The 144,179-nt window shown below is 45.3% G+C and overlaps 1 pseudogene; it reads left to right on the forward strand.

Annotated features, from left to right (window-relative positions):
- Positions 1-13,674: 13,674 nt before the first annotated feature.
- Positions 13,675-77,203, forward strand: LOC146854001 (glycine N-phenylacetyltransferase-like; annotated as a pseudogene).
- The last annotated feature ends 66,976 nt before the right edge of the window (positions 77,204-144,179 follow it).

Genomic DNA, 144,179 nt, shown 5'->3' on the forward strand with positions numbered 1-144,179 from the left:
TAGTAGAGAATAGTTGAGAGTGAGTAGTAGAGAGTAGTAGAGTGAGTAGTAGAGAATTAGTAGTAGAGAGAGAGTAGTAGAGAGTAGTAGAGAGTGAGTAGTAGAGTAGTAGAGAGTGAGTGGTAGAGAGTAGTAGAGTGAGTAGTATAGAGTGTAGTAGTGAAGAGAGTAGTAGAGAGTAGTAGAGTAGCAGAGAGTGAGTAGTAGAGAGTGAGTAGTAGAGTAGTAGAGAGTAGTAGCGTAGTAGAGAGTGAGTAGTAGAGAGTGAGTAGTAGAGAGAGTAGTAGAGAGTAGTAGAGAGTGAGTAGTAGAGAGTAGTAGAGTTAATAGTAGAGAATTAGTAGTAGAGAGAGAGTAGTAGAGAGTAGTAGAGAGTGAGTAGTAGAGTAGTAGAGAGTGAGTGGTAGAGAGTAGTAGAGTGAGTAGTATAGAGTGTAGTAGTGAAGAGAGTAGTAGAGAGTAGTAGAGTAGCAGAGAGTGAGTAGTAGAGAGTGAGTAGTAGAGTAGTAGAGAGTAGTAGCGTAGTAGAGAGGGAGTAGTAGAGAGTGAGTAGTAGAGAGAGTAGTAGAGAGTAGTAGAGAGTGAGTAGTAGAGAGCTAGTAGTGGAGAGTGAGTAGTAGAGAGTAGTAGAGAGTGAGCAGTAGAGAGTGAGCAGTAGAGAGTGAGTAGTAGAGAGTAGTAGAGAGTGAGTAGTAGAGAGAGAGTAGTAGAGAGTGAGTAGTAGAGAGTAGTAGAGTGAGCAGTAGAGAGTGAGTAGTAGAGAGTGAGTAGTAGAGAGTAGTACAGAGTGAGTAGTAGAGAGTAGTAGAGTGAGCAGTAGATAGTGAGTAGTAGAGAATGAGTAGTACGGGCTGCGCAGGGGCGATTCCTAGCATGCGCAGTCCAGGAGCAGCTACAAAGGGAATGGTGTGGCAGGACCTATGCAGTATTGGGTGGTGACATGGAATAGGCTTTATACACTGGAAAGAAACATGCCAGGGAAAGTCAGTGTGTCTTACTGTTTTTTCACTTCATTATTCCCCTATGGGGATGTGGGGCCCATGGCTAGATTAACTTCCATTAGGCCTACAGATTCCAGACACGCACTTTAGTCCAATGTAGCTAATGTGAACATAAGTATTCTGCAGAGTCCAAAGTCATATTTGTACTGCTTTTGGGTCATCCAGAACTGTCATATTTCTCTGAGCCAGCCATGACCAGACCCAGGCTTAGGGCTGACCTCAGCTGGATGGATTGATAACCTTTCTTCCACAAGCGAGGGCCTCCTCTCCATGAAGAGATGATGGGTGGGGCTACAGGCTCATCCATCACTAGGTGCCAGGCACCAGGGTGCACCAAGGAGGGAAGACAGTGTGGGGGGATGGGGCTTCTGAGACATGTGGCCCGAGACTCTGGACGACACCATTTTGAACAAACCCAGAGGCTGGACAAGAAGGAGGGAGCAGGGGCAGGAAAGTGATGTGTCACTGTTTGATAGGACCAACAGGGACTTCCTGCCAGCCCCCTACTCAACTTTTAAAAAGTGCTTGCACAGCAGGAAGAGAAGCTCTCTCTGGGGTGTGGTTTGCTGAGGCTGAAGGTGCTGGAGCCTGGCGAAATGGGCAGTTGGAAGGAGAGACCCCCTGACTGCCCCCAGGACCCTAACAGCACCAGAAGAAGAGCTCAGGACCGGCGCGCAGGAGCAGTGGCCTCTGCGCAGGGAGAAGAGAGGCCAAGGAGGAGAGCCAGGCGTAAGGCTGGCGCAGGAAGCCAGTGAAGACAGCTCCCTGCTGAATCCACCCTCTCAGAAAAGAGACCCCCTGACTGCCCCCAGGACCTTAACAGCACCACAAGAAGAGCCCAGGACCGGTGCGCAGGAGCAGTGGCCTCTGCGCAGGGAGAAGAGAGGCCAAGGAGAAGAGCCAGGCGAAAGGCTGGCACAGGGAGCCAGTGAAGACAGCACCCTGCTGAATCTACCCTCTCAGAGACCCCGAGGGCGGAGGAGAGTGTTCCCAGTTGCTGGGGCTAGTAAAGAGGTGCATGAAGCGCCCCATAATGCCTCGTCAGGCATTTGGAAATCTGCCATTTTGGTGCTTTGTGGCCCCCAGAGGAGGGGGGTCACCCTCACTTGTGAAAAGGTGCTGGGGGAGCTGCTGGAGAAGCGCAGTCTCCCCCCCCCCCCCCCAGCACGAAGAAATCTGCAGTTTTGGTGCTTTGTGGCCCCCAGAGGAGGGGGGTCACCCTCACTTGTGAAAAGGTGCTGGGAGGGCTGCTGGAGAAGCACAGTCTTCCCCCCCCCCCCCCAGCACGAAGAAAAGTCCCACCCTCAGTGTCATGGGGACCTAAAGGAAACTACCCCTCAAGGGCTCAGCTAGCATTCAAACGCATTCTAGGCTGGAACTTTTGTTCTACAGCTGAGGGTGTGTGGAGAAGTGCATCATGAAGTGAAGGGCTGAGTTGGGGATGTGTGAAAAAGTGTATCCCCTGGAGGTGAAGTGGTGTAATTGCACCGAAATGCATTTACTAGTGGTTATTTCTTTTGAGGTGGACTGAAAGTCACATGTGTAAAGTGAAGTACCTGTGTAAGGTGATGTTAAGCTAAATCGAGTTTTGTTGCTGGACCTTCCTGCTAGGGGGTATGGCTGTATTTACGTAATCCCATGCTTTTACCTGTGATTCCTTTTAAAGTGAAGAGGCGCACTGCAGGAGAAGTGTAGTTGCCAGGAGCACTTCGTATGAAGGGACTGTAAGTCACATGTGTAAGGATATGTCATAAGCCAAGTGGGATTATGTGTCCAGACAGTCCTGCTAGGGTGTCTGGCTGTATATGCGAAATCCTGTGATTTCATCTGTGATGCCTTTAGAGGCTGTAATTGCAATGCATTCAAATGATCAACCAAGGTGATGAGTACTGTCATTCTAAAGTGTGCGTAAACATGGATTCTTGCTGCTGCGCTTAGGGGAAGACCCCAGACTGCTAGCACTTAAGATATAGAGGTGCATGCTGTATGGACAGCAGGAGATGCTCAGTCAGGGTCATGTGTCACCAAGGCAGGTTTACCCCTTTTTAATGCTTGTTGAGGTAATGGGGTGGGTCGCCACTAGGATGGTGCCAGTGCGCAGGGCCCTCGCTCCAGGTTATGTTCAACTATGTGCATTGGGGGCAAGTTGATGTGCATACATGGGAGTGGTGGTACTAGACCCCACCCCCCCTGCGGGAGCGGTGGAGATGTTCTGCAATGTCACAAAGTAATTCCAACAGCTTATGTATATTTGTAAATTGGTGCATAGTATTGAATAGTGTGTGTGTTTAATAAATATACTCTTACTTTTATAAAGCAAAGTACAGATTGGACAATCAATTATTGAGCGTTATTTTTGTGCACCTGCAAATGGCGATTACTAGCCCACACCACCTCCCTTGAGTAAGCCTCAGACTGCTCTGCAACGCTACCCTCTGAGAGTCAGGCGCTACAATTGGGTGTTTGGTTCTCAGTGAAGGACAAATGTAGTCATGTTATTTGTGCAGGCCTCACAGATGCTGCCTCGTTTTCCAACAACGGGTGGCTTGTAACTTATGAGCAATCTAGAAGCTAAATAATAAATAAAAACACGTTGTCACCTCTAAAAGCCTTAATTGCAGGAAACTTGATTTACAGCTCAAAAGCAAACCTTCTCAACTGGAATCCAAAATAAGAGTAGAATGGGAAGAGGATGCCCACTGTCCTTTCCTGTGACACCACATATCAAATCTTTGACACAGCCTAAAATAAAGTTTAAGAGTCTCTGGCCTGCTAGGTAGCTTTGGAACAAGGCAACCTCCTAGGAGCATCCTCTGGCTTTTAATGCTTTGGTTGGACACTAAAGGGGATATATTTACTATTCCTACTTCAATCTAAGCCATTTCGGAGAAGGTGTTGGACAATAAAGGGGTTATAATTTCTATTGCCACTCCAATCTAAACCACTTTAGGGAAGGTGTTAGATAGTAAAATGTTAACATTTAACATTGCCACTTTAATCTGAACCATTTTCAAGAAGATGTAGGATATAAAAGGGGTTTCATCTACTATTGTGATTCCAATCTGAACTATTTTAGGTAAGGTTTTGGACACTAAAGTGGTTATATTTATTATTCCTACTCCAATCAAAAACCATTGTGGGGAAGGTAATGAATACTAAAAAGGCTAGATTTACTATTTCCACTTCAATTTAAACAATTTTAGTAAGGTGTTGGATACAAAGGGGTTAGGTTTACCAATACCACTCCAATCTAATCCATTCTGGGGAAGATGTTTGACACTAAAAGAGTTACATTTAATATGTATGGAAATTATTTATGGAAAAGCTTTAATGATAGTAACATTATTATATAAAAATACTAATTACTAAAACCATGTACAAAAAAATCATAATTCAGGAATAATTCATACATAGAAGGAAATCATTGCTAAAATATTATATACAAATACAAATCAAATAAACCTGACTTAAAATTCAGTTTAAGTATTGAGGTAAATGTTGTAAAATAGTAATACAATATAACAAAAGACATTTAAAACAAGCATTTGCAATGCAATGGTCTCGCCTTTAGGATCTTAAAAGTATTTAGCCATGCAACACATTATCCTGGGTGTTATATTAACTCTTCTCATTTAGCCTTACAAAACTGCTGTAACCAGATGAAAAGAGCATTTGTTCTCAGTGGGGCGCCAAGGAAAGGTGTTAAGGTAACTTAGTCCCAAACAATTAAGTTTTACAAAAACCAACATGCATTGACAAAGCTAATGCATTGACAAAGTCAAAAGGCTGGCAGCATAAGTTGGACCACCTAGCTTTTTAAATGCTTGTGTTGCTTTGTCAGGGACGTGGAGCAGCAGAGGAATGTGGAGGTAAAGAACAGTGTGGTATGAAACTGATCATGAGCAATAGCTAGACTGAAACAGAAGGGCGTTCTGTACTCCAGAAAGACACGAGCCGAACTTGAAATATGATCTGCGAAACAATTATGATCTGCGAAACTTGTTATGGTTTGAGATCGGGCTAACCTTCGCTGGAATGTCAAGGTTGAACAAGCACTGGCAATGACATTAGGTATGGCTTTAACTTTAAAAGAATGTTGTATTGTATTGTGATATACAAAAACCACAGGAGTACAACCCATAAACCAGGCCGAGATCTGGGTGAACACAATGTAAATGCAACAATATCTCAGCTGGATTCATTGAAACTGATTAGATTTTGTATATACAAAATATTACAACAAGAAAAAGAACGAGAGGCTTCAAAATATTTGTTGAATGTGCCCTTGAGCATCATATATTTCAAGAAGACAAAAAATTCTATACACAACAGTTATAACAGCACTGTTTTAGGCATAAATGCCAAGGCAACCCCAAAGAACAGTGTACATAGTGCTTGTGATAAGAAAGTGACGGCGCATGTGACAACGTGAAAGAAAACCACAGCTTGTGGCGCAGAGAATAATACCAAATATATGTACAAGATTAAAAGGTTCACACAAAAGTTACTTTCAATACATCAATTATTATTTGCAATATTTTAGAACCAAGACTCAAAAGGCGCCTAAAGCGTATGTAAGCTGATGGGTGACAGCGCTCCGGCCAACTTGTGACCTCTCCTTATACATAGAGCTCTGCTTTCAGCACATTAACCCCGTGACCTCAAATACCTTACTAGCGTTGGTACAAGTGACTGGAAGTTTCACACAGATTTGTGCATCGGGCACTTTAACCCCCTCAGCGACGTTACAGGGAGCGCGCCCTGGACAGGAAAGATATGTAAACATGCATGCCAATAGTTTACAACAGAAAAGTGGTACATGTTAAACGTAATTGGGACAAAGTGGCTGCCTTTGGGGCAACTCCGCTCTGAATAAACCCCCCAAAATAAACATTACTGCGCGTGGGTTCTACCACGTCAGCCAAAATCCACTTATTGTTTGCAAAGCGCCGTTTTGCTTTTAGGGGGAAGCTGTGCTTTCATTCCGAGAATGGAGCAAATGTTCAGAATTTTGCTCACACCCATGTGTCAACACTCCGCACGCGAAACTATGCATAAAAAGAATACCACGTATTCTTATTATAAAACAAGGTACAGGGGGAGTCAGTGACCGCTTTAGGGCCCAGAGGGACAAACCTTAGTGTAGTGATCCTCCGATCAGCAGTCTAATGTTCCAGCATGCTGTAAGACACACTGAACATCCACCCACCACAGGTGTCACCAGTCAGGTGACCCTGGCAATAAAAGGGTCCGAGCGCATGTGCTCTGGGCCAGTGATCCAACCATACTACTTGTGTCTGCGTCCATCCTTTTAGCAGCATGTGGGACTAAGGCCCAAATACTACAATAGCGACGAGCGGGCGAATCCTGCGTGCGTAGCCGTCTTTTGGAAGGTGGTGAGGGGGAGAGCTGCCCATGCGAGGGACACCCCCCATGTGAATCAGCGATGGCTAATCGCCTGCAGTGCAGGTGAAGAGCCCAGGCGTGAAGACGGTGACCGGCAGCCCACCCCGCACCGCCACAAAGACCCGCAGGGCGGGCAATGCGCCCTGGGGTGAAGGCGAGGAAGTCGGGTGCCCACCCCGACCCCGTAGTGCCTGCCGCTGACTGCACCCCGCCTCAACGACCGAGCGCCGGACGCGCCACTCTGTCTGGCATGTGGAGAGCCCAGAGAAGTGGAAGCGCCGAATCGGTCGCGAAGACACCCCCCCCCGGGCAAGAGGCGAGCACATGAATGGGGAAGGTATCGTGGGGCCGAGACAAGCTGAGAGGAGTGGCCCGGATGGCAGGAGATCCACGGGAGCCCATCCCGCATCTGAAGACGAAGTTGAGCCCCCCGCGTGGGAGAGTGAATAGTGCCTGGGAGAGGACTGGCCACTCCCGGCGCCAGCCCATGCCCCAGCGAGGCGAGCGAGAAAGGCTGCAGTGACTGCCTCGGGTGCGGGCACAAGCGGAGCCCACCCGCGACGAAGAACAAACTGTGCCCACCGCCCCCACGGAAGAAGCAAGCACGGGAGCAAATCCAGCCCCTCCCCCACCCCGCGCAGCGTGTGAGGAGCGAGCCGGCGGAGGTGGGGTGAGACCAGATATGGACACGGAGCACGTGGCCCAGAGTGAAAGCAGAGCGGCGCCAGCAACCCTCTGCGCAGCCTGAGACAGAAGCGGGCCTGTGGCCAGGGGCAGCGCAGAAGCAGAGAAAGGGGTGCGGGAGCAGGAATAGTATTTACTGTGCCAGCCCCGGCAGCCCTCGAGGAACTGAAAAGACGGGCTGCCGGCGGCCGTTCAAGAGCAGGACTGTCAGCCTGCTCGAGTCTTCTTCCCCGCCTGCAGGTGGGAGGGAGACGTAGCGTGAGGGCCGCGAGAGGCCTGCAGCCGGTCAGAAAAGCCAGGGTGAACTGCGGCCAGCCCCTCCCTTCCGCGCGACATGTGAGCGGTGAGGCGGCGGGGCGGAAGAGAGAGAGCCGGAGGTGTTAGTGCCCAGCCCGAGGGGAAGTGGACAGAAGGAGAAAAGGGCAAACGGCTGCATGTGTGTTCCAGTAAACACCACTAACATTGGCAAGGAAACAGAGCAACAGTAGGCAAAGTATGCAAAACGCCTATCTGGCTGCGAGTGCCTGTGCCCTGCGGGGGAGTCCCAAGAAGGTGTGGCAACCGGTGACGACGTTCCACTGTGTGAAGACAGCGCGAGGCCTTAGAGTCTTTAAAACCAGCCGGGATCACGTATCATACAAGGTAACACTGCCATCGTGTGGCTGGTCCGAGCATTGCACCCACAAAGTGAAAATGATGGCAGGAGTGATGTGCCCAGATCATGTAGGTGTGCCAGCAAGAGACTGATGCCAGCTGACACAAGCAGAGGACAAAAATAAAACAAAGTGCCACAGAACTGGGACACTGGGAAAGTGTGACTAGGGAGCACAGAGGTTGATCAGGGAGAGGCAGCTCCAGCTTGACTAAGAGAAGGAAGGCTCCAGAAGGCAAAGTTGCTAAGTGGAATGTACAGCGGCGATGAGAAAGCTGCTACACCGCAAAGCAGAGAGGCGACATGCCCAATGGCCTACGCTGAGGTGGCAGACATCTACAAGCGTGCTTACCAGGAATCTTCAAAAAAGAACCTGCTGCTAAGGTTTTAAAAGGACAAGCTGACAAAATGCGAGTGAAGGAATGAGGTGACACCCGCTGGCGGGAGATGATCACTGCAGCAGGAAGGAGGACAGTGGAACACTGCACGAGGACACCTGGCAGAAGCCAGGACAACAGTCCAATGCAGCAAGTCTCAGAAGGGACTGAAGGGCGCAGTTTGAAGTGTGCCAAAGCAATGCCACTGCGGAAAGAAGAAGTGGTTGCGCAGACCACGAGAAGCACGAAGACCGAGAAGATGGTCGCCAGGAGGGAGAAGCCGACCAGCCAGATGGTCGCAAGGGAGAAGCCGACCTGACAGACGGTCGCAAGGAGGACGGAGCTGGCCAACCAGATGGTCGCAAGGAAGAAGCAGACCCACCTGATGGTCGCAAGAAGGATGCCGACCGACAAGAGGTCAGAGCGGGAGCGAAGAGGAAGACTGAGGGGACGTCAATGAAGAGGACCCCAGGAGAGGTCCGCGAAGAGGACCAGAAACAGACGGACGAGAGGTCCAACAACATCACTTTGAAATCAGAAGCAATCGTGAGAAAGAAGGTCTCGACGACCGGTCCAGTCACAGAGTGAAAGGAAGACAGTGTCCTACTGTTGGGACAAGACCAGAGGGAAACGTGTAGAGTGCACGCTACACAGAGAAGCCTGGTAAGGACGAGCAAGAAGGCGAGAAGACTGGACTGCGTGGCAATGAAGGGAAAAGAAAGACAGATCCTGAGTGGCACGACGCCGCAGCGAAGGAAGAAGAGAAGGAGAGGAGAAGAGCAAAGAGGTGTACGTGACAGACCAACACAACACGCACCGGAAGGGGAACACCCGAAGAGGAAAGGAGAAGAGCAAAGAGGTGTGCATGACAAATCAACACAACACACACCGGAAGGGAAACACCTGAAGAGGAAAGTGAGAAGGTGCATGGACATCCGAACACAGTACCTGGAAAACATCAGCACCACTGGGAGTACACGTCTATGTGCAAACCCGAAGGTCACCTGGGAATGATAGAGGCGAGCAGGCCGGTTCGTTGGTAACAACCACCTCTGGGATGGAACGGACATAGGACCGTGGATATCCAAGGGGCAGAGGCCTCAGGGATACCGGTGGCAGTGGGTCCCGAAAAGAGAGATGGACTGTTGAAGCTTGCTCTGGAGATCCTGGGAGAACAGAGGTAGCGCGCGAAGGACCAAGTGCCAACAACACCCTTTTCAGGTGGAGCTTCAGACACGGAGAGAGGACCCGTAGCGACTCCTCCAACGCGGTTGGAGCGACAAGGCGGCAGTCCACCGGTCCAGTGGAAGCCTGGCAACAAAGGGCCTCTGGGTCGTCCAGTGAGAGGGGACACCCACGAGAGAGGGGTATCCGTGAGAGGGATATCCTGCAACTGCAAATCCTGTTGGAGACAACCACCAGTTGGAGAAAACACCTCAACCAGGACCATACAGTGGAAAGTAACACACCAATGATCCACCATCAGTCCATCCACACCTTTCAAAAGACTGTAAAGCACACTTCCACGGTGCAAGTCCAAAAGAGCACATCCACAGAGCATCCGGACATCATGCCAAGGAGACAGAGTAGTCCTGGCCGCAAGGATACCCACGCCGGCAGTTGACCATCAGCGAAAAGACTACGTGGAAGTCATTATCACTGACTTCTATTTTGTTTATAATTTGTGTTCTCTCCCACAGGTTCGGACTTTTTTGTGTTTTGACCTTTATTAAAGTTTGGGAGGGATGTAGTGATCCTCCTATCAGCAGTCTAGTGTTCCAGCATGCTGTAAGACACACTGAACACCCACCCACCACAGGTGTCACCAGTCAGGTGACCCTGGCAATAAAAGGGGCCGAGCGCATGTGCTCTGGGCCAGTGATCCAACCATACTACTTGTGTCTGCGTCCATCCTTTTAGCAGCATGTGGGCCTAAGGCCCAAATACAACACTTAGTTAGTACATGTGAAGCCAAAGGTGTAAACTGTGGCCAGTGAGTTTGAAACAATGAGCATCTGATAACGGCAGGGCGTGATTTCTGGTGTGGTTGGGGACATATGGAAGGATAAAAGGAGATGGTTATTTAAGAGGTGCTGGTTTAAGTTAATTCTTTGATACAACGGGAGAGCAAACAGTGAAGACGCGGTATACAGCACCCCCTACAGCCCTGCAGAATAGAAAAAACCGCAGCGCCTAGATGCCACTTTGGCAACTGTGGGAAATGAATATACCTACACTCTCAGAGTTGAATTCGCCGCGTTTCATGACACTGGTAAAGCTGTCTTAAGAGCCCAATTTCCCTCTCATGAGACAGGAGTTTTGAAAGGAAGTCATCACCTTGGGCAAATCAAGTAAGAGAATGTCAACGCTGTCCTAGACAACCTGGGTGCAGTGTTTAGAAAGTGGTAGCACACCACCCCTCCCCATCAGCCTGCGCTATGAACAACACATACCATAATATTCAAGGAGGTCTCGTGATATGGTGGTTACTCACTCACTGAGCATGTCCACAACAATAATTAAAAGCCAGTTTGAGAGGAAGAGTATTAAATGGAAAGCAGAGTTAAAGAAGGTTTAAGAAAGTACTGACCATGAGCAGCAGGAAGTTTACAGCGGGGCGATGAATGTGATGTAAAACATATACAACAGACTGCACTCGAGCCCTCCCGTCCAAGAGACTATGTCTCACCAGGCCAGGCGAACCTCTATAACACATGTGCGCGCCCATGCAACAAAGCTTCCAGGCAATATTGAGAGGCGCAAGCACGAGTTAAACAAGAATTGCTCATTTTCCAGACATAGCAAGCAACTGCCAGATACTATGAGAAACCATTAAATATAATTAGATTCCTTATCCACTTAACCGCCGTATATTCACACCAGTATACGAATGCATGTGAATTCTCCTCTTCCTACTTCCTGAATCCGCCGCCTGAAATGTGTTGTGACCTTACTTGTGAGTGAAACAACTACCACGTTTATAAAGCCTTGAGGTTTTAAACAACTTTATTTAAAAAACAGAAGAAACCACATTGACTGAAACGTAGCTTTTATACTAAAGCCCGCAATTGCGATAACAAAGATGACTTATCGCATGTATTTAAACACATATACACATGCAAATAGCATTATATGAAATGTGTTGGGTCATACAACTTAATCCAACAACACTCCTCTACCTCAAAGTACTGGGCATGCGCACACATGCGGGGAGGGGGGGAGAGCTTACAGACGGGGAGCTGGAAACGACGGAACACCAGCCACGAAGAGATCACGTCATTGCGTGCGCGCCGTGACTTATTGCATGTCTTAAACACATATACACATGTAAATAGCATTATATGAAACGCGTTGGGTCAAACATCTTAATGCAACAACGCTCCTCTACCTCAAAGTACTGGGCATGCGCACACATGCGGGGGGAGCGCTTACAGACGGGGAGCTGGAAACGACGGAACATCGGCCAGGAGGAGAGCACGTCATCGCGTGCGCTCAATTGTGATTATGCCCTGGCCAGAAGAAAGTGTGCGAGTAAAGGGGCCAGTAGCCTTGGAAGGTTACAAATGACGACATAATCATCATGAGGAGGGACTAGCAAGCCTTAAACAAATCGGAAGGCAGCATTTACTGACCTAAGCCAATGAAATAGATGGGCAGCGAGTGGGCGGAGCTTCCACGAAGCTTCCACACTAAAGTGTATACTGCATGTCTCAGAGACAGTGCAAGCACTGTCTAGGCGAGACCTAAAAATGATTTAATTGAAAACAATTAAAACCCATGAAAGTAAAAGTTGACATCTAATAATGTTTTAATTAAACAGTAGAAATGTGTATTTCACTACAGCAAATTTAAAAACAAAATATATATCAAAACCATAAAAAGCAATAAGCTCAAATTGAAATCTAAATGTTTTTGGAAATCAATAATTAAATTTTGTATTATGTTATAAATTTTAATTATAGATACACTTAATAATCATACATAATATTACAGTTTTATATTGATAACGTATTTTAATTATTTTTGGAATATTATAAAAAATTATAATTCTAAACATGTAGAGTCAGAAATAAACTTAAAGCCATTACTTCTCAAAATATAACATGATTAACATAAATGTTACACATATAAAAACAACATTTTAAAAGAATTGAATGGCATAAAAAAAATAACAATTAAACAGAAATAACAACCTGTTCCCAGATAACAACAACAGAATTTTTTTTAAACAATTTTATATGAAATAAAGCAAATTATTAAAATAAAACACTAAAAACAAACACATTGAAAACATACAGAAAAACAAATACAATTGAATGCAAAACAAATCATATATTTTTGTATATTTTAATGAAGTAAAATAAATTACAATTTTAGAAAAGGACCTACAGTTTTAAAAAGAAAAGATTAAATAAATGTTATCATTTTCACTGCTTATTATCATGAACACACAAAATCATCTAAACGTACAAATGAATAATGAATATTTACTTTTAAAAAAATGTAAAAAATGAATCTAAATTACAATGAAAGCAATAAAAAATGTCTTAACATGAAAATATATTTGATTGTAATTTTAAATTCATTAATAAAAACTATAATTGCATTAATTTACATAAATGAAACAATATTTGACAAACAGACATTAAAAATGTTCCCATCCTTTAGCTCTATACACTCTGCTACTTAAAATTGTTACATACATTTATATGAAAATATAACAACAAATATAATGTTAAGGTTAATAGAAAAGCAAATCAACAACTGTTTCTATTAAATATTCATATCATAAAAAAAATGTTTAAAAAAAAGCACATAAAAAAATTCAAAACTACCACAGCTATCACACTAAATTAACCTAAAAATGATGTTAGCAACAATATATTTTTGTTAGTGATATATTTGACAATGATATTAAAAAAAATATTTTTACCTTCGATATTTAGGTCCACATTATTTTTGACATCACTATATTCCTGCAACAATAAGTTTGCATCACAATATTTTTCTCTCCAATATTTTGTTCAAACACTACTGGATGAGTGGGGGAGTGAGTGAAAACATTAATCACTATTTTCCATGATGAGTATACACACTCTGGTCCAAACCGGCTACACTGTTTTAAAATGAGACCTAGACCATTAGAGGATGCCAAAAAGAGACCAAAGTGACAGCAAGAAGAAGATGACATCCCTCTATGCCCTGTCAATATAGAGGAACACTTTCAGAATATGATGATTTTTTTTGTATTCTCCTCTGTTTTAACAAAAAGAATAGCAAGACTAAATCCCCAATGGACCATAATTAAAACGTTCAGCCTTGCAGTCTCAATATTGTAACAAAACCATTTTGTTTCCAAATTTTAAAACCGCACACACTTAACCTGCACATGATGGATAAAGGCACACCTTTGGATACAAATGTCATGGAAGCCTGTATACTATGTTGAACTTAGAGTATATAGGGTCTGAATCTCACATATTTACCTTGTCCTCTAGTAATCTGTACAATCTTTTTTCAGAAACCTTAATTCTGCTGCATCAGTTCCTGATTCATGATGCTAACTGTATAGCGCTCTGAGGACCGAAAGAAGCTAGAGGACCTTCTTGCCCAGAGTGTCCCTGGTTCTATGAGGGTAAGGCAAGAAATGATTTGTTCTTTATTTCTGCTTAACCATCTAACCAGCACTGATTAGTCAAGATAAGTAACAGATAAGAGCTAGTAGAGTGCAAGAAGTCCATGAAGAAGACTGCAGGAAGATAAAAACAATCTAGTTTGAGGTGGCTGGACGGAAAAAATGTCTTGTAGAAAAACACAGCAAGCTGAAAACATGGTCATAGAGGTGTACAGGAGAGCCAGGAGGAGATGGCGTAGCTGGAAGAAGTGACACAGACAAGAATGAGGCATTTATGTTGGCACACTCAAATAAAATGGGTTAGCAGGAGTGACTTCTATGACTTTTGACCCCCAGATGTGAAGATAGGTTGATCACTTGTCCCATACATGGGCCCTCAAAGCACCTTATTTTACCTGCTGAGGGTCTAAAGAAAGAGTAAAAAGTGGATAGTAAAGAAATACATCCCTATTTGCTTTCTCTTAAGGTCACTCTTCGAGTCACTGAGATGTGTGGTAGAAATGGCAGTGCCGGGGATCCCATAAGGTATACCCGGCAATTATAAATATCAGTCATGAAATAAGGTTTGATGGACAGAAGAATTGAGATATACTGTTTACTAGCGAATGAAGTAAATGGAGAAAAAATATAATTTAGAGAAAAGTACAGACATAAATAGCAACTGAATGAAAATGAAATATATCTTATATTCCATTTGGATGTAGGCAGACACATTGCAGACACTACAGTAGGTTGTCAGTTAAATCAGTCAGAGATTTCTGTACCTCAAATAAGTCCTTTTTTTTGTGAAGCAACACAATGCTATTGTTAAATAAACCTAATTTGCATTTACAGCAGACAATCATCTACTAGAAAGTTATACTTTCTGTTAGGGAATTAAAACTGAGGGACATCATGCATTACCCAGGGGTGAATGGGACCACCTTTATCCACTTTCAAGAATGCCCTGGAGAAAGGGTAAGGCCCCACTGACTGCACGCCACCTAAATGTTGCATATGGTCAGTGCTCCTTTGCTTCTCTGCTTTGAGATAGTGCTGGCACACATGTAGCACCTGCATGATCTGCATTATAGACGCAGCCAGTTAAGCAATTACTGCCACTTAATACCAAAGTATCCATGGGACATATGACATTAAGTGCCAGGCATAGGGGTGCATAGGGCATATGCACCATCTTTCTGCATCCCTGTGGCAGTCTGATATTAAAGGGGCAGCAGAAGCCTTGTGTGATGCCTTCTGTAATGCAGACTGTGGCAACAGGGTCTCAAGGGGGCATTCCCTCATTAGCATGGTAGTGTCATGCCATGCAAATGAGAAAATACTGCTTCCCTCTGCAGTATTAGACACACAGGCGCAGAGACACACCTGTGCTGTATTCACACGTAACCACAGAGGCAAAGGAGTTATCAGGAGGAACACTAGCTGTGTGACACATGGAGGGGGGGGGGGCGCAGTGACCGAGTTGGAGCACAGTCACTGCGCCCCCTCTGGGGATCCATCTGAAAGGGGAAAGTGGGTTTTAGACACACCTTAGACATGTCCCCGCAGGGAGATGCAGTCACACACTGAAGCTGCCTGCAGGGGTATCGTTGTCATCCTACAAATGCTGACTGTGTTTTCACCAACACAGTGAAAGGCAGACCAGTGGCTTTAAACAGACAGTCCACTTTTCAATGATGTGTTTTCTCAAGTTCAATGAGCCCACGGCAGCACTGCAGACAGCGCAGTTGTTATGATATAGTGCAATGTCCCTCTCTGCTCCCAGCGCATAGGCTTAAGTGTGAAATAATTTTCAAGAATATGATCACATGTAAATATTTACTGTGAATTTTGTTTTTCCATTCCTCCAATGTCTATGAGATAACATCAAGGTCCAACCTGTTTTATTTAACACTTTCCTCTTAATCCCAGGTCTATGGCACAGTTTTCTTCATAAACCGTGGAAATCCTTTAAATATGGAGGTTCTAGTGGATTCCTGGCCTGAATTTAAAACTGTGATTTGCAAGAAACGACCAATGGTGAGTGTAAAGATTGAGCTTATTATGAGCAGAACTTGCAGTGCCTATCACTGTTTTGAACAATTATTTAATATGAATAGAAACTCTCAGAGCTGGATAGCTTTTCATACTTAGGGCCTGATTCTGATCTCGTTAGGCAAGCCCTCCACACAACTCGGTTCTAGAGAGCTTTCCGAACGTATAGTGATATATAGCAATTTTTCTCGTCAAGCCGCACTTTGATTCCAGTGCATACGACCTGGTGGATAATCCCCACCACGGAGTGCCAGTTTGATTTGGACTTGCACGTCTGCCTTCAATATTTGGTTGCAATACCACTGGTATGATTGATACTTATCTACTGCCTATCGGAGATGCTATTTGATTTGCTTCCTTGCTTAGACTGGTTTCTCAGTTCTATACAGAGGCCAATAATTGGCATACGAAGTGGAAAGTGCCCTTAACCAAGGTGCGCTCTTGTGACTGGCACAGATGCTTTAGAAACATGCTGCCCTGAAAAAGTCCAATCTTTTGGACGAAACACGTTGGCTGATGGTTTTTACTAATGGAATAGACATCAATAAAAGAAGATATTAACATATGGACCGCATTAACACTGTTATTTAAAGAGGAGTGTCATATTTGATTGCCCGTTTCTTATTCTATATATATGTTTGTTTGTTTGTGGTGCACCTCAGACTCTGCTTTTTTGTTCTATATCCCCTTGTGAAGGGAGGCACCCTTGCAAGGAGAAGTGCACACAATGTTGTCTAATTTTTTTAAATATAAAATGCTTTGGTGATCACTGGTACGGTTGCTGCACATGTGCTTTGGTCCACTGTCCACATCATAAGTATCCTGCATGCAGATACTCCAGCTCGCAGTGGCCTGACATTCCTTGTGGGGTGTCCATCTCGAGACCAAGACGGGGTCCCACAGTCTCTCACTTCAGGTAATGGGGTTGGCTTCAGCCTAGGTGGATGCTTGGCTCTACACCCACATACATGCTAGGTACACTTAGGTACGTCTAGGTAGGGTTGCATCGTAGGAGTACACATTATTATTGCCATGTATTTTTATACCTGCCTGCATTCATTTTTTTAGCACTATGGTAGGAATATACCATCCATTTACTCTATTGGTGCTTATAATCATTGATATCTGTTTCTGTCTTAAGGTTGTTTCAGCACACTAATTTTACACTACAATGACGCTGGTTCAATAAATGGTTATTGTAAAATGTACCAACCGTTTATTCTGTGTATCTCACTGAGACAAAGTGAGCACGAGTGACTGAGCGAAAAGTACTGTACTGTTTCCATGATCCCTGATGGGGCAGAGTTGTCATGTTCGATAGTTGCCACAAACTATTCTCTCCTTGGTAAGAGAAGTTTAAAGTGGCACTGTGAGCTAGTTGGTATACAGGCGCACATACCCGATGGGGGTGTCTGGAATCAGTCTGGATACTAATCCCACAGACTGTGTTGTCTAAACACGCAGATCCTATATAGGTTTATAGGAACTACTCGACACCTTAGTACAATCAGCGTATTATGATAACACTCTTTTTGGGTCCAGGTGATAGAGTCTCTCCTCCTCTTTGGAAGAATCAGGTGGCAAAAAAACAGATAGGCATATTGATGGTCTGGTCTAAGTGGAAAGTTGTCACCGCTTTCTGAAGAGAATAGGCACGTGTTTTCAAAACCATGTTGTCGGAACATAAGTTGTGCAAGGAGGCCACACAGAGAGTGCTTACAGTTCACTAATCTACCTGGCGGATGTATTGGCTGCTAAAAAGGCAGTTTTAATAGTCCAAAGATATAGAGGGTTTCGATGCAAGATCTCAAAGGGTGAACATATTACAATAGGAAAAGCAAAGCTCCCACTGGGACATGATGAAGGGTTTTGGTGGGAAAATATGCTGTAGGCCTTTTAGGAAATGAGTCACAAAAGGTGACATAAACAGGAAGGGTTGATGTAGCAACTGTAAAAATGCTGATATGGCTGAAATGTACCCTATAAGAGTGCCCAAAGCAAAGCCTTGCAGAGCTAGTGAGAGAACAAACAACTAAACCTCATAGGAAGGTGCAGAAAGGGGATCAATATTTCTGGAAGCACACCAACCCACATATTTGTCTTAATGCTAGGCGTATGCAGCCTTGGTTGAGGGATGCCTGGCTGCCAGAATGATATCACAGACTTCAGCAGGGAGGTCGAAAACTGTCAATTGCCGATGCTCAATCTTCGAGCATGAAAGAGGAGGATGCACAGGTCTGGGTGTGGAAAGCTACTCATTTGCTGTGACAGAACATCCTCCTGAGTGAGCAGCCTGATCGAAAGATTGATGCCCATGCTCAGGATATCGGTATACCACAAGAACGACTTGGGCCCAATCGTTCCTGATCTTCTTGAGAACTCTAGGCAGGAGTGGTGTGGACGGAAGGGCATACAGGATCCCTCAGCTCCACTCAAGATGAAAAGCTTATTCAAGTGAGAGACTCCTTAGAAAGTCAAGTGCACAGAAGTGCTGACATTGCTTGTTTTTGGCAGTGTCAAATTGACCTAACAAAGGTTCTCCCCAATCTCTGAAGAGAGCTTGCGCCACCTCCGGATGGAGATCCCATTTGTGATCCGTTGGGCATCGATGGCTGACTCTGTCCCCTCTGGCGTTCAGAGAGCTCACCAGATGGTGAACCACCAGGAAGATGTCCTGATGTTCCAGCCATGTCTAGAGATGCAGGACCTCTTGAGACAGGGTCCATGAGCCAACTCCAACCCACCTAGTATGTTGCAATACCACATAGTAGTGGTTGTCCATGAACACCTGAACAAGCCTTACTTTGATGGAAAAAAGAAAGGCTGTCAATGCCTATCGGACATCTATCAGCTCCAACAGGTTGATGTGGAACTGAGACTCCGCCACAAACCAGAATCCTCTGATCTCCATCTCTCCCAGATGGCCAACCAAACCCAGGAGACTCCTCTAGAGATCAGAATCCTTTGACCTCCACCTCTCCCAAATGGCTAACCCAACCCAGATGTGATTTGTCACCACAGTCGGCTCTGATTGAGGAAGGGAGAGGAGTCTTCCCTTGATGCAATCATGGTTTGTCAGTCACCACAGCAGATCTTTTGCAGTCTCTTCCAATATCTATACATGGTCAGAGAGATTTCCCTGATGCTGTGTCCACTGGGATTGCAGGTTCAACTGCAAAGTCTGCATACCCCAGCAAGCATGTGCTACCAGCAGGATTCAGGAGGTGAGGAGGCCCAGCAGCTTCTGAGTCAGTCTCACTGAAATCAACTATACGGTCAAAACATCGGAATCATAGCCTGAACTTGATAAACACCCGAGTGGGCTGGTGAGGTCAAAAGGGAGAACATGGAACTGATAATGCTCATGGCCCACCGTGAACCACAGATAATGCCTGTGGGTAGGCAGTACAGTAATGTAGAAGTAGGTGTCCTGCAAGCCCAGCGCGACACCCAGTCTCCAGAGTCCCATAAGACTTGTGGAAGCCACATTTCCAGCCATAAAAGCCAGTAGACATCAGCCAGGTATGACGTCTGTGTGCCACTGACAACACAATCTCTCTTCCTAGTGAGTGGGTTGGATCCAGTCCACAGTGAATGATAAACTTCCATTGTCAATATCCAGTAGCAAAATGGCCTGGGCTTCTTCTTAGACCATAAGCAGCACTTGCACAACCAAATCACAAACCATTTGGTTGTATCAGCCCAAAAGCATGTCATGTTCACCAACCGCTGTGCACTGCTGGCTGAATTGAACCTCCTTTTGCCAAAGGTTTCAAGCCTCTTGGAACCCCTATCCAGTAGTGTAGTAGGGAATATGCCAGGGTTGACCTTGGAAGTGGAGGCCTGTATAACTAGACTCTACTGGCTGGGTTGCTAGATGAGGAAAACTGGGTCCCCAGGAGAAGGGCATGTCAGCGGCTAATTGTTCAGTGCACAGGCGATCGTGCGCAGTGCTTGACCCAGGCCAGAGGAGGCTATAAGTGAGGTCTTTATTAAAAGGGTGGAAAGGTTCTTAGGGGGCATCTCCTGGCTGAAGCTTGTGTGCCAAGACATTCATCTTAACTGCCATCAGGAGCCGCATAAGATGCAGAACCTCAGCCCCCATTCTTACCACCACAGTAAATGAGGCCCCTTCCTTTGTAACCACACTAGTCGGACAGACCAGGCCAGTGTCTGGGAGGGAAATCACCAGTTCGTCATACTTGTTGTCTTCATCCTCATCAAGGGGGTTGGCATATCCATAAGGATCCTCTGTACCTCCTCAAACATACTCCTCCCCAGGACTATCAAAAGAGCAGGACATGGCGCCGACTTGGAAGGTTGGGTTATGCCCGAAGTTATCATCAGGCAATGCTGATCTGACTTCGTATCGGAGTTGGGTAAGATTATTAGACCTGGGAGGTGAACTCCACTCCGTTCGTGGAGTTTGCAGACTTATCTGCACTACGCACTCTGCAGAGATCAAGTAGTGCAGAAAACTCTGCCACCATATCGCAGGGAAGTTTTTTCCCAGCTTGCGCTCGCCAACAGTAAATTGGAGAGCTCGAGAAGCAGCTCTGGTATAATTCCTACCCAAATGGCAGAAAGATCAGCGTGAATGGACGTTCACGCCGCACTCCACCACTTGTGGAACTCCACTAAGTTTTTATGTCACTTTGCAATGTTCTGCATAGCAGAATTCCGCAAACTCCGCCCAGGCCTGAAGATTAAGGGGTCGGCGTTACTGTAGGGAATCAGTGGCGATGGGAATTATGTCATTGTAACAGGCTCCAGGAAAGGTTTTGGTCTCACAATCTGAGTCATTCTGCATCTAGAACTGGATGTAGGGAGCCTGATTGGAGCCAAGGACTGGCACAACAGCGGAAACTTAGTGGGGCACCCACCAAACCTATGGGGCCTGAAGGCATTCCAGAGGAGTCAGCTCACCCAAAGATGAGGTGCATTGCCTAACAAAATTATCGGATATGGCCGGGTGTCACTCCTTGTCCAGGAAAGTCAGGGATTTACAAGCGGATGTATAGGCAGGCTACGTGTTGGACGGGGCCTAGAGTGACGACAGACAAGTGCTTTGTCTGATAACTTGGACCAGCACAGCAAAGTCGAAAAATGTTTATTTTCTTAGACTTCTTTGACTTCTTGTGCGACTTATCTAATGTCTTTGTGCTTGATGATGAACACCTGGAATGACTGCATGAATGGGCCGTGGACCTTCCACATGGCCAGGGCCCAGAATGTTGTGGAGGTGACGGGCGTCGGCTACCAGGAGCTTCAAGTAGTGCCCCCCCTAATGCCTTGGGGTTCGTGGCGCAGCAGTCCTCACAAATGTTGAAGTTTTGGTCCAGCTTCAAGCCCCAAAGAACAAACCAGGTGGGGGATTGTAAGAAATTAGATGGCTTTTTGATGGGGGGGTGACCCCTTTTCAAACAAAAGCCACAATCCTTGTCAGGGTTGAACCACAAAAGTCACTAAATTAACCTGTGCTTTACCCTCTTGTAGCTTGGCACAAAGCAGTTAGAGTTAACTCTTTATTTATTTATTTATTTACATTACTCTCGTTGGCCGTGAGCCGGAGTTTGCTACCTCCCACCCTGCCCCTCCCCCACCCCACTGCCCCGCAGCACTCCCTCCAGGAGCCGCTACTGAAAGCATGTATGCAGCACATAAACAGTAATAAAATACAACACAACACAAGAAAAATCCCACACTAATGTAGAAACATGGAGTAAAATATGATAAACAATTTGACACCAAAATGAAAAAAATCTAACTAATAGAACCAGAGATATGCAATCTTGCAGATTTCAGGGAAGCACAGCGCTTAAAAGCACACAGCAGCACTCACATATATCTGGTTGTGAAAGACCAGGTGAAAGTCACAAGTTCAGTCCCATGAGGCACAGGGTCAAAACTGATTTGGTATAGCTAGGTCTGAACTGAGGTGGCGAAGTGAGCTAAAGAAAGATGATGGATTCAACCCAGATCTGTTCCTTAGGACGTGTTTCAGCACTCCCTCCATCATCTGCTTGTGTTTATGATGACACACAGCTCAGCATCTCCGTAACGGACAAGATATCCAGCACCCAAATCAAGTTAATAACTGCATGACTGAAATTTTACACTGGATGAAGGCCAAATGTCTGAATCTGAACACCAACAGGACCGAAATTGCAATCTTTGGGTAGATCATTTCATTGTAGGACTTCATCTGGAGGTCAACAGAGCTAGATCCGAAACCTGACTCACCGATCATGCCACTAACCTCTGCATCGGCAACTAATTCAACATGACCGCCCAGGACAACACTGTCATCGCCTCCGGCTCTCATACCCTGAAGATGCTGATGCAGATTTACAAATAGTCCGACCAAAACCCAGAAAACTGTTGTGCACACCCTAATCAGAAGTAAGCTGGACTACAGAAACATTCTATATTGGGTGCAACAAAAACTCACCAGAAGGCTACAGACCATGCATAACTCAGCAGTCATAATCACTCTTAACCTGCCACACCGCACTCACATCATACCATTCCTGAAGGTGCTCCACTGGCACCCCATACACAAACAAGCACAATTCAAACTCCTCACCCATAATTTCAAGGCACTACATAACACTGGCCCAACATAACTCAACCATCACATCAGCTTTTACAAACCTTCCAGACACATGTGTTCGTCCAGACTCATACTTGCATACATGCCACTCACATGGAAAACTAAATCCAGCGGTTGAGCTCCTAATGCGTGGAATGGCCTATCACTACATATAAGAGCCTCCTTCTCACTTCTTCAGTTCTGCAGGCAGCTGAAGACCTGTTTTTGTTCATAGAACCACTAGGCCATAGGTTTAGCTAGACTCTGCGCTTGGTTGACTCCCTGTTGATAGTGTGGTCGACTAATCTCCATAATGTGGAACAGCAAAATACTATTTCTCCTAGGTGGGCCCAACATGAATTACCACAGTGCAAATCTTTTTTACAAATGGGTTGTCGGGGGTAAACAGCACCCAAACCTTGTCTACCATAGTAATCTCTGAGATTCCAAGTTTCCCACAAAGCAAAAAGTGCAATACCAGCACTCTTTTTTCAGTGAAAGCACACAGCTCCTGCCCAATCAAAAGCTGTACTGAAGCAAAGAGACATGTGGGTGTAGCATACCACGTGGGCTAATTTATACTGCTGAAAGCTCTTTTTCTGTTGACCACATAAGCTCTGGTGATCGAGGAGTTGTACAGACCTAAAATCCATGAACCTGCTCCTGAAGAAGCCTTTCATAACTGTGAGAAGTTGGCCTGGCATATGATGGTCACTAGTTATAGTGGCCACCTTGCACCAGTCCAATTCGACTCTTATGGTAGATAGGTTTAAGACAACCTTTTAAAGAAAGCTATCCTAGTGGTAGCTGTGGAGAGCAGCCTTCAGGCTAAGTTTCAGAGGAATGTAAAGCAGCTTGTTTTACCTTATAATCTCTTGAATTACCAAATGAAAGGACACCACACAGGTATATATATCAAATATATATGTATTTATTTCTAGACACACTCTACTAATCTCTTTATGAAATTAGAAGCCAGGAACACATTCAAATATCAACGTTTCACAATAAGTTAAGCACAAATATGGCTGGGGCCCTAGGGGCGTACCAGACCATATACTAAAAAACAGGTTTAGGATAGTGGACTTGCAGAATGACAAGGCCTAGGGCCTGTAGAATCGCTGGGGCTTCACGACTGCAGTAATAGCAGGTAAGTAACAGACCCACGGGAGACGCATGCAGTGTGAGAACACAGCCGCGGGTTCCCTATTGATTACAATGGAGCAAGTCGCGGTTTGATTTTTAAAGTTTTAGGGTACTCCGAGGAAGTCTATAAGCAAGCCACTTACAAGGTAAGTAATTCGAGGGCCAACACACACTAGGGCACCGGAGTGCACGAGTTACCTCACCCAGGGAAGCCGGGTGCATAGGTGTCTTTTGGTGTCGGGTCGCGTCGCTGTTTTCTATGGAAGCCAAAGAAGACTTGCTGCTTGCGGTGACTGAAGGAGTGTCCGGTGGAATCCAAGGCTGGATTCAAGATGTAGAAGACCTGAAAATTGAAGGGACAGTGTTCACAGTCACTTGCCTGTGACCCGGGGCCAGGAAGATGGATGCCCACAGATGTTGGGTGATTTCAGGTGACCAAGGGTGTTTTGACTCTTCGCTCACGAGGTCCAGGAAGGATCAACGATGACCAGCAGCTGGATTCAGAGTGTCCCACGATGTCTGCAGCTGACTGCGGTGTCAGCAACCGGATTAGAGCCAACAAGCCTTGGCAACAGCAAGTCTTGTGTGGAGTGAAGAAAGTCGATGGTGCAGACCAGCAAGGTACTGAGGGACTCACCCAGCATGGGTGAGTGAGGACAGGCCTGGAGCAACCAGGGGAGCCCTTTTAGTTGATAAGAAAGTCTTCGGGGACCCACAAGCCAATGGGCAAGGGATTGCAAAGGCGCCTTTTGAGGAAATGCTTCACAGGAGCCCACGGTCACTCGGGACGGGGTAGGCCTCTGATTTTCACTGCAAAACCTGCTGGGGGCTTGGGCCATAAATGGTCCAAAGCACAAGTTTGTAGAACATCGTGAAGGGGTCTTCCAAAGGTAGTGGAACGTCGAAGGGCCAGGATTCTTCTTGTAAAGCGTCGTCCAGGGTTATCTCACTTGCAATGGCAAGGTGTTCCTATCTTATAGTAAAAGAAAGGGAGGGACTAGCTCTATGACCACTCCTCTAGGAGGGTCAGGGGAGGTGGGTGGTTACACCCACTTCTCTTTGTCCAGTTTCATGCCAGAGCAGGGGCTGGTAGCCCCTGAACCGGTTTGACCTGGCATATGCACAGAGGAGCCTACTGCTCCCCCAGTGCAGGACTTCAAAGCACTCTAAGAGTGCACCCACGCAGCTCCAATACACTAAATCCTGTTTGGAAGGTGGTGACACCTCCCTGTGACAGGATGCCTATTGTTGGGCCTCCTCCACTACGAGTTTCAGTCAGCAGCAGGAGGGCAGCCCAGTGTCTGTGCTGGTGGCATCCATTTTGTGATGCCAGGGCTCTTTCAGATTTCTACCGTGTTTCCACAGTGGGTACATGTCATCCCCTCTAGAAGGGTGGGATCATACTCCCACACCAGTTACTGGTGTGGGGGTATGATTCCAAGTTGTTTGACACCAAACACGACATGTTTTGATGCAGTCATTCCAAAGTTAGCATTAACCGGGAGGTTAGAATGCACTTAAGAGTATATGGTTTAACCGCATCCACAAACAGCCACAGGGAATAGACCCTGCCAGCTGCAGAGGGGTCCTGCTCAGGCAGAGGCACCCCATCACATTGTAAACCAAGCACCCTGCCCTCAGGATTGATAGGGCCTGCCATAGGGGTGGCTGATAGGTTTATATGTGTGTGTATGGTGAGATATAGGAACCTATACCTCTGTGAGGAGTGCTAACACTACCTCACCCAGGCTGCAGTAGCAGGCCTGAGGTGTCAGATTTAGTCTGCTTCCCAGGGGTGGCATAATACATGCTTCAGCCCCTGGTAGGCCTGTAAAGTACCTATGCCCTTGGTACCTAAGGTACCATATACTAGGGGCTCATAAGGCACCACAGTAACCAATCACTAGTGCATCTAATATGCACTTCAAGTCGTTTAGAGAGAAGAAAGAGACTGGGGCCCTGATTAGCAGGGACCCAGCCTGACTACAGTTAGAAACCAGTGTATACATCAGAAAAAAAATGGGGGCAATATAAGTGCAGCTCCTACTCTCCTACAATAACGTTTCGAAACCCTGGGAAACATCACCCATTATTGAATATAACCATTAGCCATGTTGCTGTAGAGAATGATGAATGAGTGACTCCACTCATTCATTGAGGGTCACGGATCTTTTCAATGTTTCAGTTATGCTGGCATAGTCTCTGTATATTTTTGTTACACGAAGTTCCTTAAATTATGATATTACACCAGAGCTTATGCGCATTGAGGCACCAGGAACAATCAGACTGCGAGTGGCTGCTGTGTGTGGACCTTGAGTTTTTTGTGCTCTTTGTATTAGCTGTAATAGGGTGCATTTCAAGTCAAAATATAACGCCAAATGCAATTTTGAGTAATCACCTGTAATTTCCCTAAAATTACGTGTAATTATGCGAATCCAAATGATGTGAATTTTGCACACCGCGAATCATGGACTGATGCATACTTCCCAGACTGGATGTCACACAGGGAGGTCAGCAAAGACATCCTTCATTTTGTATTGTGAAGGATGCAAAAACCATCAAGCATGCACACTAACTACCGCAGGTACAAGAAATAGGCATCCCCTTTTTGAGCTTTCATGTAACGCATTATAATTCATAGGCAGGAAAACATTTATTACCTTTTCATTATTTTATTGACTGCAGGAGTGAGCAGGATTCTTTCTTCAAGTTAGCAAGCCCTGGCAGATTTCTGTCTTATAGCTGGAAATGCAAGCCAAACTGTCCAATTTGCCAGTGCTTATCCATTATGGGTGCTCCTTATGAAAAATGGTATGTACTGTGCATCTGTGCTATGTCATAACAATGTCTAATTTTCTGTTTGAAAGCATTGTCTTCGAGCAGCACTAGTCCTTTCTTCAACATTTGCAATCCCTGTTTCATTCATGTAATTTTAACTTTGCATTGCAAATATTGTTTATATGTGTTATTAGTTGTCTTATTTAACTCTGACAATGTACAATGCCATGCTGTCTGAATGTCAACCTGTACCATGCGTCTACACACATGTGGACACATTGTAATACACCATCTCCCCTTCACATCGCAGGGGCACCGTCGACACCTCCTGCAGAGCAGTCCCAGCCACTTTTCACGGATGACGAGGAGGACAACGCCAGCATCGACACCCAAACCATCCAAGACATCATTGACCTCATCCGCCACTCACCTCCAGGCTCAGGGCAGCCCAGCTATATCGATGAGACCCCACCCACCACCCAAATCACCCAGCAGGAGGCACCCACAGCCCCAGCACCCTCCCAAGACCTCCAGGAACAACACATGGCCTTCCAACGCCTTGTGCTGGAGTGCTAAATGGAGACGACTGAGCAGGTGCGGGTGGGCTTCGGCATCATGGCTGCCAAACTGGATGCCATCCTTGGGTGTCTATGCCTGCCCCATGGTCTCCAACGAGCCCTGACTGACATCGCTGGAGTCATGACGCAGAGAGTAGAACACCTATCCACTCAGAGTAGCTCCAGCGATACCAGCCGTGAGCTGGCACACATACGGAGGCTCATGGAGGACATGGTGCGTATGGAGGTGGAAAGAATGGCAGACACCGCTGCACAGCATCGAAATGTAGCTGGGATCTATCATGCCCTACTGACCTCCACCATGGCATTGCTGCCACAAGGGTGGCGCAGATGAATGTTGCTGCCCCCACACCATCCACATCCCCGCCCCCTGGGGTATCAGTGCCACCCAGTGCGGCAGCCAGATCCACTCAGGCCCCTGATGTGTCAGTGGCACACAGTGCTGCAGCTGGTTCTGCAACACCCACAGGTGGGACAGGGCACACACCCGGGGATGAGGACGCGGATGGGACTGTGGTCAGAAGGACCAGGCACTAGCATTCATTACTGCCACCTGGCCTGTTTCTGCTTGGTCCCGCACATGGCCTCATGGCCTTACACTGACCCACCACACACTCCGCTGCACTCACCTTGGACAGCGACATGGACTGCCACTTCTGGACTGTTGACCAATGGCACATCGACCAGGCTGCGGACTGTACCCTTCCCTTCAGCAGGACTTGTCATCTCCGGATGGACTCTGGCTGGCCCTCCACGGGCCCATATTGTGTAGTATGCTGGGAATTGCCCTGAATCGCTCCATCTGTATAACTGCACTGGATGTGCAATAAACTGCTGTGTCACGTCTTTCATCAGTCATGTATGCATGTGTGGATGTATGTAGGGGCAGCGATTACGCTTGCGTCAATGATGCTCATTCTGTGGGATGCCAGTCAGAGGGTGCTACATTGCATTTTGTGTACCGTTTCCCGTGGACACTACAACAGGGACACACGCATCACTCACTTCCATGTCCGGACATGGACTGAACCACACCCAGAGCCCATGTGTCATGGTGGCAAGCCCTGCGCTTGTCTGACATACGGCAGGCCAGACCACTCCGCTTACGCTCAGAGGGGGAGCCCTCATTGCTACCCATCGCAGTAGTACTCGCAGGTGGTGTGCAGGTCACTGGTCTAGTTGTCAGCATGTCACAGCCACTCCCTGAGGGCAGGTTTGCAAGCACACCACACCCATCCGGCACAGGTGTCACAGGCCATGTGACTCCGCCAACATAAGGGGTGGACGACGTCACATTCTCCTCTGCCCGTGGCAACTGGATGATGGACGCCACGGTTCCCAATCATAAAGGGCCCAAGAGTTTTGTTGCGCACAGGGTTAGTGGGAACCCAAGCCTGCATACCGCACGGGCCGACCACCACGTGGCGCTGACTGGGGTTGCACAGGGTTAGTGGCAACCCAGGCCTGCGTAAGGCATGGGCCGACCACCACGCGGTGATGACTGGGGTTGCACAGGGTTAGACGCACCTGGCGCATTGCGGCAGGCACAGGCACCCTGCCACGGGACGGTGACTTTGGGTGCACTGAGTCCGTAGCACCTTAGGCTGCTGAGCGGGTGGGCACCCTGCGATGATGCCCCGTCCCTGCGGTCTGGGCAACTCAGGTTTCGTGTGCCCTGTTGGACCGCAGTGTAGGCCAGAGCCTGCGGGCAGTGCGGGCCTACCACCACGTGGCCTTGCTTCCGGGTCACAGACTTAGTGGCACCCATTGGACTGATCGGGTGTGCAAAAGACACACAATTGATGTACGTAATGCAGAACAAATCAAGACTGGGAGGGTGTGCAGCCTGCGATGTTGCCGGGTGCACTGGTATGTCCTCTGTCATGGAGTATGCAAGACCCAGCACCAAACGTGAGGCCTGGTGGCCTGCGGTGCATGGCTGCATGGTGTGGAGGGTGTCATGTCCGCAGGCCCCGGGCTTGTGGCTTGCAGCGGCACGTGGTAGGATATCCAGTCTACACACTGGTGGATTAAGGTGAGCAGTGAGGCCTGGGTATGCATGGGCGGGCATGCTCCGTGGGCGTCGGGTGACTTTGTGATGCCTCTGCCTGGGTGTGCATGGGCGGGTAGGCGATGTTATCTTGTGCAAGAGTGTGTACTGTGCCAGTCATGTATCTGGACTCTGTTTGAGATGACAGCTCTGACTCAGATGTGTGTCTTGGTGTACTGCTCTACATACCGGCACGTGGTTGGAGACACACCGGTGGCAGCAGGTGAGCACTGTGGCCTGGGTGCGCAGGGGCGTCTCTCTCTCTCTCTTTCTCTCTCTCTCCTCCTTCTTCTCTCTCTCTCTCTCTCCCTCTCTCTCTCCCTTCTTCCCTCTCTCTCTCTCTCTCTCTCCCTCTCTCTCTCCCTTCTTCTCTCTACCCCTCTCTCCCCCTCTCTCTCTCCCTTCTTCTCATTCTCTCTCTCTCTCTCCCTCTCTCCCTTCTTCTCTCTCTCTCCCTCTCTTCTTCTCTCTCTCTCTGTCTCTCCCTCTCTCCCTCTCTCTCTCTCCTTCGCTCTATCTCTGTCCTTTGATGTGCGCAAGACACACCTTCTCATCATGTTATTTTTTCTTGCAGGCTGTGACCTACGGACTATCCCGCGCGGAGCCGCCATGTGTCTTCATTTCATTTCGGTGTTCATGTTAATAAAGTTTTATTTGTTTCTTCGAAAGTGAATGTGTGATGCTCATTTCTCTGACAACACATGAATTTCAACTGTTGTTATTGTGCGAGATCATGCAGAATATTTTGTACATGTTTTTGTGTAGCTGATGTGGCATGTCTTTGTTGGGGGGTGCCAGGGAGGGGTGGTCCGAGGGGTGGTGTTGGTGGGTGTTGTGGCTCTCTTGGGTGACTGGGCCGCATGATGGGTGGGTCCTTGGCATCTGTTGCCCTTCCGATGTGGCCCTGGGCTGGTCTCCCTTTTGTGGTGCTGGCTGCCGTCCGACTTAACACCAGGTCAGAGCAGGTGTAGATTTCCTGGTGCTAACGTGCCTTATCGCCTGTTTTTTTTTTTATCACCGCTCTGTCTGGTCGTTGAGAATGTTGAGGTGTGGTGTGGTTGTGGCTTTTGGCATGGAAACGCCCACCCTGCATCTCATTAGCGATAGTTGCGGTGATCTTCTGTGGCAATGTTTTTTGCGGCTGCTATCGCGGGTAAACTGGTGCTGTGGGCTGTTAGCACCAGCTTGTGAATGGGGCGATAAATGTATCGCAACTTTGGCTGCGATTAAGTGCCGTTAACTCGGCGATAGTTCCTTGTGAATATGTCCCTATGTGTGAACACCACCGCTACCCCCCTCACCACTGCTTAAGCCGAGAAAGTGGTATGTTCACTATGCCACTGGTCTCAGGAGCACAATGGTTTCCATGGAAGCCAGAAAGTAGGAATAACCATCTCTTAGAGCCGCTAAATACCATTTGTGTTTTCCAAATGTTGTTTAGGAAATGACAGATGATACAAACATCTACACAAACACCTACCTTGTCTACATCAAGGATCCAGAGAACCTCAGGATGATGCTGTGTACCACCGATGTCATCAACTGGAATCAGTGCCTCATCATAGAAGGTAAGTGAAGCTGAACGAGTGACCTGGAATTGGAGACTGCCCTGGCTGTATTCACACAAATATGTTTTAAATAGTTCCCTTGAAGACTGTAGCCCATTTTCCTGTGGTACGCTGTATAAGCACAATAGCGAAATATCAGTGTTTAATTGAAGCCGTGGTTTTCTGTGCTGGGCAATGACACAATTCTCAACACCGGCACTAAAGACAGTCTACCACATGGTGGCGATCTCGGTCTAATTTTGAGATGAGTACAACAATCCTGATGAATAACATTGCACGAATGGCCTGCGGTTAACTAAAGTCACTAGGCAAGCACTAAATTGTTATTGATTTGATAAAGTCACAATTCCTCGTCGGTCAACCATCATCAAAAGGTATTAGCTCTAGAGTGACCGCATTATCCAAGTAACTGAATTCCTGTATGGTTACTGCAGGGGTTACAAGGGTTTTAATCTGTCTCTCACGTTGATTACAATTAACACAGCCTACCACTATATAAGCAAGGGGAAAGAGTTTATGTAGTGAACTGGAGAAGAGGCTCCTTAAATAACAGATGATCGATATTCGGTATGGGGGTCTAACAAAGAAGAAACACCTTCCCACTTCACTTTTTCTGTGCTCAAAGAATACTGGCTAACTGTAACAAATAAAGACAAGATGCACACAGTATGGAGTTCAGAAGTCTGTTGGGGTCTGATAGAGATGGGGTCTCTAGTTGGCAGGTCTGAGATACCTTTACAGGGCTACTTCTGTGGGTGGCACAACCAGTGTTGTAGACCTACTAGTCACATTTGATTTACAGGCCCTGGCACTCTCAGTGGAGACTTACTAGTAAATCAAACATGCCAATCATGGAAACCCCATTCCATAACATCATTTACAGTAGGAGCACTTGCACTTTAACACTGAACAGCAGTGAGGAAGTTCACAGAGACACTAAACCGGCAAAAACTAAGTTAAAACCAGGAGGTCAGAAAGTAAAAAGACAGTGGAAACACGTCAAAAGGTGCCAGGTCTAACACATCTCCCCTCCAGCTGAAAGTAGGGAGAACTACCCGACCACCTGGGAGTTCACTTCACTATGGCAGAAGAACCTGGACAGACCATCAGCACTGGTGTGTTCTGTGCCACGGCGGTGTTCTGTTATAAAGTCCTTCCCTGTAAGGAGATGGACCACCTCAGAGGTTTTGGGTTCTCGCCGCTCATCTGCATTAAGCATCTGAAGGGCCTGTGGTGTGTCTGAACTCAAAATGGACTTATCTTCTTCAGTGCCCAGACCACATCAAAAGCTTCTCATTCTATGGTACCCCACCTCTGTTCCCTGGGGAGTATTCTCCTGCTAAGGAAGACTACAGGCTGGGTATGCCCTCTTTGTTCAGTTGTGAGAGCATCACTCCCACATCATGCTCTGAAGTGTCAGTCTGCACTACAAATTCCTTGGAGAAGTCGGGTGCCTTGAGCAAGGGCGCCATGCACATGGCTGCCTTCAGGTCATCAAAAGCTGTCTGGCATGCATCAGTCCAGATCACCTTCTTGGGCTGCTTCCTGGAAGTCAGCTGAGTCTGGGGGCAACATTGGTGCCATAGCCTATGACAAATCTCTTATAGTAGCCTGTGAGACGTTAAAAGTCGCTCACCTCTGTCTGGGTGTTGGCGAGTTCATAAACCTGAATGGTGTCAAGCTTAGGCTGTAGGGGCTTCACCTGGCTGCTTCCTACCTGGTACCCTAAGTACACCACAGAGCCCTGACTGATTTGGCACTTACTTGCCTTGATCGTGACGCCTGCCCTCTGCAGAGCCTTCAGCACTTCCCAGAGATGGTGTAAGTGATCATCCCAGCTGGAACTTAACACTGCAATGTTGTCCAGGTAAGTGGCACTGAAATCCTCCAGTCCAGCCAATACCTGGTTGAACATTTTCTGAAAAGGTTGCAAGGGCATTCTTCAATCCAAAGGGCATCACCCAGAATTGGTAGTGCCCCTCTGGGGTTTAGAATGCTGACCTCTTCATGGCCCCATCGGTTAAGGCAATCCACCAGTATCCAGACGTTAGGTCTAATGTGCTGAGAAACTTGGCACCTCCCAACCAATCAATGAGCTCATCAGCTCTGGGGATGAGGTGCGCGTCAGTCCTGGTGACAGCATTGAGCCCAATGTAGTCCACACCCAACCACAATGCAGGAGTGCCACCGAGTGCAGCAGCCTTTGGAACCAAAACCACTGGGCTCACCCAAGGACTGTTAGAGGGCTCTATTACCCCTAATGGCAGCATTTTAGAGACCTCCTGTTTGATGTTAGCTCTGACCCTGTCAGTCAGCCTGCAAATCTTGTGCTTCACAGGAGGACTATCCCCAATGGGTACACCAATGGGTGACACCTGGGGTCAGGGAGAACAGTGTGGCAAACTGCGCCAACAACTGGTGACAGTAACTCTGCTGTTCTGGGGTCAGTGTAGGGGAGACGATCACACCTTCTACTGACCCATAATTCTCCTTGATGGACAGGAGGTCAGGAAGTGGCGCACTCTCCTCTTCGACCCCATCATCTGTCACCCAGAGCATGCTCACTTCGGATCATGTAGAGGACCCTCAAAGGGTTCCCGGGAGTCTGCAAATTCAGCAGGTAATTGACATTACTTTTGCACTCTGCCACCTCAAAAAGGCCTAGTCCACTTGTCCTGCAGAGCACCAGGGTCTGCTGGGGCCATAACCCACACTTTCTGGCCAGGCTGAAATCTACCAGAGTGACATTCTGGTCATACCAGTGTTTCATCTCCTCCTGGCTTGCTTCAAGGTTCACCTGAGTGAGTTTCCTGAAGCTGGATGTTTGGTTCCTGAAGGCCAGCTAAATACATCCTGGGGAGTTTTCGTGGGAGCTGTCTCCCAGCCTTCCTTCCTCAAACTGAGAAGTCCTCTCACAGGGAGCCCACACAGAAGCTCAAAGGGACTGAACTCTAAAGACTTCTGTGGTACTTCCCTGTATGCAAAGAGAAGGTATGGTAAGAGGACATCCCACTTACACCTCATGGGTTTTGTTAGACCTTTGAGAATGCCTTTTAGGGTTTGGTTGAACATTTCTACCAACCCATTACCTCGTGGGTGTCATATACTTCCATATGAAATAAGTTCCATGGTCAGATGCCACCTCTCCTGGCAAACCTGTCTGGGAAAAGATCCCCATCAACTCCTGGCCCCTCACTGGTGCTATCTTTGTCCTGAGAGGGATAGCCTCTGGGTACCAGGTGGCATGGTCCACCAAGACCAGGATATGCCTGTTGCCCATCACTGTCTTGGGATCCAGTGGACCCACAAAGACAATCCCTAACCTTTCAAAAGGGGTGCCAATGACCGGAAAAGATTGGAGAGGAGCCTTACACTCCCCCCACTATCACCACTTGCCTGGCAAGCCTGGCAAGACCCAGAATGTGCATCTGACTGCCTTTGCATTTGGGGCCAAAAGAAGTGAGGGAAAATCCTGGCAAAGGTGTCCTGCCCCAAATGTCCTGCCAAAGGCACATCATGAGCCAGACCCAGTACTAAGGTACTACCAGCACATGGGCTGATCCAAGCTCAGCCACCTTAGGCTTGCTGTACAGGAGACCATTCTCCCAGTAGATTCAGTGTGATCCAGACTGATCACCAGCTGCCTGGTTTTCAGCCTGCTGATGCAAGCCCTCTAGAGATGGGCATTCCTGCGGCTCCCTGCAGAATTCTTCCCTGGTGGGACCACCTTCTTGCTGCTAATGGGTCAACTCAGATAAGTCCCCCAGTTCAGTCACTTGCTCCCTTATAGATAACACGGCGTCCCCCTCAAGGTCAGTCTTCTCCCGGACCGTGGGAAGTTCAGGGGTGGGTTTCCTGTGCATCCTGCCCTTTCTCTTGGAAGGCACCTGGGCCACTGTTTCAGGCTCCAGGTCCATCTGATCACCCTTACTGGCTGCCATGGGCAGAGTGGTCACACATGCCCACTCTAGCAACCCAAGCATGTCTAAATAAGACCTCAGCTCCACATCCTTCCACAAGGACGGCTTTAGGTCATTACCTAGCAGACAATCTACAGGCATGGTAGGGCTCACAACCACCCTCAGGGGACCTGAGACCCCCCCATTCAAAGGGAACGTGTGCCACCATACAATAGCACTCTAAGGTGTTCACAGCAACAACTTGGTAGAATGCTCTGGAGACTATTTGCTTCTCAGACACCAGGTGACACCAGACTAAGGTCACACTGGCTCCAGTATTTCTGAGAGCCTCTACCCTTCTCACATTGATGGTCAACCAGGCATAGTACTTCATAGTGTTTCCTGGCACCTGGTTTCCTGAGACCATATTACTGTTCCCTAGTGAGACAAGGGTCATTTCTGAGGGATCCACATCCTTTGTTGTGTACCCCTAATCCCAAAGCGCTACACAAGCCAACACCTTGGCCTGATCACCAGTGGGTGACTGTGTCTTCTTGGGGCAATGGGAATCCTTACCCTGGAAATTAGTTTGAGGCCCTTTAGAGAACTCCTGTGCTTTACCCTTGTCCCCCCACTCATCTCCATGGGACTCTGCCCACCTTTGGCTGAGTCTCGCCCATACACCTTCTTGTGGACCCTGGTACTCATCCAACGGTCCGCCTCCATAGCAAGCTTCCTGGGGTCAGTCAGCCAACTAACAGTCAAGAGCTGGCGCAGCTCTGCAAAACAAAGACTAGAAAAGTGCTCCGATGCAATAAAATTGTAGACGCCCTGAAAATCTGTCACATTACTGCCCTTCACCCAACCATCCAATGACCTACAAAAGAATCTACGCCATCCAAATAAGTGTTTGCATCAGTTTTCCTACTGGACCTAAACTGATCCATATCAGGAGTACGACCATACAAGGTGAGAGATGGCCTCCTTCATGTCAGCATGAGTGAGGTTCTGTCCCTTATCCAAAGCCATTAAAGTGTACCTACCCTCTTCTAGTAAAAGAGTCCACAATCCTGCTCCCAGTTCCTTTTAGAGACCCCATTCATGTGAATAGATGCCTCATAACACTGAAACCACCTTTGTATGTCATCCCCCTTTTTGAATTCCATTACTACATTCTTTGGGGATGTGTACAATTCTATCTGAGTGCACTGAGGAATTGCTGCCACCATCTGTGCTGGACCTAACCCTCTGATCCAGCTTCTTTACTCTAAGTGCGTGGTCTAGCATCAATCTTTTTCTCCTCCATTGCATCTCTCCTTGCCTCCAGCCTGTCCTCCCGCTCCTCTTGGGACAAGCCACTGCTACCTGACCTGGGGGTTGACCTCCTCCCAAAAGAACATCAAGCCTTGGAATAGGCTCCTTCACCGCCATACCAAGATCTTCAGATTGCTCACTAGCATGTCTGGCGGCTGCTGCCCAGGCGCTCAGCACCTTTTGTAGCTCCTCTTTTCTAGTGAGGAGTCTCATTTGGACAATAGCCTTCAACTCCTTGACGTTATAAGTTTCCAACCTTTCCACCTCAAAGGCTACTTCCAGGGCTGCAACTGATGATGCTATTGAGTCAGGCATTATGCAATAGAAAGTTGAAGTTTACAACAAATGGCAAGATCAAAAATAGACCAAGAAAAAACAGTATGTGGTACATAAGGTACGTAAAGGTATGCAATATGGTAGAAGTGTACAACAATCAATTGCAAACACAAGTCCTATCCTCACCGCTGACAAACAATAATAGAAATGGGGGTCTCAATTTTGCAGGTTGTTATCCTGTCTAAGTAGGGCCCCTTCTTCCAAAGTCAGGATAAGGGGGATACATTACTGAAATAACCCCTGCTTTCTAGCTTGGCATGAGTAGTTAGGCTTATCTGAGAGACAGAGTGTGAAGCATTTGCACATAAACAACAGTAATACAGTCAAAACACTGCAAAAGGACAACACACCAGTTTTAGAAAAATAATACATACTTATCTGTGTAAAGCAAGACCAAAACAATAAAAATCCAACATACAATAATCAAAATATTCACTGTGCAAGAATAACATTAAAAATGCCGTTCCTTGAAGTCTGTAGCTACATCCGGTTCTACTGTGGTGCTGAAAACAACCAACTTCAACAGTGTTGGTCGACCACGTTGGTTGCAGATGATTTGTAAATAGCACCTGCCGACCGTGGTGGTGTGGGCGGTGGCAGCGGTTGTCGAGGTTGCAGTGTAAAGCAGAGCGGTGCGGTGTGTGGTGCCCTCAGGTCACAGTGCAGGCAGCAGCTCAGTGGCAGTCGTCCAGCAGAGTTGTTGAGACCAGGGCTGCGGTGCAAAGCAGGGCAGTGCTTGGCGCGGTGCTCGGTCACTGTGCAAGCTTCCGCACCAGTCTCGGATCGGCAGTCGATGGGGCTGGCATCGGTGGGCTGCAGCGTTGGCTGAGGCAGTGCTGCATGTAGCTTTAGGAAAAAGAGAGGAGTTAGGCCCAAGGGGGCGAGGCAAAAGCAGGGCCGTATTATAACTTGTTACAAAAGAATGTGCCTGTGACTCGCATTATTTTGAAAGCTAACTGTCTTTGCTAAATAGCCAACCCCATTGATTTTAGTTTGAGCCGGTGTATTTATTTTCACCTTTTTATTATCACTATTTTTTATTCTTAGTTATTTCTTTCAATCTGAAAAAAGACATGCGTTGTGTCATAGCAATACATCCTTGTTCTCAAAACAATTTACAAACACAATTAAATAAAATATAAATGTGCTATTCTCGAAACTATTTAGCAAACACACTTAAATAAGACATAAATGTGCAATACAACGTATGTCACAAACACTTTATACATGAAAAAACATTTTAACAAAAAAGACATCCAATACATATATCGCTATTGGTGGTATGCTTTCGGTTATGATTCTTAAGACTCTTTAATGTCTGTATTCGATATACAATCTTATACAGGGCACGTTGGGTTTTTGTGAAAAACTCTCTGATCACAAGTTTAAATTATTCAGTGACCCTCTGTATATTTATCTGCCAACGTGTTTCTGTTCCTGGGCGCGAAGTACCAGGAGACTCATCAGGGCAATTTTATTTAAACAGCAATGGCGATTTCTGTAAGTGTATGTGACATAAAACAATTATTACAAGAGGCTCCTTTCTATTTGCCTTTGATTCACTAGTCTCATTAATAGTGGTTGAGTCATTTACCTTAGGCTTCTTATTTATCTTTCTCTTCTTTGCATATTTTAAACCAGCAGGTAGTTGTTCACAGTAGACAGTGGTTCTGTATGAATTTAATTGTGTTTGTAAATTGTTTTGAGAACAAGGATGTATTGATATGACACAACAGGCCTTTTTCAGATTGAAAGAAATAACTAAGAATAAAAAATAGTGATAATAAAAAAGGTGAAAATAAATACACCGGTTCAAACTAAAATCAACGGGTTTGGCTATTTAGCAAAGACATTGAGCTTTCAAAATAATGAAAGTCACAGGCACATTCTTTTGTAACAAGCATGTAGGTTTAGAGCGGTGCCCCCAGAGCACGTGGTAAACCAAGGCGGTGATGGCAGCGGGCAACAGCGGTGTTGGTGAGACCAGGGTAGCGGAGTGAAGCGAGGTATTGCGCAGTGGGCTGCCCACAGGTCATGATGCAAACAGCAGCTCGCAATGGCAGCGGTCATCGTCGGTGAGACCAGGGTTGAGGTGCGAAGTGTGGCATTGCCCTCTGTGGTGCCTTCAGGTCACGGAACAACCGGCAGTCTTGGTGATGGTGTCGGGTTGTGGTTTGCCTCTGTGGCAACTGAGACACATGGTCCCAGAGGCGGTACCCAGAGGAAGGTGAAGTCTTTGCTGTTCCTGAGACTTCTTTAACAAGGGGCAAGCTCTACCTCGAGCCCTTGGTGAAACTCAAACAAAGAAGTTGCAGAAAGTTCAGTCCAGTCCTTTCTCCGAAAAGGCAGAAGCAGCTACTGCAGGCCAACACAGCAAAGCACATAGAAAAGTGGTAGTTCCTCCTCACATCTTCTCTAACTCTTCTTCTTGGCAGGTTTCTGACTCCAAAAAAGTTCTAAAGTTGTGGGGTCTGGGCCCTAATATTTATACCACATTTCCCTTTGTTCTGCGATATCAAAGAGTCTCTGTGCATAGTCCAAACCAGTTATGTCCTCTCTGGCCCAGCTACCTTGCAGGAGGTTTGAGACAGCATTGTATGGTGCAGACCAGGCTTACTCAGGTGCATGGAGAGCTCCTCGCACTACCCCCTGGTCTATTCAGCCCAGTCTTATCTCATCCAGGAAAGGCAGGACATACCTCAACCCCCAAGGCTATCTACAGTGAATGTACATCCCCAGCCCCTTTCACTCCAAAGCCAGACAGTCAATCCACAACCCAGCAGGAGCACACAGGATGGTTAAGCAAGAAAATGCCTACTTTCTAAATGTCATTAGATAAATGGGGTAACCCAACAAAAGTCCTTGGACCTGTGTATATAGTGTAGCAAAGAAAACAATGGCCCAGAACCAATATTTAGTGATCACAAGGGTAATTGAAAAACGTTACTGATACTCTCCAGTTGGAGCAGCTCTTGCGTCAGCTCACAATAACAAGTAAGCAATACATACACAAAACACAAGCTGCACCAACCCAGTCATCTTCAGAGCAATTTCTTCAAAAATGGGCATGTATTTTATTTTATATATATATACAAACAACACAATAAAAAACATCACATGTTTAAGAGAAATCTAGGAAAAAATGAAGAGAGGGTTGCTCCAGAGGGAACGTGAAGGAGTTTGGTGCTCAAGTGAAAGAAGGTATAGAACAGGTAGGACTTCCCAAAAGAATAAAGGGCGTAAATTTACATAATTTAACACAAGCCTGGTAATCGATAACCAGTCATCAGGAACCTGGCCTGATACAATACTCCATGTATTCTATTTATACATATATTTTCCAAAGGTTAGAGAAATAAATCTCTATTAACAATGGGGCACAGGGGACGGAGGTCCAGGTTTCCAAATTGGGATGGGGGTTTGATGTCGACGTTTCGACCCGACTTGAGGGCAGAAGAGGGAAATTTTCCCCTCAGCCACGCGGGTCTTCCTCAGGACAGGGAGCCAGAAAGGGAAGGTGCAACCCTCACAATGTCATGGGTGACGCCCAATTATTGAACCCGCCTTATGAGTGCGGCATGGTGCCCAAGAGATGGGTGAAGGAACCCCGCATAATTAGCATGGTGTTAATTTACAAAAGGAACGACCCGCATTAGATGTGTGGATACGATCCGAGGGAAGAATAAAGAGGCGGGATGGAGTTTCTCGACCTACACAATCTGGAGCGCTATGAGTCATTGACCGTCTCCAATGCAGTTCCACCGAAATGTGACATTTTCAAACACACAATTTAAAAACCATATTTACTAAAAGATGCATTTTTACATTCTGGGTTGAGGCATACTAAACTCAATTTCCCTCTCCTGTCTGAATGGTAAGTTATACTTGTAAGTTGTTATGAAGAATCTCACATTCTATCCTATGGAACAGATAGCCTTTCAATAGTGAAAAACAAAATACGCTGTATTTTACTATGAGGACATGTCACACATACCAGTGCATGTCATACCTTTCACAGATGCTGCACCCTGCCCATAGGGGTACCTTGGGCCTACCTTAGGGGTGACTTACATGTCATAAAAGGGAATGTTAGGGCTTGGCATGTGGGTGCACATGCTAAGTCCACATGGCAGCAAAAACTGCGTGCAGACACTGCAGTGACAGGTCTGAGATACCTTTACAGGCTACATCTGTGGTGGCACAATCAGTGCTGCAGGCCCACTAGTAGCATTTGATTTACAGGCCCTGGCACTCTCAGTGCACCTTACTGGGGACTTACTAGTAAATCAAATGTGCCAATCATGGAAACATCAATCCATAACATAATTTATTGTACAAGCACTTGCACTTTAACACTGAACAGCAGTGAGAAAGTGTGCAGAGACTCTAAACCAGCAAAAACAGAGTCAAAAGTGGGAGGTCAGAAAGGCAAAAGACTGGGGAAACACGCCAAAAGATGTCAGGTCTAACACACAAAAGTATGTTAAACAACCGATCAATAAAAGCTTTCCTAAGACCCAATGAAAACAAAATGAAGCTTTGTAGTGATCTGTTAGCCCAAAAGAAAACACCAAAAAGAAACACGACCATTTCAATTTACAGGACTTCTTTCTAGGGTGTTTTGACCAGCAATCACCCCACATTAGGGACCTAATGAAGGCTGACTCAGAGCAGGATATTTCTTTGGCCATTTTTGACTTGCCCTGTGCCTCTAGGCTCAGAAACACTGGGTTCACAAATAACAGACTAGGTCATCCTCGGTCATCATATACTGCTCCCAGAAAGTCAGGGTCCAAATAGACCAAATCTTTGTGCAGTGCTGCATGGGATATGGGAAGCTGCTGTGCCCAGTACCCACCTGCCTTCCTCCTGCACCTGCACAGTGTGGGAGTTTTAAATGCTCTCACAGCTTTCCTCCCACCTTCACTGCCAACCACCTATACTCACCAGCTGCCAACCAAACTAGATGGAAAAAATAAATCCTGCACGTATTTACAACCCACACCAAGCAGGTGGTAAATGGATGAAGATCTGGACATGATAAGGGAAAAACACAATATTGGACCCCCTGCTGGCAAATAAGTTAAGATCCCTAGATTCGGGTGAGCTATAAATTCCGCTCCGCCGGCAGAGTTTGTAGAGTTTTGCCCACTCCCCGTTACTCATGTAATGAGAAACTTCAGAAGAACCCCGCCAATTGCCACATGTTGGAGTTTTTTTTCACACGCCGCTCACCAACGTTACGTTGGCGTGCACGAGTAGGAATTTCCATCTCTTAGCACAATTTTTGGGCTAGAGAATGGCACCCGGTAAGATTTTCTCATCGTGGGCAGTCTCGGGTGGACGCAAAAGTTTGTGTTGAGAATGCGGCCTCTCAAGTAGAAAATCTGCTCGAGTGGCAGCAAAGAAGCATGTTGTGCTATTCACACTGATTGTACAGCTCAGAACAAGCACCCAGCCGTAAAAATAAGAATGAGCAACATGACATACCGATTTCTTGCTGAGTTTTCATGTTCACCTTTGAAATTCCGCAGAATGAAACTCCATGATTTCTTCCCACCCCTACTCATAATGAGACTGGAAGCAGAATTCATAAATCATAGATTGACAAAAGACAGGTTAACATTTGCTCATGCATCAGCGATGATCTCAAAATGATGCCCCTTAGAATGCATCAGTCAAGCACCACTGAATACCCATATTCAAAGCTATGCTCCATGGCAGGGCCCATATCACACAGTACAACAACAGGCAAGTGCAATTAACGGATCAGAGGAGGAGGAAAGACTAAATTCCATCATCATCGATCATCAGCAATCACTTCTTGATTTCTGTCTTTGTAGGTCACCTCTACCACATCAACACCCCAAAACCGGTTCTAAGATGCTTGCTTTGCAGTCCTGGGAGGACCTGGCCTTGCAGTTTGGGCTGGACTGTTCGCATGGGGAGCAGGGTCAAGACTGATTTACATATGGCTGGGTCCAAACTGGGGTGGCGTGGTGAGCAAACAAAAAGATAGATTTAGGCCAATATCTCTGTACAGGGGGTGAGTGTTTGACATTGTTCAGCATTCCATCCATCAATTGCTCTTTTTGCATTGGTCACCTTACCAGTCTGGTGACAACAGGCTGCTTGGTCAGTGTATCTATTTGCTCATGTCTGGAAGAACAACTGTAGGTATAAGAAAGAGCTCAGGTAAGCCCTACAATTCTTTTAAGGATTCTGTAACATGTACAAATACACCTTATATGTGACAACTGACCACTTATAATTTGAACTACATTCCATTTTCACATCACCTGTTCTATGTGACATCACATTGCTGGATGCCATCCTGCCTGCAACAAGCAGATATCACACTTCTCCTTCCTTCAATAAAATATTATGTTATGTTAAAAATATTAAATATAGCGCTCAACTCACCCTGGGGCATGTCAGGGCTGTGAGGAAGCAGGGGTTAGAACCGAAGGGACAAAGTTAGAATAGGTGGGCTTTGAGAAGATTCCAAAATTTACACTAGTTTGCGCATGTGCGAACATAAAGTGGCAGCATGTTCCAGTAGTGGGGAGCAAGATAGGAAAAAACCTTTCCTCCACTACGCGTCAGACAAATGCGAGGTACACATAATAAGGCTTTGTCACCGGATCTAAGGCAGGGTCCTGGGGTGTAAGTTTTTATATTTTGTTGCACATATATAGGGCCTTTTTCTTTTAAGGCGTTATAGGTAAGGCAACAGGTATTAACAGATCTTAGATTATCATAGCATAAACAACAAAGCGCAAATATATATTACACATTATAAAAAAAACAGATAAAGAATAATATGTATTCCTATGAATATAAAGAACCTTAAAGTCCTATTAAATTGTTTCAATAAGGCAGATCAGTACATCTCTGTACACTTCTCCTGTACCTTAGAAACCTATTTGACATAGTCTCCTAAATATAACGGAACAGTTATCTCCGTGCACTTCTTCTGCATACTCTCGACTGTTAGGATTACAGCACACATCTCCTTCAGCCTCCTGGAAATAATGACCAGTCACACCTTCTCATTTTCTCCTACACCAGATTTTAAAATTACAACCGACTATTGTTCCATATTCTTCCATCTTTAACTTTCTCTGGGTTTTTAAAACATTTTCTCACTTGAATAGTCTATCTGTATTTCGACCAGGACACACACCCAACTGGTGCTTCGATTCAAACCCATTACCCTACATTCAGTTCACTACCCTTTACAATTTTCCTTTTTTCTTGTGTACTATTTCAGTTAATTTTCTCAACCACCTAAGATGGCCGCATGCACACACACGTCCGTCTCTTTCTACAGGAGGTTGACCTTCTGATGTTACATGCCTGTTTAAACCTCCAAAATGGTTGCCCAAAGCAAAGTACAAAGCACAGTGAACAGCTTTCTAGAGACATTAGACCACATCGATCCTTTGGCTCCAACGACACACGCTCACCAGTACCTCAGGGATGTGCAGAAAGCTTCCTTTTATACGCGCTTTGCACCACCACAGCTCCAGCATGCTTCCCTACACCTCTCAGTGTTACTGCAGGATTACCCTAACCTGGCGAGGTGTGTTTTCTTAAAGCAGGAATCACGTTGTACTTCTCCAACAAAACTTAAGTCCTAGCTCCCTTTCCCTGTAGTTGAGGTGCTTTTCTCCTACATCCCACGTTCGTCACCAGTGTAACATGTACGAATACATTGCGGGGCAAATGTACAAGCCCCTATTGCCACCACAAAGTCACTTTTGGCGACGTTGTTGTGGTGATAGGGGCATTGCCTTATTTACAAGGCAGCGTTAAGCCACTTAACGTGGCTTAACGCTGCCTTGTAAATAAGGCCCCCTTTAACGCTATGCTTAGGGTGAAAGGGGTGGGCAGTGGGTGTTGCGGTGGGCGTTCCACCGCAACACCCATTGATTTTGATGCTGGCCTCTATTTACAAGTGCAGCGTAAATAGGAGGCAATGCCAAAATTAAGACTAGGGAAAACCTGGTCTTAAGTTGGCGAAACGAGGAAAAAATCATAATTTCTCCTAGTTTTTGCTTTTTCCATGTGCGATGCCTTGTGCAGCACACATGGAAAAAGCAAAATACCTTGGATTGTTTATGTTTAGGAAGTTCCCCCTTCCTGTCCATAAACAATCATCAAAAAAAATGCCATATTGTGCATTCCATGTGTGCCAAATTAAGCAGCACACATAGTTGTGACACAATGGCATTTACAGATTGTTTATGTACAGGAAGGGGGACCTTCCTGTGCATAAACAATCTTTCCCCTGCATGCAGACACCCTTTCACTACCTGTGTTGGCGCTACACCAGTGGCGTAACGAAACTTGAGGGGGCCCCCCTGCAAGGTATGTGGAGGGGCTCCCTCAGGGCTCAATCAGTAGCTCCCAGGCCGGAGCATTGTGCTGAGGGGGCCCCCTGGAGCTTGGGGCCCCCCGCACCACAGGGGATGCGGGGGCCTGTGTTACGCCCCTGCGCTACACTGCTAAGTGTAGCACCAGCACAGGGGAAATGCAAGGCTGCATTATATCTTTGGAAATATGGTGCAGCCCTGCATTTCTGAAGTGGCAGAGTGCGGCGTTAAGCCATGATGGCTAACGCCTCACTACGCCACTTCTTTATCACTATGCCCCACTATACGTTATATAAGGTAAACTCAGGATCCTTTCCTATAGCAACTCATCCAACCAGGATTTAGTGGGAGCTAACCACTTATCATTTGAACTACATTCCATTTTCACATTCTATGTTTTATGTGACATCACATAGCTGGGTGCCATCCGGCCTGCAACAAGCAGATATCACAGATTCCTCATTGATGGATGGTGACTGTTAACAAGAAACTACACCCCATCACTGCGGACAGGTTTGTGCGGAGCCCCACAAGTACATTGGTGTATCTCTTATACAAGCGTCTAAAAGGTTATTCCTTTTGGGGACGCTGAACGACAAGACTCACACGAAGCTTTTCAGATTTGGGAATGAAGTGGCATCCCTCGTCCATTGAAAGAAAACCTGTGAGTACTTTCATCGCAAACAGTGGTAGTAGATATTGATTTAAACATTGAAACAGCACTACAGAGAACGTAACATTGAAAAAGGATTACTGGGAGCGGAACATTGGAAAGGTACTACAGGGAGTGGAAACTGCCACTGCCCTTGCAGGTAGGGTGACCCTCAGTAAAATTATTATACTTCACAAGATGTGTGTTTGGATTTCAGGGTACAATGTGCCCCTTGCTCAGGCTAGTCTTTTGTAGAATTGATATCATGCTCACCATGCTGTCACAGGATGGCACAGGCCCCAAGATTAAATGTAGGAAACTACAGCTTCCATATGAAGGGTGCTTAAACTTCCAGACTTTGAGTATTACTACTTAACATCTCACTTCCAACATATTCCCTCATTGATGGATGAATTGCCTAAGAGAGAATGGTGAGCTGTTATCCCTGGATAGACTGTGTACAGCGCACTATGGGGCCTCATTTTCAAGGCCCCTGTGCAGCTGGAATGTCACTTTTAATGAAGTTTGGGTGGTGCACACTGCATGGCCATATGTACAAGGCCACATAAAGCCACCCTGCATGGCTTTTAATGGCCTTGTAGATATGGATTGAGCCAACGCTGCACAAGACGCTGCATTGCCTCGTCTTGCAATAGGGTGGTGTGCCATGGGCGTTACAGTGGGTGTTCCTACATAAGCTGGGAATGCATCAAAAGCCTATGCCTCTCCACGGGTGGCGTAGCGGAGGTGCAACATCGAGAGATTTTTTACAATTTCTCTGTTTGTAGCACACATAGAAAGAGAAAATTGCCTCCATTAATTGTTTTTTTTTGCAGGAAGGTGCCCATTCCTGCACAAAAACAATCACCCCTAAAACTCAGACACCTATGCACTATGTCACAAGGGTGCCTGCTTACGCATGGCCGCCATTTATGCTCCAGCACAGGGGTAAAGGACAGGAATGCACTGTTTCTGATAGATGCTGCACATTCCTACCCTTTTCTTTTGACATAGGGCAGCACAGCAGGAAGGCCTGCTGAATCGAGGGAAGGTGCCGGGAACTATGGGATTTATATGAAGGAAAGACATTTATTACATTTGAAAAATCTCAACACAAATTCCTGATTGGTTCGGGTCAGTTTTTAACAGGTACCAAAATGACCGCCTCAGTGTGCCAATGCTAGCGGGATTTCCCAGCACCACCCCCGCAGTTGACTATGATGAATGTAATTGCTGGGATCACAATTCGACCTTGGTGAGACCAGGACACCAACAGCTCGTTTGAAGACTCAGAAAGCGACAGGATGCCGATGTCCCATATGGAGGAGGAAAGTAACGTTAAGTTTCGACTCATTCACTGCATAATACTGCATCAGTTCTTCCTCACGCTACGAATCCTTAGTAAGATATATTGACATGTGAAAGTGGGGTTCAATGTTTCTCCCTTTACTCCCATATTCCTGATAATGACATTTATGTCTGGTGAGCTAATTGAAATTCTGACTTGTGTAATCCTTGGCAGGCAGTAAAACAGAGCGTTCGCTGAGGCAGGCAGTATTTTATTTAATCTATTCATGGATATATGTTCTACACCACAGTGCACCCATCTATTTGTTTTCTGTGTCCACCAAGCTCATTTTCATGAAGTTACCATTTCATCTGAATATTTCTGTATGCTCAATCTCCCTCTTATGTGACATTACCTAGAACCAGTGTGGCTCGCTGAGGAAGTGCTGCGGGGTCGGTGGGTCGGGGTGGGGGAGGGGCAGGCTGGGGGGAGTAAACTCCGGCATACGGTGCAATGGAGTTAAGTAAGTAAATAAATAAATAAATGAATAAAACAATTTACATTGCGCGCGCTGCAACGCCACGGCACAACAGAGTTTACTACCCCCAACCTGCCCCTCCTCCGCCCAACCGCCCCACAGCACTCCCTCAGCGAGCGGCCACTGCCTCAAATACAATTATTAAGAAAACCTTATGGGATAACACATGTGCTATGACCATTGAACAAATAGAAGCATTTACTTACTAAAGCAAATAATATCCTGCTCCACTTGGTCCAAATGAAAAATGGTGTGAACTGCTGAGCATAAGCAAATGTCTGAATTCAATCTGACAAACTGCACATCTGAGGTCAATTTTAGAAATAAAACATATATGCCCAAGCCCAAGTGGAACAAATGATAGACTTTTGTATAGAAAGTTGGAAGGATCTATCTTCACAAATTAGACATATCCCAGTGAATTCTGAAGACCTACATGTTAGAAATTAAGGCCCATTTAGTTTGCATGAGGGACCTGCGTGATGCAATGCAGGCCAATGGTTGTACATCATGCCTTGCAAGCGAAAGCATATCCTTCACTATATGTGCGTATGAACCTGTTAATCATTACGTAGGACTTCTTGACATAGGGTTAGTTTTAGAGCAGACCAAATGCTAGAGTGGTGGAATGTTGGTCTATACTCATGTTGTCATTTTCTTTTGTAAACAACACTATTTATAATTTGCTCATGTCCAGGTAGTGAACAGGCACTTCCTCAATGAGTCTTGACCTTAAGTAAAGAATTTCTTTATGATGTCTACAGAAGTAGGAGACAACTCCTTTCTTGCACATTGTTTGTTGGCATGGTTTTCTCTTGAATAGACTATTTAGGGGCAGATGTATCATTCTTTCAAGCAGCGCAAGGCAGCAAGCAACCTTAAGGTCATTGTTGTAAGGTTAAAACTTTATCAATAACAATAAATGATTATAAAGTTTCAGTATCCCTATTTTTTTGCCTTTTAGGTTTGCAGTATTGCATAGATAATGTGATAATGAACATTGCTGGATCTAAAGGGTTGCAGGTGGAAAGAGAGCAAGACCTCCTGTATGTCAGGGATATTCATCTAGGAGCCTGTGAGAAGAGTCCAAATGTGAACCTGGTAGAAAACGCATCAGCCCAAACCAGCAGTCACCTCAAAGCTAGGTAAGTTGATCATGACAAAAGACACGAAAGGTAAAAAATGCCAGATTGTTCCAAGAGATAACTTCCAATGCACTCATGTTTAGGGCCTGATAGCTGTCTTACTGTTCATTTCCATAACCCAAGGGTTTACCAGAATGTCTGTTGTTTAAATAACATCTTGTACTGCAGTCTTCTAGTCTTTAACCACTGTAAATATTTTGTGTTACTAGTCCCCACTATAATAGCCCTCCCAAATTAATGGCCTGGGAAGCATGGAAGTTTCAGCTAGTCTTATCAGAATTCAAACGCCAAATAAAAAACAAGCATTGATAAATTCATTAGGTTTCAGCTATAAGCTGTTTTTTGTTGAAAGTTGTAGCTTGCTGAGTAGTTGTACAATATATATTACATAAAGTCTGTTAAAGTGTTATGACATGTTTATGTACCAAATAGCAATATATTGTGCTGTTACTAGTGGTATAGTTCCGGTAAGTAATAGCAACCTTTTGACAAATGAAAGGGGGAAATAAAAGACTTATTTGATGCAATAGCAGTGTAGGACTTGGCCTTTTTGGCTAAAGTTCCCTAAACCTTTTGTTTTCCCCCAGACCGTTTTCCTGACATAGAGTTGCCAATTTAGATGCTTTGGGTACTTTGCCACTGCTGATCAGTGTCAAAGTACAAGTGTTCCACGTGTAAAGTGTAATGGTAATTGGTTGGCCATGATTGGTATGTTTGCCTTACTAGTAAAGTCCCTAGTGATGTGCACTGTGTGTGCCAGGGCTAGTAATGCAAAGGTGCGCGGAGAAGGGAACTCAGGCCTGCAGTGTAGGGCCTGCGCGAAGTTAGCATGCTGTCCTGACAAGTGCAACCACTTGACAGGCCTTACTTTCCCTTTTGCGTACACAGTGGGCACTCCTGTGGTAGGTCCCGGGTAACCCCTAGGCAGGGTGTAGTGTAAGTAAAAGGCAGGACATATACTAAGGTGTGTGCTATGTCCTGACAGTGAAAAACACTCCATTTAGTTTTTCACTGGTGAAAGGCCCTTCTGCCCATAGGACAGAATGGGGGAGGTAGGATATTGTGTTTGTTAGCCTAGTTGCCCATAGGTTTAAAATGGTGAGGTGAAGTTTAGTATAGGACCTATTGAGTTAGTTATCGTATAACAATGTTAGCCATGAAAGTCACTATTAGGAATCATGGACTATCCTGCATAGTAAATTAACTGGTGGCCATCTTGTGTCAGTACATGTCCTGTGATGGCCTATGTAAATTTGCTCCGACCATCTCTAAAAACCTATAAATTATTAGATTTACACAATCCTCATTAATCCAATGTTTTCGATGGCACACCCATGAATTATACGTCATTTCTCATCTCTCTCACTTTTTCCATCCTTTCACCCAGAATCAGCCGGAAATACCTCGCTTGCACAACATACCTAAAGTTGATCCCTCTCACTTTAGAACACCAGGTCAACTCATCTTGTTCTGATTTGGATCCATTGATAACAACTGATGCCAGACTAGAACAATCTAGCAAAATCAAGTACCCTCCAAACTGAACAAAAAAGGCTTCTAAGAAGTTAAAGCACATACTTCTAAAAACCCATCCTGAAACCCTAATCTCTGACCCATACGTCTGCATAAAGAAAGGTATTATTATATGTGACCTCATCCTGTATACACAAAGAAGAGCACACTGAAGGAAAGCCTTGCTCCCACTCCTTCAGATCTCAGCATCTAAAAAAACGTACCAGTGCTTAATACTCTCGCTAGCCCCCTCTTCAGTCTACAAAGCAGAAGCAACCATCTCTACCTACAACAATGCGACAATCCTCATCCAATCCACAGACTGAACCTAGAGTTTTTTGAGGAAATATTCCACCTCATTAAAAAAATCACAGCTACTTATTTGCCCTTCCCCTCCCAAGGCATTTCTAACCAGGCATGAAATATGTACTCGCCTACATCTCCAATAGGATCCAAGTCCACCTCTATCATTTGCTATGCTACACCACATCCACACCCCACACCAAGAGCAACTACTGCTGAGCCATTTATGCCTAAAATCACTTACTTCCCCTGACGTTGCGCTGACCTCCTATGCTACAACCTGTAGTATCTCCATTGCCTAAACCTAATATCCCACTCATCAACGTCATTGACTCCTCCTCCTACACTGCACCCAAACTCCCCACCACCCAATCAGGAACTCTTTACCACCTCTGAACCCACACCCCTACTCACACATCCCTCTAGCCAACAGCCCGACTCCTCCATGGGAATCAAAGCCCCACCAACTACATTCCCCACACCCCAAGACCCCACTATTGCTACCACAGACGCCAACACCCTATCGCCCTCTTCCAGCATACTCCAAGACCCTACTTCATCGTTACTCAGCCTACTAGCTTCCAGGTTGGATAAGATCTCACAGACATTACTTTAACTAAAGGTATACTTACAAAGCCTTAAACATATCACCACTAAATCAACTATCAATCACGGGCCAATCGGGAATCTTAGTTTGACTATGGATGACCATGAACAACCTAACATCTATCCTACCTTGCCTTCAACTCACCTCACAACCAACCTATCTTCATCCCTCCCGAAGCACCCGGAATTGAGATGGAGAAGCCTTCCCTGTTCCAATGCACCCTCTAGGCCCATTAGATCCACTGACTCATTACCGGAGGAAAATCTGCCTCCTACTTTCGTACAAGTCACTTTACCAAGAGAGCATTGACAATCAGAGTCAAATCCAAAACATCTCTCCAAACCCAGACAGAGAATCTAAACTGAATCACAGAGTGATAAATAAGCACAACCTCAAGAGAGTTACCCTTACTCACACTTCCACGGGTATCCCCAAATCCTTTCTGAAATGAATATTTCTCAATTGTAGTTCTGCTGTAAGACATACAGTGGACCTTGCTTATCTCTTTCTAGCTCATGAACTTGACCTCCTTATCCAGACGGAAACTTGGCTAAATGATTCCTCAGCACCTATCCTCGACATACTAGTCCCTCCTTATTACGATATTACCAGACTAGACAGATCCACCAGACCAGGTGAAGGCATTGCTTGCATTCAAATTAACAGCTTTTCAGTTAAACAGTCACAGTCCCCTGCTGTTTCATGATGTGAATATCTATGTATTGACATTGCCTGCAACAACAATCCTCTTTGCAAACTACACATGAATCATCATCCACCATGAGATAAGATAACCTCTACTACCTAAATTATGGATATCATCACAACAAGCACTGGTCAACATAGCAATCAAATCTTCCTCTGTGATTTCAACCTCTACTTGAATGATACAAATGACCCTCTAGTTAAATGGCTCAAAACATTTCTTACTGACCTCAACTTGATAGAAATCTGTAACATCTCCACACATAACAAGGACGGTATCTTAGAACGTATCATCGCAAAACATAACTCTATCTACCTTGAATCCATCCTCCCCTGTGACAGGTATGACCATCACAGCATCACCTTCCTCATCACTATACACTTGAGAATTAGTACCGCACAAGTAGTCAAGCCAAAAATTTGTAAAAGAAATACGAGAAATATCAACCTCACTAAACTGACATCCCTCAGCTATAACATCCTTGTTCCCCTGGAAGACATGCTAAATGTAAAAGATCTCACTAACCACTTTACTAGCTCCATGGAGAATATTTTTGACTCAGCTGCACCCTACAACTAAATAGACTATCCACCGAAGACTCCCAACCATAGTACAATAATAGCCTCAACACCAAAAGATGTAACCTGAGAGAAGTCGAACAAAAATGGAGATTCTCTCCATCTCTTAAACACCTCAAACATCTAAGATCTCTTAGGAATACTTGTCACAGAAGCATTATAAATACCAAGCAAATTTCTTCAGAAATCAACTAGACCAAGCAAAAAACCATCCTAAAAAGTTATTTGAGCTGGTCAAGCATCAATCTAATGGCCTACCCAAAGCTCCTGAATGGGATCCAGTCCACTACCTTATTGTGAAAAATGTGCTGCCTTCTTCCGTGAAAATACAGACAATATGAAAAGTGTCTTGCAGATAACACAGGAGCACCGGTACAGCGGCCTTCTTATCTTCCTCAAAATTCTAAAAGATTTGAAGCCCTCAAATCGCTTCATTGATCCACTTCCCCCCAACCTCTTCAACAACATCAACATGTCCATACTCCTACTCAGGACTAAGATTGTACATGCATCACTACTACAGGGCAAAATCCTGGACTGTCTAAAATCTGGACAGGTCACCTCCATCCTAAATAAAACAATGGCTGATACAACCAACCTGAAAAATGTTCGCCTCATTTCCAACATTCTGACTCTAGGGAAGCTTCTGGTAAAATGTGTTCGCATCCAACTTTGTAACCTCATTGAGCAATTCCTTCTCTTCGCCCGACACCAAACTGGTTTCCACTCTAGGCATAGTACTGAATGGGCCATGGCACATATAGTGGATGATGCTTTAAAAATGTTGGATCTAAAAGAATCATGCCTATTAATCCTCTTTGACCTATCCTCAGCATTTGACATGGTTAAGCACAACTACCTACTTGGCTTACTAGAGCACAGGATGGGAATCTCGAGGTCCGTCCTAAATTGGTTCACATAATTTCTTCAAAATAGAAAGCAAAAGTCAAGGTAAATTAGTTCCCCTCTACAATTTCTCCAGTTATACTTGGGGTCCCACAAGTCTCCTCCTTCTCACCCACTCTCTTCAACCTATTCATGGAGCCATAAACAGAAATCCTAAGGTCATCTAACATCCACTACCATTTGTAGGTTGATCTCCTCCACTGAAGACATCCGATCCCTCAATCCTATTCTTCGAAATGACCAAAATTGGCTGTCATGCAACCACCTCACACTTAACACTAAAAAATCTGAATTCATCCTCATCGCCCCACCTAATTAGTTAAACACTATTAATGAATGAATGAAGCAACTAACAGCATTGAATTGCACTCCACAAATTATTGAATCAGCAAAATTGCTGGGAATAACTCTTGACAAAAACCTTAATATGCAGAAGAACATTAGTGCCACCACTAAAGCAGCAACCTTTCAAATGAGCATATTAAGGAAATTAAAACCCTTCCCTCCTCAAAACGACTTCAAGTTTGCTGTGCAAGCTCTAGTGATTCCCAGATTGGACTCCTCTCAAGCCTGTCCAGATCCACAACAGCTCCAATAAGGGCCTCTTTTAACTCTGCTGCAAGACTCAATTCAATGTAATCATCTTTATTCGGTTTAAATACAACCATAAAAGCATTCTAAAAATAAATCGAAAACATAATTATTCGGTTTGTCAATATCATAATATAAAATGTAAAAGAACAATATAAAAGTTTGCACAAGAATCTCATTATATAATTTTGATAAAAAGGTCAACAATAAAAAGAAAAAATAATTTATTTAACAGACAATTTAAAATTAATTTGATCATATCCAGTGCTTAGGTAGGGCATAGCAAGCCTGAGAATTGCCCTAGGAGTATATATCTTATGTGGTTTTATAAACTAGGGCCTCAAGGTGTGAATTAACCTCCTTCTTTTAATTGCTAGTTGAACATAGGAAACAACAGCATAACATACTCCCTCATTTTCTAGGCTACAGATAAAGTGTTAAGCAGCTTTATAGGAATATAATGTTCCACTATGAAGGAGAGGGCATAAAATACACTTCCTGATGTCCTTATAAAAATTACAAAAAAGAATCAAATGTAGAGTTGACTGATGCGACTTCCCATCACAGGGGCAACTTGGTAGAATTTGATTACAAATGCCCATATCAGGGTAAGCTATAAGAAAATAGAGAGTTCCCAGTCTTAGTCTGGTTAGCAAAAATGTATGTTGTAAGTTTGATACCTGAAGTAAAGATTGTTGCGTGCCTATCTCAGATGACCCTTCGCTATATGTCTTAATTGTCAGTTTTGACCTTTCATCAATTTACCTTGAACGTTTTCTAAACCCTATGGATCCCATTTTTAATTCTTTCTTGCTAGGGCATAGAACTTTTGAAGGGACATTAATATCATTATTCTCATCAAATTTGCTAAGGAGTTTGTTGACAAATACAGCCATGGGCATTTTTTGCTGCATTCGAGAGCAAGGCAATCCATTATGATATCCTGGGTAAATTTAGTTCCCCTTTTACTCCAAATCCCATGCTAGGCGATAAGTGAGGCTACAACGATGTAATCCTCAATGTAGGGAACTGCTAATTCCTTGTGTACTACGTATGAGGGGGTTTAAGTAGGGACTGCTAATAATCTCCTTAGAAAGATATTTTGTTGGATCTGAAGTGATGCACGATTAGCCATTCCCCATAGTGCGACACCATAGCAGGTTCCAGATATGCACTTAGACTTGTAAAGGGTCAAGATTTTTCTTATTGACCTATTCCCTTTCTTTGCTGAAAATGATCTGTGTTGACCGTAGAAATTTGGACTTGCATATTTCAATCTGTGGTCCTCAATGGCCGCTAGAGGTAAAGAGTATGCCTAGGTACGTGAATGAGTGTGTTTCCGCTATCAGTACCTCCTTGACATAATGTATTGTAGTTTTTGGTTTCCCTTTTCCACAAACCATAGTAAATGGTTTTTTTAAGATTAAGCTTTAGGTCCCTTTCTTCCATATATTCAGCAAAATTCTCAATTAGACACTGGAGCCCATTTGCGGTTCTGGATAACAGGACAGCATCATCTGCATACAATAATACAGGGGTTATGCATTTATTAACTTTAGGGGCCTCAGCATATAAGAAGTGTCAACACCTGTGACATAAAGGGAAAATAATAATGGTGCAAGGACACAATCTTATCTGATCCCACGTGTAACCCTAAAACACGGCGTACACTCGCCTTTGGACCCATATTGTACTTTAGTAGATAATAATTAGTATATGTGTGATACTTAGATAATATTCTTACTAGGAGCACCCATTTTGTCCAGAGTCTGCCATCATTTTGTGTGGTTAGCCACGTCGAAAGCATTTGTTAAATCTAAAAAACGTAAGTGTAGATGACCCTTCTTGGAGAGAGTGTATTTGCTAATGATTAGATGAAGATTTATACAACTCTCTACAGTCCCTATATCTCTTCTGAATCCATACCGGGAATCTGTAAGGACTGAGTTGTTTCCCACCTAGATTTCAAGCCTTTCAGAAGGAGTCTGCCAATCAATTTTGAGGTTGAACCAAGAACGGATATGGGGCAATAGAATTTTGCGTCTATCTTGTCTCTTTTCTTGAAGATGGGTACAATCAAACTTTCTGTTCAGGTTACATCAAGAAAACCACCTGCTGATGCATTACAGACTCTCAAAAGAATTGCAGCCCAAAAATCGGTGTCCGATTTAAATATATCTATGGGTATCCCATCAAGACCTTGCACCTTCCCATTGTCACATCTATCTAGTGCAGCTTCAATCTCATTAAGGTTAGTGGGAGCCATATTTGGGCAGCATATTGTTACAACATTTCTATTTTCAGAAACTAATGAACTGTCATTATTTGGGTTAAATATCTGACTGAAAAGGCTTATCCAGTCTGAGGATTGTACTAAGGTCTCAATCTTGACTAAGGTCTAGTCTTTAAAAAAAGGATGATTTATTGTTTCGCAAAAAATTGTTACATCCTGAGTATGTGCTGCCTGTACTAATTTTCTCCTGGCTTGTTCCTGTATCGCTGATCTTCTTTTAAGGCCTGTTTATAAGTCTTCCTCAATATTTCTATCATTTCACCACTTCTTGGCCTGTCTTTTAAGGACATTATCATGTCCTGGTTAGCTTTTGTACATTGTCGGTCAAACCAACTAGCACTTTGCTTTGGGCTCTTTTTATTATACAATTTTAGGCCTCCCGCTATTGCAGATGTAATATTACAGAAGGCTGTGTGAATTACTTTCCGTACAAATTTCAAAAACTTGATAGTTGTTGTGTACTATTTTGACAAGGAAGGAGGACGGGTTGACGCCTGACAATTTTATGCTTATACCATTTTCTCCTTGGGTAGCTAGGCAAACCATTTCCTGGTGTGTGGCACTAAGTCTAATAGTCAAATATATTGGGTGGTCTCACTAAATTAGCTTTCTACAACTTCAAATCTTTAAATGAGCCCTAATCCAGTTTCTGAGATTAGGATATGAACAATAATTGAAGAATGACTATGGTCTTCATATGTTGGTACCATGATTCATCCTTGGCTGCTCCAGAAGCTCTTACTGTCGTTATACATTACACCATTAATTGTGTCTCCTTACGGGTTATGAGAAAAATAAGAATAAACTTCACTATATTATTTTCTGTGTCCACAGTTTTCCCCAGCTAGACATTGCATTTTCTACAATTAAAACCATTGGCCCAAATATAAAAGCAGTCACCCTTTATTCATTTTGTAAATTTAGCTCATTCTCCAGGGCCATGACAAGCTGGTTTCTGGTATTATCAAATAAATTATTGTAAAAAATAATTAACAAAATACACTGATTTTCAGTGGTCTGAATCCCAAAAATTTGAAAAAACTGCACGTTTTATGCAACGGGATGTAACTAAGACCAAGGTGGCCAGTCCTCCTTTTGCCCTTCCAGTTCAAGTAGAAATTGCTGGTGTAATAACCGAAGAATATCCCTCGATGTAAAACGCATCAGTGTGCCAAGTTTTCTATAAGATAGTTAGATGGCAGTTTTTGACAAAATCGAGAAACGCTTCATCCTTCATCTCATTTCTTATACCAGCTTCATTCCATGTTATGATAATTGGATTTATATACTGATGAATTTTATTTGAGCAATCTCTGTGCTGGTTTGGGTTACTAATGGCTTTTTATTACTTTGGGTATTTTGGTTTAAATTCGTTTCTAGTGCTGGATTCTTAGGCAGTTAATCAAGGTTGCTGTGTCTTCTACGGGATGCAAAACTATTTGTAAGTTGTAGTTGAGTGTACAAATCTGTGGGTATATCACCATTACTAGCACGGGTGGATTGTTCAGCGTCTGGTCTGTAAAATAACCTCAGCGGTACAGCTACAATATCACCTTCTTGATTTACTATCATCGTTTGTCTGTGTGAAAGTTCTCTAAGTAGTGCTTTAACGGTTTCTGGTAAACTAAAGGTTATAACGATACAATCCCCTTGATTATGTTTCCTCGAATAACATAGCATAACAGGTGTATTTGTAAAGCGCATGATTACCTGAAGGTGTCCTGGCGCTGAATAACAGATGCTTATTGTTGCCCAACTCAATGGTACTCATTTTATCGACCTCAAATGAATGAAAGGCTGAGTGGACCTGCTGGGATTTGAACCTGTAACCATGAGGTCGAACAAGGTCGAACACAGGGCCCCTGTAGTGGCTGCTTTAGTCCACTGAGCCAACAGACCCAACCCAATTCACACTTCTTATCATGATGATTCCTTGATGAAGATAGTTTGCACGGTTTTACTATTCTTTGTAAACCAGTAAACAAGCTTATTCTTTAGGTCCCTCCATGTTTCTCTGGCCTTATATGTCAGCTTTGAGACATCTATCAGTATAATTGTATAATTGCCTGGGGTGGTAAGTGCAGAAAGTCCTAGGGAATTCTCACTGGTCCATAAGTTGTATCTTTTATGACCCCATTAATATTATTGGTGGTATTTTTAGTTGAATCTATATGGATAGGTTCAGTAGTCTTGTTCACGTGATTGCAATCTCCTTTATTCAACGAGGGGCACCTTATGCCGACAGGATATCACTGGTCACTTCCTGGATGCAGTGTCCCATGTGCTCTCTACTTCCCAGATCAGCTGAGTGAATTACCCTGGAGGTCTGATCTGGAGATGTTAGATCTTCGATCGATTTCCCAAGCAGTGCGACATCACTTTTGACCGTTTTTATCTCATCCATTAGTCTTCTTTCATTGGTGTTGATTTTGGCATGTAGCTATTTAAATAAGCTCTCGGATTTTTAGGATTGTTTGGTACTAGATCTTCATCTTTCCTATATCTGATTTTTGTCTTGGCCATTCTGTTCTGTGTAGTGTGCCTGTCTGTTGTTATTTCAATTGTCTGTTTGCTCTTTTTAGGTGGGGGGGGATCAGTGCAGTGCTATATGACAAGACAGGTGTCACTACGCATAGGGCCTTTTTTGTATGAAGCCGGATGGATGTATTTTCACCTGAACAGCTGTCGGTTTTTATTCCAGACTCTAGGGTCACTATTTCAGTCCTAGCTTCTATCATAGCTGCATTCAGGGCTTTCTTAGTAGCAGCTAATCCTTTCTCTGAAGTCAAAATTTCGTTATTAATTATTTCTACCACATGTGTTCAATAGTTTTTATTGGTGTGCTTGCTCCAACAGTTCTTTTCCGGTTCCTGCAGTTTTTGGTGCTAATTAACATTTCCCCATGGTTTGCGTTCAAAAAAGAGATATTTATGAGAAAATACTTAAAAGTTCTTCTTACCGCATCCTTATTTCCATATGGAAAATGAAAGGGGGCTGCCCAGCCTTGTCCGGCCACGGATGGGCACAGATGGACCCACTCTCTGCCTGGTTTTTGCCAGGCGTGCCCTGCACGCGACCCACGCTGCTGGGTGCGATGCAGCGCTTTGTAGCTTGGTGTCCAGTGCCTCCCCAATGGTCAGCAGCACCTGTGTGGAAGGTCAAATGAGCCCTGGGACATGTAGTCCCACCAGGGTGGAGCAGAACGCAGACAGAGCGTCTGCTAAGAGGTATCATGGTATCAAAAGGAACAATCATATCTCCCCCCCGCCTTGAAATCGCTTTACTGGCTCCACTATGAAGCAAGAATTCAACTAAAATTGCATGCATAACTCACAAAGCTCTACACTTCAATACCCAAAGGTATCTCCCAATAAGCTTGAACTTTCTGGAGGTTCAAGATCCTCTAGAACCTCCTACACCCTACTGCTAAAACCACAGAGATTCTTCAGGAAAAAGGTTTACAATAGAGCTTTCTCTAACATTGCACCTCTAATTTGGAACGCTCTCCCCCTGAAATAAGATTGATCCCTTCAACTACATCTTTAAAAAAAAGAAAAACTTTTATTTATGAACAAATTTCTAGAATAGGCTTTCAGAATAATTTTACAAGCTTACTGTTCTCGTATCTTGTATGTATTTACATTATACTTATTAATCTATATGTTTTGCCTTCCTTCATGGTCAGTTCCACGCTGTATAAAAGTTTTCAAATAAAAGAAATACATTTTAAAAGCAGCATGTCGATGGTCAGAGGTGACAGATCGTGGTCAGGTTTAAGGAGGTGAACATGCGAATAGTGGTGGTGGCATGTAGCTTCACATCATGGCACCCCTGGCAAATGACCCTTGGCTGTTGCCTTAAATCAAATTATTACAGACTGCTTTGTAAAGAAATAACTCCTTGGCTCAATTGTCCTCTGAGATACTCATATGAAAGCATTTCAAGATGTCAAGTGTGCATGTGTGTGCTGGAGTGGAGGCCATGCAAACAACCAAAATGAATTGAATCCGTAAAGAGCACAACATCTGTCCCATGTTAGTGACAAACATGTCCAGGACGCATCCTTATGTTGCTGCCATGTGCATGACAAACTCAGATTTTGTACTGCCTTAAATGTTCAGAAGCTTTTAAAGAGGAAGAGGGAAAATGAGATGAAAATAACTTCATTTTCAAGAGACTCTACTGGTTATGTTCTAGTGTTTTTATGTTTGCACAGCAAACTGTAAATTTCTACTTCTAAAAAATATAAACAGAACATTTTATAGAACTTGGAGCCTCCCATGAGGCAGGCGTAAGGTTCTAAAGCAGTGGCGTCCTAGAACTGTTGCAGTGAAATCTGATGAATTACACTGCGCCACTCCTTTGAGGCTCGGTTGCATGGCTACGTAGACCCTGCATTCATCATACCTGATGCAGGTATAATGTGGCACAGGGGTTCACAAGGTCATGCATATGCCTAGATGGGTCACTTTGCAAACACGGCACAACGTGGTGCAAGAATCATGCTGCTAGTACGTCAAGGAAATGACGCACTGGCGGGCTGAAACTGTCAGAAGGGGCTCATGAATAAGCCCCCCTGTCTTTTTCCCCAGCGTTGGCGCACAATGGCTGCAATGCACCAATGCAGGCACCCTTGCGTCATGATGCAAGGATAACTGTGTTGACGGAGCTGATTGATGTTGTGCCTCTATCGCTTCTCAAGTCGTCTGCAGGTAGTGCATCTGGACTAGTGGAGGGCAGGAATGAACCAGTTGGCCTTCCTGGAGTGTTGTTTGCCTGGTCCTTTCTTGAGGGATGTGAGGGTGTCGGCACAGTTGGAGATCCATTGGTTGAGGTTGCGCGCTGTGGTGTTGTCGTCTGTAAGCGTTGGCGGAGTAGTGGTGCTGAGGGAGTCGGCGAAAAGGTCTTCGTTGGCCTTGATCCAGCTGTGAGGGGAGGTGCGATGATTGTGGTGGTGGTGTACGGTGGGCATGGAATAGACTTGATGTATACAATGATGGTTGGTCCAGGAGAGTCCGGTGGTGTGGCTGTAGTTGAAGTTCCTGCTGAAGGAGAAGACGTGCTCAAGCGTGTGTCCGGCCATGTGGGTTGGTGCAGTGACTAGCTGCTTGAGTCCGATGTTGGCGGGGTTCCCCAGGAGGGGGGTGGTGTTCTGGTCACTGGGGTTGTCCAGGTGGAACTTGAGGTCTCTTGAGTAGGAGCTTGGGGTGCAATGAGGTCTACAGTTGCATCGGTGAATGGGGTTCCATGGCCCGGGGGGCATGTAGCTGTGGGTGCAGCAAAGGATCGTTTTGGGGTTGGTCCGGATCTGGAAGTGGAGGGATTCCATGGTCACTGTTGGGTCATTAGAGTGCGTGGTCAGTCAGAGTGTGCTTTTGTAGATGATGGCAATGCCCCCTCTTGGACGGTCGGGGTGGTCCTTGAGTGCGATTTAGTAGCCATCAAGGATGGAGATGGCAATCTTGGTCTGGTGCAGAGGTAGGTCCAGGTTCCTGTGAAGAAGGTGATGTCTGAAGAGGTGACATCGAGGAGGTCCCAAATGTCTGTGGCGTATTTGTGGATGTGCCGCATGTTGAGGAGGGTGCAGTTGAGACTGTTGTGTGTGCTGTTGGGCAGCTGGGTGGCAAGAGGCGCTGGTGTGCTCATGTGGCAGAAGGTGCATTTGCAGTTTTGACAGGCGCAGGGTGCAAGGGTATTCTTCGATGATGCTAGATGGCAGGTGGCATGGTGTGCAGGGTTGAGGGTGAGGAGGGTGCTGGCGTCATCGCAGTGGATTGTCTGAGAGGCAGGGTCCCTGGTGCTAGGTACGGGACAGAGCCGGACGGACACAGATGGGCTTGCCTTTGGCTTCCCTTCAGTGCACCAGTGGGACACCCGCTGTGCAGGGCTGCACAGCGTCTGCCATTAAGTAGTGGTGCAAGGGGGCTGGACAGCTGTGAGATAGAAAACGCAGGAAAGGAAACTGGAGGGGGCAGGAACACAGGGGATTGCAGTGGCAACGAGGGGATAGGGAAAAAGAACTGCAAAAAAGCACACAAAAAACAAAGCCAAACACAGCTAAGCTGAAAAAATAAGGATATTAGTAGGAAAGCAATGTAGAAGAACAGAAAGATGAAGAACAGCAGACGAGAGGGACAGGAGGGCAGTCAAGCTTCAGAGCAGTGATGCACTACCACTGGACCACCAGGGATGATACACAGGCAGTGGGTGGAGGAGGGACTCGATCACTTGACCTTCATGTCAGTGGAACCAGCAGCAGCAGATGGGGACAGCAGCAACCAGACGGCGCAGCATTGTGGAATGAGTAAGTCCACTAAGGGTTAGTCCCACGTATACCCAAAAGCAAACTAACAGGGGCCAAGGAAATGCAGCATCACCCAGTTGGCTTTTCTGATGAGACAGTGGCAACCAGATTCCATGTTCTCCAGTTCCCCAGTGTGTAACAGCAGATTAAGCTGCTTACCCAAGAGCCTGGGCCAGAACCGGCCTATGCCCCTGGCACCCACTGCCACCAATGGCTGTTCTCAGCAAATTGAGCGAGTTAGTGGAGTCCCCCACCAGACTTGTGCAGTGCCATCGGTCAGCCGAAGCGCAGGGATTGCTCAGGGCACAGTGTACGTCACTCACAGGCACTGGGCCTGGGTTGACTGGCCCCTGGGCCTCCTCCGCTACGCATCTCACCATCTCCTCACCTGGACATTGACACCGGAGCTCAATGTGCTGCACTCTTTCCAAATCTTGGACTTAGCCAGCAGGAGCTTCAGCCAGGTGGAATTTCACAAGTCTGGGTACTGCAGTCATCACAAAGTCTGCGGTGGAGCCTCCCGATGCAGGTGTGGTAATTGGGTCCCCCAGGCGCAAAGTTGCAGCGCTTCCACCATACAAGTTTGTTACAGTTCTGGGGCCTCACCCTTCTCAGCGTCAGGCTAGCACAACATTCTATGGCCTGTGATGCAGAGAGGTGTGGCACACCATTGATAATCTCCTCCGTACACCCCGGGTAAGTGGTGGATCGTAGTATGCGATGCTGACCTCCCTACGTTGATGCCAAAGAGCACGGCTACTATTCACAGTTCCAAGGGGTGCAAGCGGTCTTCTCACACAGGTCAGCAAAGTGTCTCCATGCGACCTGCCAGATGTCACCACCAGGTAAGGGCGATCGGCGCACATTAATGTCTACTGCCACTGCCCAGCGACTCTACAGCACCACCCCATTCCACTCCGGGTCCCAGGCGCTTTCAAGGTTTTGGTTGCCCTGGTGTTGCAAGGAGTGCGCAATGAAAAGTGATGCATCATTGGTTTTGTACAGAGATGCTCCTCTTTTCATAGATGTAGCCCTGGATTTCCTGTTCCAATGGGACTCTGGCTGGTCATCCTGGCTGTTGTGGGCTTGGGGGGAGTGTTGATCTGTGCTGCACTTGGCCCTGGCTGCCCCATTCTGCATTCCATTGTTTTTTTTCCTAATTTTGCTTGGAGGTTGACTTCTAGGCTACTTTTGCCTATAGAGGAACAAAAAAGTCACGTTGGGCTGACTAACGTGAGTATTTTTGGTACTAATGGGCCTTTCGTCAGTTTTAGCCAGCTAACGTCAGATTATGTATCGCCTTCCTGCTAGTGTTACTAGCAGTTTTCACTGCAACTACCTGAAACTATCACCATGTAGCGACGTATTGTAAATACATCACTAAAAGGGTAATCGTTTTTGGTGATAGGCCGTGTTAAGAAAACAGCCGCTAACTAGCGTTAGCGTTAGTTAGCGGCAGTTCTTGTGCATATGCCCGTTGGTGTCTTGGAGGAAAGTAACTGTTGCTCCCCCCTCCTGCCTTTTTGTTGCTAGCGGACCATACCCTTCATTTTCCTTTCTGCCACTACAGGCGTAGGGCCCATTTCACATGTGGAGAGGCTGGTCTGACCCTGCCATGACCCCATCAACTCCCTCTACACACAGCTCCCTTCTCGACGAAGGCACTTGTAGTGTGGGGCTGGGTTTAACATTTTGGCAGGGATGATTTTTGTTTCCAGTTCTGCACTGGCTGTCGACCATAACATCCTGTGATTCGGGGAAATCACTTAATCTCCCCGTGCCTAGCAAAAATGAATGTGTCCTTGTGTATGGTAAGAATGCGCATATCATTCAAGAACAGGCACACTGTAGGCAAAGTTTACATCACACAACATGGGTCTAATTTAGGATCAGATTCTGCCAGTGGAACAGCCATCTGTGGTGAGCAAATTAACTAAGGAATTCCCAGAGTTATTTGCAAATCTTCTAGGAAAGTCAAATAATTACATGCACAAAATAATACTTAAAGAGGGTGCCATTCCTGCCATACACAAAACCAGATCTATTCCTCTTTTGATGAGGGAACCTTTAAGGCTAGAACTGCAGAAACTTGTCAAGTCAAGGTTTCATAGAAGAAATAGAAAACTCAGAATGGTTGACACCCATCGCAATCACAACTAAAGATAGTAGTAAGAATATCCGGCTTCGTGTGGATTTGAGGGACCTTAACTCAAACATTAGGGTGGACGGAAATTCCCTCCCGAGGATAAATGAAATGCTTAGCACCATCCAAGATGCAAAGTATTTCACTGTACTTGATTTCTCCTCAGCATATCACCAGGTCACTCTCTAACCAGATTCTCAAATGTTGACTGCTTTCACTACTCCTTTTCGTAATGTAAAATTCCTGAGAATGCCTTTTGGGCTATCCACTACAGCTGCAGCCTTTCAGAGGATCATGCAACACATTCTGAGAGATTGTGAGGAGACAATGTGTTTTTAGGATGACATTTGAATAATTGGTTCTAGTGAGATAGAATACAATTGTAGAGTGAGAGATGTTCTGTGCCAGGTAAAAATAATGGTTTCCCCACTAAAGAAAGCAAATGCAAACTAGGTGTCACTTGTTTAGATTACCTTGGGCACACAATATCAGAGGAAGGTATCAAACCCAAGATGGATTTGTACCGTATTCCATGGAGGAGATCAGATCGTTCTTGGGTTTGGCAGAATACATGGCCAAATACATAGGGAACTTTTCAGTGTTGACCCAATCCCTTAGTAATTTATTAAAAAGGGCACCCCGTTTTTGTGGGGGGGAGCAAGAGGCAGCATTTGAAGAAATAAAAAAGGGCATTGTGAATGCTCCTCACATAGGGAACTTTCATTTCGACAGAGAGACCATTCTTACAATTGAGGCAAGTAATAGAGGCATAGAAGCAACTCTTTCACAGAGTACAGAATGAAGAGAGAATAGAGGCTTTTGCCTCCAGAACCTTGGTTGGCGCGGATGTGAACCATTCTACTGTGGAAAAGGAGCTGTTGGGCTGTTAATCATTTAAAATATTATTTGTTGGGCCTAACATATAAACTTAGGACAGATCACAACCCCCTACTGTCTCTGATTGCAAAGAAGAAAAGGAAAATACTACTCCCTGTATAGCTAAGTGGGTTTTGAGACTTCAAGGTTTCAACTACAAGGTTGCTTATGTCCCAAGAATCAGAATTATGCCGCAGATTTTTTGTCACGTGCCCCAGTGGAAAAGCTGAAGGAAACCAGAGATAATGGAGAAGCCATATTCGAAGTCAATGTACCACCCCGTTTGAAAATGGAGTGGGAGGCACAACTATAGAGATCTCACCCTAAAATCTGTTAGAGCTCCAGCGTAGGGGGATGGCCATCCAGGTGTAAGTAATTACCAGAAGAATTACAACCTTTTTGGAATGTAAGAATTATCCCTTGATGGGAGTATAATCTTGAGCTCAGGAAAAATTGTGCCACCTGTGGGGTTACGAGAACAAATCAATTTAGCACACAAGGGACATTTAGGGAGGAATCTCACCAAATCTAAATCAAGAGCAGACTATTGCTTTCTCTACATTGATTTTCTTAGTGGAGGAGAAAGTCAAAGAGTGCCATGCCTGCAATCTAAGTGATAAAACCATGTGTCTCAGACAATCTCCCTTAATTCTAGTTGAGGTACCTTCCATCCCATGGAATAAGTTGGGTTTGCACATTGTAGCACCAATTCATGGTCTAGGCACAAAGGAAAAGTACATCGTTGTGCTCATTGGTTGCTATTCTCCCTGAACAACATCCAGGTTTGTTACATGGTCAATACTACGACCATCATTAATTTCTTGACAGAGGTATTTTCTACTGAAGTTATTCCAGTGACCCTAATCACAGACAATGGGGTTCAGTTTGTTTCAGAAGAAATGAGGCATTTCCTTAAAGATCTTTCCATTTCTCATGTTCACACACAGTTATATTGCTCCAAGGCCAATGGTAAGGTAGAAAGAGCCAATGGAATGATCAAAGAATCCTTTAAGTTGGCTGTTGCTTCAGGCAAACCTATAGATGAAACCGTAAGGGATATGTTGTGGTTCTACCTTACCACACCCAATTTGACTAATGGTTTGTCCCCGTTTGAGATGCTGAGAGGAAGGAAATCAGGGTAAAAATTGTCTCCAAGCTGGCTTTTTGGAAACAAAGATATCTCTGTTAACCTGAAGCGGTGGGAGAAATAGTGAGGAGACAACAAGATTTGTATAAAGACAGATATGACAAGAAATGCTGAACTGGGAGCAAAGAGTGGGATTTTGGGCAGTGTGTTCTGGTCAGAAAGCCCTATAATGTATGTGGTAAAGGTGATCAATTCTATGAACATGAAAAGACCAGAGAAGTCAAAAACAATGTTGTAATACTTGATAATGGGAAAAAGTGGAGCATGGGTAGACTTACTTGTTGTCCCACCAACATGATTTCATTGGAGGAACCCAAGAAAGTTGTAAGCAAATCCCCAGGTTGTGTTGAACTCAGAATAAGAGAAAGAAGACAACCTCACCCACCAAGTTGGCACAGAGATGTCATGATGTCTTAGTTTTGTTCTATTGCATTTTTGTGTCCTAGTTTTACTGACAATGTACATATTCCTCTGCCCTTTGCTCTCTCACCCTTCTCATCCTATCTTTTTGTTTCATCTTCTCTCTTTCACTTTTCCCCTTTCTCCCTTGTCCTTCCATTACGGGAGGAAGATGTGTTATAATGTAGACAATCCTGCCTTCTTCCCTTCTCTCTATTGTTCTAGTTGGTCTCCTCCGTAGAACCTTAAGAAGGAGGCTATTTAGAATGTTGGGCTTGTGGTGTTTTCACAGAGCTGCCCAGGCAATTTGAAGGTGTCTATTGTATCTACTTGAATAAAGCTTTTGGACTTACCTCCTTCGTCCTCATTACTTCAACACTTTAAAAACCACGTTATTAGATGGCAGAAAGAGCCAAACACAATTGATTGACTCACAGCATAGACTGCAATATTCACTTAGTTAAAATGCTCAATGAAGTGTATAAATAGAGGCTGCTTAATCGTCTGGTTGATTATATTTATTTATTTATTTATTTTTAACATTTCATAAAGCGCGAACAAATGCCCGCAGGCGTCTCGGCGCTGTACTATGTAAACTCCCCTTTACTTGGCTTCTAGCTCTTAGAGGTTAAACAACCATGTTTTCAACATTTTCCTGAATAACAGGAGATTTGGGCTAGATCTAATGGATTGTGGCAGTGTGTTCCACAGTTTCGGGGCAGCCACCAGGAAACGTCTGTCTCCCCAATTGACTAGTCTGGTCCGAGGTATCACTATATCGTTCAGTTTGGCTGAACGAAGTGGTCGAAGAGGGCAATACGGAATAAGCCGCTCTTTCAGGAATTGAGGGCCTTGCGAGTGTAGTGATTTGTAAACTATACATAATGTCTTAAATTTAATTCTATTCCTGATAGGGAGCCAATGGAGGCTTCTCAAAGTGTCAGTTATGGGTTCAAACTTAGGAATACCCAAGAGGAGTCTGTCCGCCGCATTCTGCACTGTCTGCATTTTCTTAATGACTCTGGTTTGGGCGTTGATAAACAGGCCATTGCAATAATCCAATGCAGACAGGACTAGGGCACTTACTAAAGTCTTGCCTGCACTCTTGGGAAGAAACGGAAGGATCTTTTTTACCAGGCGTAGTTTATAAAACGCTATAGAGGCCGTCTGATTTGCGTGAATCATAAAATTCAATTTATCGTCAAAAATGACGCCTAAATTTCTCACCTTTGTGGTCGGTTTAGGCAGGGCTCCAAAAGATAACGGCCACCATATCGAGGACCAGTTAGGATTGAGAGGGCCGAAGGTTAACACCTCGGTTTTGTCAGAGTTCAGCTTCAAACAGTTTGTTGACATCCACTGTCCGATAGCCTGCATACCTGCTCTGAAACTCTCCGCTACTGTTTCCCCATCATCTCTGACGGACAGGATCAACTGGGTGTCATCCGCATAAGAGGTAAGGTTCATCCCATGTGCTTTGATCGTCTTAGCAAGGTCCGACACGTAGATGTTAAATAGTGTCGGACTGAGGGATGAACCTTGAGGCACCCCACATACACAACATGACTAGAATTCTGGTTTCTGCCATCCGAATAACCCCTGTCGCCAGAGTTCTGTCATAAAAAGAATTCTATTCTGCTTTCCCTTCCCACCACCAATTACAGATAGACCTGAAGCCCCTATGTCTCAACCTCTTTTGTTGAGTCTTTGGATGGCCTAGGTCGCCCTAGGATACCAGGTGAATCCATTGAATTATTTCAAAGTCCCATTATAGAACAAGAGATATACAGAGCAATCCAAGATTTTTCTGCATGCAAATTCTCATAACCAGACGGACTCCACACTGAATTCTAAAGCACCTATTTGGACCAAATGGTGCCACGTTTGACAAAATGTGTACTGATCCCCAACAGGCAATGGAATTGCCCTGTCCAAGCGGAGTCCCTTCTATTCTTTCTCCCTAAACCAGGCCGACATCCACTAGAAGTCGGGTCACACAAGCCTCTAGCTATCATTAATAAAACAATGATAAGATTTTAACTAAAATCGTGGCTGTTGCTTCCTCTTCTGCTGGGAAGTGTCCATCCTAACTAGAAGAACCACATGCCTTAGTTTACGTCAGTTACACAGATTGTTGGAGCGGGGACCTCCTGAATGGCCTCGTCGCATGCCTAGTAGTAGAGATAAAATAGGCATTTGACATGCTTAGTTGGGATTACATGTCTACAGTGCTCTGTCGAAGTGGGCTTGAAAATACATTCATTTAACTAATTAAAATATTCTAACCCCAGCCGTCGGAGAGGGTAGATTCCACATTTTATGTCACATTTTTTAGCAATTCAAAAAGGGCACATCACGGGGGAGGGGGGTTGGGGAGGTCTTTCATCCCTGTTATTCACGCTCAAAATTGAACCCCTTACCATGCACCTGTGGCACCAGGCTCGGTACCTAGGCATCCCAATAACTAATGAAACTAATATCTCGTCACTATATGCTGCCGACCTGCTGTTATTTATAAGGGGCACAGAGGAGGGCTCTTAGCCATTGTGCGTCTTGGGTACTTTCAAAAGAGCCTCTGGCCTTGGCGGCAACTGGTCAAAAACCTGTCTGTTCCCTTTAACGCCTGACTGTCCCAGAGACACTATCGCAGTGGATGATGCCTGGTGTCATGGGAGGGCTCGACGTTTAAATATCTCTGCATCAATATGTACTACTCCAGTGCAGGCATGCTTGATAGGAATTTATGCAAAGCTGTGCTCTCAATTAGGGCTCAGATTGGCATCAGGAAATACCTGACAATCCAGAGATGTATGGCCCTTATCAACATGGTCATGCTGCTGAGATTCACTGGACTACTTCTCTAATCTACCTTTTCCAGTGCCCACAACTATATTTTGCATACTAGACATAATGGTGAGGGGCTTTATGGGAACCATGTGACACAGAGTCGCTTTATCCAAACTGAGGCTCTTGATGGACTGCGGATGCCTCGGCACACCGGACTTTGAGCACTAAAACGTAGCTGTGCGATGTCAATGACTCTCACTTTGGCTGGCCAGTAGATTATCACAGGAGGTAGGACTCTCAACACTACACTGTGTCCTGAATGTAATTAGTGACTTCTTCCTGCCAAAAGCTAACATGCCTCTAACAACGAATACACCCTTAGGCATAGCCCAAGATAGCTATTGCAAGGCATCAGCTTTTTCACCCACAGCTGTACACTGTGCTCCCCAGATCCCCTAACGCAATTGGATATGGTTTCAAGAGAGTGTCTCCTCTATCTTGGACAGAGGTATTGAAAAACTCAGGACTACGTTGAGTGGGAGAAGTTTTGCAAGATGGATCCCTTCTCCCCCTTGACTTGCCGGTTGAACAATATGGCCTCCATGTTGGTCAGTTTTTAACAGACAGACCCCGTACAGCATCCCTCAGAAATATTTTGGGCATCACCAATGCAGAGCCACCCACTTACCCTTTATTTTGGGCCTTTTATAAGAAGATGGCCTGATATATGATGTCCACTAATGTAAGTGGGCACCTTACACCAGTCCAGACAAACCTTAATGTGGTTTAAGATGTTTCAGACAACTTTGAAAAGGTAGCTTTCTAGAGCAGCCTTCAGGCTTAGTTTGAAGGAGTGTAAAGCAGCTTGTTTTACCAGAACGTAAAATTATAGTATGGATTAAATGAAAAAGAACCACACCAAGTATTTATAAAAATATGTATTTATTATATAACACTATCTAGTACGTTACAGTATCTCCTACACGGAGAAAGACACAAAGCACATAAAAGAAATACCAGTAAATAGCACTAATACACAGTGGGCCGCAGGGGGGAATCAAAGCATATACTAAGAAATTGGTATAGGAACCACAAATCGAGTCAGGACAAAGTCGTGAGGATGTAGAATTGCTGAGGACCCACAGAACCACCCAAGGTAAGTAGATTGGGACCCCATGGAGAGCGTGTGCAGTGTGTGAACACAACACCGTGCTCCGTTCAAGTCTTTGTGCAAGTCGCAATTGGAATGTTAAAAATTAGGGACCCTTCCCAGTAGACCCTGAAGAAACCCTGTGGAAGACAGAAGGTTGGAGAGACACCCCACCCCTGGATACCGTGGTACCAAATTTACCTATCCCAGGGGAGCCGGGTGCAAAGGTGTGAAGTGGCGAAGGAAACCGCCGTCAAACCCAACGGTGGACTTCAGGAAGGTGCCCGCCTTGAAGAGGAGAAAGTGTTTGGAGGAATCCAAAAAAGGAGTCTTGAAGAAGAGTACATGAAAGCAGAGGGGACAGTGTCTATGCCACTCCAGGACAAGGAGACTTGGAAGGACGGGTGCCCTCCAATGTCGGATGCTTCTAGAAAGATGACGGTTACCTTGACTGTGCCGCTGCGAGGACCAGGCGACGCTGAGGATGACCAGGACCCAGAGACAAGCTGTATCACAAAGGATGTTGAGTGCTGAGCGGTCGGTGTCTGGCAGGAGCACCAACAAGCCTTGGCAAAGGCAAACCACGCAGGAAGTCAAGAAGGTGCACAGTTGGGAACAGCAAGGTCCAGGAGACTCACCACAAGCAGGAGAGTCTGGGCAGGCCTCGAGCACTCAGGGGCGCTCAAGGAAAATAAAGGTGACCCTCAAATGGACCCACAGGCCAAAGGCACAGGAGTTGGGAGAGGACCTCAAGCAGCTCAACAAAAGATGCAGGCCATGATGCACACAATGCGGTGTGGCCAAATATTCTGGTCACTAGAGGTGCTCGAGGTTGGGGCTACCTGGAGCCCGGAGATCTTCTTGCAAAGTTGTCAACAAGCCTTTGCAACTGCAAAAGGGACTCGGTACCCAGGGGTTCAGTAATTGCAACCCCCACAAGAACTACTGGCCTCAAACTTCATAAGAAGGTAGAGCAGGCCTTGGAAACCGAAGAAAATCACCACCTGGGTTGCAGAGCTCATGGAGTCCGGAGAAACTGGGGATTTGCAGACCGGTAGTCTTCATTGGGTCGCCTGCGAATGCAGGAGAGTAACTCCTTCACTTCAAAGGAGATTACTTTGGTTGACCTTGATGCTTCTCAGGCCTTTGAATGTTCCTGTATTATGCACAGGCAATGCGGCAGACTGGATGGGAGACGAGATCAGGCCCAAACGAAGGCCAGCATACAGGTTACAGTTCTGAATCTTATCCCTGACCTGAGCAACATCTATGCTTCTGCAAACTCAAGTTGTCCTCCATTGTCATGGCCCTGATGCAGGCATCAAGCCCATGTCCTGTAGCCACTCCTCTGGAGTGAGATCACAGCAGTCCCTACAACTAATACAATTGGACAAGATCTACCAGGCATTTACTCACAATGCATTGGAAATCTTTCTCCCTGTACCCTATGCTGCGCTGGCATGCCATGTTTTTGTTGTGGCACAGAAATAGAATTAGTCTCCTATAGAGGGAAGAGACTAGAGAATTACTCCAATGACTAGTTGCCCCTGGGTGGGATGACATAATCTCTACCTTTAGAGACCACATTAAAAATTATATTAGAATGTGTTCCATTTTTCTTGCCATCAGTTGCCATAAAGTTTTTGGTCATGAACAGTCTCTAAATTGATAATTTGTAGCTGGACGGATGATTTACTTTATGGTATTTGATTTCCAATTAACCTGGAGTTAATGTTTAATCGTCCTTCCCAAGATATGAAAGGTGATGTATACACTGTATCGGCTCTGTGGTTCCATAAAGTATGTATCCAGCTTGAACTTTTGTCCCAGGATTCAGTATCAGCTTTATAGCTTATAAACTAGGCACATTCTTGTTCCCGTTTTGGTTTTGATTATGTTTAGGTTTATATATTGTCACTGCTTGTATTTACTTAATGATCTGTCATTAGCATTGTAGGAAAATGGGCTTTTGATTGAGGGGGTGCAAACCCTTCTCAAGTAACAACCACAGTCCCTGTCAGGGTGAACCACCAAAGTCACAGAAATTAACCTTGGCTTAACCCTGTGGTAGCTTGGCAGAAGAGCAGTCAGGCTTAACTTGCAGGCTTAACTACTTAGCAATGTGCTAAGTAGTTATGCAGCATACAAACGGTGATAATGTGAAAACACAACACAAGGAAAATCCCAGATCAATTTAGAAAAAAAGAGAACAGTTTAATAAATAATTTGACACCAAAACAAAGTAAATCCATTCAATAGAACCAAAGTTATGATTTGGTAAAGGTTTTAGTGAAAAATAATGCCTAACTGATCAACGCGCCAATACCTGGTATCTATTGTTACAAGACCGGGGAAAAGTCAAACGTCATGGTAGCCACAATGAAGAATGTAAAGCTCAGTGGGGCAAGGCAGTCAACGGTCTCCAAGGAGGTGGGCTCACTACTGTTGGGAGCCGCTGGACAAAGTCCTGGGGAAGATTTCTAAATTCGGACTTTGTCACTATATTGGAAGTTGAAAGTTGAAAATCTCCATCTGAATGAAGCTGCAGCCTGTGGCCAACAAGGGCTCCACGAGTCCGGGTACCCATATGAAGAGGAGCCATCAAACAAAATTTGTTGATGTGGAGAAGAACGTAGTGGGTGCCCAACAAAGTCAGGCAAATGGGCGATGCACCCTGGGTGTTCGGCGCTCAGGTAGGTCCCAGCCTACTGTCAGTTCTCAAATCACTTTTTGGCGGCACAAGTTTCAGTTGCTGGCTTTTGGGCATCGTAAGACCACTTCCAATGGTGGGCAACCACTTGGAAGGTAGGACTCACTTCAGGCAGGGTCCAGGTGCAGGTTCAGGGTTGTTGGAGCTTTTTGTGCCTCTGTATCTCAGAAAAAGAGGCCACCTGAATAGCCCTTGTAGCCACTCTGGCAGTGATGGAGTCAGGCAGCAAGGCAGACCTCAAGGAGCAGGTCAGTCCTCTCCGAGTACAGGGCAGCCTTCAGGCAGCAGAGGAGTCTCTGGTAGCAACATGGCAGTCCTCTGAGGTATAAAGCAGGCCTAGAGCAGCAGAGCAGTCCTCTGAAGTACAAGGTAGTCCTTCTGGAGGTCATCCTCAGGTGAAGGAGTAATATTAATAGTTGGTCTGAGGGTACCTGGTCCAAGCCTTTGAAGATGGAGACACTTCTAGGCTTCCCCCACTATCTGGTTCTGGAAATGTTCTTGTTCCCCTACCCAGGGTCCAAGAGTTCTAGGCTAACAAAGGACTGGTGTGAAGTTATTTGTGATTGTGCTGAAGGCAGCTCTTTTTAAATATAAGGGGGGCAGGGTACAGCTTTGCTCCTCCCATCCTGGCAGGATGGTCCATTCTAGCAAACCTAGTCCCTCTTTGTTTCACTGTCTGGGGGAAATACACAAAGTTCTGCTGCCAATTTTTTTCAGTCATGCAACCCAAAACATGCACTGCGGGCACCAAATGGTTAGGACAAGAAAATGGCAACTTTCTAAAAGTGGCATTTTCAGAATTTTGACTTCAAATTCCACTTTACTATTTAGAAGGATTATAAATTACGATTCTTTTGACTCCAATAAAAACATTGCTACCTGTTGGCAATCATAAGCCTGCACATATTAATTGTAATAAGGTAACCCAATGTAACATAAGGAAGAGGTACACATCACAGCAGTGAAAAACACATTTAGGTGTTTTTTCACTAAATGGAAATAGAAAACATAAAAGTCAATGCCCAGCGTTTTAAATACAATGCATCCTGCCATTTGGGCTGTTTAGGGAGTATCTTAGGGGTGACTTACATGTGCTAAACATTGAGAATTAGTTAAGCAAATAGGGGTAGGAGAAGTTTTTCTTCAACTTAGAAAAGTGTTAAATACTAGGTGGACTCTGCAGATTAAGGTTAATGGCATAACAACAGATGCCATTGATCACGAGAGGCAGAAGACAGGGTTGCCCATTAACACCCTTATTGTAGGCAATGGTGGCTGAACCTTTGGCTTGCGCTTTGCATGAATATTAAGACCACCGGGGGATTTGCTTCCCCAACCACAACCTGATCTTATCTACATACGTGGATGACACAAAACATTATGTGTGGAATCCAGAGCACAATCCAGCTCCAATGCTCTAGGAGGTCGTGTTGTTTGGTGGTCATTCAGTTTCATGCATCAACTGGGATAAGTCCTTGATATACCCCCTCACGGCAGCTACGACACCTGTGCAAACAGAATAGCCCTTACAGTGGATTACTGTCCTATGACGAGAATACAGGTGTACACAGATCTGACTGTAGCACTACTGGACAATTATGGCTAGCCAATTATTAGGCTAACAGATGCCATTAATAGCTGTATCAAGCTTCCTTTGGCAAGCTTCCTTTGTCACTCAGTGGTCATGTAGAGATAATGAACATGGTAGTACCGCCCCGGTTTCTGTTCCTCTTCATTAACATACTAATATTGCTCCCAAGAACCTTCTTTAACCCTTTGCAGAAACTGCTGACTCAACTAGCATGAGCGGGCGAACAGTTGCGGGTAAGTTGGGCTACTTTGACCCTTCATTTTGAAAAAAGAGGGCTGAAAGCTCCTTATTTGGAGGCCTAACATCGCGCTGTACAGTGTACGTTCGCTCATTATTGATTGCATGGCCTGAATTACTTCCTGCACCTGTGGCTGGAAAGAGAAGCTGCCTTTATGCACCAGCTCCCTAGGAAATTTATAGAAAAGCCTGTGCGGCATTATAACTTTGTTGATTTGATAAACACTACTGCATATTCCTAGAAGAACTGCAGAATGGGTCACTTGCCTGATTGCTGCTGTTGCTGGTAGATTGGTGCATGTGGTTTCCTATAGAACAAGAGAAAGGAGCGGTGGGAGTTGTGCATGGTATGCAATTACGGTGCATTGATAGGTACTACAATATGATCTATTGGGTCATTCAATCACTTAGTTTAAATGATAATAATGAATAATCAATCTCAACAGTAATTTAAAATGTATAGGATAAATCAGAGGTACACCACACAATATGCTTAATATAACATTTATAAATCATTTGAATGTATTGTGCTACATATGGCTGCAACACAACACATAAGAAAATTGACAGACTGACAATATGGCATGAATAGTGACAGTACTCAATACAGAACTTGCAAAAAATAAGAACACAATTTACACATTACGACAACATATAAAAAGGCAAAATTCATAGCATTCCGTCCATTTCAAATCAATACAGTTCAACTTCCAACCTATTATCTTTTAATAGTGGTTAAGAAAGGTGAAGTGACTTAAGACGTGAAGTGACTGTGCGTTGACGTTTCGACCCAGGATGCATGTGTTACTATGAAAAGATCACGGTGCATGGGCCACTCTTTTCAGAATGGGACACTGCGCAGCTGGAAGCAGGTGCGAGTGCCATATAGTGCATGAGTTGCCACCCTCATCATACTTGCTGCACAATGAAACCCCACAGCACCTTTTTATGAAGTTCTACACGTACTCTCCGAATGCGCTGCAGACAGGTGTTACTAAGGCGAGGCTGGACGGGCAAAATGAACGAGGTGTGACTATGGATGACATACAACAGGCTTACTGTTGTTCAGTCATTAAGACGGTATCACTGAGCAGTAGGCATCGGTTGATACACTTTAAATACATTAGTAGGCTGTACTACATCCCTGCCCTAGTCAGCTGTTTTTTTCTGTAATATTATCCATGGAAAATGCATGGGGAAAATGCATGGGGAAAAAACATTTTTGTACTGCTCTTTTTCTCGGACCACACTGGATGGGCCACTTTCCAGGAAGGGGCTGAGTTGGATGAACGTTTTTTTGGAAGGTTTTGTGAAGATTTGTCAAACAGTGCCAAAGTTATTAGCAAAACTGCCACTATATAATATAGATTCACATGCTCAACAAAAACCAGTGGGGCTTAAATCTGAGGAAGAGATGAAAGTTAATCTGTAGAGGACATAAATACTGAGGGATTAGGCACCAATTATGTACCCCAGCTGGTAACTAACGAGATGGAGGAGTATATTTTTCAATTGGGCTTAAAACAAACAAGAAATGTTTTTTACTGTCACTTTAACAGCACGCAAAATGGGAATGGTTTGTAGAGGAAGGTAGAAATGAGGAAGAAATCATTGGCAATGTGCAATATTTACTCTAATTAAGTCTCTAATTAAGGTGCTCATTTTAAATAACAAGGAAGATTATTGGTTTGTGATTGACAGCAATACATGTTGAATTTTTCATAAATATTACTTTGTCCCATTTCCCCAGGGATAATCAGGCAGCATGTCAATGCTCTCCACTCACTGATGCTAAAGCTGAGCTGGTGAATACTTTCTGGATAAACGGTGGAAATGAGAACAGCCTTCAGGTAGTCCGTCAATGCATCGAACACCTGCCCACCTTGTGCATGCGGGACCCATGAGGGAAGCCCATCAGCTGGTGTATCATGGACCAGACCGCAGAGGCAAGGATGGGATACACTCTGCCCGAATATCGAGGCAGGGGGCTCTTAACCAGCCTCCTTGCATCCTTATTTGCTATACTCAAAGGACAGCAGGATGATTTCCCATTCCACGGCATCGCTGGCAAGTACAGCGCCCAGATGCAGAGCGTAGCAAGAAAAGCGGCTCTCCGGAGAGTGCCTTCTGGATGCTCTCAATGGATCGGTCGGCCTCGAGGGAAGACAACCTACCCTAAGGGAGGGTTTCATAAGGGGACGGGCTTCGGCGGTGTCCTCTGGTGCTTGTTCAACATGTCCCTTTACCACAGATTTATATTTCAATTCAATTCAATTCAATCTTTATTTCGGTGTAAAAGGTTAACAAAATAAAAATACAGTACAGAAATTTCGACAATGCAAGAATTTCGAAAATGCGTCGTGTTAAGGATAGGAAACAATACTGCTAGACACACTGGATACTACATGGAATAATCAACCAATTTTGTGATGTTGGAAAGATATATCAAATGTTTTGCAATTTTGCATGGTAGTATAAAAAATTAATAAAAACAGATTTGAGGAATAAGCATGTCAGGTCATTAAAAAATTCAACTGTACAGTTAAAAAAATACCTCTAAAATATTATATAAAATAAAAACAACAATTGCTTCATTAATAAATAATAAGAATAATCTATGAAAAATGAATATACATTTCAATTTATAATCATAAAGTGCATGTGCCGAGTTCATTATACTATTAATTCTTGTCAGCCTAGAGATTCAGTCCTTCCCTTTTCCTTACCAAGCTTACGCCAAACAAATACCTGCTAATACAAAAATCCACTGTTTGCGTGGTATTAGAACGTAATTATCTTTCTGCTTCATGGCAGGATCTACTACCAAGAAGACGACAAATGGATTTAATCCATTTCTTCCTACATTGCAAATAGGCTGGGCAGAAGAACAGTAGGTGTGTTTCGTTCTCTATTGCACCTAAATCACATAGTACACATCTGGTCTCCTCTGTTTCACCAGGCGCCCATTTCACAGTATTTGCCTTATCTGTAGGACACCATAGCAGTATTTAAGGTATAAAGATTTAGCTAACTGTGGCTGTATCTCGTCCAGAAAGGACTCACATTTCCAAACTGTTTTTATTTGAAGGAACCGCGATGTCAATGATCCCACATTAGAAGAATGGGCCTAAAACCATGTATAAAAGACCAATAGGTCATCTTTAAAAGCTTTTTTGAGGTCGTGGTCAAGCCAGAGGGCTCCTCTCAAAAATGCTTATGTCCCAATTTAAAAAACAAGTTGTGTATATGCTTTAGCCAAGTCAAACCTATAACTTTGTTACGTTCTAGAATTTCCTCAAGCCCCTCTCTATAATGAATAAGCTCCTCCGTGCACCACAGGCGAACCCAAAATAACAATGGTCTTAGGTTAGCATGGTCGTCCACATGGTGAAAATTTAAATCCATCAAAACAGGGGTCAGTGGTGTGCGTGTCGGAAGACTTAGGACTTTCCTGAGAAACTTGTTTTTACCCACCTTGAATGTATCATTCGTCAGGGGGCCCCATAGCTCAGCCCTATACAATGAAGCCGATTGCGCCTTGTATTTGTATACTTCGAGAGCGGGTGAGACTGCTTTGGATAAACTACTTTCTATTTTTCTTATTAGTCGGAAAGTGTTTTGGAGTAGTATAGTTTTGCTTTTTTCTAGCTGTGATCGCCAAGACATTTTTAAATCCAAAGTAATACCTAAGTAGTTAAAATCATGCACATACTCGATCTTCTGGTTGTTCACGGTTACATTTTTCCAAAAGGTTTTATGTGGGTTAACTGCCATATATTTAGTTTTGCTAGAGTTTTTTTCTAGCCCCTTAGCTTTGCAGTATACCCCAAATAGATTTATTAAATTTTGCAAACCTTTCGCAGTTTTTGAGATTAAAATCGTATCATCAGCAAAGAGGAGTGCCGGTACAGGCGCCCCCCCCCCTAGCTTTGGAGAATCATGATCGCAACCCAGAAGGTATTCAGGGATGTCATTGACATATGGTGAAAATAAAGTGGGAGCAAAAACGCACACCTGTCTTACACCCCTGTTAATCCTAATTGTTCAGTTAGTTCACCTAGTGGACCCCATCTGGCCCATGCCCAATTGTCTTCATGTAGTCTTTTTATCTGTAGAAGAATTTCCCCCGGAACCCCCTGATTTTTTAAAGACTTCCAAAGGAGGTTTCTGGGGATAAGGTTGAACGCTGCCTTTAATGGCCCTTCCTAAATATTGTATATTTCCAGGCTATACAAAGAAATCTAAAATCTGGTCAGTCGTGCTAGTCTTTGATCTAAAATCTGCCTGATATTATATTCCTCAATCCAATTTGTCAGTTAATTTAAAATTTCCCTAGCATATATCTTCTGTAAAACGTCAATGAGACTAATTGGTTGATAGTGTGAGGGGTTGTGGCGATCGCCCTTCTTGAAAATAGTTGTAATCTCTGCCCCTTTCCAAGTTTCTGGTAGGGGTGCGCCCGAGGCAACAGAGTTGCACAACAGATTAATGTAAGGGCCCCAAACACCTTTATCATGCTTCCATAAGTCTCCAGGTATTTTGTCAGGGCCAGGAGCCTTTCCTGGTTTTACTGCATCTATAGCTGCCATTGTTTCCTTTAAACTAAAAAATAATGGGGCTACAATTGGGGTAATTTCATAATCTAACGGGCAATAGTCAATGTCATTTGAGGGAGAGGAATAAAGACTGGAGAAGTGTTTTACCCAAGTATTTGCATCTAGGAAGAGGTCTTTACTACTTCTTCCTTTCTTATTGCCCTTTGATACCTAACGCCAAAAACCAGTTTGGTCTTTTGCTTTGGCTGCTACAAGTAATTCTACCCAAATGTTTTTTTTTAGTCCTCATTGCTACCATGGTTTCAATGCCAGACCAGATTAACCTACATGCAGCTGTCTCAGTTCATAACAAAACTGGCAGGGTTATATAGGCGAGATAGTGGGTACACAATATCCCTCAGCTATTGTAGTCACGATCTTGGAAGGCAAAGAACCAAGCGGTTACCTTCTTATAGGCAACCTTGGTATGAGTAGCAGTCAGGTCAGCCCGGGCTAGGACCAGGTACCGGCTAATCTCATGGTGCGAAAGGCAAGGGGGGCACCATAGCAGGGTAATCATCGGACCCGGGAAAAAAAAACCAAAAAAAAACGGATAGTTCAGTGTACCCATGATAACAAATACCAGAAAGCTCTTTTGCTCTGATTACCAGATCTAGCAAGGTCCATACGTGATGTATACAAAACAGAAGCCTGCCAATCGCTAAAGTTGGGAGGGGACGAGTCCTTCCACTTCCTGCAGATCTCCCTTCTTGCCAACAGCACCGCATAGAACACCAATTTCTTGGCCGCACTTTGAACTCCTTCCCGAATCCCAAAGGTCACAAGAGGCAAGTTAATGTTAACCTGAACACCCAGTGGTATGGTTAGAATATTACTGATAGCTGCCCAAAATGACTCTAGGCTAGGGCAGTCGAAAAACATGTGGGTGTCTGATGCTGCCAGAAGGCCACACCTTGAACATGCCATTGGGTTGCCCTCAGAAAATTTAGATAATCTGAGGGGAGAATAGTATGCCCTATGCAGTGTAAAAAGATGGTTTCTGCGTAGCCATGAAGGCTTCACTATACTGCACAAAAGGCTGAAAGAAGCTGACCAAAGATTTTGTAAATTTGGACCAGAAATTGAAGGACTCCACAACAAGTCAGGCAGGTTGAAAACTCCATCCGTTTTCTCGAGTAGGAGTCTATACCACTGTGAGGTCTCCTTTTTACCCAATGGGTTGTTGACCAAATTGTTAATAAGTAGGCTATATCCTCCAAGTGGAAACTTGTTTCTTTCAAGGGATTGAGTCTTATAGGCCTGAGTCCAACTAGACATTTGGAAGTATTTGAACCTTGATAGATTGGGGCCGATCTTAGCCTGGAGCTGGTCCCACGAAAGCAGCTCCCCTTCAAAAAAGAGATCTCCCCAGACCTCTAGGCCTGCGTCTCTTATAGGCGCCGCTAGAATGTCTCCAAGCCAGGCGGGATTTTCAGGTAGTCCCCATAGCGGAGTTCTATCACAAAAATACCCTTGTTTTATAGATCTTGTGACTTCGGCCCATGATTTTGCCAATCCCTGTAACACCTTCAGCTTGATTTTTTTAAAGTACTTGGGGTTGCCAAATTTGAAGAGAAAGGCCGATTGACTAACATCCTCCCCTTCTAACATAGCTGAAAACATCAGGCCCACCAAGCAGTCTGAAGGCATTTTTAACAACATACGGGAGTGAGTCAACTGAAAGGCCCAAGCGTACAATTTCAAATCCGGGGCTGCCAAACCCCCCTTGTCCCTTCGCCTCCTAAGCTTTTTCCATGAAATTGTTGCCTGTTTGTTGTTCCAAATAAAAGATGTTATGTCTGACTGTAATTTAGCTAAACAGGGGTAATCGAAGTGTAAGGGGATGGTGCAAAACAGGAAAGATATTTTAGGGAGAATCGACATTTTAATGAAATTCACCCTCCCAATTAAAGATAGTGGAATGTGAGACCATGAATGCAACAACCTACGGCATTCTTTAGCTACTGCTAAAAGATTCACTTGAGCAATTTTTTCTATGTCCTTCCCAATATGTAGACCCAAATACCTCATCGAGGAACCTGCTTGTACATCCTTAGCTCGCCCATCGTCATTCCAGACAAGCATCTCGGTTTTGGAATCATTAATTTCGTAACCGGATACTTGGCCAAAAGAGTGGGCAATCTTTAAAATTATGGGGAGTGCAGTACCTACATCTGAAGTAAGAATAAGCACATCGTCGGCGTATAGGGCTACTTTCCTTTCCCACCCTTTATAAGAAAAAGGCTTGATAGTGGCCTCCCCCCTCAGTTGTTGCGCAAAGGGTTCGATGTAAAAATCAAACAATAGGGGGGAAAGTGGGCAGCCCTGCCGTGTCCCCCTAGTGATAGTAACCGGGTCCGATAGTTCTCCATTAACCAAAAGGCGTGCAACTGGGCTATGATATAGCAAACCAATTGCCCTATGGAACACTGCCCCCACACCAAACTTAGCCAAAGCCCCCGACAGGTATACCCAATTGACCCTGTCGAAAGCCTTGGTCGCATCCAACGTGAGGGCCGCCAGAGGGATGGTCCGTGCCAATGCTATATCTATAGCACCTATTAAATCATATGTTAGCTCAAATAGTTGTCACCCCTTGACAAAGCCCTTTTGGTCAGGGTGGAGGACCAACGGCGCGATCTCGGCTAACCTCGATGCCAAAATTGTGGTGAAGATCTTATAGTCCACATTAAGAATTGAAATTGGCCTATAGGATCCACAAGCAGTCTTTGGTTTCCCTGGTTTCAAAATAAGGGTAATTGAGGCATTATCCCAAGAGGCAGGCGGGATCTGTCCTTCCACTAAAATTTAATTGAATAGAACGGTAAGGAATGGGACTAATTCTGTTTCAAGGGCTCTATAGATTTCTGCCGGCAAGCCGTCAAGTCCGGCCGCCTTCCCCTTCTTACTTCTTTTAATGGCAGATCTTACCTCATCCTCAGTAATGGCGTTGTCTAAGAACTGAGACTGCTCGGTAGATAGCGAAGGAAGACTGATATCCCTCAGCCAACCTTCAATAGAATCTAACGAGATCTCCTTATCCTCCTCGTAAATCGCCTGAAAGTATTCTCTAAAGGCACCCCTGATATCCTCATCTGAAGAGAAAGTATAATTATCTACCGTTATTGCGGCAATGTTATTGCGGACCAGATCTGTTCTGGTCTTCCAGGCCAGTAGTTTCCCGGCGCCCTCACTGTATTCAAAATGGGCCAACTTACTAGCTTCCCATCTTTGTTGAAGTCGAAGATTTAATATCGAGCTCAAACTCCCCTTCAGAGCCACTAATTGATTACGAAGAGCGAGCAGATCTGATCCGGAAGCCACATGGTTGGAGTCTATATCTTGTTGCGTTTGACATATCTGCGCTTCAATAGAAATGACTTCCTCTCTATGTAGCTTCCTACGGTATGAAACTTTGCCCAAAATAACCCCTCTCAAAAAAGCTTTAAATGAATCCCAGATAATTCTGGTCGTAGCTGAACCCCTGTTGGAGTCCAAAAAGTTATGGGTTTCAGATTTAAGAAATGTGATATCCTCAAGGGAAGAGAGAAGAGAGCGGTCGAAAGACCATGTGATGGAAGAACTCTTAATCGGTCTGACAAGTTCCATTACAACAGCCGCATGATCTGACAGATGCAATGGGAGATAATTAATGGCCTTGACAGAATCTACCAGCCTCAGACTTATTAAGATAAAATCAATTCTGGACTGGTGATGGTATTTGTAATTCCGAAAAGAAACCCCTTGTTGTTGCCCCGACCTCTCTCTCCAAATATCCACATATCCATATTGCTTCATAACACTTTGCAGCAAGGCCCTAGTCTTAGAAAAAACAAGGGATCGATTATTAGCCGATTTATCCAATAAGGGGTCCAGTACGACATTAAAATCACCTGCCAAGATAATGGGTTCAGGGAAGGAAAGCAGGTGTGAAAATATAGACTCCAGAATGGAGGGGTCGTACTGATTCGGACCATAGTATCCCAAGATTGTACTTTGCATATCGGACATAACAACTGACGCTATGGCCCATCTGCCACCTGGGTCAACCGCCTGTGAAATCAGCCTAGCTTTAGCTCCTTTTTTGAACACAACTGAGACCCCTCTTGTATTGGATGTTTGAGTAGTTGAAACTGCAAAGTCTATCCACCTATTTTTCTTAATAAGGGCAAGCATTTCCGTGTGAGTTAGGTGTGTCTCCTGGAGCACAATGACCTGCGCATCAAAGTCCCGCAAATATTGCATAATTCTATTGGCTCTGGGCTTGGTGCGGAGGCCATTTACATTCCAGGAGATATATTTTACACTACTCATACTAAAAAAAAAGAAAAAGCAAAGATTACCATTTGTTGCATTCATTCTTTGCTCAACATCTGCCTGCTTCCATCCTTTATAACACTCTTTCGAACAATGAGGACCATTTTATATTTTTGCCATCTCCCACACCCCCTCCTAACCTCGTGCCCCCCCTCAACCCCACCACCCGCCCCATGGAAAACGCTTGTGTTATCTAACCGGCAAATGGTCCGGTAGATAGCACCCCTTTGACAAGCTCCCATCAAGAAAAAACCCTACCCGCCCCAGAAGAAAAAAAAGTGGGAATACAAAACGAAAAAGTATAAGACATAAAAAGTGAAACCCCCACCCATCATACTATAAGAAAGAAGTTATCAAGGCTATTTAAAACAATTACCTAGACATAGAAAAAAGAAGACATTTTAGTCAAAATGAATAAGTAGATATGACCTAAGATAGAAAAGCGTACAGCTCTGTGTTAATAGTAACACATTAACTATTAGGCTTATCTAAAAGGATTCACCAACGCTATCTCAAAATATGCGTAATCTATTTATGCTCTTTCCCTAACGTCATCAAAAGCTCGTCGGCTGCCTGTACTGACCTAATGTTATACATCCGATTGTTATGCATAACTTTGATGGCTGCCGGGAACATGAGCTGAGCTGTAGCTCCTACCTTTCTAAACGCAACCAAACGTCTCCCAAACTCCCATTGTTTCTCCAATGTAATTCTAGAGAGGTCAGACCTAACTAGGAAAGTAAAACCTATCCCTGCGAGAGACTTTTGTTTTAATGCCAGGTTAAGAATCTGCTCTTTCAAGACATAAGTGTGAAATTTGACCATAATTTTACGCGGTTTCGATCTTTGGGGATTCCGCCGAAAGGGGTCCCTATGGACTCGCTGTATGTCCATGGCTAACTCCTCAACTGAGTGCTCTAGGCCCAGGGACTCCTTTAACAGAACAGTGATGAAATGTTTGATGTCGGTACCCTCAGTTCCTTACGGAACATTGAGGATCCGTAAATTCACCCGCCTGGCGTTAATTTCTAACAACTCCATCCTCTCCCTTAGGTTTTTCTCCTCTCTAGTAAGCTTCTTTATATCATCCTTTGCTTGCTCCAAATTAGTTGAGAGTGCTGCTGAGGTCTCTTCCAGAACTCCTGTTCTGATGGACAAACCATCAATCTTTTTATCCAATGCTTCACAATAGTTCCTTATCTCCAATTCATTTGCAGAGGACTCAGTAAACCCTTTCCTTATCTCCATTGTGAGCGCAGAGAACATCCCCAACAATGAGGCAGCTGAAATAGTGGACTCACCCTCAAGGTTGTGTCTACTAGTTCCAGCAGCGTCACCATTCTGATGCTGAGCATTAATAATCTCTTCATCCCGCCATTCTCCACCGACTGCACCCACCATCTCTGATGTTGCTGCCAGATGATTGTCAGAAGTTGGCCCTTCCGCTGTTAACAGACTCGGTGAGAGACTCTGTTCGATGGTGGACAAGCCTCCTGTGACATGCGCCCCCAACTCTACTCCTTGAACTAGTCCAGCTCCCTCTGAACCTTTCAGATGTGGTGTGACCTGGGGTAAACCCACCCCCCCTGCTGTAGTTTCGATCCCAACTGGTCTACAGGAGGATACTGATAACACATTGGCGGAAGGAGAAAGGGGGGCGTCCGGAACATACAGGACACCTGCCATATTGTGATCTTCCACAAGGTTGAGAATCTGAGGAACTGCTTTAAAATAAGATCGAAGTGAAGGGGTGATCTTAGAACCTTGAGACAATACTGCCTTAGGACCCTTCACTTTGATTTTAGACTTAGACTTGTGTTTACTTCCTCTAGCCTTCACTTCTGTGTTTAAATAGGAAGAAGATTTCCTCCGAGCCGATACCTCGGAGCTCTGAGCAGTGGCAGCCTCATCAACAACCTGCACGGCCGCCTTATCGCTCAAAACACCACAGATAACCGCAGATCCTAGTGCAGACCCTAGCGATAACCCAGCCAGCGTTTCAATACTCTCACTGTTCTTACCGTAGACAAAAGCCTCTGTCTCTAGTCTTCCCTCCTTGGCTACTTTCAGAGGAGGTGACAGGGTTGGTTCTTGCACCCCTCTGGAAGACGCTTTATTACCTGCGCTTCTAGAGTTAGCAACAAAGGCGGAACCACGGAATGGTTGCACAAGGCTCCGCAGCTTTCTCCCCCGTCTCAGCTCCAGCGCGGCTGACCAGAGACGCAGCCTCGGCTTCCCCCGGGGCTCTCGTGGTGTAAGTGTACCAGTTTGGCCAAATTCTAGCTCCCAGAGCGATGTCTCCTCTGAATAACGCTGACTCCCTCCTGCCACTCTCAGAGGTACAGCACTCACCACAGAAACAGTCGAGGGAAAGAACTCGCAGCGTCCTCCATCCTCCAAGAACGCACACGGACAGAGGAAGCAAGCTGTTTGGCGTGGGACATCTGGTGGACTAACGTGGCACTGCATCCTCAACGTACATTGGAGAGACGCCCGCCGATACACAACCAAAACAACAACCGATCAAAAAATGGATTTTACCCGCTTCAAAATAAGGAGTACTATTCCTCTACAACCTCCAGGACATGCCCTCCTGCTCCGACCACCGGGGTCTCGATCCTTGTCGCGGCATGGCAGGATAGGGTTGACTCTGAAGGGAGCTCGCCTCAGAGCGTTACGGCAGCCTAGCTAGCTGCCGCCATGTTTTCCCACGTCAAGAATGGGGCGTGATCGGCACATTTCTACCCAAATGTTATCCTCCCATTCTTTTCTGGTAGAGGCTAGTAGTTGCTTATATTCTGCCCTTTTTTTCCCTTAAGGCTACTATATTTTTGGTTTTTGAAGCCGAAATAAGCTCGTTTTTTACAGCACGGCATTCTTTGTTGCACCACGGGCTTTTCAACTTAAAATGATATGCTCTGATTGAGTCTTCATTGATGGCACTTAGAAGCAGCCTGCAAGCAAGAATTGGTACCTGAGAAAACACCAATAAAACATAAATAAATATGTAAAGTCTGGAAAATGTTGTTATGAATCATTATTAACTGTCAACATGCCACCGTCAGAAGACCATAAAATAAAAGATGTGTCCACAGCACAAGAGATTGCTAATGTGGAAAAAGAGGCAATGCGGGGAAACGTGCTAATAACTGGGGGCCATACTGGAAAATTACCATACCCGGAACTCCCCTTAGGGCTGGGACATATTAAGGCTGCTTGCGAAAGCTCGGTCTGTCTCCAAGAGGCCTGATGGCCCCCAGCGATTGTGTTACATATATTTTTCAGGTGCCACCAGTGCTCAGTGGATATGCCGCTCTTTCACCCCGCAATTTGTAGGGAGTGCTGAAGGGATGTGTGCAGGTAGGGCTGCTAACAGCTCTTCTCATTAAAGCGCCACAAACATTGAGAACTTAACAGACGATAGGGCATATTTACTAGACACTGCCAAAATTGGTCACTCAGGCATACGCCGTATTTCCCCTATCGCTGTCACTAAAGAAGTTGCCTAGCCCCAACACTGGCACCATTGTGCTATGTTGCAAGGTTGCAAGGTTGCCTGCACTGCAGGGGTGATTGGTTATGTGCAGGAAGGGGAACCTTCCTGCACATAAACAATCTTTACCGGCAATTTGCTGTTTCTCTGCAGCACACATGGAAAGAGCAAAACACAATTAGAAATGAAGCATTTCTCCTCTTATCAACTGCTAAAGACCAGGTTTTCCCTGGTGATATTATTGGCGCTGCCCCATACCTTGTAAATACGGGGCAGCATCAAAAATCAATGGGTGTTGCAGCTGACCGCCCTCTGCAATACCCATTCCACGCCCCTTTCATGCTAAGTGCTGCATAAATAGGGGCATTATTTACATGGTGGCGTTAAGCCACGATAAATGGCTTATCGCTGCCTTGTAAATAAGACGTAGGACTTAACGCCACCAGAACATTGGAAAAAGTGACGTTCTGGTGGTGTCAGATCCTTGTAAATATGCCCCATTCTTTATCACATAGCTCTTAAGCTATCCTTAGTTTTCATTTTTCATTTAACCTGAGGTTCAATATTTGCAAAAGTAATTAAAAGACAAGAGAAAAATAATCCCAATTAAAAATATGGCTAGGTTCGCATTATGTAAAACTGCAAAAGCGAACAACTTTAGCTCATGCCTTACCAGTACCCTTTCTGTAAAAGTATTTTTTTTTGGCCTGTATATTTTTTCATGCGCAGCATACGTTTCATTTTGACTGTCTGCAAACCCTATAAGCACTAGTACTTCTGTTGAATAGTGACACACAAACAATGTTTTTATAATTCCACATTACACCAGCGCCAATACATTTTAGGCACACATACATATTATATTCTGTCTACGTTAAACACACAACACAAAGATAATTTTTCTATACAAGGGCCTTAAATCTGCAGCTAAGTCATTCAAAGTAGTTGTCTGCACATGCACAACTTATGTGCACACTTTCTAGATGAAGACACAGACGTTAATAATACAAAGTTACTCTGATAAAAGTTGTGAAAACAAAGGGTTTTGTTAGGGCCTGCGTTTAGCCTCAGTAGCAGTTTAAGTCTGAAGGCTGGTATAGAGATGAAGGTATGGCAAGATATAGGTATTTCTATAGCTCTTTTCATCTCTGATGAAGGGCTGAATCTCTTTACAGACTGGTCCCAGGATACACCGTGGGTGGCCAAACATTGCAGATTCAGTCATGCGCAAGGGTTTACAGATTTTCATGCAGAGGGATTACTAACAATCATGCTGTTTTTGACAATCCGTCACACGGTTTTCCATGTGTACTTATTGTTTATATAGATGTTACTGAACGATGTGCAAACTGAATGAGAAATATGTTCACAATATTGGTAATGTTGGCATGCATATGAAATGACAGCTGTCATGCTGTTTGCACACAGGTCCCATGCTGTTTTCAAAACACTCCAATTAGAGATTTAGGGCAGACGTAGGATACCATTTAGCAGTTGCTAACCCAGCTTTTTGATGAATCACAGAGTTTGTGGCTGCAAAATAGTTTTTACAAATGTACTTGACTCATTTAGCAAAATGTGTTAATACATGCATTGACAATCACAATGTGGTGTGTTTAAGACGTCCCTTCAAAATTCAGATTCACAATCCTATAAGATAATGAATTACCATCAGCCATCTGCACGGGAAATCACTTCAGTGGATTTCCCACTATCTATCAGCAAGGAAGTAATATTATTCAATTTCCTATCATCTACCTGCACATGAAGGGACATAACTGGATTTCCCAGCATCATTCTGCAAGGGAAGCGGCATTACTGGTTTCCCATTAAAAGAAGAGGTCAAGCAAGAGAACTCATTTCCCATCATTCTTCTGTACAGGAAGTGACATGACTCACTTTCTTTCAAAACTCTCTTCATTTAATGGCGACTGCAGTGCAGACATGCCCGAAGTCTGCCAAAGCCAAGGCTAGCCTAGCTCCAGGACTCTTAACCTTCCTCCCACCTACATCTACCAGTGCTGCTGCCGAGCTTCGCTGCCCAACACTGAAAGTGCCTTCTGCTGCGCCATCTGCCATTTTATATACAATCTCCTGCAACCACCTCACTCCTACCATGCACCTACCACACTCAACACACACGAACACACACACCTGACCCCCTCATGACACCGCACAGCTTTGTATCCTGCATACCTCTCAACATTTGCTCCCTCACTAAACGAAATCTGGGATCAGCTACATCACCACTCACCAGACCTGCTCTTCCTGACCGAAACCTGTTTAAATCTGCCGTCTGCTAAAGTTATCTCCATGGCAGTCCCCCTGGATACAAGAACTCAAGACACGACAAACAGACTGGTGGAATTACTATCATCTTCACATAATCCATCCAATGCTCTTCCACCTTGGAAACTTCCACCAGAATTATGGAACACTTGACCTACAATTTCCTCATCATTGTGATCTACATCCTGGGTGCCAACTTCTTCTATTGCCTTCCCAAACTTGCACCAACTTCAGTGGCACCATCACAAATTTTGCCACCTACCTGATCCTTGACTCAAGTGCCTTTATCCTCTTCTGTGACGTCAACTACCAATTGGCGGACCTCCTCGATCTCAACACAACCTACATCCTCAGGACCTGTCCAGCTTTGGACTCTCTCAGTGAGTAGAACCCCACACATGGTACGGAACAACTACTGGACCTCATCTTCACTAGCTTCAGCAAACTCACAGTAGACAAGTTGTTGGGACAGAAAATGTCTCTTCATGGTAAAGACGTGCACCCCTGCCCTGCAACTGTATTGTTGTCTGGATCCCTAATGCTGTCTTTTTTGCCATAGGCGAACATGAATCATGCGTGTGTGTCATGTTATAGGCCTGTCTCATGGCCTACGGTCTTGTTTGACCCGGAGGGGTGCCCAAAGCGCTATCCTCATAGTGGTGGAAGACTACTGCCTTCACCAGGAGTTAACAGCACAAGAGCAGTGGTGGCAGGTCTTTTTACCATGTGTCACTGGGGCGAGGCCTACCGGCACACTTACCTTTTTGAAAGGTCAGCTGCTGTGTGTTTGACTACTTCACGTTGTTGCACAAATGCTTGCGTAGTGAAACGTGCTGAGTACATATGGACACACAAGAATTACACTACGCCGAGGGTGCAGTATGGAACAGTGTGCACATGGTAAATGTGTGTGCGCTGACAGAGGGTGTTAAGGTGAAACTCCTGTGGATCACTGACAGAATATCGACCACCACAATATCGACCTACATCGGGACATAAATATCGTTGTCAAAAAAATCAACCTCCTATCTTCATAATGGTAAGTACGAAAATAGCGAGAAAGAAATATTGTTGTAAACAAGTATCGCAGTTCAAAATATCGTTTTTTATATGTAAATAAAATAATGTTAAATAAATTGAATAATAAATATAACTTAACTTAAAAAAAGTATTTAGATTTATTAGTGAACTACAAAAAAATATAAGTAATACTTTTAATTGTAAAAAATATATATACACCTGTAACATACAAAGTAATAAAAAAAGTTTATTTTATAAAATAAAATATTAATCTATTTCATATTTTTTAAACATACATTTTGCACTACATTAATTGCAACTGTAGGGAAAGAGTTGGATAGCGGAGGAGTATAATTTACTATTCCCACTCCAGTGAGTACAAATGTAGAAAAAATATTGGATAGCAATGGGTCAAAATGTACTATTCCAACTCCAGCGAGTGCAACAGTAGGGAAAGTGTTGGATAGAGGACAGGTAAAAATTACTATTCCCCCTCCAGTGAATGCAATAGTAGGGACAGTGTTGGATAGTGGAGGGGAATAATTTACTATTCCTACTCCAGTGACTGTAACAGTAGCAAAAGTGTTGGATAGCGAAGGGGTAACAATTAATATTCCCACTCAGGCGAGTGCAACAATAGGGAAAGTGTTGGATAGCAGAGGGGTCAAAATTACTATTCCCACTCCAACAAGTGCAACAGTAGGGAATGTTTTGGATATCGGAGGAGTAAAAATTACCAATATCCACTCCAGAGGGTGCAACAGTAGGGAAAGTGTTGGATAGCGGAGGGGAATAATTTACTATTCCCACTCCAGGGAGTGCAACAGTAGGGAAAGTGTTGGATAGCGAAATGGAAAGAATTACTATTCCCACTCCAGCGAGTGAAACAGTAGGGAAAGTTTTGGATAGCAAAGGGGTAAAAATTACTATTCCCACTCTGAGTGCAAAAGTAGGGAATGTTTTGGATATCGTAGAGGTAAAAATTACTAATCCCACTCCAGTGAATGCAATAGTAGGGAAAGTGTTGGATAACAAAGGGGAATAATTTACTATTCCCACTCCAGTGAGTGCAATAGCAAGGAAAGTGTGGGATAGCAGACGGGTATGAATTACTATTCATACTCCAGTGAATGCAACTGTAGGGAAAGTGTTGGATAGCGTAGGGGTAAAAATTACTATTCCCACTGAAGACAATTAAAATTTAAAATCAAACAAAATATCAATTACAACTCAAAATATAATTAAAAAAACAAAAAACAAAACATATATAAAAAATTACAAAATATAAAAACATATTATAATGTTAAAAAAATTCTAAAAATCACTTACAAAGATACATTTTTTAAAATGTAAAAATTATTTACAAACAAATAACTGTTTTGTAAAAGTAATTATTTAGAATCAAAAACATTAATTATTACATAAATGTAATCCTTTTTTCCTACCCTATAACACGACTCAATTCACACCACACATCTATTTTTTTTTAAAAAGTGCACCTCCATAATTAACACAACTAATTATCAATTAAACAAATATTATTAATTAAAAACACATTAAACTGATACAAATTAATGTACTAATTAAATATTACCCCTATAGAACAGAAAAACACACACAAAAAAAAAATAAACAATTATCAAATCTTTATCAATTAATAAATGAATATTATTGTTCAAGTAATTATGAATAATTTAAAATAAATTGCTTTCCACCCTTTCAAAAACTAAATATACACTAATAAATTAATATAAATTAACCACAAATCAATAACTAATTACCCACTATAAACCCCACAACTCACACATCAAATTAATTACACAATGCCATATTTAAATTTTAATTAATTAATTAGCATTAATTAATTATAAATAAATTACCTCCCACCCTATTCCTTTATAAACCCCACCACCCAATTCTAAAAACATGACACAATTACATAATTAATTAACAATTTATGTATTACTTATTAACAAATAACAAGAAAATTATCAATAATTATTAATAAATGAATTCCCAAATGTAACATATTATATACAAAATATTAATAAATGCATTAAAATTAAATTAGTTAACACCCTATTCCCCTATCAACCCACAACCCACTCCTAAAAAATGACACAGTGACTATAATTACCAATTAATTAATAATAATTAACAACCAATTAAACATAATTAATAATACATTAATTCATGAATATAAAATATTAATAATTTAATTTTAATTAGATTACTTCCCATCCTATTCCCCTATAAATCCACAACCTGATACGGAACTAAAACGCAACATGTAATTAAAATAAAATTAATAACTACAAGAAATTTAACACATATTTAAAAAATAAAAGCAATATTTAGACAAAAAAATAAAGCACATACATTTAAAAAACATACTAAAATACCTAACACTAACTAAAAAACGATATTTTTAACAACTATATTTTTGCAAACGATATTAATGACTTCGATATTTTTGAAAACAATGTTTTACCTTAGACTCAATATTCTTGACCATGATATTCTTGCTGTCGATATTTCTGTTTCTCGATATTTGAAACACGATATTAGTGCAAGTCGACATTTCCAACTCTATATTCTGTCTCTATACCCACTTTTGTGCAGTACATAGAATTTGTAGTATTGAACAGTGTGCTCAGAGAGTGTGTGTGCTGCATGTGGAGTTTCGGGAGGCAGCATGGTACATTGGCACAGAAATAGTAGATAGTGGTGTGTTCTGTGAATGTGTAATGAGTGCATAAATGCCTTCTCTAGTACAAGACAAGGAGGATTTTGGGTTCCATTTTTGGGAGCCCAGGCCTACCTGGTGGAAACATGAGGAGTAGAGGACTCTTCCCCAGACAGAATTGTATATTGCTGCATTCCTTTAAGTTGGGTGAGACAAGCACTGCATGGTGGGCAGCGCAGCTCCTCTGTGCATTTCAAAGGGCTCTTTGATTATATGGCAGATCACAAGGAAAGGGCCTAGACACAGCTCATGAAGAGGGAGATGAGGCTGAAAAGGGAATCGCAAAGGTTAGTACTGAGGGCCCAGGATTAACATTTGATGCACAGATCTCTGTAGTTCACTCCAGGTGTGAACTCTGGTGACTCCCATGATACTTATTGTGGGTTAATCAGCTTCAGAGTAATACTTGCAAACACAGACATCTTTCAGAGGGAAGGATGAGAGGAAGTTATTGTCCATATGAAAGAATCAAACCCAGCATCAAATTTCAAAGGACCAGACCCTAAATCACAATTGATGTCTGGGAAAGAACTATAAGTAGGGTAGTCTTTGACCCCATACTTTGTCATCTATCAAGCACCCAGCCGGGCTGCATGAGGAGGGGAAGCTCTACAAGACGTCTGCCTGTGACCAGGACTAGAGGCTCAGCCTGCCACCCTCCCTCCCGGTTGAGGGGACATCATCATGGAAACCAAAATTATCTACCCTAGAACGTGGAGCACAAATACCTGTCTTCTTGCCAAGCCCAGTGTGCCCATGAGGGAGAGTAATGTGTTGGAGAGGGCAAGATCCAGAGAGGAGCGCAAATGTGTGGGAATGCAAAGTGTTAGGAACTGTGCCACACCGATCGGGCAATTGCTCATGTGCTGCGTTGTAAATTTTGGCAACCCTGCTTGCCCCATGGCCCTTTTAACGGGGTTCTGACAGAAGCCCACACCGATCACCTGGTCTAACCACACCTCAACAACCTCAACAACTTTAGCATAGCCATGCCATACAACCAAAGAAACACCATCACAAGATCTCAGACACATCTAACTCTCCAAACTCCCACACCACTACCCTTCACACAAAAACAGCCTTTCCAAACTTATGTAAAACCTCAACACCTAGATTACCGCCTGCGGAGATATACTGGTGTCTCTCAAAGACAACAAAGCCATGAGAAACAGACATCAAGAAAGCTGGAACACAGAAGAGCCCAGGCTCACCAAATGCCACAGCAAACAAATTGAAGGCAGATGGAGATACACTCAGCATGACACCTACAAGAGCACCCACAAATCTGCCCTCAGATAAAACTATCAGCAAATCAGAACCACCCTATGCTCTGTGGTCACTGACCACATCAAAATCAACTCCAACAAGCGCAAGGAAATCTTTGCCATAGTGAAAGGCTTTGCCCGTTCAGCAGCAAGCTCCACCAACATAACCTACTTGCAAAACCTATCTACCCAGTTGTCCTTATTCTTCAGCAACAAGATCACCAGCATCTATTAAAACTTTGATACAGCAACAGGTTAACAAATAATCCCTTACACGGCAATGAATTGTCAAGTACATTTTAGCACGATTTTGCATTCAGATAGATTTCGACACTATCAATACAACATACATACATACATATGCACATGTCTGCTGGAAGGGAACGACAGCAAAGTGCATGCTAATCTGGGCATGGGTGTAGAGTGGGCACCTTTTGTACTTGGAAAGCAGTCCTATTTGTTGCCAGAAACACTTAGCTCCGAAATTGACAAACAGAGTGATAATCATCTCAAGATTTATAATCATAGTCATGCCATGAAAATAGGTGACAGAGATTCTGAAATAGCTCAGGGTAATTGGTATAGTAAATAAGGGTAAACCTGACCAAGTGCACAAAAAAGGTAACGTGTCTTTTTGGATAATAAATAGCAGCCACTGTGTTTGTTCATTGATAGAACAATTTGCACGAAGATTGAGGGCAGTAGGAGGAAGGATCACATGGATGAATTAAGGCATTCATGTATGTTGGTGTATTTAAGGTGAGGTATGGCAAGACCAAGCTGCTGGTGATGGTAAATCAGAGCTACTGGTAACAGATCAACTGATAGCTATGCTCAACATAGATTGCAGCATTAAAAAAAACTCAAAGAAAATGGAAACACTCCTGATTTGTTTATGCGGGGTGGTCTAAGAAGATCAGTGTCAGGTGCAATGCATTTTCTCGAATTAAATAGATCGGCCATGATTTATTTATCATGCTATTTCTAAAACCAATAGTGAAATCATTTGTTTATACTTATTCAATCTTTCACTTAGCAGAAAATATATAAGTATGTACAAAGTGTGTTTTTTTTATCTTCAAATACACGCTATATTTTTATGTTCAACAGTTTCCTTAAGAAACTGATAGGAAACTGGTGCTTCGCAATATTGTGCCTCGGAAAACATTGATGCCAGTTATAAATAGGCACCTGAACAGTACTGTTCTGTTTTTTTTGTTGTTGTACTGTGTTCATGTCTCACCCCGAAGTATATTAAGATTCACAACATAGGATGTTAAAATATAAAGAAATGTGCAGTGATTGGGATTTAATCAAAAATAAGAAATAATTATTTCACCCTGTTTCATTGAATTTAAGTATTGACTGTATTTGTAGCCACGTGTAACTAAAAGTCATCCACTGAGTCTGTGAAGAGGCTTGCAAAGAATATTGAGGCAGGAATTAGGAGTGGCTGTGACAGATCTGCAACTATATATGTTCATTTATGACTTACATTGCCTAGATGCAACAACTATTATAATTTGGAATTGCAAATTAAATTATGCATATAATCTATATCAATATATTTAGGAATACATGTAGTTCTATTGTTATTATTAGAGGGACTATATTGTTATTATTACAATTAATAATCCGAATTATTTTGAAATAATATTGAATGTAACCAATCTGGTGGAATTAGATAAATGTTTCCACATATTATGATAAATGTGTATGCCATATATAAAAAATATGAAAACCATTTTTTTTTTCAGCTATGGTTGCTAATCTGATAATAGAGTAAAGGCAAAGAGTGACGACTTGCTGTCACGTATTCTCCATCTCTAGGCATCCATACCTTGCAAACAAATCTTGATAGAACCCATCCCCCCATGTGGTCACAATAGTCTAAATTTGGGATCCTGGCTCATGGCCTAATAACAAAAGAGACATTAGCAGGACAATAAAAGGCCAGTGTGCTATAAAACGTTCATGTTTCAGGCTGGGCTGAGCAGCAAGAATGCACCTTTTTTCAGAGAAGCTGAATGTGTTACTGACTTAAGACAACAGTGAGCAGCCAGAGTGGGGATGAAACATCCAAACAGATAAAAAAGAGAGAATCCCCTCTTCAATGAGATCAGATTTTAAAGAAGAGGGAAATACAAGTGGTTATAAAACAAAAGGTTCAGGTATTATTACAACAAAGAGGGGACAGAGAAAAACCACCTACAGATTATTATCCACGTTGCTAAAGAATACAGGGGCATATCAACAAGGGCTTTATCTCTGCTTTTTTGGCTTTAAAAGCCAAAAAATCAGAGATAAAACTAGCACCCTATCAACAACAGGGTGCTAACATGCAAATTTGCATGTTAGCACCCTTTTACTCTACGCTTCCCCTTGCATCTCCAATGAGAAGCAAAGGAGGCGTTCCAGAGTAAAATAATGGGAGAAATGTCGCTAAGCGACATTTCTCCTATTATCAAGAATATCGCTAACCCTGTTAGAGACAAAAAAAGCAGCGCTAACCTCGGTTAACGCGGCTTTTTTACGTCTGGTATTTTTCTGACTTAGTCATGATATCCTATGGAAGGAGGATATCATGGCTAAGTTTGTCTGTCCCTATCAACAATCTAACGTGAGATTATCGCTGGGTTTCCAGCGATAATCTCACATTAGCCACTTAGCGTGAGGATTTTTATCGCTATTGCGATAAGCGTTGCTAATAGCACGCTATCTCAGCGATAAAAATCCACGCTAGCCGGCGATAATTATCCTAGCGCTAAGTGCGCTTAGCGATAATTATCGCCGGTTGTTGTTGATATGCCCCTCTATCACTACAGAAAACAATCAACAATCATGTACTCAAACACAAGTTATTTATTTAAAGCCATAATACATCATATAAAAATCAAAATGGATTATTTAAAAAAAAACATTTCAAATAACCATTTATAAAATACAAATTCATGTATCTGTCAGTGCGTTTTATGAGAAAACTTGTTTTTTTGATTACATAATTTACATCTATATTCATTTTGTTGTTCCAAAACAAACTATCAAATACAAATTAAAATTATTCCAAAGAATGAAAATTATGTCGACATGTGATTCAGCACAAAGTTTCTCAGCCTTCTTCAAGACAGAAAATATTTAAATCTTATCTAAACAGCAATACAAACATTATGAGTACATTCAAACATTCCATAGTTGACAGTTTTTACAGCGGGTGACGGATTATGTAGTGAATGAAGCAAGTACATTATTATGTGAAAATAAAAAACACATCCGTAGGTTCACATACTTCCAATGGCCCTGTTCATACGACTCTAGTGTGGGATGCAGATTGACTTTTAAGATGCCCACATAAAGCACTGATGTCAAAACCCATAAGAGTGGTCAATCAAGGGTGTCCACTGTGGAAATCTAAACACAATCTATATGTGATAAGTAGTTTAAATTCTCATCAGGGCCTACTTGGTATTCATCTTTCTGTATTATATTGGTTACTACAGACTTTTAGAACCTTTAGTGCCTAAAGTGTTTTTGGGTGATCAAGTAAGAAGCTACTCCTTCTGTCAATCATCACTGATAGGGAATGTTTTTTTTTTCATGGCCATGTTGGGTTATGTTATGTTATTTGTAAGCACACATCCGCAAGCCCTAATTGGTACTGGAAAAATACATATCACATGGTATACCAGCATAGAACCTTAGGAAGATGATTCACTAAAAAGACAAGAATAGAGTGAATTGGGTTTGGTGTGACTAGTGAGTAAAGAATTTCACAGTTTTGCTGCAGAGACAAAAAAGGATCAGTCCATAAAGGTGGATATTTTTGTTCCCGAGCCAAGAAATTAGAGGATTTTAGTGGATGGTGAATCTGTTTGCCAAGAAGGCTGGTTGTTTTTCACGTAAGGCTTTAGCCACAATTATGAAAGCTTTGAGGTCACAAGACTTAGGGGCATATTTACAGGTCCCTATCGCTATCACAACGTCACTGTCGGTGATGTTGTGATTGCGATAGGGGGCGTGCTTTATTTACAGGGCTTAACAATGCCTTGTAAATAAGGCCCCCTTTCATGCTCTGCTTAGCGTGAAAGGGGATGTTGAAGATTGCATTAATCTCTTAGCATGAGCTGAAAGCCATTTTGTACTTGGCAGCCATTTTAGTTAGCTATGTGCTGGCCATTGGCTGTTTCCCTCTCCCAGAGTCTTGCACATGCTCAGATGTGCTTTGCTAGTAGAGTGCACCTGTTCCTAGTATAGAACTGCCAGGCTGTTGTAACTGATGTCAGCAACTTATTACTCCTCCTACTTGTTGACTGTGCAGTTTCTGTATGACCATCTATGTGCATAACTCTTTTCATGTGTACTTGTACCGCCTTTTTTAAAGGACCAGGTGTATCAGTGAAGCCCCTGAGAAGGTTTTGATTTCTACAGGGAGCGCAATGGGTGTTGCTGTGGGCATTCCACCGCAACACCCATTGATTCTGACACTGGCTCCTATTTACAAGGGAAGCGTAAATAGGAGGCAGCGCCAGAATTAAGGCCAGAGAAAAACTGGTCTTACCCTCGCGTGAGGAGCAGAAATGTTTCTTTTCTCCTGGTTTTTGCTGTTTTCATGTGTGCCGTATTGTGCAGCACACATGAAAACAGCAAACGACCAATACTTGTTTATGTACAGAAAGATCCCACTTCCTGCACATAAACAATCTTCTCCTGCATGCAGACACCCTTGCACTACAGTGCAAGGGTGCCTGCATCGGTGCTAGGTTGCTAAACTTAGCGCCAGCACAGGCGGAAACACAGGGCTGCACCATATTCTTGTAAATATATTACAGCCCTGTTTTTCAGAAGTGGCGGAGCACGTCCTTAAGCAAAGGAAGCTAACAACATGCTCCACCACTTCTTTGTGAATATGCCCCTTAAATGTCAAATTGTCAAACATTGTAGTGACTGGAGCACTATGACAACTTTTGTTCTCCTTGTCGTCTCTGTCACCACACAGATAGCTCTGTTTTAGACAAGTGTTAATTGATGACAGAGCTTTTTGAATTTGCCAATTAGAATGTACAATCCAGTAATACAACTCTAAATGTGGAACAGCAAAGCCGCCCTGCTTGTGCGTCCTCTGCAATAGCCTGTAAGCATATATTGTATTGCAATTGAGCAGAGAGGCAGTCATTCACAAGCATCCGTGCCATCGATTTGGTATAAAGTAAGCTGATCTATTTTAACATTGCTGTACCTACATCCATTTTCCTCAACACTGTTGAGCTGCGCAGCAGATGCATGCAGACAGCACACCGCTGGCTCGCTGAGGGTGCACCCAAGTCAAGCCTGTCTGTCCCCGTCTGCATCCCGCAGGGTTCAAGGACCAGGGACTCTGCCCCTGTTTCATCAGATAAGGTATTTTATTCCCAGCCCAATTACTAGCACTACTGTCCTCGCTACCTGAACTTCGTTTGCACTCCATCGATCCCAGCTCACTTGTCTGTTCTTGCAACCACTGTGAATGGTCTCCTCAGAATCATCCCCTCCTCCGCTCCCTTGGCATTTTAACCAGGTAACTGTCGTTCTTTGACTGCCCATAAACCTTACCTTTTCTGACACTTATCTGATTCCTGGCTGGACGTATTATTTCTCACTGAGATATGGTTAACAGTAGACCTGGGGCCTGATGTGGTTCAAGCCCTTGCCACAGAGCTTTGTAAGGCAAGACAGGCAGGGTAAAACTGGTGGTATATACACTGATTATATACAGGGAATCTACGGTGTCAAATTACGGCGATTATCATTCAGGGCTTTGAAAGTCTGCTCTTTTCGTTATCTCTCTGTTCCGCCTTTACATTTTCAGGCCTACTTTTGAATTGACCACCTGGCACATAAACCCAATTTCTGCCGGTCCTTCCTGAAGTGGTTGCTGGATTAGCTATGGCCGGACCCAATTTTACCTTTCTTGGTGACTTCAATCTTCATATGTATAAAACACATGACTGTCCTCCCAAAACCCTCTTACATGATATGGCCTCTCTTAAGTTAAGGCAGGTGGTGGAGAGCCCGACGCATCATAAGGGTCATAAGATTGATCTTAATTAGGCAATATCCAGTCCAGACCCCCTTCCCCTAACCTGAACGGATAGTTGTTTGATCTCCTTTTGGCTTACCAAATCTCCCATACATATACCTCCCCACGTCCCTGCTTCAAACTTCAACTTGAAAAATGGCTAGAGGCTCTGAAGCATTCATACCAGAGCTCCCCGATCAAGTTGAGACAGCCACTCTTCAGTTTAATGAGTGTAAGTGTAATTATATGAATGAGGTCCTTCCTGTTAGGTGTCAGAAAGACACCAAGCAGACCCATAAAAACCCTTGGTTTAATGACCATCTGTTGGCTCAAAAGAAGGAGTGTAAGCGTCAGGAGAGGAAACGGAGGAGGACCTATGATGAGGCCAGTACAGATGTATACAGGAAATCTATAAGGTCTGCTTATGCAGAAAAATAAAATTCTCAAGCTTCTTTCTTTTGTTCTGAAATGGTTACTTCCTCCAACTTTCCTAAAGAGATCTTTAGGATCCTTAAAAATATTACTGAGCCTCCAATCACCAGCCCTACTCCAGTTGCGTCTGTGGAGCATAGTAATAATTGGCCTCTTTTCTTTCAGAAGAAAATCTTGAATGTCTACTGCTCCTTTTTGGACATGCTCATCTCAGTGGTGGCCTGTTGTACCATACCTCCCTCTGATTGCCAAGTGGGGGCACTTACTACATTTCCCATGCTCACTAAGAAACTAGGGGCATATGTATCAAATTCTCTATTTGCGATTCTCAAATAGCGATTTTTTGAGAATCGCTATTTGGGAATCGCAAACGGGATGTAAGTAAAAATTTGCAAATTGTTAACGATTCCTTGGCATTCCTTAATTGCGATTCGCAAATTGCGAATCGCAATTAAGGAATACCTTCCCATTCATTTCTATGGGCCAGGGGGCCCATAGGAATGAATGGGAAGACATTCTCAATTAACGATTTGCAATTAGAGAATCGCAAATTGAGAATAATTTCAAGGGTGCAAGGGTGTCATAAGGACACCCTGATGCACCCCTGAAATGAGCATGTATGTGCATGTGGCGCACATACATACCCTAAGGGCCAAAAAGTGCATCTTTCAAAGAAATCGCAAATTACCACCAACTTGAAGTTGGTGGTAATTTGAGATTTCTTAAGGAGAAATCGCACAACTTGGGGTGCTTGTTACAACGCATTTAAGGAATCGCAATTTGCAATTCTTTAAATGCAATCGCAAAATAGAGAATCGCAAATTTGCGATTCTCTAATTTGCGATGCCCTTTTGGGATGATACATCCCAAAAGGCCTTTTCCCGTTCGCAAACGGGAAAAGGGCTTGATATATGCCCCTAAGTCAACGATCTTCTAAATGTAATCTGGCTCGCTTTTGGACCCTGCTTCCCCCCAGATTTTAATGCTCAAAATATATTACCCTGGTACTGACAGAATTGCTATACCTTTCCCTCTTCTCTGGACTCACAGCTGTGGAACCACGCAATTGTTAAGCAATATGTATCCCCTTTGTTGGACCAGTTTCAGGCCAATCTCCTTGCTTCCTGGAGCCTCTAAGCTTTTAGAAAAGCACGTCAGTAGATCTTTAAATGCTTTTCTCAAATCGAAGAATCAGCTTTTTTTTGTATTGCCTTATTTGCAAGTTGCCACTAACTGGAGTTTGCGGCACTTTTCCGGCGAAAACATGAATTTAAAAATCGCCACTTCTGTTAGCGAGAGCTAATGAAAATGAGATGCTAGGTGGGCATTCCTGTGAAAAAACTGCCACTAACCCCACTTTGCGATATTTACAAGGAATCTCTTGTATTGTGCAAAACCTCAAAAAATGCCCCTAAGTTCAGTTAGAGGCAGTTTTTTAAGATCAGAAAATAGCTGGTCTTAAAATTGGCGCAAACATGTGGGGCCTCATTTCAGAGTTTTGATGCTGGACAGCGTGGCAAAGTATTTTTTTGCGCTGCCCTGTGCCAAAACAAAAGTTCAGGCATGCGCCCCACAATAAGATAGGGTACATTCCTGGGCCTCATTCATGAAAAGTGTTCCATCGCTGTGACAAATAGCCTTGCAACACTTTTCACTATGCCCTCCTTGCGACACCATGGATGGTCCCTATTCACTGTACGGTGCTCCATGTCACAAGGATTTACAGATATGTCAGTATTCCTGACGTACATGTCGGCGATAAAGTTATTAATTGCTGCACTTTTGTTGCAAGTATGATGCAACTCCAGCAATGCATAGTGCAGGCCTATCCCCATGGCACTCTGTCACCCTTATGCCCGCCATGAGGCAGGGGTAAGGTTCTGACGCAGTGGCGTCCTTGAATTGTCACAGTGAAATCTCATAGATTTCACCGCACCACTCCTATGAGGCTTAGTTGCATGGTAATGCCCACCCTGCATACATCTTATCGGACGCAGGTATGATATGGCATAGGGGTTCACAAGTAACCCTGAGTGGTGAACTCTGCTCAGCTCACAGAGTTTGCGGAGTTTCCTGCACTCTGCGTTACGCGGAGATTGCGGAGTTCCCAAAAACTCCCCATCGTGTTGCTAGCATTCATCAACGTCAAGTTGGCAACCGCGAGCGAAGAATTCAACCTACCAGTGAGATTGTTCCTCGTTCGCGATCATCAACATCAAGTTGGTGAGTGCGAGCGTGGAAAATCAACATTCATGCGAGATTTCTCAACGCGGGGGATCAGGTTTCTCATTGCGAGTGGTCGCATATGCTCACGACAGCTCGCAGTGAGAAACTGCCAGTTTGCATTGAGAAAGCTGTTGCTCGAGTAAAAATCGACTCGAGCAGCAGAAAGGAAAGCAGGGACCGCTTGCACTGCGCATGGTGCCGTTCGCTATGATTGCACAGTGCGGACAAGCATCCGGTACTGTGCAATCACCGCAAACTGAATTTTTCTATCATACTCCGCCGCTCGCGTAGCTCTGCGTAGCGTGGCTGAGTTTTTTTTTGCACTTCACATAGTGCGGCGTAGTGCCACTCCTCAGACTCCACCCAGGGTTATTCACAAGGTCACACATATGCCTAGATGCGTCACTTTGTACATAGTCTAGTTTGGCCAGGGTGTCTGCTATCACTTTCGCCGGCAGCCAGCAACCCCCAGATGCTCAGTCAACGGACACGGGGGAGCTGCAAGGGTGTCCACACAGTTGGTGCTCCATCGGTGGTGTTGGCATCTGAAAGCGTTGGCCGAGTGGCGGTGCTGAGATAGTTGGCAAAAAGTTCTTCAATGGCCTTGATCCAGCTGTGGTTGGGAGTCGATGATGATGACACCTCAATATCTACTGCCACGGCCCAGCAACTCGACAGCACCTCCGCGTCACACTCAGGGTCCCAGACGCAGGCACAGCGAGGTCTCCAGGCTCCAGGGACTGTCTGCGCTTTCAAGGTTTTGGCTGCCATGGTGTTGCAAGGAGGGCGCTATGAAAAGTGATGCATCACAGGTTTTCCCAGCGATGCACCTCTTTTAATATATGTAGCCCTGTTCTGCATCTCCTCTTCCCCTGGGACTCTGGCTGGTCATCCTGGCTGTTGGGGAGGTTATTGATCTGTGCTGCACTTGTCCCTGCCTGCTCTATTCTGCATTACATTGTTTTTCTTTTCTTTATTTCAATGGAGGTAGACTTAATGGCTATTTTTGCCTCTAGAGGCAAAAAAGATGAAGTTGTGCTGACTAACATGAGTTTTTTGCCTGCAAATTGGCCTTTCGTCATTTTTCGCCTGCTAACGTCAGAATTTGTATCACCTTCACGCTAATATTAGCGGCAGTTTTCACCGTGGCTACCTGAAACTATTGCCATGTAGCGATATATTGTAAATTCGTCGCTAACAGGGCAAGAGCGCTTGGTGCTAGGTCGCGTTAAGAAAACTGCTGCTAACTAACACTAACACGAGTTAGCAGCAGTTCTTGTACATATACCCCATAGTATGAAAATTGCATTGTTGGCTGTGGTTGAGAAGCTCATGCGTCTCCTTGATCAAGGTGGATGGGCAGGTAATATTCTGTTAGACCTCAGTGCAGCCTTCGACACCATCGGTCATCTGACTCTCATTCAGGGGCTTCAAGTGCTGGTGGCAATTTTCTAGAATGTCTTGCCTCCTTCTTGGAAAAAGCATTCCTTCCAGGTTATGGATCAGGCTTGCAATTCAGCAATTTCAAACTTTGAACTGGTTGGGTTCCTCAGGGCTCTACACTGAGCCCACTTTGTTAAACCTGTACATGCTCCCTATTGCCCTGATTGTTCATTCATTTGGTCTGTCATTGGTCTCTAACACTGATGAGGGTAACTAGTCATAATATTGATTTTTTAATATCGATATACAATAATATTGAGTTTAGTATATCGACAATACTAAAATATCGATGTTATATACATCGATGTTAAAAATATCGGGTTTTTTTGTCGAAATATATAAGTATAAAATATCAAATCAAAAATATTGTAATTAAAAAATATTGTTTTTTTAGTGTTCTGTAAAATATCGGAAGAAAATATAGAATGTATAAAATATTGTTTTTTTTAAATATCGTTATAGTATTATTTTGTATTAAAATATTGTTTTTTATGTATAATAGTTGTTGAATTTTGTAAAAAATATTTTTTGTAATAAAATTTTTAGGAGCGGGATGTTGGGTTTTAGGGGATAAGGGTGCGGAGTGTTGCAAAATAATGAGAAATGTTTTTTTTTAATTTTAAATATTTGATCATTTAAATTATGAAATATTGTTTTAGGAGCGGGATGTTGGGTTTTTAGGGGATAAGGGTGGGGATTGTTTTAAAATAATTCAAAATCAATTATTCAATTTTAAATATTTGAAAATTTAAATTATGAAATGTTGTTTTAGGAGGGGGACGTTGGGTTGGTAGGGAATAAGGGTAGGGAGTGTTTTAAAAATTTAAGAAATCAAATGTGGAAATTTTAAAAGTAATTAATTAAAATGTAACATTTGTTTTAGCATTGGGATGTTGGGATTTTAGGTAATAAGGGTGGCAAGTGTTTTAAAAAGAATGAACATTCTTAAAAATGAATTTAAAATTTAAATTGTAAATTTAAAAAATAGAGTTTTTAGGAATAGGATGTTGGGTTTATAGGGTATGAGATTGGGCAGAATCTAAAATTTGAAAAATAATATGTAAAAATGAAATTGAAATTTAAAGATTTATTATGAAATATTTAATTTCTGAGTGCAAATTTGTGTTTATAGGGAAGAGGGATGAGGAGTGTCTCAAAATATAATGTAATATTTTATTACATTTATATTTTTATAAAAAATATTAGAAAAAAAATAATAATAATTTGAAATGTAATACTTAGGGGCCCATTAGGAAAGCGGGTGGTTTGTCCCCGCCGGGCCGGCGGTAGCCACTGCTGGCCCAACGGGGGCGAACCGCCCGACATCCACACCAGAAAGACCCCAGCCACATTAGGATGGCTGGGGGTCCACGGCCGACGGAAAGACCGTCCGCAGCTTTTCCGCCGGTCGACTCGTCGACAGGACAGAAAACATGTTGAATATGGTGGCGGTGTCTGCAGGACACCACCATCCATATTATGATGCGGGCGGAGATCAGCCTTTCGGAAAGGCTTGCGGTCTTTGCTGTTGGGGGCCCGTAGCAGGCCCCCAGGGTGTTGGGGAGGGTGTGGGGTGCACATGGGGGGTACCTATGGTAGGTATCCCTCTGCATTTGCATGCACAAGTTGGCAGGCACCGCATGGTGCCTATCCAGTTGTGCATGGAAATGCACAACATGCATTTTTAACATTTCGGCGGGTGCTGCTTACAGCAATGCCCGCCACAATGTTAAAAATGCAGGGTGCGCCTGCCAGTGTGGCGGGTGCATCCTAATTGGAATGGCGGGACCGCCGTGACATGGGTGGTCGGTCCTGTGCCCCGATGCGGTGGCGGGCAGACAAAGTCTGCCCGCCATCGTCATAGGCCCCTTAATGTGTGTAAATGTTATGAATTCATGGAATTCTGAATATACAATTTAAAATAAGGTATCATTTTTAAGAAATAAGAATGACAAAAATATTGGTGAAAAGAATTAATTTAAATGTGGATTTATTAATTATATTTAGTCAATGTATTGGAGTTTAATAATAGATTAAAATATTTAATTTTAAGTAATTTATATAATGAGAAAACAAAAAACTAAGGGGTCTATTAGGATGGCGGTCGGAAAATCACCCCGACCGCCATGGTAGCGGAAATCAACCGTCCGCCGGTCCCACGGGAAAACCTGCGGTCCGATTAGGATCAACTGCCCAAAAAATCAGTCCGTGGTGGAACGAGGCCACCAAATACCGACCGTAGCAGGCGGAGTAGGTGGGAATCCATTGGTGGCAGTCGGAATCGCGGCGGAAACACACTAAACTGCCACCAGGCCAGCGGAGAGACCGCATGGAAGATTAGGATTCCCCCGATGTGATAGAGGAAAGTTACACTGTTTCCGACCGCCGCGGTCGCTAACAGTAATGAATGGGAGAGCCGGCGGAAGAGCTGTAGCATAGACATCGCTGCGGACGCTCCATGACAAATATGGAGGTCGAAAACAAAAAATCACAACAAGGCCACCAAGTGCAGCAAGCAAACTAGCCCTGCCCCCCAAAACACCTAACACATCCCAATGACACACCCCCATGGCAACTTCAAAAATACAAATCCCAGGACAACCTACACAACACACCTGACAGCAACACTCCATTTTGACACACCCACATAGCTGAGTATAAAACCAGCCCCTTCTCTGACCAGAGTCCTTTGCACTACTCCAGCACTGAAGGATCCAAACCCTACAGCACATTGGATAGGCAAAAAACCACACATCAGCACAACAACACACACACACACCTCCTACACCACCCCACCGCCCTCACAACTGCACCTCAACACATTAGCACATCACACACCATGGCACCACAGAAAATGCCCACATTCACAGAGAGTGAGTTGTCAGTCATGATAGATGAGATAATCAGAGTAGAACCACAAGTGTTTGGTACCCTGGTCCAACAGACACCATTAGCTACAAGAGCACAAATGTGGGCAAGGATAGTCGACAAGGTCAATGCAGTAGGGACCACTCTGCACTCCAGAAATGGAATCATGAAGCGGTGGCATGACCTGAAGAGGGTTGTGAAAGAAAAGAGGAACAATAACCGTGAGCTGGCTCAGTGGACTGGTGGTGGCCCTCCCATCCCACCAAAAACAATCACTACATGGGAGGAGAAGGATCTTGCCATTCTGCATCCGGAGAGTCTCACAGGAATAGCCGGGGAGTGCAGGCTAATAAGGAAAAGCAAATATATACCATTACACTGCCATGTACTGTCTTACACAGCTCCAAAGCTACACCTCCTAGGCCCAATCCCATTCATCTGCACCACCATACCCAACACAGGTCTCACAGATGTAACATTCACCACATCTGATTCCCCCCAAAGGTAGCCAGCTACATTCCCAGGGTTGTATGTGTAGAGGCAGCCAGCACTACAACTTCCACCAGGCCCCCTGTCCCACCCCTGATCAGGATGGAACACTCCTTCCCACCCAGAAGCATGTGGCAGCCATTACATTGCCCTCATCAAACTAACAGATAGGTAGCCATATGCACAGGGTGGGCTGTCTAAGAGTGGGAAGCCTGCACCATAACTCCCACCAGGGCCCCTTGTCACACAGCTCAGCAAGATGGAGCACTCCCCTCACCCAGAAGCATGTGGCAGCCATTGTATTACAGCAACCAAACTTACAGGTAGGTAGCCATCTTCACAGGGACGGGTGTTTGGGGGGTGTGAGGCCTGCACCACAACTCTCACCAGGGCTCCCTGTCCCACCCATGAGCAGGATGTAGCACTCAAACACACCACCAACACCCTCACCTAACAGGTAGGTAGCCATCTTAACAGGGAGGGCTGTGTGTGTGGGAGGCCATCACCACCACCCCAACAGTCCCCCCCTGTCCCACCCCTGAGCAGGATAGAGCACTCCCTCCCACACAGAAGCATGTGGCAGCCACTGCATTGTTCACCCTCATCTAACAGGTAGGTAGCCATCTTCCCAGGTTGTGCTGTCTTAGGGTGGGAGGCCTGCAATACTAGTCCCACCATGCCCCCTTGTGCTCCAGTTTAGCAAGATGGAGCACTCCCCACCCACCCAGAAGCATGTGGCAGTCATTGTATTGTTCACCTTCACCTAACAGGTAGGTTGTCATCTTAACAGGGAGGGGGGTGTGTGTGGGAGGCCAGCACTACAACTCCCAACAGTCCCCCTTGTCCCACCCTTGAGCAGGATGGAGCACTCCCCACCCACCCAGATGCATTTGGCAGCCATTGCATTGTTCACTTCAAACTAACAGGTAGGTAGCCATCTTTTGCTCTCTTGTCCCACCCCTGAGCATGATGAAGCACTCAACCACACACCCAGAGAGATGTGTCACAAATTCCACCCAAATGTGACAACAGAACAGGTAAGTAGACAATGCATGCACCCCGCTATTCCTCTCAAAAAGCATGGAGCCAAATGACAGCACCAGCCCTCACATCCCACCAAAATTTACATGGATACTTACAGTGTGAAGACAGATAAGCGTATGTAACTGTCATATAAACAGAAGTGTTACTCAACAAATCCCACCTCAAAGCAAATCAGGGTAGAAACATACACAGCCCTGAAGTTACATGGAAGCTGAGCTTAAAGGACCATATGAAAACAAACCAAGCATGGTCTGTTTAACCAATAAATCTAAGCCCAGGACATGACAAAGGTATGCATGAGATGAAAATGCCTAGTACCTGCACAAATGTAACGCCTGCCAGGCAGAGTAATCAGAAAAGATGCCTCAAATCAAGTTGTATTGCCGCCATTTGTCTGATGACAACATGTCCTCGTAATCACAGAATCTACACGTGGGGCATGGTATCCATCGACATGTCACACCATGAAAATTTCAAGTATGTACCTCAAAATCATGTTATGATGCACATCACTGTGCAGACATACAATGTATGAATTAGTTAACTGTGTGTTGCATAACCAGTAAATAAGATACATCGACCACAAAGCTTGAGGGGTGTACGTCAATGACTATTTCCCCTCTGTCCCACAGGTGACCAACAACTGACTGCAGAGGACGACAACATCAACCTGCAGATTCAGTCTCCACCCCCAGTACATGGACTCTTGGATGAGGACTCCTTGGATTTGGAGGACACGGAGCTCGAAGCTGGCCCATCTGGTGTGCCAGGGCGCAACAGGTCCCAGGACTCCACTGTCCCCCCACCTCAGCAGCACCAAAAAAAACCTTGCTTGCCCCTGCTGGAACGACTTGTGCTGCCTCCACCACCATCAACAGTGCTGCCTGCAACACTCTCCCTGCTCCAGAGGATGACCACCCCACCAATTGAGGAGGGCAGGGAGAGTTGGTGGGTGCCTACACTGGTAAGGCAATAGGTCTGTGATAGTAGGGCAGGTGGGAGGACAAAGGGGACTCGAAGCCAACAAGACACTAGTACCGAAGCCCTGGATAACATAAACCGAGTCCTTGGGGCTTATGAATGGGCCCAGGGACAAACGGGCCAGGCTAAGAAAGATTCACATGAGCTCCGCCTGCTGCTGAGGTCCATCGACACCCGCATGGGCCAAATCGTGGACCTCTTCGGCCCGCTAGTGGCGGTTCTGAGGGACATGCCTGCGACACAAACAACACCTCCACCTCCCTCTGTTGTCCCGCAGGGTGACAGTTCCACATCCTCCCCTGTGGGCACAGAGAGGGGGGACTCCTCAGACCCCACTGGCCGGCAGCAGAGGCCCTCCCTACAAAACGACCAAGGGGTCATCCAAAGAAATCCAAGGGAGGAACCCGTGGCAAAGCACCTGCCTAACTCCAGTCAAGGAGCCAGCCATGATGGCAACCCTCTTCACTTTTGCATTGACTTTGTTGACAGTCCTTCCCCACACTGTCTTAATGGCATCCATCTGTTGGACTGGGTCACCACATCAATGTGGTAACTACTCGATTGTAATACAATGTGGTGAGATGCACACCATTTTCTCATCGATTTACTCTTTTTATGTACTCAGTAATTTAAACCTGATGGGTGTGCTAGTTTACTTCGTGCTCCATCCAATTGCACCGCAATATAGTCGGAACACAAGGGAACAACCTTTCGATGCCCATGAAGCTGCGCAGCCAGTATTGTATCTGAATGAGCTTTCCGTCAAAAACTGGAGAGATCGCACACAAGGAGAAGAGGATGGTTGAAAATGTTTAAAATTTACAGGACATCAACATAGTGTTAAAGACTTCACCTATGCAGAAGTGTTGTTTCTGTGTCATGCATAAATTTCACCACGGAATAGAATCTATACAGCAATGTACTTTTCGCATTGATGACTTGGCAATGTGGATGTACTCACAAATATTTGATTCATTGGAAAACATTGCCATTTTCAGTATCGTCAGTTTTATCCTGTTATTGCCTTGGTCAGCATGTCATGAGTATGTAGTTTATAGGGGGGATTGTGAGTTTGAGTTTGAGTTTGGGGCATTGTGGGTAAATGAGTTAAATTCACTAGCAACATCAGAACGCGTCCGTGAGTTAGTTAGATCCGGGGCTGAGTTTAGCGCGTACGGGCAGGCATGTGACTAGTCACCTGAGGGGAATTAGGGTAATAAATAAGAGGCTAAGTTGGCGACAGCTAAAGCTACCTTATTGATAAGAAGAACAGGAACATTTTCGTGGGTTTTCACCGCAAAATGGAATGGAATAGAGTGTAACGCGAGTGGATCCAATTTATTTAAAATGTTTCGCTTGGAGACTTCTCGATACATGTCACGGTAAGCATGTCTCAGAGAATATCAAAATTGAAGATTTAACACAGGGTGGAGGTTTGAATTAGGCGCCTTGAATTAGTTAGAATAAACTCCATACTTAGATTTTAAAAGTGTGAGTTGGCCATTAGGGACATCAAAATACAGAGTAATAATCATTCTGGCGGTAGTTAATACGATATACAGTATGAATTGAATCCATCAGTGTTTTCTATAAACATATTCAAATGGCATGGCAGAAAATGAGTGCATTTTAGCATTTTTATTGTAATTGTTGTATTATTATTGAATTGATGGTGATGAAAATATTTCTTTTTGCTACAGATACCCCTGAGGAAGGGTTTTCCCGAAATGCATTGGGTGTTTGTTCAATAAAGCGTGACGTGGAAACATTCTACACTCCTGTGTTTATATGAATACACTCGAACTGAGATGAAAATGAGAAAAATGAATTGAAGAAAACAGAAGAAACAGGTTAATTAAAAATGGAAAAAGTTGAAGAGTTTATCATGAATTTAATTCATTGGACTCATTGTGAGACTGGCTGTGCAGCTTCATGGGGATCGAAAGGTTGTTCCTTTGTGTTCCGACTACTCTATTGTCTCATCTACCATCACTGACAAATTATTGCTTCACTATTCAACTTTTCGTAAACATTCACTCCCCTGTCACATCTACCCATTTTAAATAAACACCCCTTACACACACATGTTGTTGTGTCTGCTCCGTGTTTATGACAAGATGTGCAGTCTACATGATTACAATGTACCTAGAGTACAGATTGTTCGTAGGCAAAGAGAGGCTGAAGGGACCTAGGAAAACTCAACAGAACAATATTCACTAGCCAGGTGGTGGCATCACAGCCATCACACAGCACTTGTCATCAGGGTACTCCAATCTGCATACATTACAATAAGCAACTGTACTGACCTGAACATCATTAATCGGTGCCAAACTACCCTGTCACAGGAACATTGTCACCCAGCACTGAGTCAACAACAGGCTGCAGTCACAAAGCTCACATACACCTTTCCACCAACAGCGACATCAGCAGACAATGGCTCAGTTGAACATTGTCACTCACCTTCAAGTGAAGTAGCGGTTGATGAGCTGTTGACGCAGGTCAACACCTTCCTCCTCTCCTCCTCTCCACTATCCTCGTCACTGGACATGGGTTGGTTTGCATAAGGGGGCCTTGGCTGCTCATCAGCATCCAGCAGCAGGGGGATCTCCTTGTGCAAGGCCAGGTTTTGGAGCGTGCAGCAATCTGACAAACCTTTTTGGGCAAGTACATCAGTGCACCTTCGGTCTAGTCCAGGCAGTGGAAACGTGACTTCAGGAGACCGAAAGTACGCTCCACCACACGATGTGTCCTCCGATGGGCATCATTGTAGCGGACTTCAGGCGGGGTCGTGGGATTCCACAGTAGGCTCAGCAACCAAGGACGGTTAGGATATGCAGAATCACCTAGGTGGGAGATACACAGAGCAACTTTGTAATGTAACTGTGGCAGAGGACAGCATGTCACACACACAGCATGCTACCTGACTCTTAGTACTCACCCACAATCCATGCATGCTCCGGAAACAGATTATCCATCAGCTGTGGCATGATTCTGTTACGCATGATGTACGATTCATGGGCCGAGCCAGGGAATTTGGTACAGACATGTGTGATGATCATATCCGCCTGGCACACAACTTGCAAATTGATTGAATGGAAATGCTTCCTGTTCCTGTAGATGTGCTCACGTTCCTGTGGTGGAACCAGGCCAACATGTGTGCAGTCAATGTCACCAACATTTTTGGGGATGTGCCCAAGTGCATAAAAATCTCCCTTCACAGCCGCCAATTCATGCCTCCTGGCAAAATGGATATATCTGTCCTTGTAGATCATCATAGCGGACAGGACATCACGTAGCACCATGCTGAACATAGGTTGCGACATCCCACCTGCGCCGGACCCGTGTACTGGAATGATCCAGAAGCAAAAAATGCAGGGCCGACATCACCTTAGACGTTGGTGTGAAAGCACTCGGATATGTCCTGTGAGGCAGCAGGTGGGGCTCCAACATATCACATAGGTCTTGTAGGGTTGGTCGATCCAGACGGAATTTCCATATGACCTCTTCATCCTCCATGTCTGCCAGCACTGTGAAGGGACGATGCACATTTAGTGTCCTCCTAGGTGAGATGAAAGCAGACACATGTGAGCAGACACATGTTAATGCAATCCACCATGAGATGAGTCTTACGTTTTGACTGACACAACGCCAACAATGACTAGCATCACAGTTCAGCTCACAGCACAACTTACATGTAGGGACACCTTCAGCTACACCATCCGTCCATCTGTCCACTTTTCACACAGCTAGCACCTCCAAAACAATATTCGACTATGTGAATGCCCAAAGGGATATGGCCACCTCTTGCATGAGCAGCCCTGAGAGTAGTTCATGCAGCATATGTGTGAAACAGCAACACTACTGTCTCCTACCTAGCTGCTGTACATCTCACACTTTCTTGCGTAAGTCAAACAGGGCACACATCAATCAGCAAAGTATGTGCCTAAAAAACAGGTATGTGCAGGAGCCAAGAAAAGTTGACAGTCAAATATGCACTTTGTGTAGTAAGACATTCATCACTGTGAGTTGCTCAGCCCTTTCACACACTGACATGTGTACCCATTGGAGAGTCCATCACAACACTGTTCTGTGTACATGTCCAGCAATATCACAAGTGACATGTGAGGGAGTACATGCCAATTTTTTCAAACATATACAACAACATGGCATGTGTAGTCAGCAGTGGGGTAAATGTCACATGTGCATTGAGTACACAATCTTGTGCCATGCATCATGTTTCTGCTGTGCACTGTTGAGAACTGGCCATTGGTCATTCACACAGCATGACGTGTCCATAGCTGCTGTCAAAGTGATCTGCAACACAAATCACAGTCACTGGCACCTATGTATGGCATCCATGTTGCGGTGGCGACCACCTGGCCCCAGCGGTGTGTCACCCCCAATGCCCATGCCACACTCGCAGTACTGATAGATATGTATGTATTGCCAAATGGTGATTGGCATGCTCCGCCACCCAAATCACGGTCACTGACACCAATGTATGGCATCCATATCACGGTAGCGACTGCCTGGCCCCAGCGATGTGTCACTCTCAATGCCCAAGCTACACTTGCGGTACTGATAGATATGTGTGTATTGCCAAATGGCAGTTGGCATGCTCTGCCACCCAAATCATGGTCACTAGCCCCAATATATGGCATCCATATCGCAGTAGCGACCGCCTGGGCCCAGCAGTGTGTCACCCCAATGCCCAAGCCACACTTGCGGTACTGATAGATATATGTGTATTGCCAAATAGCGGTTGGCATGCTCCTCCACCCAAATCACAGTCACTAGCACCAATGTATGGCATCCATTTCGCGGTAGCGACCACCTGGTCCCAGCAGTGTGTCACCGCCAATGCCAAAGCCATTACAGCCAATGAGAACTGTAATCGCAGTAGCCTGATGCAATTTTGAAAATCGCGGTAGGCGTGCTCCGCCACCGCGGAGCTGGTCATTGGATGCAATTAAAAGAAGCACGATCGTGGTAGCGACCGCCTGGCCCCTGCGGTGTATCACTGCCATTGCCAAAGCCATTACAGCCAACGGGAACAGCAATCACGGTGGCCTAATGAAATTTTGAAAATCGCGTTAGGCGCGCTCCGCCACTTCTGGGCCAGTCATTGGATGCATTTGAAAAAAGCTGACCTGGAACACCAATTGCAGCAGCCCACAACCACTGAAACTACCCCAGTAGGCTATATATTTGTGGGACAGAGCCTCACATTTCCACTGCTCCCAGGGCTTGCAGCCTGACACCCCTCACCACCAACTGCTGCTGCTCCTGTCTCCAGAGACTGCTGCCTGACACCTCTCACCATCAACTGCTGCTGCTCCTGTCTCCAGAACCTGCTGCCTGACACCCCTCACCACCAACTGCTGCTGTTAATGTCTCCAAAGCCAGCTGCCTGACACCCCTCACCAGCCAACTGCTGCTGCTCCTGTCTCCTGGAACCAGTGATGGTGAGGATTGAGAAGATCCGGGCCCGTCCCTTAACCACCAAGGAGCTGGAGGTCCTGGTGGACGAGGTGCTCACACAGTATGCGAGGCTGTATGGTGCTCCAGATGTCATGGTAAGTGTTTCAGAGTGGAAGTGAGAGTGCAGGGAGTGCACACATGAAGTTGCTCTGCTGCAGTATGTGCCTGAGAGTGTGGGTTGGTGTCATACACTGACTAGCATGCTGTCCCCAGGGGACAGGGGTGTTAAGCCTATTTTAAACATTTCCCTGCCTGCACATCAAAATTGGATGCACATGTATTGTTTTCTCAGCCACACCGTGACACAGCAAGTTGGCTATGCAGGAGTCAGGACAGAAATTGCCTGTGTGAATGGATGTGTGGGTCCCTGATGTTCATCACAGGCTCATCTGTGGCCTTACCAAGGGTTTACATACAGAGGCTACTGATGGAAGTGTGTCTGACTCCAAATTGTCATCATGTATAGCTCAGCACTATGCTCAGGAGTTAAATGCCAGAGGGTGACACTCTTGGTGGTAATTCACCTATGAAACAGCAGATTGTCGTACTTCTGTACAGAGCCCCTTCCATTTCAACAAGCATGTGTACTGACTCGCATATGTGGGCACTGTTTACGCTCTCAATTTGTCCATTTATCAGACATTTCTGATGCCCCACTTTGGACCTCAGTGTGAGCCCACCTGGCCTGCACAGTCACTGCCCAATTTGACAAGGACACATCACTGAATGTACAGAGTGAAACATATGGGTTGTCTGCTACACTATCCATCAAAGAGCCATCCCAGCCCTGTAGATGCACATGACAAGCCTTGTGAGAACGAAGAGTGTGAGGTTGTAAGATCATGTCCCTAAATGTGACCTCCATGACACCGTGAGCCATTCACAGGGCAAGGACATTGAGGGCTGCGCAGTGTTGGACACAGTGAGTCTGCCCGAAACATAATTACCTATGTAATGTATGTCTTGCTCATCCCCAAACTGGATAGTAGATGTGGGCAGCCTACACACAGCTCTCTGTGCTGGCATCCTGCATGTGTGTGAGATGGGCAGGTACTGTGTCCAGCCTCATACCTGCATACATTTTTGTCTGACTTTCCCATGCTAATGTACTTTGTGAGATGCTGTATTGTCTCTGCTAGACATATCTGTGAAGTTGTGCTGAGTTAGTATCATGCTCCTATAGTGAGAGATAGTGGTACATAACACTGTGTTACAGATTTTTCCCCATATTGTCTCCCATGCCTGCAGCTCAAAGTCCACTAAGGCCGTGTGGACGGCCATTGTACGCAAGGTGCGGGCTCTGGGTATCTCCAACCGACGGCGCACACACTGTCACAAGAGGTGGGATGACATCTGCCGGCTGAGCAAAAACGTGGCACAGATGATGCTGGGGCTTCTCCCCCGGACTGGAAGGTTGGCGCGCAGGAGCATGACACCACTAATGGCCCGCATCTTAGCTGTGACATAGCCTGAGCTGGATGCACGTTTGACGGAGCATCAGCAGCAAGCTGGGGGTGAGTATTCTGGGAAGGGTGACGGTGGTTGTGAGTGGCTGCATGTGTTCCAAGCCTGGGCCAGTGCTGGGCTCTGTGATGTTGCTAATTTGATGCAATGGCCTCTGTGTTGGGTGCAGCAGTTATGCATTTTCCCTACCTGTACTTTATCATGTCGTTGGAGTAATAGCCCTTGACATTGCATTCTGAGTAGTGGCCTTCTGGCATCGTCTACATTGGTGTGGTCAGGGACATCCCATGGAAGGGAACGGCAGTGTACCTCATCTGAGTGTGCTTTCATCAATGTGTGCATTGCCTGACGTCCGAATTGTTAGGGCTACACATCTGACACCAATGTGCAACTGTAGTTGTGCCCCAAAATACAACATGGCTGGTGGCATGAGCTCATGGCCATTGTGGACTGATATGTTGGAGTCTGTATCTATGTTGTCCACTTCTGCTGCCTACAGATGTGACAGTGGCAACATGTTAGTATGTACATCTTTTCCCCCTAAGGGCCCTAGGTGTGCTCAGAGGGATCTGTGTGTCTGGTTACATGGAGCCACTGGCTGGCTATTTGGCTGCGTGGTCATTACATGGGTCACTTATGCCAAGTTTGCATGATCACATGCAAAATTTGAGTTTGGAATTGAGGTCGCACAATGTTATTGCACATGGTGGTGTGCAACATGGGGATGTCATCATCTTGTTCAGTGCTTTGCTTGTATATGATATTAGTGTTAATGCCACTGAACTGACCCTACGTCTCTGTCTCTTGCAGCATCTACCGTGAGAACAGAAGAACAGGGGACGGACACTAGTGGTGAGGCATCAAGCACGACTGCTACACACCAGCACAGTGACACTAATGTGACCAGCGCCTCGGAGGGGGACAGGAGTTTGCTTGAAGAATCACAGCCAGAGACACCAACCTCAGTGTCATCTGATGCCAGCAGTGACCCATCTATGTTGGCGGGCACAGGGAGCGTGAACTCTGCCTCCTCTTCCACCACACAGCATCCAGTGCCCACACTCCCAGATACTTCCACTAGTGTTGCCCGTGTTCGCACAGTAAGAAGGGAAGAGTGTCCTTCACCCCAAGCACTGCTGCCCCTGCCCCTGTCTCCCCTGCTGCTATCAGTGTTGAGTCTGTGGACCTTCTGCGCCAGCTGTGTGTGGGCCAACACAACTCTCATCAATGCCTTCCTAGACCACAACAAAAAGTTGGCACAGGTAGTTGCTTTCATGGAGGGCATTCATTCAGACGTGGGTGGGCTGCACCGGACTGTCCAGTCTTTGTCCTCCGCAGTGATGGCAGCTATTCAGCTGGCACAGTCTCAGAGTCCAGCTCCAGTCCCTATGGCCACCCCCATGCCAGTGGCTACTTCTGACAATAGTGACCACACACCACAGACCTCAGGCTCAAGATACAGCACACGCAGCACACAACAGCAGCAGCCCAAGCGAGCCAGTGCACAGACACCATCCCCCCAAAAAACCAAAGTGAACCCAGAGCGCAAAGCCAAAGGCCCTTCAGGTGACACTCAGGGGCATAAAGCCATGAAGCAGGCCTCAGGCTTACATGCCTCAGAGGCATCTCCAGCCAAGGACTCTCCTGCCCCAAAAGCATCTCGCAAAGTTCCTGTTCCTGCTGTGAAGCTGGTGCCAGCTTAGGGTCCACAGGAAAAGCCCGCTAAGGCAGAGTCACCCACAACCTCAACTCCTATCCAGAGCCCTGTGAAGCAGGGGAAAGACGTCAGTGTAGGGGGTTTACCTGGTAAACAGGTGGTGGAGGGGAATAGGCAAGGCCATTCCGGATCCAGCAGGTCCCCAGAGGGAGGCCCACCGGCAGCACCTGATGCAGCTTTGGTGGTGAGTGTGCCTGTAGTGCCCACCACACTTACCACTCGTACCAAGATTCCCTATCGAGTCCTCAAGAAGTGGAAAGGCACCCCTCCACAATCTCCCACCCACACTGTCTCATGGCAGCTTGACTCCACCTCCACGTGCCACCACACCACTTGGTCCAAGCCGACCTCAGGCTTCCAAAGCCACTGATGCCTCTACCTCAGCTGGTCCTCTCTCTCCCAGGTCCAGTCCTCCAACTGGCCCGACACTCAGCCACCTCCAAGTCCAACTGACAGCCAAGTCTGAGTCAAAGTTCCCCTCACACACCTGTCTCTCCCACAGCAGTGCCTGGACTGCCCATTGTTATGACCATGGCAGACTACAGTCTCACCCATTCCCTGTGCAGGTTCTGATGCACACATGTACACACTCTGCACATTGGACTAGCCACTGGCCTTGCAGTTTGTCACTGTGTTTGCCCATTCCCTGTGCAGCCTCTCATGGACCTTCTCTGCACTTTGGACTGGCCTTGATGTTCCTTGCTGTGTTTGCCCATTCCCTGTGCAGCTTCTCATGGACCTACTCTGCACTTTGGACAGGTCTTGATGTTCCTTGCTGTGTTTGCCCATTCCCTGTGCAGCTTCTCATGGACCTACTCTGCACTTTGGACTGGCCTTGATGTTACTTGCTGTGTTTGCCCGCTCCCTGTGCAGCTTCTCATGGATCTACTCTGCACGGTGTACTGGCCACTGGCCTTGATGTTTATTACTGAGTTTGCCCATTCCCTGTGCAGGTACTCATGTACCTACTTTGCACTGTGTATTGGCCACTGGCCTTGATGTTTATTACTGAGTTTGCCCATTCCTTGTGCAGGTTCTCATGTACCTACTTTGCACTGTGTACTGGCCACTGCTCTTGTCTACTTTTGATGCCTATCTGTGTAATATGTGAATAAAGACAGTTACTCCTGCTGTCTTCTTTGTCAGTGTCCTGGTGAAATAAAGGGTATTATGTGTGGTTATGCTTTAATGTGACACATACTCTGTATGCTACTTTAACATTGCCAATGGCTATTTTGACTTGTTCAGGCTTTTTCAAAGGTGACAGGCACTTCAGTTCTTATTGACTCTGAAGTTTTGGGGTGCAATGCTGGTTGTTTGTGATGAGCTACTGTTATCGTAATCAATCTATGGTGATGTTAGCTAAATTGTACACGTCATGTTTGTAAGCACTGCCAACACAGAGTGGGATTCTATCCACAGAACTGCAGGCAGGCTGGCCAGGGTCCATCATGTCTGTGTGACCTTTCTTGATGTGTGACCAACAGTGTTGGTGTATGGTCATCTTGTGATGGTCAGTCATCACAGTCACATGGTTAGATTTCAATGTGTGCACTTGTGTGGTCATGAAGTGTGCAGTGTGAAAGGGGTGACTTTGTCAGTAGTGTTGCTGTGTGTGTGCTCCTGTGATGCAAACTGCACACATGTGTCAACCTGGAATGGAGTGCCTGTTAGTTTGACTGGTCAGCCCTGTGCTTGTGATGTGTGCACACGTGGGAGTTGTAGGTTGTTTAATGTGCGGTGAGTTGGTGTGTCCTTGCACTTCTGGGGGACACCTACTTGTTGTTGGTACCAATTGTGAGTATGCAGAGCGTGTGACTGGCAAGTCAGTGTTGTGTTTTGGTGATTAGCCATGTGTCATGTTACTGTTTGTGCTCACTGTGCAGACCTGCTTATCCACACTGACATTGTGGGTGTGTTTGCTTATGCATTGCTGTCACTTGAGGCATTTTGGGCTCAAACATGGCATGTGGGATGTGAAGTTATGACATCCACTATCTGTGCTTCTGATGCCTACCCATTGTAAGTGAGAACTCCATCTATTTGTGTATGGTGCACTCCAGACATGTCCACTACTGACGTAGACACCACCTCACTCTCATGTCAGCCTTCCCCTGGGGTTGCCAGTGTGTGTGCCTCCCCAACACTTTATTAGTTACACTACACTTTGTTGTGCTGATCTGTGCACAGGACCAATGTGCCACTCAGGACAGTTTCCCAATTGATTATATGTGATTTTCTTTTACTGTTTTGCAGTCATGGTTGCTCATATGCAGTTCTACTGTTGTGCTGCACAATCCTCTGGTCATGTGGTTTTCACCTGGGTGTCCCAGACTTGGGCATCTGTGGACGATGGGTGAGCTGTATGTGTGTTTGCTGAGGTACCTCTTCCCTTCCTAAGTGTGATGTTGTCTGTGTGCTATGGTAATTGGTGTTGTGGGTGTTCATTGTGTGGCACTCATGTCTGTGTGGAATTGTTATGTTTGGCGTACACACCTTGCTTGTCGTGCATGTAGTGCTGTGAGTATATGTTGCTTTGTCCTTGCTTGGTGTGTATCCCCTGATGTCCAGCTGTGTTTGCGATGTAATGGATTGGCATGTGCATCTGTTGTGTGTTTGAGGTGGATGTGTGCAGTGTTTGGCCTGTGTTGTCTCTTGCAGTTGACAGATGCTATTTGTGTGATGTTCTATTTGCATGTAATTGTGTGTGATGTGTGTGTGCATTGTGATACTTTCAGATGTGTGTTGCACGTGTAGTGTGTCTGTCACATGCATTCAGGGCTATTCTTGTTCCTGGGCTTATTTTAGGTGCATCCTTGGTCGGTCTTTTCTCTTCCTATATTTGACCTGTCACATGTTAGGATTGTGCATGTGCAAGCATGTTGACTTGATGGGTGGTGTGGTATGTCTGTCTGTGTTTTCTTATTGGCCTATTGCTCCTATTTTGTGTCCATGATTGTTTTGAGATGATGCACTTCTTGTCTGTGTTGGGGTATGATGTCTGTGCATTGTTCCTGAGTGATGATGTTGTGTATTCCTGTTCTGTCTTGGCTCCCATTGCCTTTCCACTGTTGTACTGCACAGGTCTGGGCTTGTTGTGCTTCTGTGTATGTTGTTAGTGAGTTTTGTGTTTGGCTGTTGTTTTTGTGCCAGCATTGGTGCAGGCATCCCTGAGTGTGTGTGTGTGTGATGTTTATGGATGCCCAACAGGGAGTGTGGTTGTTTGTCAGTGTATTCTCTGGATATTATTGGCACCATTCTGTGTGTTTGACACAGGTGTTGAGTGTTGCAGGTGTGATGTGGGTGGGGGAGGGGAATGTTTGAAGGATCCAACTTGTGTTTGACAGTCAATGGGCCCTGTGTGTTGTGCTGATGATATTCACCTGTCAAGTTGTTGGATACACATGTGTGGCTGATCACTGTTTGACTTCAGTGACTTCCTATCATCCCTGTGCCTATGCATGGGTTGCATTTCTGACTCCCTGAGTTGTTGCACAGGGTTAACTGTGGTTTGATTTCACTCACTGTGCCAGCCATGTGTGATTTGATGGCCTATGATATGTTCCTTCTCTTGAATGTGATGTACACATGCTTAGTGGCTGGCTCCTTGGCTTTCTATTAGTGTACACCTCACTTTGGTCTTACCCATGTGTTGTCCTCCATTGCTGTTGACATTTGGTCTGTGTATGTGGCTTTGTGTCAGTGTGGGGTATGTATGTGTAACTTGACAGTCTGCGTGTCCATTTGAGTGATTGTTCATATTATGTATGAGTGTTCATTTTGTGCTTAGACTCAGTTTTCTTGACATGAGTGTAGTGTAGGTGTGGTGTGAGGGTTGCCCTGGCCCGGAGCGTCTGTGCTGTGTGTTCCTCAGCAGCCCTACCTGTTGAGATTGTCTCCCTATTTGTTTGGTGTGTGGTGCAGGGTGTGGGTTCACCTGGCTGGTGATTGTGCATGGGGGAGCACAGGAGGGGCACATACCATGTCCCTTAATGTGTAGGGGGGCCTAGTGTGTGGAGAGTAGAGGTGTGGCCCTGTGGTCTTTGTGCACTGCCCATGCCTGGCGCTGGCACTGCCTTCTACTTTGTGCACATGTTTTCCCGCATCTTCACCGCTGCAGTGACGTTACCGGGACATTGGATGTATATCGCGGTTGGTGGGTGACCTGAAAGCGGAGGGGTGATTTGGTGACAGGTAGGACATGGGTGGGTACACTTTTAGATGTGTTCCTGTCCCCACCAGGGTGTCTGGTGTGTACAGGAAACCTATATCTGCCCATGAGTTGTGTGTTGTAGATGTGTGCAGAGTTGTCTGATTGCGTACCTGCGACGGCGTCCGCGACGGTGCATAACTTCCTGGTAGTGTATCAGGTACAGCACCGGGAAGACGTGTAGACATTGCGGTCGGGACCGGCTGGAAGGGACCTGTAATCTGGTTTTGTGCTCCGCAGTCGTGCTTCCACTGACTCTGGTAGGGCAGTTTCTCCGCTGCCGTGCAACTGGCTGTTTGGGGCATCCTGATTTGTACGGCGGTCGGGACGTCATTCCGCAAGGTGGTGGGTCTCCATTGGCTCCCACCGCTGCGGATGGGAAATGGGCTATGTTTGACCATACTAATATGGCCAGCGTGAGGACCGCTGCTGGCATGCGATAAATGGCATTTTCCGCCAGCACCGCACTGGTGCCTCAGTCTGCCATCCTAATAGAGCTCTAGGTTGTTTTGTTTTAGAGTATTTATTTATTATATATTATTAGTAATATTTCATGTAAAGAAATATTTAAAACAATTTAAATAAATAACAATTGAGAGTAGGGGTTTAAGCAATTATTTATTATGTTTAATATGTTCTAATTAAATGTATTAATGTGTAGTGTCCTGCATGTTCCATTATTTTATAGTAACTGAAGGGGTAATAGTAAATTATATCGTTTTATTAAACAAGATATTTCTTTGTTTAATATTAATTGTAGTGGGCATAGTTAATTATATATGTTTGGTATCCAGCACCTTCCCTGAGTATATATTAACTGGAGTGGGAATAGTAAATTATATATGTTTAGTGTCCAGCACCTTCGCTGACTTAATACTAACTGGAGTGGGAATAGTAAATGATATATCTTTAATGCTCAGCACCTTCCCTGAGTATATATGAACTGGAGTGGGAATAGTAAATTATACATGTTTAGTGCCCAGCACCTTCCCTGACTTAATACTAACTGGAGTAGGAATAGTAAATTACATATCTTTAGTGTCAAGCACCTTCTTTGATGTAATACTAAGGGATCGATTCCGATCCGGGTCGGAAGGGCACCGAACGTGAACCGGCCGGAAAAACTACGAGCCGTACGCGTGTTTTCTGGCCGACTCGTACAGCTGTACGAGCGAGCAAGTACGATGCGAGCTACGTGAGATTCACCGACCGAGTCATCTCCGGGTCCAAACCGCTCCGTACGTCTCGGTCGGAAGCTAACCGTGGCGTGAAATGGATGCGATTTACAACCGAGCCAGCACGATGCAAGCGTCAGACAGCCAATGCGAGCCGGAGTGTCCGAAGCTCCCGGAGTCGGACTTTCGGGGTCCACGTCGGACCCCCTGACACCCGCAGCCCTACGACTCGGACACAGGGGGAGGCCTATGGGTCTCCCCAACACAGGCATGTACGGTGCGGATGGCACCGACGCGTACCCACTGTAGGGGGCACACTTGTTCGAGACGTTCCCATTCAGTAAATGGGAGCCCATGTACGCGTCATACGACCGGCTCCCATTGACTTCTATGGGTGTCCGACCGAACCAAGTCCGACAGCATACGAGTGCATCGTACTCGCTAGGTCGGACTGTAGGGGTCCGGCTCGGTCGGAAAACACTACGGATCCGACTCGGTCAGAGTGCTTTCCGACCCGGATCGGAATCGACCCCTGAATGGAGTTGGAATAGTAAATTATGTAGGTTTACTGTCCAGCACCTTTCCTGACTTAATACTAACTGGAGTGGGAATAGTAAGTTATATGTCTTTAATGTCTAGCACCTTACCCTACTATATATTAATTGGAGTTGGAATAGTAAATAATATATGTGTAGTGTAGAGCATTTTACTTGAGTATTTACTAATTGGTGTGGAAATATTATAATATATATGTTTATAGGTGTGTGACTTCAAAATATGTGTATAATATGTAGTAGTAATGTGTATGTATAATATTTTATTTTATATTTCCAATTACAATAATCATAACAATATATGTTGATTATACATATTAGTTAAAAAAAAAGATACATTGCATTACAATATACATTTTAGGCAAATAGTTAATAAAAATAAATTAATAGAAAAGTAATGAAACTTGTAAATCTTTAAATTATCTATATTTTCTAATAATAACATAGAGTAAAAATAAATATTTTATTAAGGGAATATTATACACATGATGAAACATACAAAATAAATACACATTTTTAATTTTGTAACATAAAGGTGCCGATTCCGTCCGACTCGTATTCGCATATTTTTACGTACGATTCGTACAAGTACCGTACAAACTGCGAAGTACGATTCGTACGTGAAAAATACATACGAATTGCGTCGGGAAAATGGTCCGAGAGGGAGCCGTAAAATTTTACGTTCGAATAGCATCGGGGAAAGTGTCAGGAGGGAGCCGGACATTTTTACGTGCAAATCGTAAAACAGAAGTACGAGCGCGCTAGTACGATCCGTACCGCCCGTCCGAATACACAACCGCATGTAAAAGGCCCCGTACGGAGCGAACGCTGTAGCCTACATGTACACGGGTAAACTTGTGCCCGAATACGAGTCGTACAGCCCCCCCACCCCGCATATGTCAGCACCATACCCCCGTATGTCAGCACCATACCCCCTCCGCACCGTACCCCAACAGCGTAGCCCAGCCTGCACCAGTACGCGCCGCACCCCAACACCGTAGCACAGTCCCGCACCTGCACGCGCCGCACCCCAACACCGTAGCACAGCCCCGTACCTGTACGCACCGTACCCCAACACCGTAGCACAGCCTGCACCTGTATGCGCCGCACCCCAACACCGTAGCACAGCCCACACCTGTACGTGCCGCACCCCAACACCGTAGCACAGCCCCGCACATGTACGCACCGTACCCCAACACCGTAGCACAGCCCGCACCCGTACACACCGCACCCCAACACCGTAGCACAGCCCGCACCTGTACGCGCCGCACCCCAACGCCGTAGCTCAGCCCGCACCTGTACGCGCCGCACCCCAACACCGTAGCACAGCCCCGCACTTGTACGCACCGTACCCCAACACCGTAGCACAGCCCCGCACCTGTACGCACCGTACCCCAACACCGTAGCACAGCCCGCACCTGTACGCGCTGCACCCCAACACCGTAGGACAGCCCGCACCAGTATGCGCCGTACCCCAACACCGTAGCACATCCCCGCACCTGTACGCACCATACCCCACCACCCTAGCACAGCCCGCACCTGTACACATCATACCCCAACACCGTGGCACAGCCCGCACCTGTACGCACCGTATCCCAACACCGTAGCACAGCCCGCACCTGTGCGCGCCATTCCCCAACACCGTAGCACAGCCCGCACCTGTACGCACCGTACCCCAACACCCTAGCACAGCCCGCACCTGTACGCACCGTACCCCAACACTGTAGCACAGCCCGCACCTGTACGCACCGTACCCCAACACCGTAGCACAGCCCACACCTGTATGCGCTGCACCCCAACACCGTAGCACATCCCCGCACCTGTACGCACCGTACCCCAACACCCTAGCACAACCCGCACCTGTACACACCGTACCCCAACACCGTAGCACAGCCCGCACCTGTACGCACCGCATCCCAACACCGTAGCACAGCCCGCACCTGTACACGCCACACCCCAACACCGTAGCACAGCCCGCACCTGTACGCACCGTACCCCAACACCCTAGCACAGCCCGCACCTGTACACACCGTACCCCAACACCGTAGCACAGACCGCACCTGTACGCACCGTACCCCAACACCGAAGCACAGCCCCGCACCTGTACGTGCCGCACCCCAACACCGTAGCACAGCCCCGCACCTGTACGCGACGCACCCCAACACCGTACCCCAGCACCCTCACCCAGCATCGCGTATGTATGGACCGTACATACACGATAAAGACTCGTACAGAACCAGGACACAGTAAAACAGCACAAGGAGGGTCAATTCGACTCGCACAACACCGCAAAACACGTCAACATGACAAAATACATCTCTATGACTGACCTGCCACATCCAAACTGCCAAACAGAGGACCAAATCACAACCACCTCTTATAACACACCCACCACAAATTCAAACACAGCCACACCCAAAAATTGGACCAATAAAAAGGGCCCACACACACAACCCATGAGCCATTGCAACAGACCCACTGCTCACAGGCACCACAGACAAACAACTGCACATTACTCACACCTTACTCACACCTAAACTACACTTCCAGTTACACACCTTCCCACAACCTCCTTCACAAACACCCCCTCTTCACCTTCACACACACACCCTCACATTCACACCCACACACCCACAACCATCCACACCCACACCCCACACCATGCCCACTGACAGGAATCCAAAGTTCACTATGGCGGAGCTGGAGCTCCTTGTCAACAAAGTCATCAGAGTCCACCCACAGCTGTTTGGAACATTGGTCAGACAGACCAGCATAGCCCAAAAAACCAGCCTGTGGCAGAGGATCGTCGATAAGGTGAATGCTGTTGTGCCCATCCGAAGGACCATATAAATAAATATAAACAATTGGAGTGCTAAAACTGCCCTTCAATTAAAGCTCCCATATTATTCTGGAGCACACATTTAGAAAAAGTGAAACAAAATGTGTCAGTAAAATGAATTTATTCTTTTGTTTGATTAAATCAATATTTTGGTAATCTAATTTATAGATTTTTAGGACCTTCCTGTTGCCAGAGCGGCTGAGTTTTTTTAGAAAAAGTGAATAATACAATATTTACATTACAACAATTATACATTCAATGCTAATATATCACAAACACATCTCATGCATTCACATCCATTCCTACAGTCACACAGGCTTAGTTCAAGTTGAAAAACGGTTTTACAGTCAAAGGACCACAGAGTCAATTGTAAGAGCAACAAGCTTGACTACAAACAATTCTTAAATTTCAGTGTTTTAGCCTCTTGTGGTCAACCGTGACCACAAGAGGCTAAAACACTGAAATTTAAGAATTGTTTGTAGTCAAGCTTGTTGCTCTTACTATTGACTCTGTGGTCCTTTGACTGTAAAACCGTTTTTCAACTTGAACTAAGCCTGTGTGACTGTAGGAAGGGATGTGAATGCATGAGATGTGTTTGTGATATATTAGCATTGAATGTATAATTGTTGTAATGTAAATATTGTATTATTCACTTTTTCTAAAAAAACTCAGCCGCTCTGGCAACAGGAAGGTCCTAAAAATCTATAAATTAGATTACCAAAATATTGATTTAATCAAACAAAAGAATAAATTCATTTTTCTGACACATTTTGTTTCACTTTTTCTAAATGTGTGCTCCAGAATAATATGGGAGCTTTAATTGAATGGCAGTTTTAGCACTCCAATTGTTTATATATTACAGGCTCAGCTTAACTGCTCCCAGCCCACCTCCAATAGTGTCCATGTCATCCGAAGGACCAGGCATGAATGCCAAGCCAGGTGGTACGATCTGCGCAGGGCAGTCAAGAGGAAGATGAATGAGGAATACACCCAGAGTAACATCACTGGAGGCGGGCTGCCCCGCAGACCCGTACATTACCATCCCTGGGAGGAGAAGGTGATGGCCACGCTTCCGCCGGTGGGAGTACATGGAGTCGAAGGAGTCGCAGAGCCTGGTGAGTACACAAACAACTCACGTAACATGGGGGAATGGCATCCACACCCCAACTACAACAAATGCACGCACCTACCCCCAAGCCCTCACCGCACACAACCACACCCTAAAAACCACGCTCATGCCACTAACGTCTCCATGCTGGATTCACAAATAAAGGCAATGCCATGTCCCAGGCCACACCAACCACAAACCCAAGACTGGATGTCTGGGATGCTGGGAGGGTGGGGCTCACACAACACATTGTGCAACTCAGAACCAGACACCAATGCCCACAGCTCATATGGGCTAGGTACATACCCATGCACCATGCCCAATGCACAGGGACTGGCAAAGTAATGACAAGGTAGCTGACACTTGGCCCTGCTGTAGGCAGCACAGGGCCCTCCTGTGACCACTGTACACTCAAACAACTCCACTAGCTCACATACCCAGCACAGGAACTCACACACACTGTCATGCCAGCATGCACCATGAGGGGACAGACACATCCTGGGAGACCCAATGACAAATCACACTACACACAACAACAGGCCTGGTCACACCCCCCTCACACAAGCACACAACCCCGGGCCAGGCAACGGATTTACCCACTCTCACAATTGACATGTGACACAACAAGAGCAATCCATAGCCAAATAAGCATCCCAGCAAAAAAACTACTGGCAAACACTCAGGAGCACATACCAATCTGTCCCCCGCAACATATCCATCCCCAAGTGGACATTGAGAGGAATGCTAGGCACATCCAACCACCTGGAGGAACTGTGACTACTTGAATATGTATGACACATGGATGTAGCATGAAACAGCATTAATATTGTCTCTCTCTCACACACAGGGCAACATCATCGACCTCCCCCAACAATGGGGGGGAACAATCACAGTCCCAGGCTCAGCGTGAAGATGACCCCACCGGCAGCAACGACTCTCACCACTCCGTGGATGACCCCGACCAACCTGGCCCCTCTGGTGCCCAAGCCCCTGCAGCACCTGCGTCAGGTACATCTGTGCCAACCACCACCCCCATTCCTGCCACATCCCAGGAGACACCCAGGAGCCCTGCTCGCACCGAACACAGCCAGTATGACCAGGAGGGACAAGGTTCTCCGGGCACCAAGGAGGAGGCAGACGACCACGCTAATGCCATCCCTCAGGGGTCCCGTAGACCCGATGTGCCCACAACGGCAGGCCCGGCTCGTGTGGGCAGGGGTGGTGGGAGTGGAGGCAGGCGGAGGCGAGAACCTGACCAGAGAGCTGAGGGAACCAGTATAGCACACATGCGCCACATCCTGGACACATACCGGCGTGACACCAGGGGCATCAGCCAGGTAGTGCCGACCCTCAACGAGATTAAGAACCTGCAGGCCAAGCAACATGCCAGTCAACAACAACACTAAGGACGGATGGAGGCAAGACTGGCAGAGCTCCTGGCGGTGCAAACGGACATGAGCCGTTCACTCCGTCGGATTGCCGACAACATGGCCAACCCTCCCTGTGACACCAGGCGAAGACCAGCACCAGCCACAGGGAGGGAGGAGGAGGAGGAGGATTCCTCCGACGGAGCATCACAGACATCGTCAAGGCCTGCATCTGAGGGTCCCCGGAGGAAGGTGGGTCGTCCACGGAAAAGACCGTGAGAGTCAGCGGACCATCCACATCTCCCAGGTCACCTGGCCTGGCACCTGGCCCTCTGGCACAACAGCACCACCTCAGTCAACGACATTCTCTGCCACATGGACTTGCTGGTCACAGTCTGACCAATGATGACCAACACTGTGGTCTGGACTCTGATGACTCCAACTGACAAGGATGCCATCTCCCCCTGTGAACTTTGGATTCTATGCACCCGGTAGAGCACCTTACTTCATCCACCAAAAGACTTACCCCACCAAAAATAAATACTTAAGTTTGTCATGAGATGTTGCTGTCATTTGGCATTATTCACCAACATATGTGTGTGTAAATGTCAAACTATGCCAGAGTGTTGAACTAACTCCACACATCCATACCCTGGGAACGGAGTCTGGTACAGGACATACATGGGTCACAATGTATCATTCAATGCAGACATGGAGCACAATACTCACCTGTGATGGCCTCAAGCTGCTGAGGGGGTGCTAGGGAAACTGTGAGGACACACCTATTTGGAAGAGTAACATTAAGGCGTAGAGGTCATGCCTCATTTGTAGGTTCCCGGGGAGGGAGTCCCAGGTATGTGTACCCAGGTGGGAGAACTATGTCCTGCATGCAGGAGTACGGTGGATCAGAAGAATGGTGGCCAGGTCAAGGTTGGATGCACGGAGATGGCACTACGGGGTCTCGGATGACAGTGGTACAAGGTTGGTTTTGGGTCAGGGTTGTGGCCTGCCTCCTGAGTGTGGGTGAGGAGTCTGAAGGTCATCCTGCAGCACACAGTGATGCATTGCAGCTATCTCTGCTGGACGGTGATGTGGCTGGCGCGCGGGATGTTGACGCTGAGGTGTGCAGATGCAGCCTGGATGTGGACAAGAGTCCCTGGATTTTGGATGTGGCAGCTCTGTAGAGGGCAGGGCAGTATTTGACACGGATGTTGTCGTGGACCTGGGGGATGGTCCGTCTTACCTTGGAGTGGCTCTATCTGGGGATCATGTGCATAATGCTGAGGGTGTTGCAGTGTGAGGTACAGATGCTGGTGATTACCATGGCAAATTAGAGCAAGCAATCCATGATGCACAACATCTTGTGTGCGTGGACACTGGGTGCCTGTGTGGGGCCTCTGTAGGTGGGACACAAGCAGTTGAGCCAGCTGTAAGGGGACAATCCTCAGATGTTGACCTCAGTCCTGTACAAGTCCAGCCTCAGGTGGCTGCTGTTCTGCCATTCATCTATGGATTCCATGCAATCTTGAATATTGGAACTGGAAATGTCTGCGTCCTTGGTGAGGGTGAGGAGCGCCTGGCTGTCAATGGCATACGAGTTGATGATGAGGGCGTGTGCGCAAGTGATGGTGGATAGGGGGTCCTGGACACATTGTAGATTGACACGCTGAAAGATGATACCTGTGCCATGTGCCTCATGACGAAAGCATACTACATGCAGAAGCCTTGAGTCCCAGTCCCATGGCCTTGCAGGGGTACAGATCCGGTGGGGAGTAGGAGGGACATGACCTGGTGGGTGTGACAGGTCCTGGAAGGCGTGGCAGCGCTGTGTAGGCAGTCGGAGTTGCACACTCATCATGCAAAGGTGTTGTGTGTGTGCTCAGTACATGCTGAGAGCAGGCTGGAGATGTGTGGATGGACCTTGCTTGGAGGGTGGCTGCAACATCACACTGTAGTGTGATGTGGGTCATGCAAAGACATGAGGGTCGTGCAATGTGCACGTTGCATGTGCAGACGGTCCAGCCTTTGGTACCACGTGGCCGCAACTGTGGCACAGACAAGCCGAAGACAGCCAAATTAATGTGTTGAGGGAGGAAGGGAGGAGCACCTTTGATGTGTGTGTGTTGCCAAATCTGGAAACTACGTGTGCCCTAGCGGCAGTGGCTGCAACAGCAGGCGCCATGTCCTGGGAATTATGCCACAATATCCACACAAAGACTAGGATGTCAGAAAGGACTACTGTAACAGGTGTATGTCAAGGAAGGAGTAACCGGTTTGCAATGGCACACCCAGAGACAAAGGATGCACAATCACCAAAGATGACTGACACCGGATCATGAAACTGAAGGCCGAGCTGCGCACAGGAACGACACCCCAGAAGGTGTTGACGGCCCGTGGGGGGGACTAACATGCCAAAACACATACACAGCCATGGACATCATGCACAATAGAGAATCAAATACATGAAGAACAGCATGCAGGTTGCTAATCTACACATAGACTCATATGCACAATCCTTGACAACCATGCCAGAGTTGCCGCATGCACAGTGGCAAGAGACCTGCATTGACAGAGATGAGGCACCTTGGAGGCTGAGGAACACCTTTATTACTCAGGCTCACACCTATGCAAAAGCATCAACATTAACAGACTCACAGGTCTATTGGATTAACATGTGGGACCTACACCAGACACCCCCTTTGCACCACAGATGATTAAAATCCATTGTACTGGCACACAAGTGAAGGGGTTGAGCCAAACAGACCCTACTGCACACGGAGCGGCTGCAATTCCCCATTGAGCATCATATGGGGATGTCCCGCAATATGTCCACCCTTAGCCTCCCGTATGTTTCAGAGGGAAGTTGTACACACATTGATGCCTTCATCACAAACCACAATCCCATAACAGATGACTGTCACGAAGTGTGACTATCAATTCATGTGAGTCATGCCACATATCTTGTGCCCCATGGTGAGTCGACATGTATGCATAGTAACATAACCTGCACAGGAGCAGTGCCCACACATTACAAACAACTACCACACCCAAAACGCCTTGCTGCAATCCTTACCCAAAGGAGAATTTTCACCATGTCCGTACATGCAACGCTGATTCAGCACACGTTGCATTACTCATGAGGAATAGCAGGAGCACAACGATGCCACAAGCAGACAGCATGCGCAAATACCTGGGGATGAGAGACACACAAGAGGTCAGGAAAAACATAGTCATCCGCATGCATGGTCATGTACTCTACATGAATAAGGTTGAAACCATGCCAGTTGTCAATTGAGTGTGTCAGCTAAAATGTGTGGAATGACATCAGCACTCGAGTGACACATCAGCACACACCTCAAAGCCACTTAGCATACAGTCAGCTGGACACACACATTGCAACACATGCCACACAAGGCTCAAAGCGTGCACACTCAGACCCATGAACTCACCATTATGAGAAGAAGTTGCGTATGAGCTGACTCCGGATGTCTTCCTCCTCCTCCTCCTCCTCCTCCTCCTCCTCCTCCTCACTTGCCTCGTGACCAAGGCCGTCATCCTCCACGGGTGGATGTTCCTGCTCATCGGGATCCAGGATGAGTGGAACAGCTTTCTCCACTGCCATGTTGTGCAGCATGCAGCACACGAGGAAGATTTTGCAGACCTTCACCGGTGCATATGGGAGGGACCCACCGGTCTTGTGGAGGCACCTGAATTGGCTCTTCAGGAGGCCAAACGTCCTCTCAATCACTCCCCTGGTCTGCCCATGGGCGTTGTTGTAACGGTGATCTGCAGCTGTTCTCGGTTTGCGGAGAGGCGTCACCAGCCATGGCATGTTGGGATAGCCAGAGTCCCCTACATGGAAACATCATGTAAAGAAGTGGATCAGGAGAGGCCGTCACATACTAAGATAACACTGAATACTGGACAAACAGAGTCTACTCACCAACAAGACATGCTCGTTCGTTGTGCAGCTGCAGCATCATTTCTGGCACCCTGCTACGCCTCATGATGTAGGCATCGTGTGTTGACCCTGGAAAACGTGCACAGACATGGGAAATCACCATGTTAGCAAGACACACCACAAGGGCATTAATGGAGTGGTAATGTTTACGGTTACGGAAGGCTACCTCCTGTGCCTGTGGTGGTACCAAAGCCACATGTGTCCCATTAATGGACCCAATTACATGGGGCATCCCTCCCAGGGCATAGAACTCACCCTTGATACCTGTCAACTGTTCACGAGTTGGAAAATGGATGAATTCATCCAGGTGCTCCAACATGGCTTCCAAAACATCATGCAGGACACGGCTGTACATGGTCTGAGACATGCCACCCACATCAGCAATGGTCAATTGAAACGTACCGGTGGCAAAGAAATGTAGGGCTGCCATCAACTTCATCTTGGGGGTCAGCACAGTCAGATAACTGTGTCGCGGTTGGAGGTGTGGTGCCAACCTGTTTGTCAGGTCCACAATTAACCATTGGGGGAATCGGTAGCGGCGTATGCAGTCACGTTCCCTCATGGCAGCCAAGTCTGGCATTGGTCGGGGGAGAGGCGGTGCCCTGCAGAAAATTGGAAGGAATAATGAAGATTGAGTACATTACTACACCAATGTCAATGAACTGAGCACATGTTCAACAGCTAATACACATATGCCACATACAGAGTCTGGTCTGTGCAATACATCCTGCACACGTAAGCCAGCCAGGTGCTACTCCTACCAAGAGCCAGCTACAAACATGGATTGTCAAGGTCTACATGACATGCCATGAAAGTAGCTGTGGGCCAGTGTGAGTGAACAGCCAGAGACATTACAGGAGTGACATACATCCACATATGTGCATTTGAAGGATGTCATCTCATACAGACAGCTGCCGGCAAGCTAGACGCACAGGTCACATGTAATGGAAAAAGGACAGACCACAAACCTTGCCATGAAGGGGTGCATGTCAAATATGATCACACAGACATTGAGACTACGCAGATATGTCCTAAGCTCGCAAGTCCCTGTTAGATGCATACAGACACACGTCACGTGTTATTCCACATGTGTCCTGGTGTGCGTAATAGTGTGACATGGGCATCTACACACAGACACATGTTGGATGCAGCTACAGCAGATGCCGTTGACGGAACACCAACATCAAGATCATGGGAACACATGACACACACATGACATAGTCACATTGTGGCACGCTGGTAGTGAGATGTCAGGTGTCATCATCCGTGTACCTGGCATCAGGGGACATTTGCGGGTGTTGGGGACTGTGCCATCCAAGTGATGCAGTGCTTGACAAGTTTGAAATACATGCACACATGTAAAAAATGTGAAGGGGAAGTGCGCCACTTGGTGCCCCATCACACATGACATGTGTACACAGGTCATCACACAACTATTGGGTTAAAACATGAGGAGACATGTGCCAGCTCACTGCCTGACACACCTAGGCCCTACACATGATGCACTGCACTGACAATGACTTGATGTCCATCCTTGTGTGAGTCAAACACCTCCATTCCTTTCCTGTGTGCCTCCTATCACCAGTGTAAGCTGTGAAACGCACCGTACACACGCTCTGAGGGCGTGTGTACGGTCGTATCACAATATGGGGTTAGGGTAGGAGTACGCATGTGTGCAAGGACCGTACACACGTACGTGTACACACTGGTCCTATCCCCATGGTAGTGTTGGCGTAGGCGTACGCCATAGAGATACGGCTCGTACCCGCGTATGTACGTCCCGTAGCACTATGGCGTACGCCTACGGCAACACTACCCTAGTGCTACGAGCCCTACACACGCGGGTACTGCCCGTAGCACTAGGGGAGTGTTGGCGTAGGCATACGCCATAGAGATACGGCTCGTACCCGCGTATGTATGGCCCGTAGCACTATGGCGTACGCCTACGGCAACACTACCATAGTGCTACGGGCCCTACACACGCGGGTACGGCCCGTAGCACTTGGGTAGTGTTGGCGTAGGCGTACGCCATAGAGATACGGGCCGTACATACGCGGGTATGAGCCCTATCTCTATGGTGTACGCCTACGGCAACACTACCCAAGTGATACGGGCCCTACACACGCGGGTACGGACCGTATCACTATGGCGTACGCCTACGGCAACTCTACCATAGGGATACGGACCCTACACACGCGTGTACGGACCGTATCACTGGAGTAGTGGTGCCCTAGGGGTACGTGTGGAACGCACTGTACCTGTGTGTGGATAGTGAAATTACATAGCGGACACATGAGGGACAAGTATAAGGGCTTAAATGCAAAGGCCCTCACTGGGGTAGGGATTGGAGGAAACGTAGGATGCAAATGAGATTGACCAATCACTCTGTACTCCTGTAAATGAAACAGCCCAGCAAGGGAGATATAAGGCTGCCAGGACCCATGAGAGAGCACTTGCCTGCACAACCTTTCATTCCACACCACTGCTGCTGCTCGTGATTCCTCTGGCACCATGTCCAGGTCTGTGGAGAGGGCCCAGCCATTCACCCAAGAGGAGAATGAGGCGTTGCTGGATGTCATCCTCCCTCAGTACCCCTGCCTATATGGGAGACCAGGGGAGCAGGTGAGTGCTGACTCCACTAGCTGTGACTGTGCCCCTTTTTTGTGTCTGTCACTTCTGGCATTGTGTCCAGGTGTGACAGACATGCAATGTTGTTCATGGTGGGTCCATGGGGGGGAATGCCTTATGTCTCCCATGCAGAGCCTGATGTGGTTCATATCTGCACTCCTCACTTGCATTGTGCTTACTGTGACAATCACTGCATGGTGCATGCCACATTCAGCCTGGCTAATCCCCTTGGGAATGTTGTTTCCATAGTCCTGATGTGATTCTGTGGTCCCCCCAGTGTGACAGGTGACTGTACCCACAGATGTGTGTGAGTTGAGTGTACCTGTGGTGATTGTGTCCAAATGATGTGTACGGCCCCTGGACATAGGTGTGTGTTTAAGTCCCCTGTCATGTGGGTGAGTGTCTATGTGAAGTGTTGCACCCCAGCTGCATGGAGGATGCATATGCCCTACCCATCTGATGTGAGCAGGGAGCTGTGCTGTGTGTCTTGTGGTAAATTTAAATTACCTAGACTTAATTTATGCGGTAAAGTTCAATAAGAATAACTCAGAATAATAAGAGGCAGAATCCATGGTATTTGAGGTTATAAAAGGGGTTTTATTCCTTACAAAGGAATTGGTTCGAACCAGGCAATCGGATTCCGTCACCACGAAGGTTCGGGAAGAGATAGGCAATACTTTATTGACAGGTTACCATATATATAGTCAATGCATTACAGTAAAGACAGATGCAGAAGGCGTAACAGCTGATAGGAGAGATGAGAATACACATACGTAATGAAAAAGGCGTTACAATAGGCGTGCATAAGGGCGTGTACTAGAAACGTCATTATGAGGATATCACAGGTGGGTGGATCCATAAGAGAATCCTGCAATGTCAGCAGAAATACATGGCAGAGATGCGCGCGCAGTAGCATGACGTGTGATTGACGTGTAACTGGAGAGTGAAGGGGACTTGACATTTAGCCCTACATGAGGAGACAGAAGTCTGGGATGTCAGAACAACCTAATCCCAAATCGTATCTAATATCTTGTGTTTAAGGAACTGTATTATCTGGAAGGAAAGGTCTCTCGGGTAGAGGCTATTCTATACTGACTGCTAGTGCGTGTATAAGCGTCTACGTGTCTACATGAGATGCGAGGGGGCATGGGCCTACCATGGTAACAGGAGCTATGAATTACTTGCACGGAGACAGTGAGGCCGGGCCCTTTGCTCTGCAGCTAGAAGGATGTTTACCTAAACTACTAGACAGGAATGTATTCTTCGAGGAGCGGAGCAGATAACTTGAAGGCGAAATACAGTCTTGGCAGGCAACAGGCCGAGCCAGGCACCGTTAGCCGCGCAGGGAGTAAGACAAAGGTCATGGATACAGATGCAGGTCCAGGCTGGAGCATTCAGAGGCAGAAAGCAGGAAAAGGCTCGATGGCAGAATTCAGGGCCTAACTCGCCAGAGCGGAAAAACGTGAAAGGTGCACCATATAAAGACGGTGGCAAGGCATACTTAGGAACGGAATATTCGACCCATTCATGGTGGATCTGAAAGAGGACATGTTAACGTTGGACGCAGATGTATTTGCGTCTTCATAGCTGGAAGGGGAGGGAACATACATGTACTTGTAGCACGTACATGGAGCCGTTGGGGTCTAAGATAGGGGACACAATTGATCATAAAAATTCCTATTTCCTCATTCCCTCCTTGTCCCCTATGGACCCTTCATAATATATCGATCCTCATGAATCCATCAATCTGTTCATGTAACATCATTTGCTCTTCTTTCTTCTTACGGGATCTTGAATGAGAACTTGAATGTGGAATACACGATGTGGCACACAGGCCGCAAATCGCTGGCCCACATTGTAGACACAGGCAACAACTGAATACTATGAGAAGGCCAATACCTAGGAAGGATAGGACTTTCCATCCCCAGGCTGATAACACGCTCCAGAACCAACCGGACCAAGTCCAGGTGCCTGGATTCTGGTGTATCTGACTTGCAATCTTATGAAGACGAGTTATGGCTTTATATACTGATGGCGCGTTTTCTGGAATGAAAACACAGCAGCTCGATCCGATGACTCTACAGGCTCCGCCCCTATCGGCCAGGATGACGTCAAGGACAAGACGATTTTGGAGAACAACAATCCGCATCGCAGACTGCTCTTCTGTTAAGTTGCCTAGGGCAGAAGTAGTTTCATTCACTACTGCTTCAAGGGTTCTGGTTAATTTGCGTATCAGTTTACTATTAACGACAGCACCTATGTAGGGAAAGAAACCTTTATTGAAGTCTGTGTATTGCTCCCATGCCGTTTCAGTGTAGTCGACAATCGGGAGATCTCTCTGGGGTCTATTGTGTACTAGATGGGTATTTCTATGATAATCAGGAGGGGCTAGAAAAACAGGTGGCAGAAGGAATGCAATGTAACAGGTACCATCCCAATCTAGAGGTAAACGTATATATGCGGTATGACCACATAGGAAGTAGGAATGACGGGAAGCTCTAAATGTAGACTTGCCTTGATCACTGAATTCGATCACAGTAGTACATTTACTATGACCCAAGTGTACTGAACCATTCTTTATTACACATAATTCACCTTTGACTGGTAATACTGACATAGCAGGCAAGACTGGTGCAGCTTCGGATTCAACATTCAGAATCATGAGGTTAAGTGTAAAGTTACCTAATCCATATACTTCATTTTCTAGATCAGTTCCTGTCCTTTTGGGAAGTCCCTCCTTGTTAGGGTAGCAGACTTTAAGCAAAACTAAGTTCAGGTTTCCCCATACCCAGTTGTCCTGGTAAACTACGGTATTTGAATCTAAAGAATTAATCAAACTAAACCATGCACCACAGGAACCATTGTGTGTGAACGGGTACGGAAAGAGGGGCAGAACTCCCTTGTATTTCTGGTAGGGAGGGAGTCGGCCACATATCCAACAGTTTGTAGCGTTGTTGGTCTGATGGGAGTGATGTAACATACTAATGAATGTGTTGTTGCGCAGCGCAAATCTGTAGGACAACTCATGCGGAGGTAATTCGCTAAAAGAGTGTTCGGCAGTAACATTGAAAGCACGCTTGAAAATAGGGTAGTATATGTGCAACAGTATACTTGCAGCAATAATCAGAAGACTTAGAAAAAACATAATCAATAATGTCACTATACAGTGACTACGAAGTGATTTACAATATGCACGTTTCTTGAGCTGTTTCTGTCTATTTCTCTCTCTATTTCGGTCTAGAGGATACATGTCAGAGACTAATTTAACCGATTCACCTAGGAGAGGACTTAAACAATTAAATTGTCTGACTTGCTAGACCTTAGTTTCAGTTTATATTCCTGGGAAGCAGTTTTCTCGACCAGGGAGAGTTTTGAGTCAGTCTGTGGAGGAGGCTGTGGAGGCTGAGAGTTCAAATCAGAAGGCAGTCCGTGAAATTTCTTGATATGGCTCGAGTGCAGCCAACCCTTGCGACCCTCAATCTTCACTGCTGTCCTCGTGGTCAGAAGTACTAATTTTGGCGTTTGCCAGCGGGGCTCCAGCGGGCTCCTCCTGTCGAAATTTCTTATAAACACGTAATCACCGGGAACCACTTCATGGGGCTTCACCTCGGTGTTGTCGGGAAAGGCTGCAGCTACCTGTGAACGACAAGATTGTAGTGCAGACATCAAGGAAGCAAGGTAATCTGTCAGCATATTACAATCAACATCAGTGATTTTGCGAGGTATAGGCGTCCCCCACATATTTGGTGGCCTACCGAAGACCACCTCGTACGGGGATAGCCCTGTTCGAGAATGTGCTATCATTCTCATGTAAAAGAGCGCAACTGGTAAAGCTACTATCCAGTCGACGCCTTTCTCTCTGCAGATTTTAGAAAGTCGGATTTTCAGAGTCTGATTATGACGCTCCACGAGACCTGCTGCCTCGGGATGCCGGACACAGTGGAATTTCCACTGATAGCCTAACAGGAGTGAAATGTGTTTCATTAGCTCGGATGAGAACGACTGACCGTTATCTGAGTACACGATACGGGGCAAACCATACCGTGGGAAGAATTCACGAACCAGCTGCTTGGCAGTGGTCGGGGCAGTGTAATCTGGGACTGGATATGCTTCTGTCCAACGGGAAAGCGCGCATACAACTACGAGGACATATTTGAATCCTCGACAACGTTCCATCTGGATATAATCCATCTGGAGGACTTCAAAAGGGTGATCGGGAGGTTGAAATCCACCTTGCTCTACAGGAATACTTTTGCCTGGGTTGAACTGACAACAAATCATGCAAGTACGCACTTTCTGTTTGGCTGCTGCTCGTAAGTGTTTGTTGAACCAAATGTTTTGAATACTGTCTAGCATAGCTTTCTCTCCTAGATGCGCTGGACTATGTATTGTGTTAATGATAACTTGAACCATGGAGTCGGGGAGAAACCATGTCGATTTTCCCTTCGTCTTCCATCCCTGGTCTGTTTGGATCCCTCCTAGTTCAGTCCATTTCTTGATTTCCTCTGGTGTAGCATGTGTCTCTATATCAATTACATCAAGGGCAGGATCCCTAAATGTCATGCAGTGTGTCGATGTCGGAACTATTGTCTTGTCAAGTCAGTTGCATGAGTCCGATTCTGAGCTGTTTGCTTAGCTGTTCGGTCTGCCAGATCGTTACCCTGGGAAATGATATCGGTGACTTTTGTTTGGGCCTTGCACTTCATGATAGATATCGCAGTAGGCAGATGTATTGCATCTAACAGAGCTTGAAGGAGGGGGCCGTGTTGAATGTTGGCACCGTGAGAAGTTAAATAACCTCTCTCTCGCCAGAGGACTCCGAAGTCGTGTACAACTCCGAATGCATAACGTGAATCTGTGTATATGTTAACTCTCTTATTTTTGGCTTGAATACAGGCTTGTGTCAGAGCGATGAGCTCTGCTGCTTGAGCTGACAAGGTGTCAATACAATTCGTTTCAATAACTTCGGTGTCTGTCGTGACTGCGTAAGCGGCCACTAACTCTCCTGTACTTGTTCTCATGCATGAACCATCCACATAAAGTGTCAGGTCTTGATCGGGTAATGGAATATCTGTCAAGTCTTGTCTGGGTTTCGTCGTAATAGTAATGACTTCAATACAATCATGTGCCAATGGGTCTGTTCCACTTAATGGCAAAAGTGTGGCAGGATTTAATGTACTACAGCGTCTGATTTCTATGTGTGGCTGAAACAATGTTAATTCATAACCTGTCAGTCGTGCTATAGTCAAGTGCTTTGTTTGTGTCCGGTTCAAGAGAACCTCTACTGCGTGTGGTACTTGTACTGTCAGAGGGTGGCCCAGCACTATCGAGTCACTTTGTCTTATGGCTAAGGCCGTTGCTGCAACTGATTTTAGGCACGCAGGCAAAGCCTGTGCTACTGGGTCTAATGTGCTAGAAAAGTAAGCACACGGTTTGTGTGAACCTGCTTGTTCCTGAGTGAGTACTGACAAGGCAGTACCTTCGCGTTCTGTAACAAAAAGTGTAAAAGGCTTACTGTAACATGGTGTCGCTAAAACAGGTGCTTGACATAGGGCTTTCTTTAAGTCTTCAAAAGCTTGTGTATGTTCCTGAGTCCAAGGGAGGACAGTCGATGTCGCTGCCTCCTGGGTTGTCAACTGAATGAGTGGTTTTGCTAGAAATGCATATTGGGGAATCCATTGTCTACAGTACGAAGTGAGGCCTATGAAGGCCCGCACCTCCTTTTGTGTCTTGGGTGGTGACATGTTTACAATTAACTGGATGCGGTCAGGTGTGAGCTGTCGCCCCCCTTTGGACAGCAAGTGCCCAAGGTACACAACTTGCTGAACACAGAATTGCAGCTTCGAAGGGGACACCTTGTGCCCCTTGTCGGCCAAAAAATGCAAAACCGTCAGTGATGCTTTTTCACATTCGGGTTCGCTTCGGGCGGTGATCAGCAGATCATCGACATACTGAAGCAGGGCAGTGTTAACAGGCATGTGGATATTGTCAAGTTGTCTTTTCAGTGCTTGGCTATAGATGCTGGGGCTTTCTGTGAATCCTTGAGGTGCGCGTGCAAATTTAAAGCTTCGTCCATTTAAACAGAATCCGAACAAATATTGGCTTTCCGGATCGATTGGGACGCTAAAGAAGGCGTTCTTGAGGTCAATTACAGTAAAGAACGTTGCTTCTGAATCAATAGCTGTCAGTAATGAAGAGATATCTGGGACCACGGGGTATTGTGGTACAATGCATTTATTCAATTCGCGCAGATCAATAACTAATCGATATACTGGGGGTGCATTTGGATCAGTACGTTTAAGAATTGGAATGATAGGAGAATTACATACATTGGAGTCGGTTTCCACAACCACTCCTTGTGCAATGAGCTCGTCAATGATTTGCAGCAAAGCCACTACAGCATCTGGAGGTAACTTGTATTGTCGAATTTGTGGTAATACCACTCCTGCTTTGAGTGTGACTCGATATGGTGTAATGTGCATACAACCTACATCAGTGGGGCCTTGTGCCCATAAATGTGCAGGTACATTCTGTAACCGGTGATCCATGTCTCTTAATACGTAGTGACCTTTAAAGTCACGCAAAAATAGTCGTACCCCGTCCGGAGAACAACATATTACAGCTCCTAGAGCTTTCAGTGTCTTTATACCTAACAAGTTTTCTGGGCATGATTTTGTAAGCAATAAATCTGTAGTCCGTGTCAATGGACCAACTGCAAGAGGAAGAGGTTGCGATACTTCGTTAACAATAGGCTTTCCTGAAAATCCAAGGGAAATATTCTGTGAGCCTGAGAGGGGTGCCCCTGGAACCTCATCGTGACTTATAGTTGTTCTGCTTGCCCCTGTATCAATTAAAAACTTTCTGTCTTTCCCTAATACTTGACTATGTACATAAGGACCCTCTTGATCTACAGGAACCTCAATAAGGGGTAAGCCAACTTCCCTCTCTAGGCTATTTCATGTGTATCGCTGATAATCGGGATAGTCATTTTGTGCATACTGGTACATCTGTTGTGTCGTGTTTTGTGTTGCGGCACTAGGCTGTGGTACTGCTACGGTCTGTTGTGAAGCTGGCATAGGCTGTACATTCTGAGGTACTTGTTGTTGGATCTGATCCTGTCTAGGTGGACGTGGTCTCTCCTTGGTTTTACCCGTAGAGATATTGTGTTTCAGAACTGCACAATCGTTTATATAATGACCTGGCTGTTTACAATAGTTGCATGTCCCTTTAACAGGAACCGCTGAATTACTAGACTGTGTCGCACCCTTTTTATGACCGTCAGCTGGAACTGACTGAGCAACGAGCATTTTCATTTTCGTGTCTTTCATACGTCTTTGTTCGTGTTCTTGTTCTTCTCTAATTCTATTCTGGTGGTACTGTAACATTTGTAACATTTGTGAAGGGGTATTAGCTTGCCAAGTGCTCTCGACTTTCAATACTCTGTTCTTAACCTGGGGCAGGGAATTCTCGACTAATTTTGTTACAAAAATATGTGGATATGAATCGCTACTTGCTTTCAGGCCG

This window comes from Triturus cristatus, chromosome 4_1 (genome assembly GCF_964204655.1).
Source record: "Triturus cristatus chromosome 4_1, aTriCri1.1, whole genome shotgun sequence".
Classification (NCBI taxonomy): domain Eukaryota; kingdom Metazoa; phylum Chordata; class Amphibia; order Caudata; family Salamandridae; genus Triturus; species Triturus cristatus.